The sequence below is a fragment of the Platichthys flesus genome, chromosome 8 (genome assembly GCF_949316205.1).
Source record: "Platichthys flesus chromosome 8, fPlaFle2.1, whole genome shotgun sequence".
Taxonomy (NCBI): domain Eukaryota; kingdom Metazoa; phylum Chordata; class Actinopteri; order Pleuronectiformes; family Pleuronectidae; genus Platichthys; species Platichthys flesus.
This window is the reverse complement of record NC_084952.1, coordinates 18,860,943-18,982,213: the sequence shown is the minus strand read 5'-3', so window position 1 is coordinate 18,982,213 and position 121,271 is coordinate 18,860,943. Positions and strand designations below refer to the sequence as shown.

General features: G+C 41.0%; 7 protein-coding genes across 10 annotated transcripts; 3 read left to right on the top strand and 4 right to left on the bottom strand.

Annotated features, from left to right (window-relative positions):
• The first annotated feature begins 7,660 nt into the window (after positions 1-7,660).
• Positions 7,661-12,645, top strand: pdgfrl (platelet-derived growth factor receptor-like). The gene is made up of 6 exons (XM_062393039.1): positions 7,661-7,906; positions 8,581-8,854; positions 8,939-9,090; positions 10,525-10,818; positions 11,334-11,470; positions 12,293-12,645. The coding sequence occupies exons 1-6, from the start codon at positions 7,852-7,854 to the stop codon at positions 12,479-12,481; spliced, it is 1,101 nt and encodes a 366-aa protein (XP_062249023.1). The 5' UTR covers positions 7,661-7,851; the 3' UTR covers positions 12,482-12,645.
• Positions 12,646-13,129: 484 nt separating this feature from the next.
• Positions 13,130-37,879, bottom strand: mtus1a (microtubule associated tumor suppressor 1a). Of its 3 annotated transcripts, none has more exons than XM_062393037.1 (15): positions 37,427-37,879; positions 33,328-35,442; positions 32,928-33,114; positions 31,496-31,717; positions 30,117-30,209; positions 29,465-29,584; positions 24,342-24,559; positions 19,515-19,581; positions 16,968-17,182; positions 16,105-16,210; positions 15,842-15,915; positions 15,652-15,747; positions 14,883-14,999; positions 14,685-14,782; positions 13,130-14,359 (listed from the first exon to the last, which is right to left on the bottom strand). In XM_062393037.1, the coding sequence occupies exons 2-15, from the start codon at positions 35,356-35,358 to the stop codon at positions 14,131-14,133; spliced, it is 3,873 nt and encodes a 1,290-aa protein (XP_062249021.1). In that variant the 5' UTR covers positions 35,359-35,442; positions 37,427-37,879; the 3' UTR covers positions 13,130-14,130. The 3 variants fall into 3 exon arrangements, with proteins under 3 accessions (XP_062249021.1, XP_062249020.1, XP_062249022.1); XM_062393036.1 differs by having other exon boundaries at positions 37,430-37,879; XM_062393038.1 differs by having other exon boundaries at positions 29,465-29,572; positions 37,430-37,879.
• Positions 37,880-40,876: 2,997 nt separating this feature from the next.
• sybl1 (synaptobrevin-like 1) lies at positions 40,877-46,000 on the bottom strand. The gene is made up of 8 exons (XM_062394008.1): positions 45,811-46,000; positions 45,324-45,501; positions 44,305-44,362; positions 43,060-43,197; positions 42,827-42,917; positions 42,373-42,440; positions 42,198-42,290; positions 40,877-41,631 (listed from the first exon to the last, which is right to left on the bottom strand). The coding sequence occupies exons 2-8, from the start codon at positions 45,467-45,469 to the stop codon at positions 41,566-41,568; spliced, it is 660 nt and encodes a 219-aa protein (XP_062249992.1). The 5' UTR covers positions 45,470-45,501; positions 45,811-46,000; the 3' UTR covers positions 40,877-41,565.
• A 557-nt stretch (positions 46,001-46,557) lies between these two features.
• On the top strand, positions 46,558-51,844 carry polr1d (RNA polymerase I and III subunit D). The gene is made up of 5 exons (XM_062394531.1): positions 46,558-46,696; positions 47,270-47,367; positions 47,674-47,750; positions 49,779-49,861; positions 51,567-51,844. The coding sequence occupies exons 1-5, from the start codon at positions 46,658-46,660 to the stop codon at positions 51,612-51,614; spliced, it is 345 nt and encodes a 114-aa protein (XP_062250515.1). The 5' UTR covers positions 46,558-46,657; the 3' UTR covers positions 51,615-51,844.
• Positions 51,845-60,051: 8,207 nt separating this feature from the next.
• LOC133958718 (endothelin receptor type B-like) lies at positions 60,052-72,135 on the bottom strand. 2 transcript variants are annotated; one of them, XM_062393655.1, is made up of 8 exons: positions 71,929-72,135; positions 67,564-68,130; positions 66,195-66,307; positions 65,899-66,103; positions 63,409-63,558; positions 63,161-63,294; positions 62,926-63,034; positions 60,052-62,515 (listed from the first exon to the last, which is right to left on the bottom strand). In XM_062393655.1, the coding sequence occupies exons 2-8, from the start codon at positions 67,948-67,950 to the stop codon at positions 62,375-62,377; spliced, it is 1,239 nt and encodes a 412-aa protein (XP_062249639.1). In that variant the 5' UTR covers positions 67,951-68,130; positions 71,929-72,135; the 3' UTR covers positions 60,052-62,374. The 2 variants fall into 2 exon arrangements, with proteins under 2 accessions (XP_062249639.1, XP_062249640.1); XM_062393656.1 differs by having other exon boundaries at positions 71,933-72,135.
• A 25,145-nt stretch (positions 72,136-97,280) lies between these two features.
• On the bottom strand, positions 97,281-102,043 carry LOC133958422 (cysteinyl leukotriene receptor 1-like). The gene is made up of 4 exons (XM_062393190.1): positions 101,932-102,043; positions 101,144-101,328; positions 100,511-100,643; positions 97,281-100,082 (listed from the first exon to the last, which is right to left on the bottom strand). The coding sequence occupies exon 4, from the start codon at positions 100,059-100,061 to the stop codon at positions 99,003-99,005; it is 1,059 nt and encodes a 352-aa protein (XP_062249174.1). The 5' UTR covers positions 100,062-100,082; positions 100,511-100,643; positions 101,144-101,328; positions 101,932-102,043; the 3' UTR covers positions 97,281-99,002.
• Positions 102,044-114,871: 12,828 nt separating this feature from the next.
• LOC133959051 (uncharacterized) lies at positions 114,872-117,232 on the top strand. Its single transcript, XM_062394132.1, has 2 exons — positions 114,872-115,225; positions 115,613-117,232. Exons 1-2 carry the CDS (start codon positions 115,191-115,193, stop codon positions 116,394-116,396), a joined length of 819 nt encoding a protein of 272 aa, XP_062250116.1. The 5' UTR covers positions 114,872-115,190; the 3' UTR covers positions 116,397-117,232.
• The last annotated feature ends 4,039 nt before the right edge of the window (positions 117,233-121,271 follow it).

Sequence of the window (121,271 nt, the reverse complement as noted above, 5' to 3'; positions counted from 1 at the left end):
GTCCAGAATATTGTTAGATTTTGATACATCACTTATATATTTGAATTGTACATAATGTTGGTTAAAGCACTTGTTTAAGGCAGAAACAGGGCCAATGTTATTTATAGAATATTACAACTGGTGTGTGCCTTGATGTTGCATATGCATAAATGTGAAATTGTGATATCTGTATAAAAAAGATCATAGAACACTGAGACATTTAGACCAATGTACAATCGTTTTGTAGGCCCTTAACATGTCGTGATTATACGTCTGTGACCTGAACGTTTGGCCAAAAACTGGTGGTTAATTCAGGCCAGTGTAGATTCTGTACTTTGTAACACATCATAGCAACATTAACAGTAGTTATTGAGATCTTTGTAGCTGGTGTGGTGGATTTTAATCTGCACAGGTTTTACTTTTACTCTTACTCGGATGTGGTATATTTGTGAACTGTTAAAATCCCATTATGAAGATTGTTATCCAGACAGAACTTTTCTCATTAAGTATTATTAGTTCATTTTTCTTCACTCTGTCAGATAACGACACTGTGTTTTCTTCCGTCCGATAATTTTGTGTTATTTTGACATTGACTCAGACTCTCTGTTGATATAACCTTCTTGATATTATTTGATATTATTTGAACTAACAACCAGAAATGAATTACAAGTGAAAGTATTAAGTAAGTTAATGTTTCTTCTGCAGCATATTTTAAATGAAATGGGCGTTGTTTTCCACAGATTTCTTCTCTTTGTGTTCAGTGTCTCACTTCAACGGCTGGAGTCTGTGTTTTGACTCTTTGCTCTGGAAGTTTCAGAGATGGCATCAGTTCCTTTGGGCTCTCAGGGGCCACCTGGGTTGTACTTGTACTATGAATTGAAAGGCTCAGTGAGCTCTGGTCTTAATAAATAAAAAGCAGGACAGATGAGTGTATTCTACCAGACTGAATCTCCACATTAACAGTGAAGTAAAAGCATAAAGTACCTAGAAGTAGTCATGAAGTAGTATCATCGGTACCAACTGCACAGACAAATACAATAAATATATTTTCAAAAAACACCCTTAAAAAAGGCGTCTCAACATGTTTGTCATGTAGTAGAAAGAATGCTGGTGGACAGAGGCTATGGCGAAAGCAGCAACACATGGCCAATAAGAAAACATGCTCTTAACTCCAGATTTTTTAATACATCACACGTTCTTTCACATAGGAGGGGAGATTTAAAAGTGTATGACCAATTGTGGGAAAAAAGGAATTTTAGAAAACCTGCCATTTTTATTTTCCCATCAGTCATTGCATATCGTTGAATATTGTCATTGATGTCCTGACATATTAGAATCCAGCAGCTCACTTCTTCACCAAGCTTCAGGAAGACGCACTCTTAAAATGTTGCCACCAAGTCCTGAGGACCCCCTTAGTCGAGAAGCTTTTGAGACTGGGGTAGTGGAAAGCTAGGATCTTTATTCTCAGACACTGCTGACTTTCACTTTTCAATTAATTAAGACACACTACAAAACTTCATATTTCTGCATGATCAGTAAATGCATTGAACAGCATGAGCTTGTCACAAGGAGTGTTTAACTCACCTGCTTCTACCTTAGAACCCGGAACATTATCACTCACATCTGATAGACCACCAAGTCTGACAGAATAGTAATTTTGGGTTTGTGTCATGTATCATATGGAGGCGATGTCGATCCTTGCCTGCTAATTGCTCATTATGGTCCAGGCTATCAATTGCACATCAAACTATGAACATTTTATGTAAATCGAATGTGATAGTTGTAAAGAAAAGCTTACTTCCTGTTGCCAGTAGGTGGCGGCACCACTATTATTACACACAGACATATAGATCTGTTCAAGTAGGCGCTCTGATGTAGCGTGAGCAATTTTGTTTCAATTGGACAATGTAACAACAACTTAATCTTCACACTGATCAGTAGGTGGCCCAATGACCCTGAACTTATATTAATATATGGAGCTGTTCAGGTCAGGATTGTGATCATAGGTCAGTAGTTCGTAGCTGGTTGGATAATGCAGAATGGATTTACAAAGTACTTCCTGTTTCATGGCGAATCAGTAGGTGGCGCTTTGACACTGAGGAAATATTGACACATAGAGCTGTTCAGGCTTAGTCTCTGATCATGTGACAGATGTTTTATAGTAATAGGAAAATGCACATTAGAGCTATGACAACATCGTGTCCTTTGGCGAAGGTTGATCCTTCGCCGCATATCAATGTTTACACGCTTTCAGGAAATGTCACAGTTCTGACCATGATCCAATGACTTGACTGAGCTCTTTGGAGCTATATATTGTAAAGCAGCCAGTTCATCATCAATCACGTCACTTCCTGTAGCCACCAGGGGGCGCTGTGATTTCAAGTCATAAAATCTGTGTAGATGTCATCAGGCCGGGACTCTTGTCTAACATGGCTAGTTTGGACTCGATTGAACAATGTATATCCGAGACATTGATATACTAACTTGTCCTTGTGTCTCGTGATAGCTCAAACAAAAAACAGATCTCACTGCAGGGAAAGTTTTCTCAAAAGGGTAAAGCTTTATATTTTTTAATATAATAAAAAACATTTATTTATATATTTAAAAGCAGGTCTTCCTTCTGAGGCAACTTTAAGGTTAATTTAAAAATAACTAAATATAAAAATTGTATCAGTGAGAAGACCCTCTTGTTGCTTGATCACAATGAACAATGGAACAAAGTCCTTTGACAGGTGAAGAAGGCAACTAAAGTCAGTTGCTGGGGGATGTTGACTCCGCTGACTTCTTCTGCCCCCTGCACAACCACACAAGGTGGCGGACTCTCTTATAGAATGAAGCATTCTTTGGTTTCTCTGTCTTCTCAGGCAGCCCCGTCTCCTTGGGTTTGGGATCAGGGAGAACATTGGAGTGAGACCCCTCCTCAGTGAACTCAGTTCTAGAAACATAAGGCTTATATCTTTGGAAGACCTCATCAGAAGTAACCCTGAGCTTATCCAGCTCTTCTTGGACAACATTCTTCTTCTTCTTCTCATCCTGGAGCTTGATGTTGAACTTCTCCTGGTTGGTTGTATGACTTTTGCAGACCTTGCAATAATAATATTTTAGTTTCTTCAGCTCTTCTTGGAGAGTGTTCTTCTTCATCTTCTCCTCCTGGAGATCTTTGTTGAACTTCTTCTGGTTGGTTACATGACTTTGGCAGACCTTGTGATAACAAGCTTTGAGATTCTCCAGCTCTTCTTGGCGAACTCTCTTCTTCCTTTTCTCCTCCTGGAGCTCGGTTTTCAACATCTCCTGTTTGGTTGTATGACTTTTGCAGAGCTTGTGGTGAGAAGTTTTGAGCTTCTCCAGCTCTTCTTGAAGAACGTTCTCCTTCCTCTTCTCCTCCTGGAGCTCGTTGTTTAACTTCTCCTGGTTGTTTGCATGACCTTGGCAGACCTTGTGATAAGAAGCTTTGACCTTCTCCAGCTCTTCTTGGAGAACTTTCTTCTTCCTTTTCTCCTCCTGGAGCTTTGTTTTCAACATCTCCTGTTTGGTTGTATGACTTTGGCAGACCTTGTGATGAGAAGTTTTGAGCTTCTCCAGCTCTTCTTGCAGAATGTTCTCCTTCCTCTTCTCCTCCTGGAGTTCGTTGTTTAACTTCTCCTGGTTGTTTGCATGACTTTTACAGACCTTTTGATAAGAACCTTTGACCTTCTCCAGCTCTTCTTGGAGAACTTTCGTCTTCCTTTTTTCCTCCTGGAGCTTGGTTTTCAACATCTCCTGTTTGGTTGTATGACTTTGGCAGATCTTGTGATGAGAAGTTTTGTGCTTCTCAAGCTCTTCTTGTAGAATGTTCTTCTTCCTTTTCTCCTCCTGGAGCTCGGTTTTTAACTTCTCCTGGGTCGTTGTATGACTTTTGCAGATATCATGATGAGAAGCTTTGAGCTTCTCCAGCTCTTCTTGGAAAACGTTCTTCTTCTTCTTCTCCTCCTGGAGCTCGGTTTTCAACATCTCTTGGTTGGTTGTATGACTTTGGAAGACCTCGTGATACAAAGCTTTGAGCTTCTCCAGCTTTTCTTTGTAATCGTTCTTTTGCTTCTTCTCCTCCTGGAGCTCGGTTTTCAACATCTCCTGGTTGGTTGTATGACATTGGCAGACCTGGTGATAATAAGCTTTGAGCTTCTCCAGTTCTTCTTGGTAATCGTTCTTCTTCTTCTCCTCATCCTGGAGCTTGGTTTTCAACATCTCCTGGTTTGTTTTGTGACTTTGGCAGACCTCGTGATGAGAAGTTTTTAACTTTTCCAGCTCTTCTTGGAGAATTGTCTTGTTCCTCTTCTCCTCCTGGAGCTCGGTGTTTAACTTTTCCTGGTTGTTTGCATGAGTTTGACAGAGCTTGTGATAAGAACCTTTGATCTTCTCCAGCTCTTCTTCGAGAATGTTCTTCTTCATCTTCTCCTCCTGGAGCTCGGTTTTCAAATTCTCCTGGTTGGTTGTATATCTTTGTAACTGCTCCAGCTCTTGCTTTGTTTCCTTTCCTCTTTCAATTAACATTTCCTTCAGCTTTTTCTCTCGAAACAGCTCTTCCTTATGCTCGTCCAACTCTTGGCTCAGTTGGATCCTCCAGTGGGACTCTGTACTAAGGTTGGCATCCGCGTCGGCCAGCAGCCCTATGAGGTGCCTTATTTGTTCAGACATACAAATAGAGTTCTGCAGAATCGTTGGTGGGTCTTGACTAGTCCCAGTGGTTTGGGGAAAAAAACCTTCCATCACTTGTTTAATCTATTACTTTGAAATAGAAAGTTAGAATTATTCTGGACAGATTTCTGCGTCAGTAGAAGTTTTCTCTTGATCCCAGTTGGGTGTGACTTGTTGAAATTGATATCACATTATCCTTTGTACAGATAGGTATACCCTCTTCCTCTTATAGTTGCTATAAAGGACCTATCAAACTTATAAGATCAAAGAGCACAATCCTTTAATATATAACATTGAACGTGTCTGTAATCTTGAACATTAAACGTGTTTTGGGGCTTTTTGTTACCTTTATTTATTTATGTTTATAGGACAGAGTTTTATTTGTGAAAGGAGGACAGAGAAAGTGGGGGACGACATGCATAAATGGCCACGGGTTTGGGTCTAACCGGCGTCTGCGGATTGAAGGCTTTCCTCTTTGGGGCAGCAAAGCTGCTACCACCTGGTGGTAGAATAAGTTCTCTTCTTCCGGACCATTCCATTTATTCCTTGATTTCTTTATTTTTACATGTTTACTTTCAATAGTCATATTTCATCACAAAATACAAAAATCTAGATTAATAATCTTGGATTCCACCAGTCCCCTAAATGTATTATTATTCTCATCAAGAACCATGAATTATTCTCTGTTAAATCAGTAAAAATGTAAAATAAATCTTTTATCTCACATTGTTTAAGACAATGAAATAAAACTGTGAATCCACAATAACAGCTGGTTGGAAAAGTCTTCAAAACGAAAAACTATTACACACAAACTAAGTCTTAATTATGTTTAGCTATCTCTGAATTATTTTAATGTTCATATATATATTTGATAATATATTGGTATTGGTTTTTTTTACTCCCCACTATCAACAATTGCATCTGCAACACAAGTCCACATAGGACGGGGTCTCAGGTTTTAGTTTTTGGGGACAGGACAGAGCAGGTAAATGAGTCAGTTCGGGCCTTAACCTAAACCTAAATCTAACCCTAACCTTAAAACCAATTATTAACCTTCAAACAGTCCTTTGAATTTGTGAGGAACAGCCAAAATGTCCTCATAATTATGGCATCTGACCAAAATTTGTCCTCTTTTTTTCAATCTGTATTGTTTTTTGACAATAATTTATTGACAAAAAATCCTGTCAATGATATGCGTGGCCCATCGAACACCATTTGTTGCAGTTTTTGCCATTATATATTATGTAAATATTATGTTACATTTAATATATTACTCATAGACACTATTATTTATTGTTTTTCATTTGTAAATTGTATATTTTTTATGTACACAGGGGACTTTCCACAACTATCAAATAAAGGTAGGCCTAGTTGGGTAAAAACAGCAGCATTCCCCTCAATTGTAGTTGATAATAATTATGCATAATAATGAACAATATGCGGCTCTTTTGAGCCGTATATTGTAAAGCAGCCAGCAGCAGTCCGTCAAAGTATAAAACATGTCACTTCCTGTAGCCAGCAGGTGGGGCTGTGATTTTAAGTCATGATTTCTGTGTAGATGTCATCAGGCCAGGACTCTTGTCTTACATGTCTAGTTTGGACTTGATTGGACCATGTATGTCCGAGATACAGAACCTTGTGTTTTGATGGAGTGTCATCGAACTTTGACGCCACGCCACAGTCACACGGTGTGACGAAAAATCGATCTTTGGGTCAGTTTGTATCTCCGTCTTGTTGTGATGACACTCATCTCAATTTGAAGTTGATCTGATGAAAGCCCTGGGACAAGTAAGTCTAAGTAGAAATTTGTAACATGGCTAAAATGGCCACTAAAGCCAAAATGTCTGCCAATTGTAGGGTCCGGGGCTACACTTTTGGGGGCACTAGTCAGCTATTTTGCCACGCCCATTCCTTAATACTATATGAATATCTTTTGGGGGGGGGGGGGGTGATGATACACACATGTAGTTTGTGTGAGATAGAACCGGCTTCCTGTTGCGTTTTTCATAATGCCCCTTGAGACTTCTTTTTTAATGACTAGTCACGATACACCTGTGTTCCGATTATGGTGAAGATTCGGTCAAAGGGAAACATAGGGCTGGTTCCATTGGGTGCTGGTGACACACATTTATTTATTTCTGTATTTCTGTGTCGATATGTAAATGAACAAAGATACAAATCTACTGATAATCATTAAAGAATATAGGTCAAGATGTTGAATATCCCTAGTATGTTTGTTTGCATTTAATGTGATGATTATTAATCTTGAAGATTAGTACTTTGATTATTTTGAGTAATACTGCCCAGCTCTAAGAACTCACATTTCCACTTAGGTGGCATGAGCTAGTGGCTTAATCTCATTGTCAGATAGAAAACAAATACTTCCTGAGAACGTGCAGCTGTTCGATTGACGTCCTGTTTTTGCCATCTTTGTTATTCATCCATCCATCATCCATCCATCATCTAAACCGCTTATCCTTTGAGGGTTGGAGCCAGTCCCAGTTAAGATTACTGAGAGGCGGTGTACACCCTTGACAAATCGCCTGTGTATCACAGGGCCAACATAGACATGGGGCCCTGTGAGGACCCTCAGAAATCCCCCCCAGCAGAACCAGGATTCGAACCAGGGACCTCCTCGCTGTGAAGTGCCAATAACCACTGCACCGCCCTCCCCTGAAACAGTAAATCTGCTAATTCGAAAATTATTGTTCAGCATTCCTGAACAAAAATGTAGGTATGAAACAAATCAGGGTAACCTGAGTTATGTCATAGCATGTTCCTCGTAAAGAGCATCTGAACACCTGCAGTGAAATCATTGCCCGGGAGGGTGAGCAACACATGTGAAGGCATGAAGCCCTCCAGGGCAGCCGCTTCAGTCTGCGTGGATTTACCTTTTAAAAAGGCAGCACAGTTCCCACACAGAACCAGCAGAGGGCTCCCGAGTATGTGTCCAAACCACCACTCTGGGTCTGAGGGGAGAGAGAAAACAGAAGGTTCTCTTAAAAGTTATTTTCCCTTTTCCTCTCTGCGTGCGAGGAGGAGGATGGAGCTGGAAATATGACCAGGGCAGCTGGAGCCTGCAGAGATCCAGCGACGCTCCGATTCTGACCTCCTTTCCCACTTCACCAAGCAAGCCTCCCCTCATCCCTACGGCCCCTGTAGAGCTATCACTGCCGCTGACCATCCCATCAGCACACCATGAAGTCCTGGGCACTTCTCTGTCTGGCACTGCTTTGGCTGGAGCTCCACAGCGGTGAGTAGGTCTCCATGTCTGCCCAGTAGATTTCGGAGTGAATCTGTTGATTTCATCATGAGAGTGTAACCTGGAGGTAGAGGGGCGATTAGGTAATCTGCTATGTGTAAATCCTGTGTGGGGTTGTAGAGTGGGAGGTGCATTCCCTAAAAATAGCAGAGATAAAGACTTAGTCAGTCAGTCTCTTTGTCTCCAGGCAGGTGAAATACCACACTTCTGCTCTATGGAATTTTCCACAATGCATGTACAGTTTGCTGAAGGTTTGCATGAAGTTTTTGCAGAGTGTTTCTGCAGAGCTACTCAAACTCACTGGATCTGAGGCAAACCACAGGCGTTTCTAATTAAGTGGCCTTGGCTGCTGACCTTCTCTCCGAGTGCTCAGTAGTGCTGCACTCAAGAATAAAACAACAAACCCTGAAAGTCCACAGTGCCGAGTTTCTCCCGTTGGTTTCTGTGTCCTGTGCCCACTGACAGTGTGATACAAAGGTTGTTCTGAACATTTTGTGCTAGTAACTAAATGATTTCACACTTCCTGTTGTCGCAGCTGGAGGAAACATGGGGAAGCAGAGGAGTTTACTGAGCACCGACTTCCAGCCTGCCAGGAATGAGACATGCAAATGACTACTCGTTTTTATCTGTTTTTTTACTCTTCTCCTTTGCCTCAATGTATCCAGGTGAATGCCAACAAGCCAAGCGAAGGAAAGAGGCAGGGGACAACCGCATCAGGCCGGGAGGGAAACGGGTGAAGTCGCGACCCACAAAAGTGAAGGATGGAGGGACCAAAGGTCAGTCCCTGCTGACCCAGGTCTTGGATAAAGGGCGCTTCCTTCGCTTGGGTCCAACCGCGACTCTGACTCCTGGAAGGGACATGGAGCTGCGCTGCAAAGGCAGCAACATTGGATGGTCCTACCCGGCCTACCTGGACACCTTCAACGACTCACGCCTCAGGTGCTGCACCAAGACATCAGCTCAATGTCAGGCCATAAGCTCACGTGAATGCAAGGGTCTTATGTTGTTGTTCCCTGCCTCCAGCATCAAGCAGAGCGACAAGTACAATCAGCTGATCCTGACGTCCCCCTCTGCTGCTGACACTGGGGCCTACAGCTGCTGGGTGATCATGTGTGACGGGACCGAGTGCGAGAAGGACCACGACCGCTCCTACGTCTCATACATCTACTTCACAGGTGATTAAAAACATGTACACGTCACATTTGGTCAATGAGGGATGTCATCTTAAAGCTGCAGAAGCAAACAGTGGCTCTAAAGGTGTCGCTCACAGGGACAACCCCCCCCCCCCTGACCCGCCACAGCCCCTCACCTCTTTGGAGCCTTTCAGCTTCAAAGCTCGATGTTTAGTACAGCCTGTAATGTCCAGCAATAACACACACAAGCAAGCTCAGATAAACCCTGTGTACGCAACCCGCCGCACACCAACCTGCACACAGACACACTCAGAGAGAAGCTGGTGACAACAACAGCACATGTCGCTGCCAGGAAGTCCGATATTCCTCTGTGGAGCAGCTAGAGACCAATAACAGAGCCAAAAGAGATTGAATATTGGAAAAATCAGTTGGATTCAACATGACTCCAAATAAATAATCATATGCCTCTTGGTCTGCTAGTTGTGCACAGGGGCAACTACATATGAATCTTTCTAGAAAAATCAAATTTACAGTGACAATATTATAGTAATCGGTTAGCTGGTTGCTCTGACTGGACAGTATGATCGCAAAGGCTCATGGGACATTTTAGTGTCTGAGTTAAATGGTTGTTTAAGTGGTTGTTTGAGCAATATTGTGTTTATGTCCTGACTTGGTTTAAAGAATTATTATGTTTATGTGTTGAAAAAGTTATACATTTTTATGTTTACTGGTAATGTAGTTGACACGACTGCTTGGTGTGTTTGATAGTCAATGCTCACCCATGATGGTTGAGACTTGCCATCACATGACACTCCAGTGCGAGGCTATGGGAGTAAATCCAAATTCAGACATCAACTCACCTACTCCCATGACGCCCAATCACTATATGGTACAATAAACAAAGAAAGCATTTCTTATCGGTCATTTGAGTCTTACGGTGCTGCAGTGAAAATATGTGAATGTGGATCTCCAGGAAACATGGTGGATCAGTCCTGCTGTAGAACATCTGTTTCTGTTTGAAACCCCAAATATATTCCACTGAAAAGCTGAGCTATGTGTTTCAATGAGTTAGTCGACTGAGGTTCAATGTCTCGGCTTGTATCAATACACAGCTGCTGAGGATGTTGAATATCTCACAATGCAAACACAGACAATTCACTATATCGACTACGTTAGAAACATAAACATTTCAAGGCCCTTATCAGTTCAAATCAGAGTTAAGTGTCGCCTTTCAAGCAAGATTTCCATCCCAGACAACTCTGGAGGACCAGGCCTGAAGTTGTGAAGCTAATGAATGAAAGCAACTTCTATCGTAACTTGTCTGTATTTCAGCCTTCAGCGCTCTCAGTCTGTTGGAGTGTCAGTGATCAGCAGATGTTTTCCTGCTGCTGGTTTACAACCCAGTTTTATTAAGCTGCATCTTTACACAGGCATTGATGTGCCAGTAACTGTTTGCCCACTTTTTTTTCCGACAAGACAAAGACAACCTCTTCGTCCCTTCCGCCATCCACTTTGAGATTGTGTACCTGCGCCCGGACCTCCCTGCTGTGGTGCCATGTCGTGTGACCGACCCACAAGCCAAGGTGACCCTGCACAGAGAAGTCCCACCGGAGGAGATCCCAGCCAATGAGACCCTGGTGACCTATGACCCCACCAGGGGCTTTGTCTTGCAGAAGCCCAATCTGGAGCTCCGGGGAGTCTTCTACTGCAAGGCCGTGGCCAAGGGGACACCTCAGATCTCCACCAAGTACCAGCTCCTCTACGTGGAGGGTAGGAGCACAGCAATCACACAACACCTCAATGTGCTCATAAATACAGTAACACACTGTGTAATGCTGCCCCAACAGTTTACCTGAACCTTTGACTGGCAAACACAAACATATAACTTGTCACTTTACCAAACGTACCAGGAACCACTGTGAGAGGCGTTTTCACGAAGTCATGAGTCAGGTTCTCACACTGCTTAGTCAGCTTCCAGGAAAAAGGATTATCTTCAGAGCTGTCAGAGGCCTCGTCGCCCCTCGCTGCTCCGCTCACTTTATATGGACGCATGCCAGCTGAAATGGAAACAGTCTGGGTTTGACAAAGTGGAAGGAGGAAATTGAAATTATGTTTTAGGGTAAATTGAACTGCCGTGACGACTAAGAGTTTGACTACATCAACTTTTACATGTTGCCTTCACCAGCTGATATCACGATAAACCTCCAACAGACTGCATAGATACACTTCTCTGTGTAAGCGAGCCACAATCAAAAATTCCTTTGCCGCTTCTCCTGTGCCGACAGTTCCCAGTGGTCCACCGTTTGTGAGCCTCCAGTCATCTCCAGAGTCGGTGAGAGGAGGCGACAACATGAACGTAACGTGCACCGTGCTGGGGGAGCCCGAGGTGGACGTGAGCTTTGTGTGGTCCTATCCTGGTCAGGTAAGACGAACAGTACTCCGAGTCAGATGGTAGAAACCCAAGATGACCAGCTATCAACCTCTAATAAGAGATTGTATATACACTGCTAACTGGAAAGATTTCACAAATTAAGATATAAAATAGTAAAAATAAAGACTTAATTTAACGAACCAAGTGACGCTTCTGTTTTTAAGTCTTTAACATCTTCAAATGGTTTCAGGTTTTAACGTTTTTGTTGAACATATTTAATGTATGAAAGTGTCTTGAAATGAAATGAAATTTTGCACATCCAGTATAATTAAGTTGATATAAGTTAAAGACAGAATCAATGGTTAATGGGCAGTTTTTATATAGAGCTTTTCTAGTCTTGATGACCACTCATTCATAAGGTGCGTCTTCAGCATCTTTATCATTCAACACTCACACTGTCAAGGGCCATTTAGGCTTCAGTGTTTAGCCCAAGGACATTTCGTCATGTGGAATGGGGGAAACGGGGATCAAACTGCCAACCGTCTTGTTAGTGGACGATCCGCTCTGAGCCACAGGCGAATGAAATATTTATATAACAATGCAACTAGATAATTATAACACCTGAATGTGTAACTCCTGAGAGGTCAACTGTATGTGATTGACAGATTGTCTCATATAATTTAAGTAACAAGGTGATTAGCTGTAAGTTGTGACAGTGATGATCATTCTGATGAAAAACCAGTCGGACCTTTAAAGTTAGGTTGTTGAGTTATTGATGAACTGTTATTCCAGTTATCATGATTGATGATTCATTTCTCTGCTCTGACTTTCGATAGCAGATTAAACAGCAGCCATGTTTGTTGTATTGTGTAGGACCTGCGTCCCGTTCACATCCTCACCTCCTGGCGGCTGGTTAACCGGGGAATGGGTCACACCACACGGGTCTCCCAAAGTGTCATGACCGTGGAGGACATGGAGACCATCGACTTTGGAAACTACGTCTGTAAAACCAAAAACCGGCAGGGTGAGACGATCGTGACCGTCAACATCATCTCTGAATAGTCCGACGCTGAGTATCACGTTTGATGGTGAAGTGTTTTCCTCATAAGGTTCAGATTTATTTGGAACACACCAAACAGTGAGACCACATGAAATCGCCATGTACTTAAGAATGGATGTATGTTTAGACTGCACATGGTCATAATAAAGATTTGCTTTGTACTCGACTTGAGTTAATTTTAACTTTTAAAAGCATCAAGTTGAAGCTTAATTTTAAGTGTTAAAGCAGCAGTGCAACAAGTGGAGGGACGTCCACGGAAAACAAATCACGTCAGACTCTGGTTTAAAGCGGAGCAGTGCACCAGGCTGACGTCCTAATGCGATCCATATGTGGAATGTGATGTGCAGGCCCAGAACTCACTGTGGTCCAATGCAACACTTGCTGCACTGAATCGTTGCTGGTTGTTATGATTTAGAAAGATATACTTTAGATGTGAATGTTGTAACATTTGACTCGAGCATCGACTGAAGTTAACATTAACTCCACTGAGGTAAAACCTGCTGAGTTTTGGTATTTCAGCCTCAGGAAATTCCTCTGATGTAACTCTTCAAGACAAACCTACAGAGCTTAATCTGAATAAATTAACAACATATGCGGATAAAAGTAGCTTTTCTCTTTTTTTAAATAGTGAGATAATGTCACGGCCCAACTTCAAGTTTAATACAAGACTTTATTATTTGCATATTTCAAACTGGTTCAACACACCAATAATATCAATTCCACACAAAATACTATTTTTTTCCAATATGCAGTGTATCTGACATGTACAAGGCTTTTTCTGCTGAACTATTTGCAAAGACCCTGGAATTAAAGCTGCGTTAGGAGGAAGGTTCAGTGACGGGTGATTGACACGACTCAAACACATGCACAAAGACTTGAATTGGTCCCTTAGTCAAACAATCAAACAAATAAACATACATGAAAAAAGATGTTTGAAGCCAGAGATGATATTTAAACAATAAATGTCAATATAGACAAATCCTGACCTTTCAAAATAAGATAATGAGCACTGTGGGCAGAACAGCCTGCATGTATGTGTGATCATTCCTCTGTTTAGATAGGGGCATGTGCAGCACTGGTGTACTGGGTGAGCAACAGAGGGATGTTACTAATATGACAGGTTTTCTGTTGCCCTTAAGCACTAAGCTGTGAGAAATGGTGCAGGAATCTAACAGAAGCCACTGCATATGTATTTAGGATAGAAACATTTTGTCTGAGGAGGGACACTGACCTCTATTCAGACATGGCTGTGGTCTCCACAGACACAGAAGCCCCCTCTCACACCACAGGGCTGTATCTGAACAGGCATATACATTTTTACAGTATATGAGCTTCAGGAAATGAAAGGAAAGTTAACAATGATAGTGTTTGATTACATAGAAGTCCTGAGATTTCCTTTTCCCTCATCCATACTTTCAGAAGTGAAAGGCAAAGAGCAGGGATGCCTTTGCTTATAAGTGCTTCTGTGCAACATCATTTTAAATAATAAATGTCTCAAGCGTCTCTGTACAGAAAGTGTCAGAGGTCATCCATCCTGTAGGAGCTAGGGTCAGGCTGTTGTGTTGCTAAACGGACAGGAAACAAACAGCTCCTTATTTGAGAGGGATACATCATAAGTAATGGTCTGCTTCCTGAAAGCAGGGGGCCATCATTATCTGGGTGCGACAGGGGGGCTTGAGAAGAAGACTGAGCTGCGAGGTGATTGGAGGCTGAAGGAGGGGGAGGGGGAGGGGGAGGTGGGGGACACCTTGCGGGGGCTGCTCAGGTCTCCATTGTGGAGCTTCCACATCAGTTCCTCGTTCTCCATGGACAAACGTTTGTTCACCTTGGACTCTTTCTGCAGAGACTCGTGCAGCACCGTCTGCTCCGTGGACAGTTGCCTGTGAAGCATCAACACAACACTCAACTTTAGAAATGACACACACCAGCTATTTGGTTCTATAGTGAGAATTTACAGCAGCAGGACAGAGTATGTAGGATTTGAACATTAGTCAAAAGTCAAACAAAGCTACAGTGCACCATAGTGAAGCAACATGTCACCCAGTGAAACCCAGTGTATCACTAATGAATAGCTTTGGGGAAATAATGGTGGTCTTTGGCAAAGGACTTAATTGAATGCAGTCATTCAAGAGAATATTAATCCATAAGGAGTCGGAGTAAAGTAGATTCCATCTCTTCAGATGAGCCCATGTGGAGAACGGTTACCTTGACAAGGCAGCGTGTCTTTCCATGCGAGCTCTGAAGTCCTCATTCTCCTGCTGGACCCTTTTCAGATTCTCATCCAACTTCACATTTTTCTCCGTCTGGAGGAAAAAAGAAGGAATAATTGATTGATCCAAACATTTTTGTTTTTAATATCAGTAGCAGTGTTCGTCTTGATGCCCATAAATCATCACTTCTCACCAGTTTGTCGATTTCCATCAGCTTCTTCTCTTGCTGGTGGAGCTGTTTGTTTTTGATATCCAGCACCACTTTCAGGCTCTCCAGCTCCTGCTCCAGATACAGGGTGTGGGAGTCCTTCTGTAGAGTCAAGATGTTCAATATTAGGATGTTAAAAATGAGCAAAATAATACAGCAAGCAGCATAAATGGCATGTGGTCATAAATCCAGAACCTCAATCAGAAGGCGCCATGCATCACTCACAAAATATCTAATGCTCGGGGCTCAAAGGGACATTAAAACTGTGGATAATGACTCATATTACAAACATGTAAATGATGTTTGACGCCCATTTGCTTTCACAAGGTCAGTATGTAACATTGATCTGTTGCAAGCGCTGTTCGTTTTAGGCCTGAATGCTGAGTATGCTGGACAGGCCACTCAACAGTGATGAGGAGTCGCAGCCTGGCTGTACAACAGCACTCTGGGAAAATTTAAACGCACAGTGTGGACAGTGAGATGAGGCAGCAGAGTGATGCAGCAGATCTGAACCTGCTGCAGCTCACACTGTTCTACGTGATATATTCAGGTTAATAGTTGACTGATTTAACAGAAAACTACGGAAGAATGAAGTCTTTCAAGTAAACCTGTATTGATTTTTGCTTCTGATGATATCTATCTGTTTGAGGATCACTGGCGTCATGGCTTTTCCAGCCCAGGGATAAACAACCTCAGAGTCATGGGATACTTCTAAAGTGGACCTCTGCTAAAATAAGCACACAGATAAGAGTACCAGACTCCTTTCAGCTAGGTCCCTCCTCTTCTTCTCCACTGCTGCTAGCTTCTCTATTAGGTTATTGTTCTCAATGGTCAGCTCTTGAATCTGTCCCTGTGGAAGAACACAAAGTCACTTAGTTAAGTTATTATGTACTAGTTGTGACAAATCATAATTTATCCTTGTGGCATTAAACAAATGAACTTACAGACAGAGAAGATTCTGCATCTTTCAACGTTTTGTCCAAAGACTGCAGCTCCTGAATGTGAACGTTCCTGTGTTCTGAAAAGTTGACAGGTATTGGGATATTTGAAACATTTCAGAAAGGTCTGTACAACAAAGGTCAAAGTTAAAAACAATTTAATTTAATGACGCAAAAGTGAGGCAGTAGATCCAAAGTGAATCAGAGCTGGAGCCAATTTCTAATAAATAAGAGGACATAGTTTGAAAACTTCATTCCTGTCCACTCACCTTCCAGTGATATTTCATACTGCTGTTTAACACACTGCAGCTGTTCTGCGTGGCTGCTCTGTATTTCCAACTTCATGGCTTCATGATTGGCCTTAAGCTCGCCCATCTTTAAAAAAAACAACCACGAAACATGTTAGTTTGACCCACGGCACTGCTGATCATTAGGAAGTACCTAGCATTTTGTCCTAGAGCACAGAAAGTCTGTTGAAATTGAATACATAGACAACTGCACTGCAAATTGAATGCAATGCATCACATCAATTGAAGCAACAGTCGATCTCAAATGCCCATCCATAATGGGGCCTTTCTAAGTTAACAGAAAAGAACACATTAGAATTAGACAATAAAATGAGTTTTGTTGACCCTATACAGCAGTACGACTAGCTGGAGTACAGGTATGTATACATACACACAGAAACAAACACCAAGCCAGTCACCGAAACACATATCCATATATACAGTACTTACACATGCATACATATACATACCTACCTTCCCCCAAGTCCTTTCACATGACTGCTGGACGGATTAAGAATTCCTTGGGAAGTATTTACAGTTTTGGTGTGGTTTAAGTTCATTACATTCCACCTATATAACTCCCATTATGGAGACTGGTATCTGGCAAAAAGAGGAGGGTGCAGTGGTATTTCGAGTGGTCAATCCAGAGGACTGCAACATTACAGAGCAGCTGTGGAGCCTTGGGTACGAGATGTGTACGTTCAGGTCTCACTATTGCATCTGCCTCTTATATTAATTGGATTAAATTTATATAGACTCAGAAGCAAGATAAAATAATGCAACATAAATAATTTACGCATCGAAAATCCCATTGTAAAGTGTTAACAACTAAAGTGGTTACAAACCTGTTGTTGCATGAGACTCTTGCACTTGTCAGCCTCCTTCTGGTAGTTGATGTGGACCTTGTCCCACTCAGCCTGGTAGAAGGCCTGAAGCTTCTGCTCCAGCTCATCCACATCTCTCTGGTGCTGCTCCTGCAGTTTCTGCACAGCATCTTCCAGAGAAACACGCAACGCCTCCTTCTCCCTCTCCAAACACTCAGAGGAATGGACGGAGCAAACTGAAGACAAAAAAGAAATAGCATTTGATCCTAGTCACAAAATTACCACATCTACACTGTAATATTAAATACAAACAACAAAAATCTGTGGAAAAAGAGGTATGAGTTGCTTGTGTAAGAAATCGGATATGTCAACTGGAGAGCCTCTGTATGGCAAAGTCGTCATTGATAAACGTGAACCACAAATGGTCTGCAAAAGGAATGGAAAACCTAAAGTGAGGTGCCTCTTGCTCTATAACTAAAATACAGTTATTTATAGATAAATATAGACATGGTGACAAATCTGGTATTACAGGTAACATATTTCTTAAAATCAGACTCTTTATCTTCTTTCTGCAGCTGGTAATTTGCCATTTTTAATTTTGTGCAAAAGGTAGCCTTTGTGTTTTGAGTACTGGACACTGCTCTCACCGTTTCAAGACTGTTTCCATTACCATGAGCTTATATCTGCACTGTGACCAACTCCATAACATGTCACTAATTTAAGTGGCTGCCAACAAACACTTGATGCAGCTGGTAACTCTGTGACCTGAAAAAATACTGTCACGTTTAGCAGGTGACTTTCCTTCATTTGGTCTCAAATATGAGGTTTGACAATAACAACAACTATTAAGAACTGCGTACAACTTCAATAGCAAGTGCAAAATACTGAATCCAGACGATGCTCATCTAGGCTACATGGTAGGGTAGGTAGATTTACACATTCAGTGCCCTCACAACTTATCATGGCAAAATAAAAGGTACGTCTCCCCATGTAATGAGAAATACATTTATCTACAATGCTGAGAAAATTTCACACACAAATAGTTTCACATTGTGTTTCTTGTTGTAATAAGTCTCTGCTTCTGCATAGTTAAATGTGGGGCAACAGTGTGAGCGAAAAATTGCATAAGCATTAAGATCCACTATATACCCAGACTGGAATTACTGCAGTAGATTCAGGGACAGAGGCCAAGCAAATGTGGAGAATATCTATCATGCGTTGGCATGTACAGCTCAAACAGAGCCCGGCATTCCACAACCATGTGTAACAGAGATCTGGTCATATGAGCCTCTCTAGTCTAAATCCACTCTCTAGTCTAAATCTACATCCAGTTAATATATAGTTTAACCCACAGGCAGCAGGATGATGGGATTTTGGAAATATCAAAGATAAAACAGGTCGCCCCTGTTTAGAGTTGTTGAATCAGACTTCAGGCTGTGGCCAAAGCCCCGACAATATTTGCTGTGTGAGTAGTAAGATGAATCCGGGAGCGGGCAGGGACGCAGTCTGAGAAGGTAAATAAACTAAAAGCAGACTTATGAGAAAGCGTCAAGACTTCAATACATCTTTTACTACACATTATAAAGGTCTATCTAAAGGCAGTATAGTCTTACAAACTTCCTGTGGTGAAGAATGTGTTAAAGCTCCGACATAACAGAGCTCAGCATATAAGAGCAGTCATGTGGAAGTCCCGAGGCTGTGAGGGAGGGGAGGAGTCTCAACACTGCTGCGCTCAAATAACACAGATGAAAGTTGCTGTGTGAGTGCAAGTGTGAGTTTTCATTTGTCTGCATGTGCTGTTCTGTGTGACAGCACTTAGACATAAAACATGTGTTGCTGTCTACCGGTCGTCACAAAGCCTCAGGTGGGGGGAAATTCCACCAGTGGGAGCCCCTCCTGTGTGGGGTCAGAGGTCAGTCTGCCACTCCCTGGGGAACAGGCTGAAACCGCGCAACAGCGATTAAAACACACAGACACACACACCTTGTCTAATAGACATCTGATTTTTCAGTAGAGGACAAATTAAGTAACAAGTGGAGGAAGACCCCACAGAAAATCTATACTGTGCGTAAAAGCAAACACGAGTAAGTCCTCACCTGAAACAGAAATGAGACACCAGCGAAATCGAACAAGAGAAGCACTAACAGCTCAAACCACTGTCAAGCAGTGCACTGTTTCTTAAATACTGAATACTACTGTATTGGTATGAAATAAAGATGGTATTTCTTCATCTAACTAATTGAAGCGCATGACTGCCAGTGCAGAGGAATTTTGATTAAATTTAGGGTGGAATAATGCCTTAAGCACCAATGACTCAGATCAATAACTGCATCAGCTCACAGTCACCACAAAAGTGCACCACGTAAACAACCACATACCAATGCATTTTACCAAGTGTCTCTATAGCAACTGAAACAGACATGTTTCTTTAATTAGTCATGTAAAGTGAGTAATGCAAATGGAAAAAAACTAAAGATGTAGTTAAATCAAACCCTGTGACAGGAGTTTAAACTTCTTTGATAACCACTGCAAACACAGCTTGTGTGAGATCAAGGTGACCTTACTTACCTAGATCTCCTCGAAGGTTGACTAGCTCCTGCGCCAGCTCCCTGCACTGCTTAGTGGCTTCATCACGCTGGAGAGACAAATGTAAACAGTCATTTACAGATGGGGAAGAATTGAATGAATAGAAACCAAAGGGGGTTGGTAAAGTAACATTCCACCAGGAGCCGTCAGAACACTGAGCTCTACTGGAGGAATGAACGGTTTGTTGACAGAGGTGATGAACACTGTCCAACACGTCACTGCAAAATCGTTTATGTTGTTAATCATTTGGAGATCTCTGAAAGCTACTTATTGGTACTACAACCTTATAAAACTATCAAGATCTACAGGACCCAAAGAACGTTCCCACAGACCACTTAAAACATCTAATCCTAAAATACATCCTAAACAAGAACCGCCTCAAGCACCAGCCCATAATAATAAAATATCCTTAGAACCTTTATTTTTTGAATAATTTACTTAATTTACAAAACCTAAAAGGATTCTATTTTAATTAGTCTAAATCCACTGTCGCTAGTTTAACAGCTGAATACAAGTCCAAAACAATAAAAGGTTCAAAATAATTGTCCATAGTCTCTTGAATTATGATGGGTGTGTTTTGGCCAATTTTCTCGGTGAACTTGCACCTCGTGGATTACTATCGTAAGCGCATATTTGCCAGGGAGTAAGAGAGAACACTTGGAAGTCTGTACTCAAGAGGATATTCTGTGTGCTTAACAACAGTGTGTGTACATTGTGCACCTGCCTGTAGACATTTACTATTTTCATATTGCGTCCTTAAAAAAAAGTGAGTTGAGTTTTGTTGATCAAACATGCAAATGACTTGCCACAGCCGCAAAATTTTAATGCAGAAACAGTGCGCTCGACCACACCTCAAGATGTCACCTGCACGCCCACTGCTGCCCTGATGGGTGTGAGTGCATTAAACAACGAAGGAGCAGGATGGGAAAATTACATTGAACTGAGCAAAGACACTTAGGTCGTTCATTACACAGAGTGAAAGAAGTGGCCCTGAGTGACTTTGTAAATCTCGAGCCAGATTTTTTCTTGTCTATAGATCCTCAAGACACTGACGATTTAACTGATGTTTACGGGTCTTAGTTTTAACGTAACACATCTTAAGTCCTCACATTCAGTACAGCATTATGAATTTGAAAATATAATTAACTATTAGAAGGGAAGTTTCTGTCTGGACAACACCCTAACTAATAAGTATTGCATGAATCCAGTTTTATGACTAGGATACTGTGTTTAACTGCCACATGCAAATAATCTAAGGCAGAGCAGACGCTAACAAAGAAAAATCATCAGCAAGGATAAGGGTAGAGGGATTAAAAGTAAATGTATTATTCAGCTCATGTTTTCAGTCAAACCACATGCCTTCTGTCAGCCTTACCTCTTTACTGTCTCAGTTAAGCCATAAAGCAGTGCTCCTGATAGACTTCAGACTGACGCATAGATCATCCAAAAACTGTTTACTTTTGGTCTACTACCTCTCTGTTACTCTGCTGATTCACATTAACAACCCCGTACACTACAGAGTGAATCATCCAGCCTGCATTATTTAATTATAAACGTGTGAACAAAAAAAAAAACAAACCTCACTTCGCTGATCAGTTAACAAAATAAATTCCACCCTGTCCTAATGCTAACAAGGTCTGCACCTATATACCTCACTGCAGAATAGAAGACTGTAGAAGCCAGTTACCCTCTCTGCAGCGCAGGGAGCACTAAAGCACGCTCTGCTGCCAGAACAGCCCATGATCCAGCCTCAGACTGAGGCTTGGGTGCAGGAGTCTCCCCCTCCAGCTATGGAGACCCAGTAGTCCAGGACAGACAGTGGTCCAGGTGGACACACCACCTCACCTCCACACATACACACACCTCCTTCTAGACTGCTCTGACAACATCTAAGGCAGGACTGAAAAAGGCTTCCCTGACTGTAGAGTGACTGCAGAGTGCATTACCGTAATACACCTAAAAAAAACAAAAAGGGCAGGCTGAAGTGCGCATAAGAACAGCCTCCTCTCCAGCGAGGTGATGTCACTTTAAGACAGCAGATATGAGTGGAGCAGACAGATAAATTGCACAGACCTGTCAGACATCAGGCTCGTGGAGTGGGACTTGTGTTGTGCAGTGACCTTCCCAGGGGATACATGCAGAGGTTTCATTACCAGCAACCCCCACCACTCATCCATTCCTACATTACATTACCCCCATACCCTCTGCACCATCACTATACAGTCAAACCATAAGGCTGCATGACGTAACCTTCTCCATTACAATATACAATACTGTGACAGATCCCATTCCCAGAATCTGTGTCAGTAAGACTATGACACTACAACAGGGGAATATGATTTGACCCTTTTTGACCAATATCCAACTAATATTCCAGATAAAAAAAATAGGCATTAATTGACCACAGATAAATTAATGATTATTTTTTTTATTTTTCACTGAAGATAAACTGTGTGGTATATTGTATCAAGGCTGGGATCATGTTCTGTTTCTACAAGGGATCTTGTGCTGCTCCCAATCCACAGCTAGACTGATCATTCGGAAGGTATTAAATGAGCACCCATCTGTGCGTTGTGGCTGCATCAATAATCGCTTTAATGGCGCAAAGACTAAACATGTCCCTAGTTTAAACAATGACAATATCATGTTACTTGTAGAAGAGCACTTCATGACAGACTTATTGCATCAGATCCGGTTCCAGTTTCCTGGAGATCTTGTGAATATTAGAAAGCCAGTAGAGAGTGAATCATTTTTCTGGTAATTTAGAATGTGCTTACATTCCTATACTAAGTGCAACTTGTTCCACAGCATTATCTGTGTAAGAGAACCAACCAGGCCCAGTGTCTCTGTCTATACTCAGTGTAGTCCTGGCTTTGTGTTTGACTGCTGTTCGTAACCATATCAGGTCAACAGCTGGGACGTTCTCATACTGGGATGGTCACATCTAGATTCCTATTCTTGGTCTGACAAGTGGCCACTTATCAGACACTGATACCACTGTGCACTACATACAAACCCTTAACCAAAAATACACCCGATACACAAATTTAGACATTTAGCGTTCCGAAATTATCTATTGAGATTGAATGAAGCCAATATTAAGTGTGCCCAATTATGTCCAATAGAATCATTGTTTCCAAGTGGGGGTGTAGCGAAGTTGGGTCAGTGAGGTCGTCAGAGAGGAACCAAAATGCATTGTTTTTAATTTTAGCTAATTTCAGGGACTGGAGATCACACACTGCATCTCTAACACTAGCCACCACATCACATCGCATCTGGTTAATTTAAACCATCTTTCGTGCAGCATTGTTTTGAAGGACTGTGCATAACCATTAATCAATTCCCTCCATACTCCATACCCAAATACTACCAAAAACAACAAGTTCCTACTGGTTAGAACATGCAAAATGTGCCTAAATTTGCTCCTGAAAACCTGATGAGAACAAGTCAACATAAGTAACACACTTGAGTAGATAAACAGAATAGTACTTTTTTTTACCTTTGTCGTCAATGGGCCGTGCAAATGGCAGTAGAAATTAACGGACAACACAATTCACTGACGATCACTGAGACTAAAATTGGACTGATATGAACTCTCACACAATTGGAGCTTTCCACAAGAGATGTGTCTAGTGTCAAACTCAGAGCAAGCTGCGAGCCAAGGGAGCTGCTGCAATCTAGGCCAAAGGCACTATTGCACGAGTGACTTTGTGTATCACAGCTGAGATAGTTCTAATCTGCAGAGAGCTCATGTGCACTACTTTTTTAAAAAGAACTTTGGAACACACTGATTGAGCCACCAGCCACTTGTTCCACTTACAACAGATATCGTGTAATAATATTTCAAAGGTTACTGGAAGGACTAAAATAGGTTTTCACTTTGTATTTACTCAATCCGTGCAACAGAGAATCAGATTTTTTCCCCTCTAGCATCACATGAAACTGTAGATATAATGTTTAACTAGGTACATTAAGTCAACGTAATTCAATTTTATAATTCACTTATATTTAGTCTGTAGGGCTGCTGATGCACAGATAATTAATGGTCATGCACAACCATCATAATTTTGCCTTGACAACAGTGCATCATGCTGTGAGATGTACTGTTGCTGGGGTAAGGTGGAGGGTAGCTGATGGAATAAGCCCGTTTGTAATTTAATGTGGGAAAAATATTCCCTCGGGGCATCTAGTTCCTGGAAGCCAGTCACATGGTACTGCCACAGCAAAGATTGCCCATCTGAATGTAGTTCTATGGATGGCAACGACACAGCTGTTTTGTTTAGTATGTATTTTTGTGTAGACTCTATACCTTTACTATAACTCTCAATGCTACTGCTGCGAATAGAAATTGTAATTTTGTTTCTCTTGTATCAACAGCCAGGATTTGATGTGGAAACCTAATCCATAGAGGTTTTTCAAAGATAAATTCAGACTTTGAGATCAAGATAACCTTCAGTGTATGGCTGTTTTTAATGTGTATTTGAGAGCAAAGACTCAATATTTTCTTACACTGTTTTAGTTTCCTGTAAAATGAAGAACCCGAATGTTCTGCATAATGGGGGGGGGAAATATGTGATGCATGTGATCCCATGTAATGTAAAAGTGTATAGTAAATCTTTATTTAATAAATCAAAAAAACATAAAAAAGTGCACGTTTAAACGTGACATATTCAAGTAAATGGTTTGTATTTATATTGAGCTTTTCAAGTCTTGACGACCACTCAAAGCGCTTGACATAACAGTTTTCCATTCACACACACACACAGTGCATTTATTAGAAGTACTTTTTTTTCAGGTAAATGTTCTTACCTCAGTCAAAGTTTGTTGTAGGACTATGGTGAGTGCCTCAAATCTGCAGTTACTGGCGGCGAGATGCCCTCTGAGCTGCTGGGTGCTCTGGTCTTTTTTTTCACCTTTGGCAACACTCGGTGGCACCAGATCCGGAGGCCCATGACTCCGGCTCGGTTGGGATAGCTTTTGCTGAGGGTGTTGCTGGCGGGAGGTGGCCTTGGGTTTGCTCTTGTCCACTGTGAAAGGACAAGTGTTGATTGCTGTAATTATGTTGATCATCATCATAACACCCTATATAACCAGTGCAGCTGGTCAAACCGCAGAACCACCCAAACCATACAATTATGTCAGTGTCACAGATGCAGAACCGGAATCAAAGACCACTGCAGCTCAGAGCTGCTGTGTCCAATCAGTCAGTCTGATGATTCCCAGTGCTGCTCCTCCAGCAGCCAAGACATAAAAATGGATCCTCGAGAGGTAAATAGCTTTTCATATCCTAATTTAATCTAATGTTCTGCAGATACACGGTAGATGGGACAGGTGTTTTACCAAAGCCATGCTGCTGTAGTTTTGTCTGATATAAAAGCTTGACTATGAGCTGTATTGATTGTTCTGTGACAGCAGTGAGGATAGCCAGATAAATACAGTGTTAGTACTACTACTACCAGCTTTAATGACCTGAATAGACAGTACCAGCAGCAGCCTGTGGGCATACTCAGCTCTGTTTGGTGCTTTACATGACAGCTGTTAGAGCAAGTCAAAATTATTACTAAGAAATGTACACACACTCCACACATATTTCCATGGTGTTTATAATCTGAAACAACATCTAGTTGAATTTAGATGCAATAAGCAGGGTACTACGGCAATCATAACATCCCAGAATAACACCAGTATGTCACTATGATATCTACACAACTCTCTGAGCTAAACGATGCTTCAGCTAGTCAGACGCCTTTCAAAATAAGAGTATTGCATCTAAGAAGAGGAATTTTCTCTCCTGTGTATTATACAGTTGATCCTGGAGCTGCTGACAGAACAGCTCTCTGAACACTGTCCTGAGCGAGGCAACACAATATTGCAGAGGATATGCCTAACATGGCTGGTGAAGCTGACAAAATGAACTAAAGCATTAAGGGGAAACAGATTAAAAAGCTAAATCTGGAGTCTAGTAGTAAAAACTAGCAGTTTCTACGAGACAACAGGATAATAAAGCGTCTCTTTCGAATACTGACATGCTGCCTGTCTGCTAAATTAACTTGAGTTTATACAGCTGCATGACTGGAGGTTAACTTCAACTCCACACAGGTTTCTTCTGGTGCCATCTGTTTGACAAAGTAAACTGTTCAGTAAGAAAGGCACCGCCTTAAAAGCAAACAAAATATGGATACTGCATTGTAAATACATTGATAGTACAACTGACAAAACAAGGAACACAATTTAGTGTACTTTTGAATGAAAAGTTCTCAAAAGTTCAGAATTTGAAATCTTAAATTCGTGAAACATTTAAATCATATTGTGCAGGCTCAAGCTTTCGATTGTAGCACAAAATACGACATACGACCCAAAAAAACTAAAACAGATCACTTAAAATTAAAATGGAGGCTAATAGGCCCTTTAATGTCATTTTTGTATGATTACGCTTTGATCCAACATTGTAATTACTACATTATATACATATTGATGACATGTTAGGCTAAAGCTTTTTATCTGACACAGTGCCTCATATTTGTTCCCATCATTTGAATGACACTGCAGTGAGGAGGGGAACCAGACCTTGATGGAATCTCTAAATTAGGAGGCCCCCCAGTGTATTCTCGCAGTATCACAGCTAAAATTTACCAGACACATGCCTGCACACAGACCAACGTCAAGCTCCTCAGAGTGACAGAGGGTTCACATCATGGTGTGAAAATGTCACATTTGTACATGTGATGGTGAAACTTCAAATGATGGTCAGATTAGGTAGTTGCTGGAAAACCACATATCAAACTGTGACCATAAGTAACTGCAATTCGATTTTTCATTAACCATAATATTTTCTTACATTTTCAACTTACAGAAAAATGCAGTGCGTATTTTTTCCCCTGCCTTCCTCCATTATGATTAAGTGGAGTCACAGCTATTTTAGCCGTTATCACTTTTAAAGTCCATACAGAAGGCTATATATAGAGGAACAGATGTCTGCTTGACTTAAACATGTATGCTCTCTCTAATTTTAAGAATTCAAAATGGTCAATGAAGGTTTCTGCCTTCTTGACCACCGAGAAAACCTAAGACGTTGAGGATTCTGTATTTGTTTAATTCAATCATTTCCTCTGAGGACTGCCCTGTTAATTCTAATCTAGTCAGAAAACACACAATTAAGTAAACAAACAGTATGGTTTGGAATTACTGGCTCATACTTTTAACTGTAATATGGTTGCTTTCTCCTAAACACGGAGCTCTACACCTCTGAATGAAACCGACTTCCGTTAACCAAACAGGCCATCTCTCGATTTGACTGCTGTTCCTTGGCAACTTGGCCCTGCAGCAGTATGTGAACAGATTACATGACAGATGTTTATTTTATTTTTCCTCTCAAGCCTGAAGAATAATTTTGCACTAGTTCAACTTAGGTACTTGATATTAAATACAGAGTGATTAAGTGACACCATGCACAGCACAGAGCTCTGCTGCTGTAAGGAGATGTCACATCATAGCACAAAGCATGATGGGTGATGAGACCCCACACAATCATTCATTTGTTACAGTGCTTTCTTTACACAACAAGAGAGTAGTATTAAATGGACACTTGTCTTATTTTAAGCGGTGTATGGGGAATTTTACAATTAATCAAAGCAGAAATACAAGGACATCTTACTGGGAGTCACTGATCTGAATATTTTTTTAAATTACATTAATAATATGTTACATAATGCTATCTTAAACAAGCAAGAGATCATTCTGGTTCATATGTCAAATTTAAAACTAACAAAAAATTTGTCATAACCATTCAAAAATGGAGATAAATGCTTTAAATAATTTAAGGAGCCACAATATCAATATAGTTTATCACAACATGGTTCCCATGTTTCAATCTAGATGCCAAGAACCAAAATAACCTTGGTACCGCTCAGGGTGAAACAGGAGTACTGGGTGTTCCAGTAAGCAAGAGAGCAAGACAACATCCATTTTGAGGTAGAAAAAAAAGATTGTAGACAAAAACAGGTGTCCACGATGTAAAACAAACCAACCTCAAATGTGAAAATGTGTTAATTGGGGGAAACTCAATGTTTGTTTAAATAAAGTTGTTTTTGAATTGAGATTTGTTTCCTTAAATACTTTTGGCTTGGGTCACATGTGACAGCGACCAAGGTAGGTAAATGATGGATGAACCTCCTGATTTCCTTACTAGTAAATAGCCACACTCAAAATAGATTTGAGAAACAGCTAACAGCTCAGGTCTAAATTAGAAGCATCAACTGATAGGCATGAATATCATGCTAAGCAGATATCACAAAAATGAATAATTAGAATTAACAAACCGACCTGCTTGGAAAACCACAGTGTTCTTCTTGCATCCTGACAGCAGATGAATGTTTCGGAGTAAACCCTTCACTGTCAGACGCACGTGGATGTTCGACAGGGAGAGCTTCGGAGACCATAACATCTCTCAACAAAGACAGTCACAGATTTAGCTAATAATAATCTAATGATCACAGCTACCGGTTCCCAGACGCTGGAGCTTGATGTTACTATGAACCACTTGCAATGGTGCGCCTCAGTGAATGCATTATGGCAGGAGCACGGACAAGCAAAGGCAGAAAATAGATCAATCAATAAAATGCACTAAAATGCAGTAAGAGTAATTCCATTGAGAAGTCCTTGAAAAAAGTGAAGGCATGGCAAGTCTTCCGAATCAAATTTAAATTCCAAGCTGTGATGGCTGGAATACACAGAGGTTGAAAGGCTGACCAGCGGTTTGTGGAACAGCCAGATAGATCTGATAGGTGCAATGGGAATAAAAAAAAAAAAAAGGAGAAATCCCTTAATCCTCTCGGTAAATCAAGGCTTTAGCTATTCATCAAACACATTAATCTCACAGCAGAGCAAAACAGCATCTCCAGGCTAGATGATGGCGGTGCTGTAGCAGAGCCAAGATGCTAGGAATGGAGCAGAGGGGGATGGGATGTGAGAGAAGGGCATGGGAGGAGCTAACAGATTCACTGCAGCCAGTGAGAATTTAATGTCACCCCCATTGCTTACTCCCGCTTACTCCGTTTCCCCAGCAGTGGCATGGCAAGAGAGGACGGTGTGCTCAAGGCAAGGTTTTTCTGATGCTTTAAAAAGCTTAGCTGGCACAGCTCTCTCAAAAAATGTGTCCTCATCTATGAGTGTGAGCCTCGAGACGCAAAAAAACATTCAGATTAATTATGTGTTATATAACACAGCCTATTTTTCCTCTGAGTGTAAATACACTGTAAGAGACAAAAATACATTTAAAGGGCATACAAATATGAATAAAGCCTTTTGTGTGGAGAAGGGAGTTACTAAGGTTAAGATATAATTGCACACAGATTAATGCCTGGATGACATACTTTACCTTTAGAGAGATTATGTTTACAAATAAATGAAAAAATAGGAGGGCACAATAAACACCAATGAAACCAGAACCTGATGTTCTTTTCCAAATTAGTGAAACCCCACCTGATTTACTAGATCACCATAAGTTCTGTACAATAATAACAGAATAACATTAACAGTTCATTTGTAATTTCTGTGGAAAATACATTTAAACATTCTCAACAAGTGTTATCTATATTTGTATTTATTGTATATATAAGTTTTTCTAAAAATGATGTTAGAGTAAAACAATTAAAGATGATAAGGAATAGGACAGTGCTCTTTGGATATTAACATTTTCTGTCACAATATATATGGTCTATTAAGAAAACTAGATGATTGTTAAATGGGGCTTTTGCATTAAGAATCACATTTGAATAACCCTTTTAATTTTTTGTAGTTCTAATACGATTATTTCAGACAGTTACATAAAAAATATTTGTGTAGTCCTCACCACTTAAGTCAAGGCATGCGATCCAGTAAAACTGATATGTTAGAGCTGTGTTGGGGAAAAAAAACAAAGAGAAAACTCTTACCAGCTCCACCTGAAGGTAGACGAACATGTCTTGCAGAAGCCGTCCTTTTCAGAGGACTGACTGTGTAGTTTGAAGCTGCTTTGCTGGTGGAAGCAGCAGGTTTGCATGCTGTGGTCAAAGCTGTTACAAGTAGAAGTTCCGGGTGAGAAAAGAAGCCAGTGTTAATCTGACCCATAATGTAGCAGGATCGCTGTCAAATGACCAAAAATGCTGAACTGCAGACAGATTTTAAGAGAGAACCTAAATCACAGAGGTTTGAGTAAACAAGGGCCAACTAAGATAGAAGTAATTTAATTAAATCAACATCAAACAGGCTAAATTAAATTATCTTACCACTATAATCTAGACGTAACAATAGTTTTCTTATTTGAAGAGGGTTTAATCTCTTTCAAACCAAAGGAGACTGAACAGAGCCTTTTCCTTATCCTGGTGCAAGGAATTGATAAAAGATGCAAAAATCAATGTGGTCTAACTCAGTTACTCTACAAAGGGAATTGAAAAATTATATTTACATATGATAAGGATCTATGCTCAATGAATTCCAGCAAAAACTTAAGAGGCACCATCTTGTATAGTTTATGATAAGGAGAATACCGAGTCTGAATTTATTAAAAATGTCGACGTGTATGTGCATGTAGTGCTAGGATCTCACTTAGTCCAGGGTTTTTTCCAGGTGTTGAGAAGAGTCTTGCTCTCAGCACAACAGATTTAAATGAGGTTTGTTTATATGCAGCTCCTCCAGGAACTGTATGGGTGAAGTAGAGAAGAGCTGGTTAAGTAGTGCACATTACATTGTAAAAGTATTTAAATTTGTCACCTAAACTCATTCACTCTGCATTCAAAACTTCCGCTATCACCCCTGACCTCAGTCAGTCAACATAAGTAATTTGTAAAAAGGTCATGTTTGTCTACTTTCAAAATGCTTTTGTAATCAAGTGATTCAAAATAAACATTAAGGAAAATTAAAATGAATTCATAAAAATAAAGCTGCCTTAAAATTTACCATAATAAGATTCTGCAAATATGGTATGAAATTTAAAAAAACTAACTAAATGATTATCTAGCAGGTCAAACAAATGTTAGTGTTTTCTGAACAAAATGGATGAGGACATTCAGAAGCTCATCAAATCAAAACCCTAATTATCTTCCAAGACTCACTTACTTCTCCAAAGCTTTCTATCTTTTCCATTAAATACAGCTAACAAAGGGATAATACAAAAGCGATAGGATCCAATGAGCAGACATGTCATGAGGGTAAGATCACAGCTGGATACTGTACTGCCATATGCCATCAAAGAGGAGTTGTTAAAAACACGAGTGGGAAATTCAGTCCAAGTGCAGCTTCGGAGTCCAGTGTAACCGGCCATTGCTGGTCAATGTGTAGGAGAAAATAAGAAAACTGCTCCTTTATCGCCTCAAACAATATCAGATGTAGTGTGTCCGCTCTCTCTCCTCCAGGCAATGCTGTGTGTGAACTAGAGTGGAATAGAACCCGTTGCCTGGACAACCACACAACCCCCAGTTTGGAAAACAGGTTCTTCTTAGCCAATCACAGGCCTGCAAGTTATTGAAGAGAGTGGGTAGAAATGTGTCCTCTGTCAAACAGTGCCATTTCTTTTTATAGGTCAGGAAATAAATTGATATCACAAATTTCGAACCATTCAAAGTGCAGTGTCATGTGTGTCTTGGAGTTCAGCTTATTCCTTCAGATTTTTCTTGATACATCTCAAAAGTTCAAATTTTCGGAAGAAATTGTATGTTTAAAGATGCCAGGCTGCGACTTGGCAGATGTGGAGGCATTCAATTGGAGTAAGATTTGCCTCAGGGCAGATTGACAGCTCTGAACTGGGTCACCATGTCCAATACCAGCCTCTCCCATCCATGAAAAGCTGTGTCCGTATAAAGCACAATGAAAACTGTGGCTTAACCACTGACAACATTCTGCATCAAACTCATGTTTTATCTTTATGTTGCAGCCTGCTGGGACAGAGCATTGCATTTTTTTTAAAATCACAATCTAGTTAGCCTCACCTTTTGTGCTGCCAGCACCTTCGCCCAGATCACCACGGTTATTGGCCTCAGCGAGGCTCCTGGATTGCCCTGGTGTCTTGCGTGGTAGTCTAGAAGCAGAAGTAGTTGGAGGGCCCATATGAAAGAGACGAGTGGGAGTCTGAGGAGGTTGGGGTCCATTTAGTTTGGACTTAACACTTGGTGCTGAGGCAGTTACAAGGGATGGGTCTCCTCTCTGATTACCTGGGATTCAATGGAACACACATATCATCAAGTACAAGCACACACTTCCCTCACAATCTTCAAATTACTTCAAGCCTAATTAAGTAGTAAAAGTGATTTGCATGGGTCATTTAAGAATAATAATACAAATAATAATAATTAACCTATGAAACCCACCATTGTAGAGACATTTATCCGATATCAGTAATTGTAAGTAATAGTAATTATGCTTAAAAGCTGAAGGCCTTTTGATCATATAAAACTTACCTATCCTACTCACATCAAACATGTCACAAAGTCGCGATTCAAGCAAAAATAAGTAATCCCAGTGGTTTGTCTCTGTCGCCAGAGCAGATTAAAACTTTTGACGGTGCTCAGTTTGCTTCTTTCAAATGCTGTGCTCTGACTTAATCACTATTGGAGAGCTCATAACCTCCCTTTCCTTCCCCTGCCTTTTCCACTCGTGCAGATGGCCCCCGATCAGAGGAAGAGTCCCCCTCCTTTCCCAGGACTTCTCTTACTGTGAAGAGCAGTAGGGTAGAGGGAGTTGGCTGTTTATCCCCAAATTCAGAACAAGAGACCGGAGGTGACATCTGTATCCAACAATGTTCCGGTGGAACATTGCTGAACTTGTATGCTGAGCTCATCAGGAGGGCTATGTGAAAAACTGCACAATGTCACCCCCTGATGGGGAGACAACTTCCCTACAGCCTGAATCACTCAAGTTCAGAGATTTGCTTCGGGAACACAGCTATAAAAATGAAGTAATTTTTGAATACGTTATTTTAATTATTCCCGAAATTCTGGACACAAGATAGTAAGTATATAAATATAGACTGTAAAGCCTTATCTAATGACATCACTGCATTTATGCTGTAACATGTACATGTAACATGTGTTCCCTTTAATCATAGATGACCCTCCAGTAACAATCATCTATGACCGCTCCTCTACTATGCTTTGTATGTTTCCATTATAAACAGGTTTAAATAAACTTCTTACGCAATTTGCTCCGTTTACACAACAGTGTTAGGAAATCATTAGCTTCCTGCTGAGTCAATGGCAGGTCACATAACCCATGAGACTTTGACCTACTGTCAGTTTGTCTTTACATACATTCTCAGGTCAAATTTTCCCTCTATGAGACAAATGAAGAACATCCATCATAGGAGTGAATATTATTCTGCACACTGTGAATTCAAATCTGTCCAGCAATAATGATGATTCCCACCTGCAAAGCCATTCTGCCTGGACTGGGTTGTCAGGATTGCCTGCCTCTGCCTGGTTGACAGAGTGGCTGCTCTGGGACTGATGGCTGGTGGTGCTGCTCTCGTTTGTCTAGGAGAATGTCGCGATTGCAATCTACCATTACTCTCATCCCATGAGACTCCAGCTGATGTTGATGTTCTGGACTCGGCCTGCAAAGACAGTAAACTTGGTCACTCAGCTCTGTCGCTTTGAAGGCTCATATCACAAGAAACAGATCCCTATCAGCTCAAACCAAATCTTGTTTGACGTACTGTGTCTAAAAGAAAAAAGCTGTACGGAAATAAAATCATCAGAAGTTGAAAATAAGTAATAGATTCTTAATAAATCTTAAAAAAATGTTTACATTGTACATCCACACTTACCACGAGGCTGATCTTCTTAAGCGATCTAGTGGCGTTTTCAGCAGTTCTCCTCACAGCCTCAGCTTGTACGTCCCGTTTTTTCTGGGAGGAGCAGGTCAGGTTCCCTGGTTTGGTCTGACCCAGGTGCTTATCAGCTTTAGTAATGATAAAGCTGGTAGAAACCCTTAAAATGTTTCTCTTCTCTTTGGGCGGCCTAGTAGATGACGATGAACTCTCCGATGAGCACCGAGGCCGTGTCTTTTGGAAAAGAGGCTTGCCCTGACCTAAAGCTGAGCCCGACCTGACCTGAATTTTGTTTGACATACCCTTTTTTGGAGCTGGTTTGGGATCAGTTTCGTCCTTTTGATCAGGGGATTTTTCTACAGATGAGAAGCAGAAGGTCTCGTCGCCAGTATGCTTTGCTGAGGCATATGTTCCTTGGCATGATGTCGCCTGTTCTGTTTCAGAGCTGCCATTACTGCTTTGGATTACTGTGGCATGTTTGTTGCCAGCTTTGGGGTGGTCCAGTGGGGACGTTCTACTATTGTCCTGGCCATCTACAGCATTATGTCCACAAGACTGTATCGTTTGCACACCCAAACTGGCAGCTCCTGTATTTACACGTTTCTGAGTATCACTAACCGTTTTAGTGGTGGTAGAGACGACTGCAGTGCTGCTCCTTATCTTTCCAGGACTAATCCGGACAGCTGCTGCTGTATGTGATTCAGTCCGTTTATTGGTCACATTGACCTGTGATGTTGTATGTTGTGAAGCAGGTCCTGGCACTACCATCTGATGTGAAGCTCTTGTCACAACTTTAGATTTAACGAAACCAAAATCTGACTTTGGAAACTTCTTAATTACCACTTTATTGACTTTGCTGGCTGGAGGCGACAGTCCTGCAACCAATCGTTGTTTCTGAGTCACAAAGACTGTCGGCTGTTTCAGAGGGTGGAGTCCTGAACTGATTGCATTTTCAGTGCAGGGAGACTCTGAAAAAGAGGGGAGCCTGGGTGTCTTGTCCTCAATGTTTTGTACTGGAGTAGACATTTTGATATCCTTGTTATTTTCTTGCACAGCTGACAGAGTGGAAACAAAAGTCTTCCCATGTTCTGGTGTAATTGCTCCAGGGAAATTGGCCAACAGCTCTGCTTCAACACTATTCAAATTAACCTCTTTTCCACTATCTGCAGAGGATGGTTCACAAACAAAGGTCATGAAAAGACATTCTTCATCCTCACTTGGCGGAGCTACAAGAGCATTGCATGTGGCTATATCATTTTCCTCAGAGGGTAGCTCCCAGTTGTCCGCCTGAGTGAAAGTAACGCCAAGACACGGATTTTCCCCCGTGACTATTTCTATAGTTTTTTCACACACGTCTGGCAGAGTGGTTGACAGTAGGTTAGATTCAGTGGGAAATGCTGCATGGCCAGCAGCTGGAGAGATGGATGACCCATCTGGGGATGAGACTTCTAGGAGTGATTGGTCTTCCAGACGAAAACTGTTGCTCCTCATCACCATTTCACAAGAACTCAGAGAGTGCCAATCATTCTCAGTGGAGCCTCTACGGGAGATCTCACATGAACTCAGGTGGCTTTCCCTCGCAGCAGAGTCTGGAGACGTCATTTCAGTGTTCATGTCATCTTCTGTGTTCATACTAAAAGTGTGGAACTCCAACTCAGTCTCTTGGCTACTTATCACACTCGAGTTTGTATTCCAGATATTCATGCTGTCATTAACAGGTGTAGCAATAAATGTTTGATTCAGGTTTGTGCTTACATCACAGGTATTATCCTGTTGTAATGTGTTGTTGTCGAGGTTATCCACAAAGGATCCTTCACCCAGGCAGCACTCTAGCATGTTGATGTCAGGGGAGCTGCTGGCTTCTCTGTCACTCATGTTGGAAATACTACTTTCGGAGTCAGGTGACGGGGACATGGATGAGTTACTGTAATGACTCTTAGGGGACAGGCCAAGCTGCATGCCTCTGTGGGGCACAGGAACTGTGCTCTTGACTTGGTTAGTGGACATGGTGAATGTCTTATTAGACATTTGAGCGTTACAACCTAGGTTCTAAATAACCTCACATTCAGGGAGCAATAATGTTAGCCCTTGAATTTGAAGATCCAGCATGATCTGTGAAGAGGAAAAAAGGTAAACACCATTTGAAAATACCTTATTTAGTTCATTTAAAAGTTCAAGTCTATAAAATTATCTCCAAGCTATATGCTGCAAGTTGTTTTTAAAAAATTGTATCAGGTTACCCAAGTCCCTGAATGGTTCCTTTTCTTCTATGAAGTGCTCGCAACAATGCAGCCAAGAATGAGCGGAAAATATCACCATTGCACTATCGTCACTGCTGCCTCTACTAAATGATGGTTCCATTAAATGCAAATATAATGATGGACCATTTGTCATGTTTCTACTTTGAAAAGAGACAACTTGTGCTACACATGAGGTAAATGGCACATGGTCTTAACTGCTTTGTTTTGTAATGTTGTGTTAACTTAAGCTGACTGGACTGATAAGCTTTCTAGCCACAACGACAACAAAAGCTCTATTGTGATACGAACCACCAGAGTGTAAGGTATCAAGTCGCAGAAAGTCTGAAAATGTTCCACTATGCAGACCACAGACATTCTAATCCACATGAGAAAAAAAACATTGACATTTGAGGGAAACTTATGTTGAATAATAAATAATTTAAAACATAATTCAATGGCAAAATGGCTAAATACAATTTAACAGCTCCATCTGCCCTAGTTGTAATCACCCTTATACAGAATGAAATAACATTGTACATCTTGAGTGATAGGAGAAACAGGATTAGAGGCTATTACTAATACCAAGTTCCACAACACAACACAGAACAGCAATCTAAGAGAAGGATAGAGACCAATATGCAATACCTTATGCCCATGTTTCCATGTTTGGATGATGCCTGCCTACTTTAGTCTTGACTGTATGTTGTTTTGGCAATATTCAAGTAAAATCCAAACATAATCCAGCGGTTTCTTATTTGCAGATAAACATGTCGTGTTAATCAATAACCAGCCCAACCTGGGTGTAAAAATAAAACACGTTCTTCAGCTATTTATAGAGGGGCAAACAAGGCTATACCTAAACTATGACTGAATAGTTAAAGAGGATAGTACAACAGTCACTACAGACCTGGCAATACAAGCGCTAGCTGCAGCAAACAAAACTACTATTTCATTGACTCTTTCTGGACACCTTTACAGTCTTACTTTTACTCGAAAATTGATCACAATCAGAATTTTCAACAGAACCTACAAATGACACCTTTAGCACAAGCATCAACTGAAACTTAATCTTTAATTGAGGAATTTGTTTTAGAAAAACAATATTCATTCATTCGAAACTCATAGTTATGTGTGGTCCATTTTTGGCATCACTTCCAAACATGCAGACGTAGAAATGTTGATTATAAATATGTTCAATGGTACAACAATGGTAGGGGCTGTGCCTATAAAACTTCAACCACAATACACAAGGAATCCTGAGCTAGAATATCATGTGACTTCTTGTTTATTCTATATAAGATCTGGCTCAAAATGACCATTTATTATATAAATATACAACAAGAGCTAGCAGGTGTTTATTTATCAACCCGCCTTAACATATAATTAATATATCAACCTGCCATACTCCATTCAACTACTGTGGCTAAGCTCAAAGCAGCTCTTCTTTTATCAACATGGCCAGCAGCCCAAATCTGAATGAATACGTTGTGTAAATTACAATCTCTAAAATCAGCCCTGTGTACACAGCCTTGTCAAACTGTGGTGCACACTGAACCATGCAAAGAACGGTCACTCCCAGACCACTGCAGTGTCGTACATCACCCTTTAAACACTGACGCAGAGCAGCGATGCCAGTGGTTTAATCGTGACTGGAAGTGCTGTGTTATGTAAAGATCTGCACTTAGGAAAAAACCATGTCAATGTTTCTGGAGAAATAAAACCTCAAGATTTAAGCTACAAGGCACTGAGCCGACAAATACAGAGACAAACAGGGGGAAAAATACAACACAATATAGGTCTATAACATTTAAGTTTCACACACAAAAACAAAAGACTATAAGTATGAGGTAACTTACTACCTCTGCTCTTGTCCTCTTCATTAATTGATGGCAGTGAGGAAGGTAGAAATGCCTCGGCAGTCAGCAGTGTTGTCTGCTGTATCAACTCAGCTTACTCAGTTTTTGCAGTTTCAACCGGCTCATTTTACTCTCTCTGAGACAATCTCACTACTAGGCTCCTTCCAAAGCGCTAAATCCAGCCAACTGAGTAGGTAGTGGTATGCGAGTCGGATTCAGGACACCAACAGCCCCCATCTCGCTGCTCCGTCCTCCTCGTGTTCAGAGTCAGCCGTGCATTAGTAACATCACAGCCTGAATGAGGGTGCCCTCTGGGTCGGCGTGTTTTTTCCTGCCTTCCCTGAGGTAACATGTCAAGCAAGCCTACTGCAGCAGTTGATCAGCACTATCTCAAGTACGAAGTCCACACCAACACTGACTTCCCTGCACGCTGCAAGCACGTCACGGTCCGCCTCAGTATAGAGTTCCCCTCCCACGTTTATAGAATGAGCAAGCGAGGAGGAGAGCAACATGTTACTTTATCCATGCAGAGCCCCGTGCAGGGGGAGTGGCTACAGTCGACCAGGCTGAGTTGGCATTCACTGTTGCTAAGCAGCCAAAGTCCCTCTTTTATTAAGGAATGGATCAGGTGGCTTTTAAGCAAGGGATAAGGGAAATGGGGAACAAAGTGACGAGAGGCCTACAGAGTTTCACTGACTGTTTTACATTGTAGAAAAACAACTACAGCTTGCATTGAAAATCACTTATTCCTAGATCGTATTACACACTCCAATGTCAGTGTAGCTGTTCTCAGAATTTCTCCACTGAACACGTCCCTCTCTAGTGACACCGCCTCATGTTGTACACAAACAGCTTGACACGTGATCCTGGCACAACAGTAGTGGCGTTACTACAGTCTAAGACCCCTAAGACCCGCGCTATTTCTGCGTAATCTATACAAGGCCCCTGACCCTGGCAACCACAGTCTAATCTTGACTGGAGACATGGTTTAAATCATAGCAAAGAGTGTGCACACCGTCTCCTCACACTTCCAAGAATTGAAACTAAGTACAATATTTAATTGAGAGTTATTGTAGTTATCAAATAAGCACAGATTTGTAAATAAGAACGTAGAAGTGATGTCCATTTTCAGCAAATATTAGAATGTCTGCTTCTCATTTCTCCAGTCCAAGAAGCAGAACGCTCGACTGTCTGAAATAGGGAGTCATAACAATTCTGCCTTGTCAAACAAAAACATGTTATTTTTCAAAAATGTTCTCAATGGGGTTTCACAGGGTACGTCTGTGTACCTTTGGGAAAGTCCAATTTCCTGCTACAACCTTCAAACTGAATTATACACTTAAAACTCGAGAGTGACTCGTACAGAACAATGCAACTGAGCCCTTTGTGAAGCCCCCCCCCCCCGGGGCAGTGTGCAGACAGACTTGAATGGCCTCTCTTTGCCTTTACAAGGATGACTGGACAAGTCAGTATCACACAGTGAGCAGTTATGTGTAATCTGGGCGGCCTTCAAAAGACCACGCACAGAGATGCCCCACACTGCAGCGGGTCAAACTTGGGGATTCCACTCAGCATACCACAGGCACAAGGCTGTCCTCTGTAAAGCATGGGGGGGGGGGCAAACCCACAACAACGAGCCTGGTAACAAGAATGACACAGCACTGTCTTTCCAATGTCTGAATATGCGACAGTCCGCTTTGACCAGGAAGAAATGTGGAAGGCAAGTGGAAAACAAGCTGGTCACATGTGTGAACAGGGAACAGTGGTGCGGACACTTGATAAACAACTGACACGTCCAGGAGTGTGACAGATAATCCCAGTGAGGCCTCCTCCAGTCCAGTTTGCTCTATAATTAGATCTGGAGTAAACATAGGATACAGCTACAAATAGCAATGAAAATACTCCTCCATAGATAAGCCCATAAATGGTTTTAGACACGAGAGACCACACAACAACTTTACAGCACAATAGATTTGCTAGTGTGATGTTAAAACCTCCCTGTGTGAGCTCACATTTATTCCTAAATATGGCTTCATACACAGCGGTAACACAAACATTCCCAACATACCTGTGTAACTTTCAACGGTCGAGCAACAAAGATGGAGGACAGCAAATAGCCGTTGACAAAATGTAGCAATTAGCTTACGTTGGTTATCTGGCGAACAGGAAAGAGGGTTCATTTGTGACGTCAAGTAAACAGGTAACTGGTGTGTGTGTGTGTGTGTGTGTGTGGGGGGGGGGGGGGGTAAACGTGTACACAGTCTTACCGCCTGACGCCGCTTCCAGACACACTTTAGTGACTCTGCACAGTTCTCCATTAAAACATCAAGTTTACCTGTGAGGGGAGCGAGCAGCACTGACGGGAGCGCGCCGTTGCTCGGGGGGTGATGAGCAAACACTTTCACCTGTGTCACCTTTTCTCCCACAGCACCCTCAGCGAAGCGGTCAGCTGTCAATCAAACAGCGCACTGATCAAACTGTACACACACACACACACACACTAACATCTTTCAGTCTCTACTGGGATGAGAGTAAACCCAGACCCAACTTGCTTCTTGTGACAGCACATCTTATAATCACTGGATGTGGAGTTTTAGACCAGTCCCCTAAACTGTTGTCATCCAGATCCAAGGATTCATATTTGGGAAATCAACGAAAATGTAAAAAAAATGGAATTACAAATTAAAAAAAAGTGATATTGCAACGTTAAAGGGAGAACAACTTGTTTTCCTGAATGCATCCCCTGATCTGGATTCACACAAAATGATTAGCTTCCTCCTTAAGCCCCACCTCTTATCAAAAATTTATGGAAATTGAGTTTATTTTCAGATCACAATTTGTGTCATAGGGCTTGACAATGTGTGACATGCTCTGTTCTTAACCCTCATCAAGAGTAAGGTGAAACTACCAAAATAACACTGTAACATGTGTGAGGGATCCCTCTCTCAGGACAGACAGATGTGCAATAGACGCTGCGTGTAACTGAGGACATCAGAAAGATAAGGGTATTTACAACATTGATTTTGAAGAAACAGTTTCTAACATAATGGAAAAGTGTGTCAATGATTAACAAACAAACAAATGCAGATGTTAACAACCTCCCTGGCGGATGTTTATATAACAAAAGATTTAGCTCCAGTGGAAATAAAAGCCAAACATTTAGCTTTCTATCTGTACAGATCGACAAGTTGATATCATCAGAGTTTATTATTTTAAATCTGAATTTACAATAATTAAATAATTACATGATTATATAAACCATATGATGCCAGGAAGCAAATCTATGTACAATGTAAAAAGTGCATTGTGTTAACAGAAAAAACATATGAGAATCCTAGTAAAACGAAAAAAAAAGGCAAATCAAGCCTCAAATCCATGGGTGGGAAAAAGGAACTAACTTTCTCAATAACTCGGTCTTGACTGAACCCTCAGGTCTCAGAATCAGTAATGTGAATCAAATGTAAAATGTTTATTTGTATGATCATATCTGGTTTTGTACAGACATTTAGAAGATACTACTGTGCTTGGTACTTAAAACATGTAAATCAGGATCTCTGTATACGGCATCAGGTTTGTCAAACAAACAAAAAATAGTTTTCAGTTATATGACCGGACACTGTAATGTAACTTGCTACTTTCACGTCCCACGTCTCTCATTGTCATCAAATTAAACAAAGGGAAATAACCAAGTAATCTCTGCTATCTTTGTTGTTTGTTGTGATTCTGGCATTAGTCTCAATGGATTAAAGGACATAGATCGGTGCAGGACAGTATCACAGACTGATACATGAGGCCACTAAGTGCATAAGACAGGATGAACATACCAGACAAGAATAAGACAAGATTATTGTTCCGCATGAGTTTGAGGCCACATGGCTGCTGTCCATACGTGTGAGTAAGAGGTGGGACTCCCTCTCCAGCAGGTGAGTCAATGTGCACGCTCTCAAAGGGGGGGTGGGGGGGATGCAGGAGGAGGAGCAGCAGCATGTGTCTTCCACGGATGATGAAGCTTAAGGGGGAAAGCAAGGAAAGCTGTGTTTCCTTTTGTGTCCATTAGCAGGCAGAGTTGAACAGGCGGTTTCCCCTCCTCGTCCTTTGTTTCCCCTCTATCTCCCTCTTTTTCTGTCCCTACTCTCCTCTCATTTGACACACGTCTGCCAGCGGAGGCCTCCACAGGCAGCAGAGACAATACAGTAAAGGACAACCTGAAAAGAGCACAAGGACAAAGTTCACTTCCTGCACAATTGTCTGATTGATCACATAGTGAGCGATACAGGAGAAACTCCCAACAGTCAATCTTAAAGAATGCTGACAAGCTTTTCCAAGCCTTGTTGACACTGCAAGTTGCCAGATTCGCAGTTGCTTATCGTCAAATTTTGCAAAACACGGACAAAAGCAACTGCTCGGTCCTCGATTGACAGTCGCTAATCACTGTGTGAACTCTTCAAAGTTCTCTGAAAGTCGTGTATTGTGAACATCGCCGTTATAGGAGAGAACAATTCATGCTGAGTTTTCAGTCAAACAATTATCTGAAGTAAATTCCAGGGGGTTTTACAGGAGCCTTATGTTCATCATATTTGAAAAGGAAAACGGTAGCAGCTAATCTGGTTTTACTTTTTAAGGTCATGAAAAAAATAAGCAACGTTTCCACTTTTGTGCATTTTCTCAACACGAGGGCGCTTAATTAATAATCCACCCCCCTTAGATAAACAATTACACTGCCTTGTAGCAAATAACCTTCTTACCAATTATCATTACTGTTCGTACTCACCAGGCTCACCAGCACGATGACCAGAGTCAGCTTGAGGTTCTTCATACACATGGCTCGTGCAAGGTTGCGACTCGTCGTCTTGAATGTGACCGACTGAAAAAGGACAGAGAGAAAAATAACATCAGTGCCAAATTAAATGTATCAAATAGGACTAAACCGTGGGATCGAAACTCACTGAATCAACCAGATTTTCTGTCTTGTCAATCAGCAGCTCCAGCCTCTCTCCTCTCTGGGCTACCAAGTCTGTAAAAAGACAGAGTCAGCTTCACTTGGGATGCACAAAAGGTCCAGCATAATTAGATTTGTGTCAAATTGTGGTGTAAATTGGACAGACAGCTAAGACAGTGGTCCTACAGCGTGTATTAAAATATTGTAAAATTTCCATTTTTATTTTAACCATAACATTTGCTTTGGGCATGATGGCCACGAATACCAGGGCTGCGCTGGCACAGTATGATGAAGATGTCAATGATTGCTCCACATCACGTGCATCCAGTGGAATTTCAGTCTAAATAACAACCTTTTTCTGATTCAGTTAAATAATCACATTAGACAAGTAATTCTGATATCATCTTATAACTCAAATCAAATTAGGCCTCTGTGTATGAAGACACCCATGAGCAGCTGACCTATGTTGCGGACCATAATGCCCTTCAGGTCATCCACTTGCAACTGACTCTCGGTCAGACGATCAGATCCGCGTGGGTCTGAGTGGTGTTTCTATAGAGAAATAAAAATGGAGAGAAGTTGAGGAAGATAAGAAAATGAAAAGTGGACTTAACTGTATATGTATTATATTCATTATAGACTACAGAAGAGAAGAAGTCACAGAGCTTCATATGCTGACTCTCGTCATACTTACCATCTGAGCTGCCATTGCTGAGGAGAACTCGCTGTTCATGGCGTACGGCAGCGCTGTTTGTGCTCGAGACCCGTATGTGGTCTGGAAACGCTTCTTGACTTCACTGAGGAAGCTGAATGCACGTGATCTCTCAAAGTCCTTTGACACACAATAAATAAATATACAAAAATCAGGAACACACACTAATCTAACAATCTAATGAAATAAACATTGACTTTTTTTGAGATTCTTACAATGTATCTGAGCGGACTGCTGATGTTACTTTTGTTTAAGGCCAAATTTTAAAAAAAAATGTAGATTGGGTGAACCTTACATAATAATACTAATATTACTACTACTTTTACATCTACTACAACTAATATTACTACTATTAATAATAATAATAATATTAAAGATAATTTATATTTATTTATAAAGCACTTTTCAAAACCCAGTTTCAGAGTGCTTTATGTTGAAACAGGATTAAAACAAATTCGATCAGGGATAATAAGATCAGGAAATGAATTCATAAAGTAATAAAACAATCAAATACAGCATTAAAGCAATAACAAATGTAAGTTAAACAAAATTGTGTGCTGGGATTGATAAATGGCTTGTGTAAAAAGGATTTAAAAATAAGATTGATTATGCAGCATTGGATCCCCGGGCAGGGAGTTCCAGAGCTGAGGAACAAAACTGCTTGTTCACTCTGTCTTAAGCCAGGATTTAGTAACAGCCAACAAAGCCCTGGCGAACGCTCGACTCTGGCTCTGGCTCTTAAGGGAGCAGTATTTTACTAATGTATCTGACTCAGCCCCCAGTGCTTTTTAGTGCTTTAAAAGGTGATCTTCATGAAGTGCTTTTAAGCTGATCAGCAAAAATCTTAAAACCACTTCTGAAACTGAGGAGAGGATAAGACAACGGTGATGCTATCTTGTCTTATAGTACTCGATACAAGCCGAGGGTGTTTTGAACCTGCTTTAGGCGTGAGGTATTTTTATTGCTCCACAATCAATTGCACAAATCTAATCATGATGAAATAAAAAAAACGATTTGGCCTCTTTTCATATAATCTGCAGGTCCTGACAGCAGTGACACTGCTTTTATTGAAGTAAAGTTATATACTTGTCATTTCTCAAAGTGGCTAGAGCATATATTCACGTCTGTTGTTATGGATAAACTTTCTTGATTAAATCCTGCCCATTTCTGTCATTTCAAGGGACCTTGATCATTTACAGGTGGCCTTTTTTCCAATTGTATACTTACATCATCAGTGATACACAGGTATATGATTCTGTCATGGCAGATGTAATGGAAGAGATAGCTAGGGGGGAAAAAAATAAAAAAATGTCAACATGAAATATATTCGATTAAAAGCAAACAGTAGAATTTTAATCGGTTTTATAGGCACCATAATTTATATGCACTATAACATGTCTCAAGGATCATAAACCAGGAGTAAACAGCAGTAAAGAGGCTGTAAATCTAAATGGCACTGGTATTTTACTCTGTCTGCTGCCAAGTTATTTGAATAATAACTGAATTGTGTCCTTTAGGCATGTGATGCCACTTCACTATGTTAAACTGTTTAACATAGTGAATTCCCATGGCTGAACTTCTTTGACCTTTCTGTGATTTCTTTTTTAGTGATCTGGCTCAGTCCAAGTAGTACATCTTTGCACGTTTCTGACATTACTGTTCCATGGACAGACTGGTTAGGTTCACTGTATAACCACTCATCACCTTCTCCAGTCCTCTAAATTTAGAGTGTTTTGTAAACAATCTTTTTTCTTCACCTAAGAAATTGTGTTAAAAATTAGACAGACAACAATGTTGGATTTCAGGAGGTAAAACACAATTATTTGGCCAGAAATACCTTGGTGTCTGAAGTGTTTCAAAGGGGTCAAAATATAAATGATTGTGGAGTAGAACCTGCTAGTACATTGTGTTAACACATACTGGACATAATCTAAATACATACATAATTAACTGTGTGAACCAATGACAAGTGTAGACCATGTTATGTGTATGTGCATATTGTCAACAATCGTTCCTAGGGAACCTCTGCTGGGTAGTAGATCTGCCCGAGCCCTGTGTATAGCATTCTGGTTAAATCTGTGACTGTATACGTGCTGCACTTTATGCAACTGTATACACATATGGGATCAGACCAGCATTGTTACAAATCTGCACGTGAGTAACTTAGATCAAGTTGGTCCGCAGTAGTCGTATGACTGTTGTGTAATGTGTGTGTAGGTGTGTATGGACGTGTGCGCTCGTCCTACCTGCCGTGGCTGTAAGTCAGCTTGTTATTCTCGGAGGGGATTTTGGCTAAGATCTGCTCAGTCACCTCCAGGAAGTTCCCACCACACCACGCATTCTTGGCCAGGATGGTGGTTCCACGAGCCACCACAGCAAACAGGATTGCCATGGCAACAGCTGGGATTTCCGCTCCAATACTCACTGACAGAAGTTAGATGTTAGATGTTAGCCAGCAGGAAGGAGCAAATAAACACAGACATTTATGGAAAAACTCAGTGACTAGTATCCACTTAATCAATACAGTCTACAAGGTCCAGTAGCCAGCAAACAGCCACGAGAAACGAAAACGAAAGATATATTAACGATGGCAGGAAAAATAGCTAGCTAGCTAATGATGTTGTTGAGCAATGCAGATAAAACGGTAGATGAGTGTTTAACACAGCAACACGTGACGTTTGTGTACAGGAAGCTGACGCAGTTAGTAGTGACGTGTGATAATAAATTCGATACCTTGATGGGTCAACCCTGTTCAAAGCCGCTCATTTAGCGCAAATTCCGACATCTAAAGACGGTTCAGCTGCTAGCGAGCTAGCTAATCCCCTCCGAGTGACTTCTGCTTGGCAAAATCGCCCAGACGTCCACACAGGAAGCCAATCACTCTGCTGCTGGGTAATGTAGTTCGCACCACCTCTCTTACCCGTCTCACTCTATTACGCTCGCTTCACCTCCACAAATACAAGTTATTCTACTTCCTGTTATGTCGTGTTGACGTCACATGTTTTCATACTGACGCTCGGTTATGGCGCCTTCAGGGTACTTCAGCCCTGGCTTTTGTCTGACAGGCAAACATCACCCTACATTTGATAAATAGGCGCTTATACATTACTTCACAATTCAAATCTCTGGGGGAGAAATTAATTACTAAGATAAATGTTTTATTTTGAAAGTAAATGTATGTTGGTTAGTTGTTTTTATATTTGCATAAAATAGCTGCTTTATCTGTCAATCTTTTACATCCAGATCAATAAAGTCAGCCAAGACTGTCATCCAGATTCACTTTTTTTCTTTCATTAAAAACTTATATCGAATAGACTTTCATCAGGTTTTCCACATATCTAATATCTAAAATCTATTGACTTCTATCAGCCACTACTGTGCATCTCATGCTAATATTCTTATACATATAAATATTTTGTGTTTACTGTCATAACTATTACACGTTTAGATCAATATTAACGAACAGAAACCGTACGTGAGGTACAAACTCACGTTGCGCCTCCTCTTGCCTGTCAGACAGCGATCAGGGTGAAACTCATACCCCCTTTAGTTTGGACGGGCTGAGTAGGGATGTGAAAGCATGGCTGCTGAAGGCGAAAAGAAACCGGTGCTGGAAATGGTAACAAGCGAAAATCCTTTATGTATTCATGCTAATAATGTTGACAGCTAACATTGTATTGTTGTTGTTTAACACGGTCTGTACAAAATGTCAGGTTAAAGCAGCATAATGACCACGTTCAAAATCCTCACGTGGGGAGCTCCAATATGAGAAGACTTGGGATTCCACCTGTACTAAAGTTTAAACAAAACTAATCCTCTTATCGTAAATACAAGCTGATCTATGAACACGTCTGATGAGTGGTGTTATGTAGAGTTATAATTGATCTGTTACGTGAATCAGTCTATCTACCAGACATCTGCTTCCTTCTCAGTCCATAGCTGACTCACTGTTTGTCCACTAGGGGGCAGTCTTGCTCAAGCCGTGCCTCTGTCAGCATTTAGTTCAGCATTTAGCTAAACTGACTCTTGTCACTGTGCATCAGTCAGATACATGTTTAATTTATTGCCATTGCCAAATAGTTTCCTCTCAGTGTGACTAATTCTCCTTATCCTAAGGAAGGTGTGTGTTGGTGTTTCCACCTGTTCAGGGTTGCATGTGTGATGTTTTAATCAATGTTATTTTGTGGTCTAGGTCCAAGCTGATGGAGCTGATGAGGGCTGTGTGACGTTTGTGCTGCACGAGGAAGACCACACGCTGGGCAACTCCCTAAGATACATGATCATGAAAAGGTGAGTCAGTGTTTTAACAAACCGTTGCTTGTCATGTCACGGCCATCACATTTGACCTCTTTTTCTCCTTCAAAAACATATGCACCACCTCCCTCTGTCGCATGCATCACATTTGAAGCCCAAACACTGTGACTGATTTTTCCACTTGCTCTCTCTCTCTCTCTCTCTCTCTCTCTCTCTCTTTGTACTGTCAGTTAGAGGTCAGCTGGGATTAATTGATGCTGGAAAAATGATGCCTCCACCCATTTCAAGCCAACCATCGATAATGATAACAAATCTCACTTTCACCTTCCTGTTTTTCATTAGTGTGGATGTGGACTTTTGCGGCTACACCATCACCCACCCCTCTGAGAGCAAGATCAACTTTCGGATTCAGACACGAGGTGAGAGGAGCCATTCGCACAGCCATCACGTCATCCAACAACAAACCAGGCTTATTCATGCGTGCAATTTTTGTGTGTCCGACAGCTTGAGAATTATTATTTCTGGAACCGTCTTGCAAACACTTAAACTTTTAATTAGAGTCTGGTGCTTTCACTTTGTTCATTGAGCAGCACAGGAAAAAGCCAGTTTGGGACACGCATGCACATAGACCCTGCTGCTCTCATCCGCAGAGGACTATAACCACTTGCTTTGTTAGAAAACAACAAAGTGCCAATAGAAAGCAGCAGCCGCATCACATGAAAGGAGTCTGCAGGACGGAGACAACAACTTGTTTGTTGTTGTTGAACTAAGTTCCAGCATGCCTGGAGGATCATTCCTAACTGTTTCATCACAGCAAGACACAATTACCTTTCAGTCACCAGGAAAAATCCAGGCTCCTACTGTGCGTTGACATTTTCGGCTGTAATTACTTCCACCAAGGAAGTTGTGCTATTACCTGAGTCTGTCCATCATACCAGAAACCTCACTGTCGCTGTGAACAACAGACCACCACTGCGTGCAGCAGGTCTGCGTCACGAGCCGCTCATGCAGGCAGTGGGGCCCTGGCTGGATGTAAGGGTTATTGTTTTTTGTCCTTAGCATGAGACTGTCCCATGGTGGTAGCTGTGCAGAGCATTCATTCTGTTGGAGACCTTTCCATATGTCCAGAAGCCGGTCACAAGCATTTTGCCCCCCAGCCTGCATGGCTTTGATGACATAAGCAGTTTTCAGACATGGAATCGTCTGAGTGATTGTTGGGTCCGACACAAAAACAGGAAAATATCTCGGGGTAGAGCACGCAGCAGGCAGGACATGATGTATACATTAGGGCATCTTCTAAATTAATTGCTCCTCTTTTTCATCCTGACATATTTTAATTTCTCCAGTTTGTGTCTGTTTCGTGTTAGAAATGTCATAATCTCACCAACTTGCTAACTGTGACTTTTCCAAAATTCTCATTCTGCTTTTTCACATGACTTTGCTTTGACATGCAACTAGGGGGGCTGGCAGGAAGAACTCCTGAAACTATCTGCAGCAACTCACTCAGATATTTGCATTCTCACATACAGGCCCCCACTGGAAAATTTCTGGAAAATGTCCGAACTTTGGTGCATGTCTGAAAGCAGCTTTAATTGGCCTTCGCTTGCAGAAGGATTCCAACTGTGGACTCTTGTGCCTTAAGGCTTTTTGAGCTGATCTCAGCTGCCATGACTATCTCGCCCTTCTGCAGCTGTTGATGTTCCAACACGGAAATATCACAAATTATGTTGTTGGGAAGGTGTAACATTTTCAATGGGGAGTATTGTAGAATTCACTCCTTCGACAAGGGTCTTGTTGGCTTTCTTCAATTGGTGAGCGATGGATAAGAAGAACCATGTGTGGTTAACATAAGTTTACTGCCACCTGTTCGAGAAACGCAAGTCTCCTCCTCAGATCCACATTCATCTCCTATTCAGATTGGTTCCTGATGGCTTTCATTGGGGATTCTGGTGTTTGTCGGCCTTGACGCACTGCAGGTCCGCCCATTTGGCATCATCTATGAGGACCTAGTAATTCCTCCGCCTGTGTAGACCTTCTCCCTGCAGCGCTTTGGGACATCCTCTCAAAATGTCCACACTGCTAGAAAATAATTTATGGATCTTGATGTTAAAATAATCAGACATTTACGATGTTGAGATTTGTGAGTTTGTACAATTTGGTGCAGATGATTATCTTGTTCTTCCTTTTTCCTTTTACACACCGACGTGTAGAATTGGCCTTCGGGAAGGTTTGTGCTCCACTGATTGCTCATTATGTTTCCCCACCATGACCGCAGTGAAAATGGGCACAAGCTTAGAAGTCGTTAATCTTCATTAATTTCGTTCATTTTTGCAAATAGATAAATAACTTGTTAACATAGTGAAGATAAAATATGACTTGCCTCATTTTGTACTTACTTTTAATTAATGGTGGCAGTGTTATCATGAGGTATCTGCTGTGTGTTTCAGGGGGCGTTGCAGCAACAGAGCCTCTGCGGAGAGGTCTGAATGAGCTCAATGATGTTTGTCAGCATGTTCTCAACACCTTCCAGGTAAGCTTGTGTGTCCATGTGGAACAATGACCCTGTTCAGACCTGCTATTAAGATCCATCCTGAAAGATCCAATCACAAATGTTCAGCTCTTTCTTAGTTTGTCAGGTTACACCATTGAAATTCATCCTGAATGTGTCTCCTATGACAACTTGTGATTGGATCTCAATTCCCCGCTTAATATGCCCTTAATAAGCCACCGGTGTCTAGGAGGGCCTGAATGAATCATGAGTGGCACTTAGCTCTGTTATGAAAACAAAACAAAAGAGTCTTTATGTGGTCATCACAGAAGTGGGGTAATTTCTGCATCACTGCATCGATGAAAAGACAAAACATGTATTGCGCTGATTCCGGATCAGGACAGACACACATTGACACACACAGGCTGCAGACAGGTGATACATACCTCCTGCTTTGTCCTGTTTGTCCAGGAACATACATTTTAATTCAGCAGGTTTTTATAAAGATCAGCTCTCAGTGTGAGTGATTAGAAAAGAGTAACAGTAACAGTTTTTTAAAAGCAAAAATCATGAGGCTAGTGAAGATACATACCTGTATGAGTCAATTAATTCCACAAATGAATCATCCCACGTTAACGCATTCATTTTTACAGCCCTAGTAATGATACTTTCATGAGTTATTGTAAAACTGTAGTGGGTCAGAGGAATTCAATCTTGGAACCCATCAGCTATCATCTGACGATGAATTTGCCTCTGGAGCCAAAATCCAATATTTTGGGGCGTCCAAGATTCTTTTATCATACCAGTTGGATGTTTCTCCACATAAAAAAAATGTTTGTAGGTTTTTTAGGTCCAGATGACATTTTGGCTCATCTCTATTAACAGCTATCTGCATATGAATGCAGATAAAATAAAAAGATAGCAGATGCATTTCGGTCAATGTGTTCCGTCTCCTTTGCTCTCCACGTGGACTGCTAACTGTGAGTAACCAAAGCCTGCTCAAACGTAATTGGTCAAACTAGAATCAGAAAACAGAAAAGTGACAGCTTTAAATTGTTATTCCTTGCTTACAGATTCTGGAAATTCACATGTAGAATCTGTTTGTAGAGATAAGAGGATGTCAGCTGAATAGGATTCTTGTGGATCCATGTGGCCCAGGACACATTTGTGTTCACAAAGCAAAAGAATATGGTCGCATACATTCGAGTGTGAGTGATCAGACCTCAGTATGCACCAAGGACACATTTGGGTCGGTTCACACATGTACTGCATGGACTTGATATTGATATTGATTTGTCGGCCAGTTTCAGTTCAAACAGAAAAGCTTAAGTACACATTATTATATATATATGTATCAGCTTTAGTGTAATTTTCATTTAAGTAGCTGCAGCTGCTCGGCTTTGACCCATTTACAGTGTGTTAACTGGATGACAGCTGATGTTTCACAGTATATGGAAGACTTTAGTCAGCAGCTGAAGCCTCATTTTCTGTGCCCATCACCGGGCTCCTTAAACAGAATATGACCCGGGCTCCGACCTCCTTGCAGAGGAAGACAAGCAAGATGTGAACTTTAATTTTCACATATGGAATAATATTATTTTCGTGTGGGATACATGAAGAAACCCTGGCTCATATGCTGCTCTTATAAACGGGTCCCTTTGTGAAAGGCGATTGTAAGAGTTTATGTAACATTCTCCGTGTTGTTTCAGCTCCAACTCTTACGACATGTTCTTTTATTTTGTTCCAGGGGAGAGTTAATGAGTTCAAAGAGAGGGAGGAGCCACCCATGGAATGAAGAGGATCACGTATGTGCGACTGTGGAGCTCTCCCGAATTGTAAAAAAAAATGACTTACTTTGATATTTCCCCTTTTATGTTTTGTTTACTAGCTAGAGGACGGTATGACACGTTCTTCCACCTATTGAACTAGTTCACAGGTCACATTCAAACAGTTGTACAGTTTTCTTTTTTAATCCGCTGAAATGATTTTGATTTATAATAAATGTGTGTACTTGTGTTTATCTTACACGAGTTGTTGTAATTATTCGTGACACAAACATTAAACTAAGTCAACAAAACCTTTGTGGGATTTCATGGACCGCTTTTACGACACCAATAAAATAACTCAGCCGTTCGACCCATGCTATAATATTTAGTTTTATCAATTTTTTTAAAAATAATTTAGGGTTGAATGTCAACAGTTAACACAATCATCTTTAGTAAGATATATTCCCACACTGATCCAGGGGGTGGTTTATCATATAAAGCTAGGGTTTGTAATCCTTGAAAATATATAGCCAATGCGTCTCACCCCCTCCAAAACAGGAACGCTAGCCAATCTTTTCATTCAGTCCAGATAAAATGATTGGTTGTGCAAGGGCCAAATAAAAAGTCCTTATAAATAAGGTTTCTGGCACAAGCCTTCTCCATTGCTTTTCCAGTAGCTAAACCCAATATTCCTTATATAGTTCTGTTCATATTTAGATGTCGAAATTAGAAGCTAAAATAAAATGTTAATCCTGATTTAAAGAAATCTCTGTAATGCTTATCATACCCAATTCTGTTTCAATCTTAGGACAAAATGTATTGAAGACCGAAACAATAGGCTAGTCACAGTTCTTCCAGCAGCTGGATGAGCCCCAGTGTTGAGACTTCCGATCAGGTCAGTGCCGCTGGGATGAGTCGAAAGTGGAAAACAGGGCAGTAGTCATAATAATAATTAAATATTGGGGGGGACATCTGGAAGTTGAGAGACGCCATCTTGTGCACCGGGAGTGTTAGCAGCCACTCATTCTCCCAGTGACCAACAGTAAGTACCAACAAACCCATAAGTTAAAATATGAACATTCTTGTTTTTATCAAGGATTTAAGTGAGTGTCCCCATGTCAAAGAGAAAGGGTGCTGGTGATATTCTGATGTTTTTTGGCTCTCTAAAAACAATAGAAGTGAGTTGAGACCAGTGACAATGAGTCAATGCTTCCTCATGTAATTTTCATAATAATTGCTGATTCATTCCGGGAACATAATGGCCCAAAACACCACCTCTTTACTGATAATATTTCTTTCATGTTCACTGTGGTGTGTTCAGAGTAAAGAGGGAGAGGGAGATAACTTGGTAGCTGCAGGGGGAGCAGGTGACAAGGAGGTGAGTGAGACAAGGAACCAATGGGGATGATGGTAATCAAATAAGTAAATCATACCAGTCTAATCCGAATATACAGACTTGATCAAATATTTAATCGCTTTTTTTGTAAATGTTCTAAATGTACCTTTCAAGTTTTTAATACTCTTATCCACATGGGAATGGATAAGAATGCTTGCTTTATACAAAATTTAGCTTTTTTGCAACAATCCAAAACAAATACAATCACTGTGCAGCGTATTCTTCAGAATACGCTCAAAGGAACTGCATGCTCCAAAAACATGCTGAAAGCAAAACATGGCAAACTCAAGCCCACCGAGATACTACAAATGGGAATATTGACAATGTCAATCAGCCTGCAAGCTATAGCCACCCATTGATCTATCGCTGTTGACAGTTTGTTGCTTGTGGATTTGTCCATGCATGAGGGAGAGGAGAAGAGATGAGAAGAGAAAAAAGAGTGGAGGAGAGGAGAGGAGGAGAAAAGATGACTTCAATAACAAAATACCTGAAAATTCATCTTGTGTGTCAATAATGAGATGTGAGAGTTTGCCCCCCCCCCCCCCCCCCCCCCTTCATGACTACGGTACTTCTTGACTACGGTCTCGGTGGAAAACCCTCATCACACATCTTAAAACAAACATTGATAATGATAACACATATCACTTTCACCTTCCTGTTTTCCATTAGAGTGGATTTGGACCAAAACAGGTGGTGGCCGTTGGTTTCCTGAGAGCCACATAGTGAGCATGTGTTGTAAAATATACTCAAGTTAGGTGCTCTCCATGAGCTGGAGCCTTATAAACTGCTGCAATTCACAATATTTTGTTACTACTTCCTCTGGAATGCAACTGTCTCCTTTCCCATTTTTTTTTTTATGTAGGTGTTATTTTAATCTCCGGAATTCCCCCATATAGTCCTGGAATAATATGAAATATATAAATCTGTCATACAAGCTCGAATAAAACCTTTCTATATGTTGTTTCACCTTTTGACTCTAAACATTGAACTGTTTGGAAAACTTAAAAGAATCTAACGCTTTTCAACATCTGGAAATGCGCAGTGTTCCTGGTTTAAAATACACAGTGTGGGGAGAGGCTGTGATGATCCCATCTCTTTAAGCTCACATCCAAAATTCAAGGTCATGAGAGCCACTTATTTATTCAACACAGTGAGGGCATTAAACCATGAGATTAGTGGATCCTGTTGTGACTTGTTTACATTAGATTTTATCATTTAACTTTGCCTGAGTTGAAGCTGCTCTGGACATGTTCTCTTTAATTTCCTTCTCACTTGATCAGAATTGGACATTTACAAAACATTATTCTCAAGTGGGCGAATACTTGATGTTTCCTTGTACCACATAGCAAATTATCCCATATTTTAATTTGTTTCCAGTTATTTCAACTGGAAGAGTCTGAAACTAATGGAATTCGCTAAACAAATTATAAATTGAATAACTCAATGTCAGGCTAATGTAAACTTATTACAATGCATTATCCTTAATATCTTATAAATCTGTTAAATCAATTGGGATGTTCATTCCTATACATCCTGTAACTTTCAAGTGTCATCAGTCTAGAAAGAAATGTTATGTTCTTGACCTGGAATTTTTATACCAGCAATATTATTCTGAATGATGTCCTCATTAAACGCTTGATAAACTTTGCTGCAGTAATGGATTTATCTTACAGTCCTGTTTGTTCCAAATCAGTTTGATGTGGCTCCATTTATTTCTATATTTGGGCTCAGTGATACAACCCATGCTCAGCAAAGGTTATCTCCTATCTGATAGATCTAGACTTATCATCCGTGGGAGGAGCATTTCAAATGTTTTTGCCAGCATGTGAATCGTATAATCTTAGTTCAGTAATTGATGCCAATAATCTCCACTTTTAAGTTTATTTTTATCCTAGAGCATCATTATGTGGCTCAGCAGATCTGTCAACTCAATCTTGCAGTTCTCCATGGGGGGAAAACCATGTGGTCTGGTTTTTAATTTCCTCAGTTCTAGATTCCCAAAAATCAAAGCTTGTTTTGTGTGTTGGTTAGTTTGTCAGCAGGATTAAGTAAAAACGAATGAACAGATTTCAACAAAACTTGGTCTAATATTAACATTTTGGGTCGGCTGCGGACAAAGGGGTGGATTTGGGGATTTTCTTTACCACTCTCTTCTGTATTGCGAAATAGGACCTTCATTGTGACATTTTTACCAGGTTCATGGGAACTAATTCATGGATGTTGATGAAAACAATCAGGCGTATTCAGTGGGTTGATGAGTTTGAGCTATTTGATGTGGGCCCAAATAAAATTTTTGATTGAGGGGATTTCAATGTGGTTTAATTTCCTGCAACGGAGATTATGGTTTCATCTCCTGCATTGTTTTGTTGGTTTAGATAAGGCTGGATTGGATTTAAAGGGACTGTTGGGCCCTGGCGTTGGTATACATCAGATTGTTTTTGTACAGTTACAACTGATTGTGACATATCTTGTTTGTTGTAGGATCCTTAATTTTATAAAATGTGTTCTCTGCTTTCAAGTAAGTAATTCATCCCTCTGCCACTCATTGTAAAAAACAATGAGTGGCAAATGTGTTTTACAAACATGTCAACTGAGTAAATTTCCTTTAATTTGCTCTTTCACCTGTCAATTTCCATGATTCAGTGTCGAGTAATGTTTGAATTATTTATTATTATGTCTAAATTCAGTTATTTTCTGTGGAGCTCTTTTCTCAATTAGATCAATAGCCTGAACTTTTCCTCCTGCCTTATCCTTGTACGACTCATGAAGCACTGTTTGAGGGATTTCCAGGCCTAAAGTGTGGAGTTTCTCAAACACCAAAATTGCTTTCATCTGTCCTTTGAAACCATGGGTTACGAATGACGAAAGAAGTGGAAGCTAGAATGTCCCCATTAGCAGAGGAATGTGGTGCGTGGGACTCACAGAGCCAAGAAGACAGAGAGGGGAAATGAAGGGAGAGAAGTGTACATAATGAGGTGGTTAATCGTATCCCTCTGTCAGTCTCATGTTCATGCAGCGCTGCGTCTTGTGGACGGACCAGTGTGAAGGAAAAGAGACGCCACGAATCTCCTCTGACAAACCGGTTGCACTATGAGAGGTAATATCTACTCAGGCATGTAATATTAAGTCGGCACTAATTCCTTGTTCTCCTTTCAGAACCGTTCATTAAGTAGTTATTCAGAGTTGGACAAAAAACATTGATACCGCCCTCGTGTGGAGCAGGGAGTTAGCATAACTGGTCTGGTAATGGGGAATGACATATGGGCCCCTGCCTCTGGGATATTGGCCCAGCACGTTTCCCCTGTGCCACTCTGATTTCCTGCTCTATAACCGGTGTCAGTCAAATGCACATTTTAAATTCAAACACATTACCTCTTTGTTGCTGCTTGTGGAGAAAGTGAAAAGGGAGGACCAAGTTTTTAAACTGTGATTGTAAGTACATCTAAAGAGAAGGAAAGCTTATCTACTTATGATCCTTTTAGAGAGTGCACGGTGAAAGTCAGCTTATTGTCCTGTTCACAGAACGCACATGATGTATCGATCAAGACATTGTGTTACTGTTGAATCATATTTTAAAGTGATTTAAGGTTTCTTTGTAACCAAAAGAGTTTAAGAGATTTTGAATTATGTTTAGTCTGTAAAGAAAGTAAACTGTATATTTATCATTGATTAGATACAAAAACGTAACCTTAGGAGAGCTTAAAAAAAACAAATGCAAAGCTTTTTTCCTAAAATGTCACAATGCAATTGAAATATTGAAATATTTACTGGTTTTAGTTATAAATTTCAATATGAAAATGTCTCAATTTAAGTGAAAACTCAGAGAATTCAATAAATCAAACTTGATTTGGAAGAGTACACCCAGTTTGATTTGACATTATCCACTGTCACATTTGGTGATATTAGATCATCTATATCCGAAAGAGTGTGACGAGAGCAGCAGAACCTAAGAGTTTGCTGAATGGAATAAAGATTAACATTTTTAGGAATCAACTTTTACTTGTAAGACCAAGAGTGTGTTGTTTTCATTTCAAGTCACACACATGTAAAAGGTATCCTTGGATCAGCAATGAAGACAGGACTTAAACAGCCAGGAGAAGTGTTGAAAACAGCTTTGCCAAGACACATGAAATTGGAAGATGCTGGCAGCAGGACAGAGATTCCCAAAACTCGCCAAAAGTCTAGAAACACATCACACATGGCCGGAACACTCAAATCATTATGTGTTCAGAAAATCAAGCATTTACAGCAATAGCGGGAAACTGGATCACTGCTGTGACCAAATGGTTTGCGCCTCGCTAGATGTGGTTTTGTTCAAAATGTCTCTGTGTCATTGCGCTCAGAAGCTAGTACCTCGGGGACGTGATGTCGGTGACACTTCAGAGTGTTTACCAGTCTGAATGGGAATTCCTCTGACCTGAATAACATAAAAGAACTTTCCTTTTTTGTCTCATTTTTAAAATATCAGCCTTGATAATTCATTTCATTTAATAATTTTCCATTCGAATGATCGTCAGCCATGACTGCAGTCCGCTCTGCACAGTTAGTGAGCTGTTATGAGAAAAACCACAACAAAGTTGTTCTCTGCTCTATCCCAATTTTCGTTTTTTGTATAACACGAACACTGAACCTCAGAATCCAACCTTTATAAATGACTGGGGCAAAATGAGGAAATAAAATAACCGCTAATAAATAACATTCCCAGCCTTGTTCCAAGAAACGTTTTCACTTTCCAAGAGACAGCAGAACTCAATCAAACGTCTAATTTGTTACATGAACGGATATCAGGTCAGCCAGTAGGAATCAACAGAGGGCAACGTTTTCCAAGTCAGCCTTTCATTCACACACACTTCAGTCTTATACCATCACAGACATGTAAATTATAAAAACAACTCTTTTCAAGGTGCTCCACTGCAAATATTTCACTGTCAATTACCTTGTGACAAATAACTAAGGGAACACTCTATACAGCCCTGGATCTCTGTTTTGTGTCAGACTCTGGCTCTCTCCCAGCAACATGTTGGCTGCTGTCCTCCTCCTCCTCCTCCTCGTCTTGATCTCTTCATTATCTACAGTTCTCTCTCCCTGACCCCCCCCCCCCCCCCGCTGCTTCAGCTGTCACAGCGGCTGAAGCCTGAAAATATTCTAAACTAATTAACTTTACCACGCGTGTTTGCTAGTTTAAAACCATCTTTTAAAAGTTCGTACCTTTTTGACTCTGTAATAAAAATCAAAAATTCACTATGAGGCAAAACACACTGCATCTTAGCTTCACCATCATCATGACTGATTTTTATTTACATCTATTTTTTATGCAACTGTGCTCAAGTTTAACCAGCTGGTGACATTTTGACAAGTCAGTTCATGGCACATGTTTGGTCGGCACATTTGACCGGTCAAGTGTTTCCACAGAACAACAGGGTGACAACTCAAGTTAAGACAAGTTAGATGTGCTTTCAACACATATGTGAACTTTACTGTCAGTGCTGTGATATAATTCAATACATAAGCTGTCTGACATAACCCCAGTGTTGGGTCAACCGCAGACCTTTGCACCTTTTGAAAGGGCCCCCCGGACCAACCTGGGCCTTGGGCCCCGAGTCATGTCTAGCCTTTGACCCACACCGACAGCAAGGTGACATGTTAACAACTTTCTGCGAGGTGTTTCCTGGGCTTCCTTCAGACAGCCAGACATGAGGCTCCAAAGCTCAGTTCCAAGAAGCCGATGGACAGAGATAACCAAGATAACTGCTAAATAAGATATTTATGCTGGTGGGAGGGTGACGGAGCCCATGCAAAGGTTATGATAAGGTGTATTACAGTGTACGCTGACTCGTATCACTAACAAGACATGATGACATAAAAAATGTATATAAACCAACCCAGATTTGTCTAAAGCTGCATCAGTTGAATTTGGAATTTGGGAGAAATGTTCTCATTTCATTGTAGAGCAGAGTACAGAGGATTCATTCCTCACGCCTTTCCTCTCTCTCTCTCTCTCTCTCTCTCTCTCTCTCTCTCTCTCTCTCTCTCTCTCTCTCTCTCTCTCTCTCTCTCTCTCTCTCACAAAACACTGACATCAGACCCTTCTTCCTCTTCTCCACGTTCACACTCTGAATCAATCCATGGTCATGTGCAAGAAAAAAGGGTTGTTATGCTTTTCCCAACACAGAAGAGGGATTGTTGGCAAAGTTGCTGTTCAAAACTGACTTAATCGTGAAAGTGGACAGTTTTTATCTTGATTCTTTGGCTGCCGCTGGATCATTTGCTGCTTCAAAAGAATTTGCTATGAGGCCTGAAGACCGTATGGACCGGAAGAATAAATAAAACATACTTGTGTAAACACACATGGGAAAGCTGAACAGTCCGATCAGTGATGTGCAGCGTGAGAGGGTCAGGGAGGGAGAGCTGTTGAAAACAAAGAGAGAGATGTGGGGGTGGAGGATGAGGAGTTACTTATTTGTCAGGTACTTGGCAATTAAAGCATTTGTAGTGGAGCCCCCGCTTCATGGTATTAATTAATAAGTTAAACCTGTGACCGTGTCGGTATTTGAGATAAGGATGGGTGGGAGGCAGTGCTGGAAGTGGATCAGGGGCCTCATTTACAACTTTGATCCCCATACATAATTTGTTTCTGGCCTGAGCACATCTGACATGTTTTCTCTTGATGATGTTTCTTTGAAATCTGATTTAAACCAAATGTAACTTCTCATCAAAAAGAAAAAGGAAGGAAAAAATAAAATTGTGCAGGACAGGACCTTTGGCAGGCTGTTAATAACAGAGATGACTGTTTATGTTCACTCCTGTTAAGAGTCAAGAGTGCACTGGTTTCTCACCGGGATCACTATACTTAGAGTCTTGAGTGTTTGCAAATGATGTACAGTGAGACTACTGATAAAACAACAGATTGGTATTTACAGGGCGTTAAATATTTACATGAAAAGTCAGTGAGAACTGATACATTTTGTAACATGTCATGTAATGTCCAGACAAGACATGACATCACCAGAGAACAACACAAATCCATTCACTCCTTTGTGTGTTCAATAAATAATACTCAACAACACATATGCTATAAAATGTGTTTTATTACTACATACTCTCATGAAACAATTGGGCTACAGTATAAATGTAATCCAAAACATCAGGGCCAATATTCAAATTTCATCATCACATTACGTGTTAAATGTTTCTTGGAGCTCCCTCAGTAAGGATACTAAACTGCTGAGACCAATTCCCCACAGGATAGTTACACACAATGCGTTAATGTACTGCTACTGTATCAGCTGATCTGAGCACTGCTGCAAATCCTTATTACAGTAGCAAAAGGAATATTATGTTTGAACATTCATATATTACACACAAAAATACTGTCTATATTCAAAACAACATAAAAATAAGAAGCTTCAGTGTCATTTGACACATTATCTGGTTGTTAAGCGTAACTTTGGATTTAAAGAGGATACATTCACCCACTAGTTTGGTAAAAATAAACTGAATATGCTAAATAAAAAAGAACAAGCTCAATCTCAGCACCAGATTAAATGGATTTATCATGTGCCTATCACCAGGAGGGCTGTAGGCTGTGACTTATAGGGCTGGGCAAAAAATCAATATCAATAATTATCGCAAAATAATTTTCATCAAAAGCAATATAACAAACATATTTTTATATATTGTGTTGATGAAACAATTTATCAACCTCAGATTTGTAAAATGTTTTTCATTCTCTGTTTGTCAAGCCACAACCATTACATCTTTAATCTCAAGAGAAATAATAATGTGACATTTATTGTAAAATTACCGATACTGACTGATATGATTATTTTTATCTTGATATAAATCTGCCATATCGTCCAACCCTATTCACTTCTACCAATGTGAAAAATTGTGATTCATTTAGGTTTAAAGTTCACCTTTAATAAATTGTACAACATAGGTTTTACTGAATGATAATACTGGATTGCTGATTTACAATAAGGCACAAACTGCAGTTTTTTTTCTTTTTAAAGAGCCCTAATTTATGTAAAAAGTTGTTTCTTGATGCTGGTTTGTCACGCGTAAGTTACGACTGAGCTGCTCAGCAATCTCAGGCGTCCTAAAGTTCTCCTGTGTTGGACCCCAAATACTTCACATCTCTTTATGCGAAACCCTCTCATTCACAGATTATGTTGATCGCTAACATTCATCTGTCCCTGAATTATACCTAAATTGATTGGTCCCTACACTGAAAGGAAAGAACTATATATTTCTAAATAAATGCTATGACCATAATGTAATCTCTGATAAAAACATTCACTTTTTAAAAACATCCAGCTCTACAAAAATGTTTTTTTTTCCTACCTAAAGCTTTAAATCATGTCCATTATAGGAATTGTGTTCCTGCAGCAGCTCTTAGAAATAGTTTTCCGGCCCCATGAATGCTCATGTAACCTGACCACTCACTGACAGTGGTCAGATATTTGGAAAATAGTGAATGAACACGTCATGTTGGAAAGATGAAACGAGCTCCACCTGTTTTGTGATATTTTCTTAGAAAAATAGAAGCTACATTTTGATGAGACAAGTTAAGATTTTATACACAGTGGAAACCACTTACAACAGCATTGAGTACTGCAATAACAATAGAACTAATATTGACCTCTTCTTTGTGACACGATGGGTATCATCTGGTGTTTGTCAGCGCTCAAGGACAACAGCTTTCCTCCAGATGACTCAAACTGCAATGATTTCCAGATGAAGGATTTCTGCTGTTTGACTCTCCAGGATACACTGTGGGGCCCATTTTGCTTGAGTATGATGTCACCAAGGCACATGGGCATGGCACAGTGAGAACGCACACATGATTTTCAGATAATCGGCTACTGATTCTCGGGTCACAGTTTCCCTCTATCTTTCCCCATGAGGTATTAAAGCTTCAACAGTTAGTACTCTTCGGCTATTAATCATATATGAAGCACTACGGCTATAGATATAACTGTACGTCTGCAGTCAACAGGTAAATAATGTACATACATTTACATGGGGCTTAAATTTAACATTCTTTATAACTGTATTTACTGTGACAGTCCACTTAGAGACTTTTAACCCTCTGCACAAGCCTCAGAGTTGGAGTATGAATAGATCTATGCCGCTGGTTTCATCATAGTTTCTGCATTATAGTGCAGCAGCCTGAACAGGAGCAGTCCTTGGGTCAATGCTTCTACCTCAGAGTCTTTCAGTCTGATGTGCATCCTGTAGAACCTCATTCCATTCTTCCCTCCTCGTCAATCTGTTGGCAGCGATGCTGTTTCTCTGTGATGGAAGTTGATGGGAACCCGGGTTCGAGAGAAGAGGTACAGTGATGTGTGTGTGTGTAGGTGTGTTTGCCTGTGTGTGTGCATGCGTGTGTGTTTATGAAGAGCTTGTGTATTTCTGACTGGAGCGGGAGCTGGAGCGGTCTAGACCATTCCCGTGGCCGGAGCCCTTCCAGCGTCCACCCGAACCTCGCTCGTCCAGGGGAGACATTCTGTAGCACCAGCAGCACAGGCAAGACTACAACAGGAGAAGACAGACATGCAGTTACTCGTGTGTTTTTGTCTGGCACAGAGTGGAGCTCAGGCCTCCGCCAAGACCCAATAGGCCTTTTAAATTCAATCCAGCCTTAAAGTCCAACAAAACAATACAGATCATGAAATCGTAATCTCCGTTGCTGGAGATGAAACCACATTTTATTCTGCTCGATTCAGATATTTTGGGGGATCTGCACCAAATTCCAAACACTCAATCCACAGAGTATTTTTTTTATTCATTTGATACATAATTGTTTCCTGGGAAATTGGTGAAATGTAAGAAAGTGAGAAAAAAAATCCTGGATCCATGTGACAAACCAACCGACAGACAAAAGAGACAGGGGTGAAAACATTACCTCCTTGGTGGAGGTGATTATACCAGTTGTTTCATACCTGGAAGCAGTTTTTAAACTTCTGGCTGACAAAGTAGAGGGCAATCGGGTTAATGCAGGAGTTTAGGGAGGCCATGTTGATGCCGATGTAATCCATCACTAACAGGAAGCTGGCGGGGAAAAGTGCAAAGTTTACAGTAAAGACCAGAGGAAATCACAGAGGAAAGAACAATGGGTTCTCATGAAGTCTGCAGTGTATTTGTGTCGCCTGCTGTACGCCCTAACCCTAACCTTACCTGAGCAGTTCACAGCGGTTGGGGTCGTTTTGATCGTAGATCGTTTTCTTTAAAATACGGCTGAGATGAAGGGGCAGCCAGCAGAGAGCAAAAATCAAAACCAGGCAGAAGACCGTCTTCGCCACTTCCCTCCGCTAGGCACAGAGAGAAAAAAAGATAAATATTGAAGTCGCTGAGGGTCTACAGGTCCCATAGGTCATGGCTACATGATTCACAACCTGCTCGCCAGACTATTTTTGTTTACATACCTGCTTCATGTGGTCATTGAGTGCGATGCGCATGCCTTTTTTACGACCGAGCATTTCACAGGACATAAGAGTGTAGAAGATCCCTGTGCAGGCCAGGGGGAAGATGAAGTAGAAGCCAAACAGCCACCAATCTTTCACATCCTGGTAGAACTGGAGCAAAACAAAGATCCCGTCATTAAATGTCCATTGATAAAGAAAACATGTCGATTTAATATGGCCTCAAGTCTCCAGTGTAACGAATGTGTTTTGCATTATATTATTGTTACTGAGGTTTCTTACCAAAGTATGCATATAAATCATCCTGTTAACACGTACAATACACAGAGAGGGCGGACAAAATAACTATGTATGTTTTTATCCACAAACCCTTTGATCACAGTTTTTTAAGTGTTGTACAGACTGCAGGACAGAGTCTAAAAAAGTCAAAAAAAGAGAAATTGTTTAAATGGTCAGTTTCATCCTACTAGGACTTTAGTTTATCCATAATACCAATAGCCAAAGGAAAATGTTCTTTTCATTAACAAATAAATACATAAATCTTGATCTTATTCAATAAGTGGTCAACATTATTTGTTATGTATGTAGTTCCTCCTTTCTTTAATTTGATTTTTTTCAATTCTTTCTTTTTTTCTTTTTACACTGAAAGAACATGCTTTCTTTCCTACGTGTCCTTCAGCTCTATCCAGTTACATAAATACAATATTCTTGCGCAAACTACAGGACAAAAAGTGTTTAATAATAGAGAAATATTTTCTTTACCAGTTCATAAGGAAATGTTTGCTCTATTATAAATCGATATATAAATGTGGTCTGTTGTTTACTTGAGATTTGTTCTCTTGCTTTTTTCTTATCACTGAAAGGACGCTGTATTTCCGCTGTGTGCTGCAGTTCCTCTGGACCCTTCTTGTTAAAATAAAGTAAAGGAAGTTTCTTCACATTTGACACATCTTTACCGATTCTCACTGCCCCGCCTCATGAGCACAAACAGTTCGTTCAGATAAATTGCATGCAGCGTGCATGTATTGCATTACATTCATTAGATTGACTAATTACTGTATGTGTTAGTTGAGCTCGAGAGGCAAGAAGGAAATCCTGATTAAAGAAACACACCAATTATTTGGCTGGCCCTCTGGCGCTTCGCTTTGAAGCCAACCGAGCTGGTCCCATGTGTATTTGGTTGTCACATCATCAGGTGCAGGCTGAACATAACCCTTTTTTTAGTTAGTGGAGAGATCCTAATCTGTGGGCTGTCTTGGTCACAGCTGTGACCCGGGGCCCTCCCTTGTGCTTCTTCCGCTTCCCTCGTGTCTCATGTCTCGCTGTGTGTGTGTGTGTGTGTGTGTGTGTGTGTGTGTGTGTGTGTGTGTGTGTGTGTGCGAGTGTGTGTGTGTGTGCGTGCAGTGTGTGTGCAGTGTGTGTCTGTGCTGTCCACGTGATGCTCATCATTCCCTCACGGCCACTCAACTGGCGATCGGCCATCACACCTGCAATCCATCTACTTATAAGTCAAGCAGTATATCAACCCTCTACTTCTTGTCTTTGTCCACTTGACACTGTAAGAGGCAGAGAGCGCGACGCTTCCTTCCGGCCCCGGCCTCGCACTGCCAGCTCCACTCCCTCATTCCCTGCTCAGCTCAGTCCGGCTGTCCGTCACTTTCCGCTTCGCCTTCCTCCTCCAACTACTGGAGCCCTCTATCCTCCACCCCAAGGCCCACTGCAGTAAAATCCTTGTTTCTTCATACAATAATGTTGTCTCTGTTCTGCGTTGAAACATAACATGGGTACAGACTAGCTGCGTTGTTGTCTCTCAGCTGAGGAGGAAGTAACAGACACGGCTCGCTGTGACCGGTGTGAATCCTTCAGGTCCGGTGGCTGATGAATGAGTCACAGTACAAAGAGACACAGCCCAGCTGTTTGTCAGAGCGACGGTTTCACATAAAATGTGAAAGTTCATCAAATCAATTTGGCAATTCAACCACCACTATCCTGAAAGTTTAATTGTGTGCCTGCTTTTCTTTTTTTTAATCCGCTTTTTTTAATCAAATAGCCGTTAAATTCATAAAATAAAGATATTTTCTAATCTTAAAAATTTCAATTCACATCCAGTTTCCTCACCTCCTTTTAAATCAATTACTTTCTGTGAAATTACTCATAACAGTGCAATCAAATAAGTACTCAGTTGTAATTACTACAGTATTACATGAGTACAGGATCCTACTGCATCAATACTGGGTCCTTAGTAGTTCATATTTTATGAGTACTCACTAAATGTTATTACATTAGTAAATGAGTACTCAGTAGACATACCACATTATTAAATTAGTACTCAATAGATATTACTATATTCAGTATTCATTGTCGGACCACACCCATCTTCAAGTTTCACCCCAAGTTTTTATGCTGCATCTTGTATGGTTGTGACACTACTGTGGTGTCAGGCGGATAGAAACACAGACTCACTATTTAGGTCGGTAAAAAAGTGTCTCATACCTTCATGAAGCTATTGGTTTGTTCCGGGTGCAGGAGGCAGACTCGCAGCTTACTGCCTCTGTATGGTATCTCCAACATGTCGAACGCCAGCGCCTCGGGGACGGCCAGCGCCACGGCCACCAGCCAGATCAGAGTCACCTGCACGGCTTTCCACAGAGGGATCCCCATCCCCTTCACCCTGCTCCATGATGTCACTGCATGGTAGCTGCACGCAAACACAGCATACACAGACACAAGCATTAGCTGCATTCAACACTGGTATTTATGTGTTTTGTGTATAGGGCAGGGGTCTATACCGGTCAATGCTGAGAGCGCACAGGCTGAGGACAGTGATTCCCACAGAAGCTTTCTGTATGAACGGCACAAGTTTACAGACGTACACACCGAATGGCCAGTCCTCCGCTATCAGCTGCAGAGAGAGGAAATTGAAGGAGACAGAGAGGGAAGACATTCGTGGTGAGAGAAATCTGAGAACCTATATCACCTTTGAGGATCATTGAAGGATCATCTGTTCATCATGTCCTCCATTATTGTTGTAGCAGCTAAAGCCAAAACCAACAAGAATGTGTTCTTCATTCGGTAAACGTCCTTCTCCCCAGGAGGATGGAGTCAGTTCAGGATTTGGACAATGTGTTCAACAACAAAGGCTACACATTCGATTTTTGGAAGGCGTTTTTGTCTATAGTGTCTTATTTCATTTTTTTTTTAATGGTCAGCTTGAGATATAGTAAATTTACTCTCTTAATGGTGAACTTACCAATTTGGGCTGTTGACAAAAATGTCAGAAATTCCAAATAAAAGAAACTATTATATTTCAAACATTTAATATTTTTGTTTTTTAATTCAATCCCCTGGTATTGCTCGGTTTAAACATTAAAAAAAAAAACAAATAAAAGCAAGAAGGAGATTTATGTAATCTCACTAATCAACCCAATCTGTTTAATGGCCACAACCAGAATTGTGCAATGTAAATAAACGAAACCACATGACATTGGCGGAAAGTTGAGACAAATTGCAGCAATAAAGTCATAAATAGACCACAGCTAACAACAGGATATGCCAAGAAATGCGTTGCAAATGACTCAGCCATAACTGTTATAGTGCAGGGCAGAAGGAATAGCTTTGGATTGAAATACTTAACTAGTTCCAGACTATTGGATGGGAAATTGAAATAATTTAAACTTCTTTTTTTACTTCTTTTTTTTTACATTGCGTAAAATGCCTAAATTTCGATTTTGATATCATCAGCAAAAGCTGTATATCATCACATTATACTCAACAAACTGAGACATGTATTCAATCTTATGACTTGATGTAGCTATCAAATGTAGATGCAGGAAAAAAGACTTCATACATTCATTACATAGAAACAGAGGAAACACTGCACAGACTAATGCCAATTGTGTTTATGCTACATGTATATTTTGACACGAAATTAGAACCCAGGGATGGTAAAAGTATTTAAATGACAACAAGAAGCAGCCAATCGAACTGACGGGACCCAATAACTGTAGCAACAGGGCTTTAACGTCTGCAGGCTGACTTCTGAGAATCCAGATTACAATCCAAAATGTTGGGTAAAGGAATGTGGTCATACAGCTGTATTCTGTTCATACCAGTGTTAAATCGCTTTGTGAACAGACAAAAAGGAAAACACATACCTACCTTAAACACATTGATAGGGATGGCGATGATAATATAAAGCAGGTCCCCCAGTGCCAGGCTGCCAATCAGGACGTTTGGTCCGTTCCTCATACACTTGTTCTTATATATGATCCTTAGCAGCGCTGAGTTGCCGATCATCCCCACCACAAAGATCAGGCACGACACGATGGTGTTCACGTACTTGAACGCGTGTTTGATCTCTGTGGGCTTTATGCACATGGGGGGGAAGGAGCCCCGCGGTCGGCCTGGCTGTGGTGGAGGCAGCGGGACAGATGTGTTGCTCTTGGAGGTTTCTGAAGCCTCAGGGCCGCCTTGGGAGTCGCGGGCGAACCTGGAGGCCCCGACCACCGCGACCATCAGGAGACACAGCAGAGCGAGGGCCCTCATCTTCACACGAGCCTCACACTCACACAGCAAGATGTTCACTCACTCAAAGGCACGTGGCAGCCGAAAAATTACACACTTAAAGGCACTCACGCACACACATATTCACGTGCTCAATCCCATCCGGACACTGGATCTTGCTCCAGGTTTGACAACGTGTGACCAAGTCCGAGGTTCTTTGTCCTGCAGAGGAAGCAGACAAACCATCACGTTACAAACAAACAGTTGCACTTTTATCTCGCAATGTATTGGACTGATGCAATTGATGATAAATATAAATGATAAAGAATAAAAAAAATTGGAATTTAGGTCAAAACAGTGGAACAAAGCTGCAACCAGGACTTTTAGTTTTGTTTTTATTTGTTTTAATGGGTGTTGTCAGGGTCACTAACAAACGTGGGGGGGACTGAAATATTTCAAAAATCAGTTTAATGTTAGCTTTTTAAACTTTTTTTTTAGAAGAGGACAAGATGGTGAAGGTCTTCCACACAAAGGTGTTAGCTGCCACCAGCATAACATAGCATCAAATGTGCATTTTAGAACATAGGACAAGATGGAGTATATCCCTTGTATGTTCTACCGAACTAATTAATACCTTCTACCAGTTGATTGCATCGATTGTTAGTGACCAACAGTGGATGTTAGATTCATGTCTTAGGTTGTGTACTTTAGCATCATAATGTGTTTCAGCCTTTTAATCACAAGACCCCCTCTTCTAAGGTTTAGAACCAAAGCTTGATCAGACGAGGGTGCATGTCTCTAGCACCTTGGGGCCCAGTTGGGATCTTTCCTCCTGATCCAGAGCCATTGGCTGCATTGTTCTACAGTCTGTGATATTTCTTTTATCGTCTGGTGTGGGGCTTGTGCGTAGATTCCCAGATCTCTGAGCAACCTGATGGTGGATGTTACAATGAAACCCCTGCAGCCAACCTCCACATGGCAGACAACTGCTTTCCAGCCACGTTGTTCTGTCTCATCTAAGAATAAAAGCGTATAATCCCCAGGGCAAATATGTTGATAATGAACAAATCAACAATCACAGACATTACAGTGGTTTTCTTCCAACATTTCTGATCTTATAGTACAACATCTACTTGTAATAACCCTAACCCCTAAGTTTAGGGCAAGATTGTAGTTTATCTACATTTAACCAACTTTCCTTCATCTTAACCAAAGTGCTTTTGTTTCCTAAACTTAACCACAGAACTCTGGTGTCTGGTCCCCCAACCACTAACCTAATGACACTGCTGATACATGTGATTCATTCAATCAGTCATTTACTAAAAAAAAACTAACATAAGGATGTTGCCTCTTAATCTATGCCATTCATCATGTTTCTGACAAAGCTGAGGTTGTTAAACTACCGAGCATGATTCTGCATGTGGAGAGCTAACATGTAAATGATCAAAGCAGGCGCACCGTTTCAAAGCAGGCGCACCGGTCCTGAATCAACAGGTGTTCAAAGTTTCTATAAAATAACAATTGCAATATTGAGGGCGTGTTCTGTGTAATGGAGAAGCAAAAGAGAGGGAGAGAAATTAGCAGAAAGAGAGGGAGAGCAATGGATGAGTGATAACTGCATTTAGGAACAGCTCTGCTGTGTCCATTGTGTGTGTGTGTGTGTGTGTGTGTGTTTGTGTGTCGATGTCTGTATGAGTGACTTTGCTCCCTAAGCATGTGTCTACATATATTGTTGCCATCGTCAATCAGCCCATTTATCCGAAAGACGCCTGGAGGCTTTCTGGGGGGTACCCATGATTCTTGAGAGGCTCAGAGCTAAGCTAGGGTTCACACACAGACAAACACAAACTCACACACATTGTTCTTCTGTCTTTGTGAGGACACATGTTGACATATTGCATTCCCCAACCCTAAGCTCAGCCATTACAATTAAATGACTTGCTCTTACCTTTACCAGCCTAACCCAAGCCTGAAACTAATCCTAACCTGGACCTTAAATCCAAGCTCTAGCCCTCAAACACACTTTAAACTTTAAAGTTGTGTAAACTGACCAAAATGTCCTCACATTCCCAAAATGTCATCACACCATCTTTCACATGCGCACACAACCCCACAACCCCATCTCTGAGCAGTTGTGCAAACCTCTTGACACCATGGTTTGGGGAAAGGAACAAATACTTTCTTTAACTTGTTTTATAGTCATATAAGAATGTTCTTATAAAACATACACATATATTTATGCTTTTGTTCACAGGCTATCAAACAAAGCTGCCATTCATGACTTTGTTCGGCTCACAGAGGCTCATTCTGTCCACACACAAAGACACAAAATCACATGGACGAACTCACACACATATCACAAGAAATCAGTTTTGAAAAATTTGGCCATCATCCACACATATCCCCTCAGTCCTCTGATTAATCTCTTTGTGTTGTGTAACAGGGCTGCTCATTAGGCCGCGTTAGAGCAGGATTCTCTGATGTATTTGGAAAGCTGAAGTTTAATTGGACTGATCCTCCTAATCTAATAGGTTCTACTTTAGCAACCATCTCCAACCTTTAGCTGCGCTGGCTCTTCATCTAAGAAAGGAAGGAGAAGGAAAGTTGGCAAGCAGTGGAGTAAGAGTGAAGGGGTTACTAGAGGGGGTCTTAAGATGTGCATGTAGGTGTGGGAGGAAAGCAAGGGAAAAGGGACATATGACCAGTGTGTTTTGAAAACAATTGCAAATGAATAAAAAACACAGCAATACATGGACTAACCGACAATAAAAGAGGCCACGATTGGGATGAATGACAGCTTGATCTACGGTAACATTTAGAGGAACAATGGGAGGAAAACGAAAGCACAGGAAAGGCAAAGTCAGAAGAGGGGAAAGAGTGAGAGCTGAGGCACAATGACTGAAAGGGTTGGAGTCATAGGAGCGTCCTGGAGGTCCTGCCTGCAGGTCACTCTCATGACCGGCTGGCAAACAATGATAAGACGGAGAATTGGCGCTGATAGAGAGCGCTCATCCAAAGTTACAGGGTCCGTTTTTTTTTATTTGCATATAATCACAAGACCAACGAACGGCTACTGTGACGCAAATGCGTGATGGATCTAATTTGACTGATTGTTCTTGCTTCAGCTCAGTGGTTTATCTTGATCTTGCAGTTTTTCCTCTTATTCTGTCCATGTTGTGGATTAACTGGATCACATCATACTCACAAGGGGGGACTGCTGCATGCAAGGAAAAATGCAAACACCCATGCCACAACAATGATGTTTGGTTTTTTATAAATCAAATCTAAATGAAAAATAGCAGAGTAGTCTCAGCTCCACTACATCTCTTTTTTTATTCTTAGTCACACTGTGTAATACAGCTCCTCTGCCAGTTCCCTCGAATTTAGTGGTCTCTGCTGTGAAAGGATTAAATAAATCCCTGTCTACGCGGGAATAAAGAAAGCCAGTGGAGTGAATAAAGTTTTGAGTGATTCTCTTATTGTCAGGCGCGGCGACGTATGGCCACCGTGAGCCAAGTTTTTGCGGAGCCCCTCAGATGCGCAGCGGGGGGCGTCTCGGCAACGACTGCAGGGCGTGAAATGGACGGACTGTGAACTGTGACCGGTGGACTGCAGTAGATTTATCAATACTGACAGGCTGTGATGAGCATGAAGACGACCTTCTCTCTGCGTAACCAAGTGGAAACGATAATGTCACGCGTGTGAGAGAAACTGAGCCCCTCCAGTTCAACAGCAGGGCCCCTAACTAGATTAGAAAAAACAGTCAACAAGTGGGCCACCAGATCACTTTTTTCCACGGTAAAAGCAACACAAATTCACACGCAAAGGTTCTGGATTCATGGTTAACACGTGACACGATGCACGCGTAAAGATGACTGTTTAGAAAACCATTAACACTTTTCATTTACCCTTTCAAAGACAACACACTGGTTTCTTCAAACTAAACCCAAGACAGAAAGATAGATAGAAAGGTGTGTGAAGAAGTTGAGGTCTTTGCATGCACCCGTTTTCTGAACTTACCCACCTGCGGGAACGTTCTGTGGTCACTGCCAAAGTTGTCCAATATTCCAGCTCAGTTCCACCAATTGGATGATTGCGCTTTCTGGATTTAAAACGAGGTGTATTTTGGATCTCCAGCTGTTTAAGATCACGGTGGGTCCACTGTGTGTGTGTGTAAGTGTGTGTGTCCTCCCCGCTCCCGGTTGTCTGGGCTCTGACGCACGGAAAGGACAGCGCACGGGTTTTATAGGCAGTAGCCGGGAAGCTGCTGAACCAGCCAATCACGTCCCAGACACCAGCATCATTCCCTCTCCTCTGTCGGGACGCGACTCTATTTTACATGGACTTTTGTCTTTCTCTTTTTTTTGTTACTTTCTGTGCGACGATGCTCCAGTTTCCTGTTATCAAACTCCTCTGTATTAATTACTTCTTTGGTTATTCTGCTGATGACGTTGGCCTATACACATGGGATGCTGATGCTGTCATGGGAACGGTTCAGCCTCCAGGGTTCATACCCCTGCAGGATGTGTGATCAAAAGAGCAAGAACCACACGCGCACACACGCACGCGCCCGCACACACACACACACACACAAACACACACACACACACACACACAAACCTTATTTGTATAAAACACGTTGTTTGGAAGGTTTGATTTTGTCAATGAGTTTCATTTTAGTTTTTAAGTTTTTGCTGTTGAAAAAGGTTTTATTGAAAAGCCTGTAAATGTGAGTGGCACACGTATGATGTCTGAACCATATGTGACAGCTGGATCACCTGCAGCAGTGAATCATTTTTATCAGGTTGCTGTATCTCATAATGATAGAGGGCTTCTTCTACACAGGATCGTCTGTAGTTTCAATGTAACTGAATAGCTGTATAGGCTTCAGTTTTTCCTTTGCTAGTTGGGTTCAGCATTTCACTGTATTGTTGATAATGACTGACCACAGTGGTGCTCACAATGACATCTGCCTTTAATAAACTCCTACAATATGAATGCTAATGTCACATTCCTTCGGTTCAGTCATCAGCGTACCTTACTGTCTTGGAAGTCAAGGTGCATTATCACCATCTACTATGTCTATACTATGTCAATATCTTCCTGCTCAACCTTTTCTCGTGTTAAATTTGATGTTATCGCAGGGCACTCAGAAGCTACAACTTACTTTATATGTGTCTTGGATATTTTGTATTCTTGTTTTAGAAGGGGCTATATAATTAAGGTTATCAATATAATGGCATTAATGCGCCGTGATTTTGGTTGCCACCTGCCAATAAACTGACAGAGAAGAAAAGGATTATCTATCAGCTTGCAGACAGCTTTTTTGCTTACGTCTGAGTCTATTTATTTTCCTGCACATCATCTGTCAGACAGTCCATCACAATCACCGTATAGCATGAATATGATACAAGAGACGTACTACAGAAAACAACAATCCTTAACTATGTTTCGTTGAATCATATCCACTTCACTCAGTAGTACTGCCAGAGTTCAAAACAACAACTCAAGACATTCAATTACACAGTGCTTGTGACAAACTCATGCACATGTGCAAACAAAGGCACCAAACATGCCAAAAACAGGAACAATCTCTTGAACATTCCCACTCTCACATCATCACCGTCACTACTGCCATTAACCCAGCGGGGGTAAACACACACACACACAAACACACACACACACACACACACACACACACACACACACACCATACAAAGGGCCTTTCTCTGGAGTGTTGTTTAATGACACCCATCCTCTGCTGCTCTATTTTTGGAGGCAGCTATTTACTGGTGCATCATTATCCTCATTAACACAGTCCCATATTAGCAGTTAATCAGACATTATCATCATTATACACATAGTTATACACATTATCTCGTCACAACTCAATAACGTGTTTCTTAGCACCTGTGTGTGTGCAGCTGTGTGTGTGTGCGTTTGTGTGTGTGTGTGTGTGCGTGTGTGTGTGTTTATGGGAGAGGGAGATTGGGGAGAGTCTACATGGCCTTGGCAGATTTGGAACATCATGACATGTAAGTTCTCTTCATCCTCCCACACAGGAAAGGCGCTCACATTGCGTTACAGTACGTACAGTTGTGTCAGATAAAGAAGGGACATGATGGGAAAAACTTTATTTATTTCTCACCCGAGAACACGAGCATGACAACAAGAGCCTGCAGATATGATCCCACTTCATGACTCTGTACTGAGCTAAACTCTGAAGAACAAAGCAGGGCTCCATCGTCAGGCTGATTTCCAGAGGGAGGAACCTGCAAATATTGCTAGCATAGGATGCCTTTGTCCACGACATATGGCTCCCTGGGGCGAGGAGATGTTGTCCTGCGACTTTGATGACTATCTGGGAGATTCAGAGCTGTTTTTGAAGTCATAAATTTCTTTACAATTCAAAGAAATTGGGACTACCTGGAACTCAAATCCAATAACAGTTTTGTCTTTGTCTCTGTATTATGTTTGACTGCTGTCATGTGCAGCTCACAATTTTGCCCATTGTCATGTTTTCCTTGAATAAATAATTACACAGTCAGCCATGCATTGAAACAAAATCACTGAACTTTTAAGAGGCTTAAGAAAACCCTTGAAACGTGACTGTAGAAGGCTGAGAGGCATCGATGCCCAAAACAAGACAGTTTTTCTTCGTTCGAATCTTTGAAAAAAAGAAATATATGAGTTCATGGAAACAGACCTCAGGACAGGTATCATAAAGTCTTCTAAGGCCTTCATGATCAACGGGATAAATTTAAGGAATCATTAGTTGTCAGACTCTTGCCAGTATTGTATGGATAAATATAACTTTTACCATCAATATGCTGAAGCTGAGCAGCACCAGCTGTGAATGTTTCCCAAAGACTCAAAAGAATGAGAGAAACGTTTCTTTTGGCTAAATTTCTAACATATGTGTTGTTCTACAGCCTCTCAACAACAGGATCTGCAAAATTAATGTTTAAAATAACATTCTGATATAAGAAGCTGCAATGGTATTTGCATTTTTTTAACCTGATGTGAAAAGCTTGATATGGAGGATGGTTGCAACAAATGAGAAAAGATGCATTAAGCAGGTCAAACGGGTATGACCATTGTTTTTAATGGTAAAAAACATGATTAACCTCAAACTTTTCTTCAAGAATTACTCACGTCTTTCTTTCTTTCTGATAGTCGTTTTCAGACATGAGTGGACAATGTCCCAAAAAAATTGGAGCAACTGATTCGGACATTTGCATTCTCACATATGACCTCTCCAGTGAAGTGCATGTCTAAGGAAGCAGTCAATTGACTCATTGACGTTCAAATGACGCACATAGCGAAGCAAAAGAAGAAATAAAATATTGAGAGACACATTTTTATGTGATTTGACTCCTCGAACCATCACCACCCATCCTGCTCTACTTCACGTACGCACACACACATACACACACACGCACACGCACACGCACACACACACACCCACACACACACACACATACACACACACACACACACATTTCCAGTGTTGCAACCTTGCAGCTGTCTGTTTGCTCTGTGCTGCGGATGTCCCTTTGGACCGAATCGATCATGTGTGTATTATGTTTATTTATGATTGTGTGAGTCTGATTCTCAAAGCTGTAGATATCTCTGTGTAAAGTTGGTTATACAGGAGGCTCTGTAGGTGTAAACTCAACACTTACATATTTGATCACCGAAATAAAAAGAGATCTGCCTCAGTAAATCTGGATGAACTCATGTAACCTCAAGGAAACAGATTTCTTGAATGGGAAGGATCTTCGACATTTTCTTCAACAACCGTGAAAACAGTCTGGCCAAGGACAGTTTCAGTTGGCGACTGCGCTCTTGTCCTGCGCTTCCTGTTTCAGTCTCAGTTGCTATTCTCCCTGGCAGAAGTGGATCAGGCACAGCCATCTTCCTCTTCCTCTGCCAACTCTTCTCACATCAGTGGGTCTTCTTCCCAGGATTTCCTCCAATGCTCTTTGCTGCGGAATGCAGTGTAGAATATTTTTACTCTTTCCTCCAGACAAGGATTTAGAGTGATTGCCCACGTGCCCTTGAATAAATGTTCTCTTGTTCTGTGCAGACTTTGTCAGTGTCCAGTCTACTCTCTTGCAGTCTACATTGGCAGTGATGAGGAGCAGCCTCTGCCCTTTGTCAATGAGCACGTTTGAAAAAACCTTTTTTGTCACTTTCTGTTATTATATGGAGGACCATACATGACATAAGTAAAAATAAATAAATAAATAAATGTATAAATAAATACAGAAATAAATAAATAAATGAATAAATAAAAATGGAAATAAATAAATAAATACAGAAATAAATAAATAAATATGTTAATACCAAAAGAAATGTCAAAAGAAATGTCTTAAATATATTTTAACATTTATTTTTTCCCTGATACATTTCCTTTGCATTTGCAGTGTCCTTATGCTAATGAGAAAGGCGGGCCTAACCGCAGTCTCATGCAGGATTGGTCACAGGAGTGTAATGATCCAGCCCTACTACTTCTGCCTTTCAATGCTGGTGTCCAGTAGCTGTTTGCAGCGTTGAGCCAGTTCACACTTAAAATGAACTAGTTCAAGTTCAGAGGGTTAGTTAAGGTTATTTTTTATTGGGATGATTTAGGTGTCAGTAGTCCTGACTGTGAGCGTCACGTCTCGTGTTGTACTGAGCACAAGGAGCGAGCCGAGAGGAGGAGGAGGAAACAGAAACTCCAGCTCGGTACAAACCACCTGCAGCCTCTGCTCTGATCATGAAGCCGCTGATCTCTGAGCAGATGTGACCAGAGAAACTCTGTGTTTCCACTGTTTCCACTGTTCCACAGAGTCACTAACTGGCTGCTTCACGGTGAAGAGCTCAAGTCTCAGTTACTGCCTGTGTCTCTGAGCGAGTGTGTGGCACAGCGCAGGGGCTGTGTGTGTGTGTAGCTCAGTTGACCAATCCTGCTCAAGACTGAGGTTAGGCCCGCCTTTCTCATTCGCATAAGGACACTGAAATCGAAAAATAAAAGTTGGAATAAATGTGGAAATAAATAAATAAATATGGAAATAAATGCAGAATTAAATAAATCAATGTCTTAAACTTATTTCCACATTTATTTATTTATTTCCACCTTTATTGCAACTTTTATTTATTTCCACATTTATTTATTTCCACATTTCAGTGTCCTTATGCTAATGAGAAAGGCGGGCTTAACCTCAGTCTCGAGCAGGATTGGTCAACTGAACTACACACACACACACACAGCCCCTGCGCTCCGTCACACACTCGCTCAGAGACACGGGCAGTGACTGAGACTTGATCTCTTCACCGTGAAGCAGCCAGTTAGTGACACTGTGGAACGGTGGAAACAGTGGAAACACAGAGCTTCTCTGGTCACACCTGCTCAGAGATCAGCGGCTTCATGATCAGAGCAGAGGCTGCAGGTGGTTTGTACCGAGCTGGAGTTTCTGTTTCCTCCTCCTCCTCTCGGCTCGCTCCTTGTGCTCAGTACAACACGAGACGTGACGCTCACAGTCAGGACTACTGACACCTAAATCATCCCAATAAAAAATAACCTTAACTAACCCTCTGAACTTGAACTAGTTCATTTTAAGTGTGAACTGGCTCAACGCTGCAAACAGCTACTGGACACCAGCATTGAAAGGCAGAAGTAGTAGGGCTGGATCATTACACTCCTGTGACCAATCCTGCATGAGACTGCGGTTAGGCCCGCCTTTCTCATTAGCATAAGGACACTGCAAATGCAAAGGAAATGTATCAGGGAAAAAATAAATGTTAAAATATATTTAAGACATTTCTTTTGACATTTCTTTTGGTATTAACATATTTATTTATTTATTTCTGTATTTATTTATTTATTTCCATTTTTATTTATTCATTTATTTATTTATTTCTGTATTTATTTATACATTTATTTATTTATTTATTTTTACTTATGTCATGTATGGTCCTCCATATTATTAACTTCAAGATAAGGGATTGCTCCCCCTCTGCAGCAGCCCTCCATCCCTTTGTCTGCTTATTACTAGCAAGTGCAAGCTACCACAAGTTACGGAGTCATATAAGTGCTTTCTAGATATTATCTCCAGAGAATGTCAGCAGAATGTTTGCCAATGAACAACGCAGCAGAAGATTCTCCAGTCAGTCATTGGCTTAACAGGCAGAGGTAACACATAATATTTAAATTCCTCTGGGGAGATCACAAATCGTTTTCTTTACAGCACATCCTCAGGGTCTGCTAGGTGTAGGGCTCCGCTTTTTGATCCTGAGACACGTGTATTCCTTTCAAGTTTTACTTAGGGGGAGGCAGGAGAAACTCGGTAGACTGTCCGCAGCCTCTCACTTTGGAAATTCGCATTTTCACACATTCAGAAGTACACAGTCACAGGTCAAACAGGAAAAACAAGAGGAATCAACATAACATAGGGAAACAGTTGGGCATTGAGCTGTGGACATTACAAATGCAGTATATGTGAAAGGGACATGAAAACTCTTATGATGTATTCACACAAAATGCATGATTTGTGCAGAAACTGTTTTGTCTGCCACTTTACATAAGCTTAATTTCCCAGGCATTTGAATATTTCTTTGTAACCCACATGTAGTAGCTTATAAATACAACAAACATCACATAGACGGTTTGGGGATCACCATTATCTGCTGTGTGTTGGAGTTTATTTTCTCCACTGGAGCTTTGCCCCGTCAGGCCACTGGAAGTTAAAGCAGCATGACATCAAGTCACGGATGAGAAATTAACAACTGGAGCGCAGTGACTTATAAGAAGAGGGCCAGCATTCAAGTATCACTGATGGTGAAGGCTCTAGAAAGCCTACGTCAGTCCATTCCCTCCATACGATCTAAATTCCTATGCATGTGTGCTGACATGTCAAGTCCACACATGCACTGTACATGATCCTTTCCGCTCCTGTGTCAGTTCTCCTCTCTGCTTGAGCTATTCATACAAAGTATCCTGTCATCTGCGGCTCAACAGCACTATTGTGCACATACACTCACAGGCTCCTTGCATGGTTCGGTGCAAAGAAATATTGGAAAGCCCTGTGACAGGGAGATGATATGATGGGCACGGTGCCCGGTAAGGAGTGACCTCTCCAGGATTAAAGCCTGAGAGATACAGGTTGGTACATGTGGGATTATCAGATGTTCTGGGGTTGAGTGTTGGCTCTGGTGACACTTTCTGGTTAGAAATGGTTTTCTTTTGTGAAGCCAGAGGGCTGCTAAACAAGGATCTGACTTATTCAACCAGATATCTTCCTTGTGTAATCTTTGTAAAAAATGTGTGAGACGTTTGTGTTTCCACAGGCTAATTGTGATCCGTCTCCATCTTTAGCTCCTAGATGTGTGCAAGGTCTGGATATGCCAGACTTTCACAGTGCATGGCATTGAATGGACCTGCATCTTTTTCCAAGGGGTTGGATTCCTAATCATTTGATAATGTGCATATTTCTTTGGAGTCATAACAGGTGCAGATGCAGGGGCAGACCCAGGGGGGCCATAGCCCCTTAAGCGCCAATGTTCTGCCAGTGGTATTTTTCACCTCCTGACAATTCACAAAATATATATGACAGTTCGTTAAAAGTTTTTATTTTCTAGGCTTTTATTAGAACACAATGTGCTTGAACAAGGAACCACTTTCAAAAATCTGGTTAATTATGTGTGTCGTTGCTCAAAGCTATAGAGCTAACAGTAAATAAAGAATTTAAATTTGCTCTATGAAAGTGGCAATATTAAATCAACTTTACTAGTGTACTTGTCACTAACAGGATTTCTGACAGAAGATTGAGATGCCATATTTTAGGGTTAACCCTTTTCCCTCATACTCCTGAAAACTATACAAAATTAAATATTCAAAGTGTGGTCAAGCAGATGCAATTACCATCTACTGTAGACTCAACATTAGTTACGCTCTCTCTGTCAGAGCACAGCTTACACAATGTTGTGGTTTTTATGTTTTGGTAGGGGGTAACATTATTAGGCAATATCCTGAGGCAACATTGCTGCAGCAATCAACAACCATTCTGGATTGGGTCCATCCCTAAACGTCTGGAGTAGATGGATAAATGAAGAGATGGCTGGACTGACCATTCTGTTGTTGGATTTGAAGTTGAGCTCTAGAGGATAAAGGCAGACAACCAACAGGATTAGACGATGAGTTGAATACAAACTGACCCACCTATGAAAGTACCATTGACATGCTGATACTTTCCCCTGCTTCCCGTCTACTGTTTGAGAGACTGCTGTTGTATTTGGCAGCAGGCGGAAACCTGGTGGGTATTGCAGAGGAAACTTTTGCATACAGCCTAAGAATTTCAAACCAATATGGATTGTTTTAAAGTACACTGCTGGGTAAGCATTAACTTGAATGTTGGATCTACCTCATAGATTAGGTCATTGTTACAACTCAGCCTATGAGAGTTGAGGGAAGCACTATAAAACCAGATGTTGGTTAAAATTAACCAAATTAAATTGTTTGTTAAAAACAGGTGAATAAATTTAGAGAGGGGAAAAGGATGGGACGTAAACCCAAAGAGGACTCCAAAATGCAAACAAGGCCTAGCTATTTCCAATTAAAACAAACAAATAATCAAAAACATGGAATAATGGAAAAAGCCTTGCAGTTCATTGTCTCTGGATGAGTTTGTGGAATCAGTTCATCTTACTATTATCTGTCCTAGTCCCCAGGTTGTGTCTACTGGTGCTGTTTAATAACCAACATCACACAAAATGTAACAATCTCTAAACTTGATGGTACACAAACAAAGAGGCTGACAGGCTGGCAAGATGACAGCTGCCCAGAATGAAGAGCGCATCCAACATTGGACGTGTGTCAGACCTGAATGTTCCTCTTGATTGGAGAGCCAGACAAGAAGCAAATCCCCGCAGGTCCAATGGCAGCAGGACAGAAACCATACCTCCATTCAACACCTTCCAATCCTCACACATCCTGCATTACATCTCAGAGCTAGCTGATATTCATGTTTTGAAACTGTAAATCTGATTAATTCGACAGACTACATTCAAACAGTACATTTCTTTCACATTCTTCAATCACACACAGTCCAGTCATCCGTTTTATAATTGAGGTATTTGAGTATTATACTGGATTGGAAATCAGGATCACACCACTGACCTTTCGACTTCTTTTGAGCCACAGCTCTATTTTAGACTGCACATGTACTACATTCGGTGAACAGTTGAATTACTTATATGCAATACTCTTTCAAAGCCTCCAAACCATGCACTTCATGGTTCCCTCCGAGGTCCCTGAAACCCAAAAGAGAAGCATGCCAGTGGCTGGGTTGATATGTGAATTAGGACGAGTGACGAGCCTCTCTTTGAGGATGTCATTCGTCAGCAGGGCCTACTCAACTGCTAAACCAGAAGCTGGCTCACACAAAATCTAACTAACTCTCGATAAACAACCCAGAAAAAAGGCACAAGTTCTACCCTAGATTTTGTTAGATAAATTTACCATTTTTCTCTGTATTGATTTTACGCTGTATATTGTTTGGGTAGTTGGCAATTTGAATTAATCTGAGATGAGAATGAGGGGGAATGATGAGACATGTTACGTTAAGCATCCAATGTTGTGATGGGACTAATGAGTTGTTTTGTTTGGATACAGCTACAGAACCCCAGCCACGTATTTACAGTCGGTACAACAGGATGTTTCCGAACGATAAGTTTCGCCGTCCTCATATTTGTTCAAGTTTTAGCAGGACTGTTGGCAAATGGAGTATCTTCCCCAGTTACAGTATGAAGTTTCACAACAGAGTTTCAGTCCCGAGTAATGAGTAACATCTACATTACTCCGTATTGCGCACAGCAACAGGGCACGTCAGAAGAAATAAAGCATGACCGCTGGTCTTGAACAGTAACATTCTTAGTGTTGTTTGAGAGATGAGTGCGATACAAAATTTCGTCGTACTGGGGAGGAAGTACGAAAGGAGACGTTTCGATAACATATTTCTTAGAATGGACTGAGTGAGAAAGTCCGCAAAGTGACTGTTTTCATACTCTGAGGGTCTCTACTGAATCCTTTCAAGTAATTAAGGATAGTAAAAGCCCAGAAAATGTATTTTACACAATATGGGTCCTTTTAAGCAGTTCCTTCATAATCCCCAAAACTCTTTGGACACCAGTCATACTCTCCCTTCAAAACCCCCCTACAAAATGCAACAGTTCCCTCCCTGACCCTGGGAACAGGAACAGTGACTTCCAGTTGACATCAACAACTGGAAGACGTCCTGCACGTATTCCGGTTTATTATTGGCTGAGCAACGTTTGCAAGGAGCACAATGTTAGCGTCAGGGCAAAGGTTTTTTTTCCCGATTTCCCTGTTTACTAACCATTTGGAGTAAAATACAGCTAGTGTCAGCGTCAGGATAGGTGGATACTTCCTCTCCTCTAAGGCCACATGCAGGAAACTGCTGATGCACAAAGATAGAAGTAGTGGATAAAGGAAGATAGATTCAAGGGCCTGGAAATGTGAAGTTTGAAAATATTACATTCTACAATACCCAAAAATGTTGTCCCACATGCATTTAAGATAATGTATTCTGCCATTGCTGGACATGTATCTTTATAAGGAATGTAAAAACTAATCTTTATTTCCTGTCAGTCTTAAGGACCACAGTGTCATGGTTTTGACTCTGAACGATTAATTATTGAAAAGCATTTTCAGTTTGATTATTACATCCTTGTGTTTCATGTCTATCCCTGTGTTTATGTTTGCATTTGACCTGTTCCTGTGGTTCATGATTCCCCGCTGTGTTTCTTTCTGGGTTTCGTTCTGTGTTTAGATTTGTGTTTTCTCTCTGTGTTCTGTGTTCTGTTTCCTGTTTTATTTTGTAAAATAAATATCTTGTGTGTTTTCCATATTGACTTCCTCTATTTGTCCTGTCTCACACCCTGGTGATTGTTTGCACCAGTCCTCGTGTGTTCCACCTGTGTTCAATTGCCCCTGTCTTCCTTGTGTATATAAGACTTTGTTCTTCCCCTTGTCTGGTGCCAGTTCGTCTCGTATTGCATGTAGTGTTCCAAGCAAGTCTTGTCTCGTCTCATGTTTTTCCGACCACGTTTGCCTTGATTTTTTTGCCTTGTTCTCACCCCATGTTTCGAATACCGTTGACTGATGACTTTCACTCCCTGTGTACCGAATCCTGCCTGTTAATAAAGACCACTTCTTTTTGAAAATGCAACTCAGTCTGCGAGTTGTGCTATTGGGTCCCAGTTCTAGTACGAAACCTTGCACAAATAAACCTGTATTATGAGTTCACTGGAATATGCTGCGTACTGTGGGAGGCTGCATGTGCCAGCAGGGGCATTTCTGTTCATCCATCTTAGTCTGTCAAAGTCTGATGTGGCATGTTTTGGGAGTTCTCATGTGTTTAGCAAATTGAAAAGAAGCTTTCTTTTCATAAGTAAAACACAAATCTGTCAAAGCAGAGATGGACCCCTGACAATCACCCCCACTGAGGCAGCCTATTTGGAAATAATAAAATTATAACGACCCTAACAAGTCGAGAAATAAATCCCAAACGCTGTCCAGTGGCCAGGAGGAGAGTGGAGCAAAATGACTACAACAAAAAAAACAATCATCATCCCCCCCAGTAAGATGATCATGTGGACAAATGGTTCTTCTAACTTGTATCGCATGGATTAGTTGAGCCTCTCAGCCTCGACCATGTCACAGAATGTTTGGGATGTATCCTGGCCAAATTAAATGGGGGACAAGTCCTTGGTGAGGAGTCCTTGATCGTAATCCTCAAGATGGTAAAAGATGGTATTTCACACTGAACGGTGTTGAGTGTTCATGAATAAATTAGCTTACCGATGGTCTACGGCAGGGGTCACCATCCTTTTTGAAACTGAGAGCTACTTCGAAGGTACTGAATAGTACGAAGGGCTACTTGTTTGAAACAACCTTCCTGAATAACAAAGTTGCAAATATCACTTTTTAATTATAATAATAATATACAAGAAGAGAATGTCTGATCACGTCATTCTTAATTATTCTCACAATAATTACTAACAATGATTTCCACAACAATGATGGTATGAAACAGATATTAAAACATGCAACATTTATTTATGTTAATCTGTTTCAACTTTGCTTAAATTCAACTTAATTGATGTACATTTGGTGACATTTATCACTACATTCCTCCTTCAGTCTGTACTTTTTCAAAAATACAGAAGAAATAACTTAAATTATAATCACTGTTACAACAATGATAAAGCTCAACCAAAAAGAACACATGCATGTGACTGGGGTGTAATGTTTAAAATTTAATTTTCTTTTATTCTTTTATTTAGAGCATGCTTCGCATCCGGCGGGCCGAGCTGTTGGACACCCCTGCTGTAGAGATTCTGAGTGAAACAGCACAAAAAAGCCCTGAGTCATGTATACCCAATAGGAAAGAAGAAGTTCTACCTCAGACAAGAATGTGACCAGGCCTGTTTCAACCATCAATATAAGCCGGTGCCAATGTTCCCAAGCAAGTCTGTGCTTATTCTTATTATATTGTGGTGATTTTGGGCTTAAAGTACAAGTACTTCTTTATTGGTAAATCTGATTGGAAAGTATAACTTTATTAGGTCATCAACTGCGGCACAATGCACATTAAGCTGCAGCCTCTGTGAAGCGATGGATTTGTGTGTTGTTTTCTTACACATTTAAGAGTTTATGATCTCTGATTGAGTTTGTTTTTCCACTTGATTTCATCTTGTTTTTCCATATTAACCTATATAACTATGAACCTTAATATTTGTTAACCTACACTAGAACCTTGTATGTGTCTTGGTGTTTAAAATAATTATTGCTCTGATGCTCCACAGGAAGCTATCAAATAGCGAGTCTCAAGGACATTTTTGGCAGATGTTCAAAGACAAAGATGTGTTGAAGTCGTTAGCCCTCAACTTGAATGATGGTTAGTCTAACCACACCAGAGTTTTTGTGTGTGTCTGTGTGTGTGTGTGTCCACTAGTGAGGAATGTTGAGCCCACAAGTGGCTTGTCTACTGGGGCTACCAGTGTGTTTGCAGTGCTTTCGTGTTCACATGCAAATCAGGGGTCATTTATGCAACAGAGGTACTCACAGTCATTCTCCTAACGAAGCCCCCATGTGTCCCATTACTGGCTGGCAGACAGCGTAATTGGAAACACAAAACTGCCGGTTGTTTTTTGTCAGATAAGTATACACGTGCATTTTCGGCACAGAAATTTTACAGTGATTAAGCTTATACCAACAAGGATGTTAAAGGAACGAAAAGCAGAAGAAAAGAACGATAAAGAAAAGCAATCTGGTTTAAACAATAAGGTAGACAATAGAAAAGTTGTTGTGAGTCTCTAATCTGAGCATCTATATATGCACAATTCAGGAAATCATGTGAAATGTCTCCTCCGATTGCTGGTTCTTGCATGTTAATGCATCACATGATGGTCTCAAAGCAACCTGTTGGGATTTTAGGTCGACAGAGCCAGACGAAAAGGAGCAGCGTCTGTTTTTGAAATCACTAAACTCTTTGCCTTCCAGTTGATCCTGTCAGATTTTACGCCCTTGCTTCTCATTAAAGATGCTGTAATAGGGTTTTGGTTTGGCTCAACGACCCAGCTGGATATCTCATTTACATAATCTCTCCTGCTCTCCACTGACTCTTGGTCCCTGAAATCGGACAGACAAACCCACCCTTCCCTTCAGAGCTCTGGGCCACAATTTATGAGTGTGCATCGCCAAGGTAACAACATTCAAATCTATGCTAGGTGAACCAAAGACAAATATGGCAGAATCCTTGTCCTCCTTTCCTTGATTTCTTATATGATTATGCCTTTTTAGTCGTATGGGAATCTGTTACCAAAAAAAAGTCTCTGTCTTTCCGATTGTTACTTCAGAGTAAATGCTGCCCATTGTATTTGTGCAGTAGTGTTACTCCCATCATGCTTCTGGCCATGAGAATGTTGTGGATTACCATGAGAATGAGAAAATAGTGGATGTTACAGAATGCTATGCTAGTTGATTACATGGATGTATAATAAGACTTGCTTGGGGCTTGAAACCATGGATGTATTTATATAAATGGCAGCCATGAATGTTCCTTAATGTAAGATAGTGTTAACCATAACATTCTTATTTGTTTATTCTTGTTGAGCCTGAATTTAGTTACTGGGGAAATGAGTCAGTGCAGTGATATAGTGAAGTATTATTTGTATTAGAGTTATTAATTACTCCATTCTTCAGTGTTCTCTGCAGCCAAATTTTACATTCAGAATTAGAGCTGAGCCTTAGGTTAAGTTCATTAATGTATCATAAGGTCTTGAGCTATTAAAAGAGGTTCAATGAAACAATACCTTCTCTTTCAATCATTTGGCTTAAAAAAGTACACATTTAAAACAGCAGGAGTTGACAGTACTGATAGTTTTACAGGTTTATCTTTCAGGGGGATTTTTACACTGCGATGTTGCAAGTGGCCACAAGCCTAGATTCTCCGCAGGGTTGGCCATTGGCAACATATGATGGTTTTAAAATTCATGCATATGCGTATATGGTGTGGGATTGGATATGGGGGGTTATGGAGAGCTGCAGCATCAGTGGACAATAGAGAATATGTCTTTAGCAGCCTGCTTTGTGCCATTTCATTCATGATGTGCATGAGAGTGTGCTGCAAATAGGCATAAAAAGAAAGTGGAAACGCCTGAATGAGAGTGACCATGTTCTGTGTTTCAGTGTTGACTGCACCAATAATGGCCGCAGAGTAAGAGCTGCTGTTGTCATCTAATCAAGGAACTGAGTGCTGCATCAATGGCCTGTATTGATGAAGATTCTGACTCAGTGTGGGCCACATGCAGGACCATGCCAGCATCAAGTTTTTGGTCCCCTTCGGTCAACTCAAATGCGGAGGAAAGGCTTCCTGTACACTCGGGATAACAAGCGTCCCTTTGTGTGCATCTGAGTGAGTGCTTCTGTGTGTGTGTGTGTGTGTGTGTGTGTGTGTGTGTGTGTGTGATAGTGGAAATGGAGGGTCGAGGACGGCCCTGATGAGGAGACTGTGACCAGGTGTCATGTGATGGGTGGAAGCAACACAATCGCCACTTGAAGAATAAGTCAACAACATTAACCCTGTTGGTATTCTCAGTATTTTGCCGTCCGCCGCAGTGACCCCTCACCAACCAGGACAGAGTCACACAGCACTACATGAGCTTTCTATTGCCTCAGGTAATGACCCACTGCATCAGGCCTGCAGTGTTTACATTATATCAAAATCCTATGGAGCATGTCGGACTCCACCCTGTCCCTAGAGAAAGCAGGATTACCATGGAGCTTGGGGGGTGTTGTTTCCTTTTACATCATCTGTGGACGTACATCTCTGAAAAAACTTTTCAAATTATGTCATGGATGAAATGGAGGTTCAAAACAGATGATTAAAGGACTCTTCCAGGATTCTGGGTCAAATTATCCAGATATTATACAAATAGAAAACATCTGGGCAATACTCCAGATGTCATGAATCCTGACAGCTGTAAACATAGTGGGGATGATTATATTATTGGCTACTGTCTATTGAAGGCAACAGTGTCTGGAAGTATGATGAGGACACATTATGGATGTTAGCTTTGCTGTACAATTTATTGTTTTTTCTTAATGTGAATGAATGGTACTTTATAATTCAAAGTTTCCTCTGTGGAATTAGTGATAAACCTTTTGGAGACAATAACCATTGTCAGTTTTCAATTCATACTGTTATCACCATTAGCATCTCAAAGAACAAGAAATGGGTTCTGGGGGTAAATGTTTATAAGTACTGTTGCTATGTAACACAGATGTGAGGAGACACAAGACACTCACTGACAGTCCTACACAGTTGTTACAGTTGTGGCCAAAACATCTGTTATTTTAGAGCCATCTTTGAATTTATGAGCAATGTGGAAACTCGGAGCCAGAAGAAAAACAATACTTAAACCTAGACAATGTGAATGTGAGCTTTGCTTCCTTTACTGGGGGAGCAGCCCTTTGAACTCAGACGCTGCTGTCTTTAAACTCTTTCATGCAAGGGCCATTTCAAGAGCTCCTACTTGCACCTTTGACGATGAAAGCTGACAGATTCTCATATAAGTGTCAAATATAAACTGAATGTGTGAATGCATATGTACGCGGAGGGTAACTAAATAAAATACATCCAGTTGGAATAAAAATGTTGTGTTCTATGGGAAGTTGAAATCATGTGTATAAGGAACTGAAGTCAAAATAGTTTTCGTTAAAAAGTCAATATGGATAGCTGACCCATTATTTCATCTGTTTCTAAACTCTTTAACCTCTAACTATAGGGTATATTGTACATTATGGATTTAAGACTTCACTGATCACCTATAAAGCACTTTAGGCTTCAGCCCCCAGATTGATTTCTGAATTACTACTCCCCTATGAGTCAGTTTTTACAGGCTCGTAAAGAGCCGTTTCATTCATCCTGATACACCACTTTACAGCCAAAATGTATAATTCTGGCCCCCAAATGTTTAAACCTTTTTCAGCCATCCAAAAAAATGGTATAAATTAATTGTAGTATGGTTGTTATAATTCATTATTATTGATAATTTATAAGTTGATAATGATGCTTGTTGATAATAACATTAATCTTCAAACCACTATTCATATTTACCATATATTTATTCAATTTCAAGTTCTGAACTTTGGCTTCATTGTTTCTTCGTACACAATAAACAGATAGTTACAATAACCTGCTCTTGTGTAATTACGGAGCAGTATATCACTCTTAACCATCAGTTGATGAGGCTCAGGAGTTGGAGTGGGTGCACTCGCTCCTCCAGTCTGCTCAAGTGACCTTGGCCAAGAACCCCAAATTGTCCCTGACGGCTGTGCATTGTATCTGTAAATGGTGTCTGATAGAAAAAGCGCTATAGATACACTCTATGAATGTGTGTGTAAATAGGTTCATGGCAAAACTGTAGTGCACTGGGGCAACTGTGGCTGAGGGGTAGAGTGATCGTCCTCCAACCCGAAGGTCGGTGGTCCGATCCTCATTCTTCCCCATCTGCATTCTGATGTGTCCTTGGGCTTAAGTGGCATCTCATAGATTTTGATAAAGCGTCTGCCAAATGATATGTAATAATAGTAATAATGTGCCTTGAGTGGTCGCTAAGACTACAAAAAGTTATATACATACAATCCGTCTACTATATTGTTGTAATTACTTTCCAATTTAATCAGCCACACTAAATCTAAATACTTCCCTTTCTTTATCAGAGATTGGTAGTGAAAGAACAAAGCTTTTGGTATTTAGCTGTTATTAATCTTCTCACTTTATATTTTCGAGTCTTGATGGCTGCTCATTTTGTAAGTTGTTATAGTGAACATGACATATTTCTTTTGGTGGAGAAAGTTAGATGTTCATATAAACAGGAGGACTAAATGTAACAATAAGGGTAAAAACAATATCTCATGCCATCAACTATAAACCTCATAAAAAGCCAATAAACTGTAAAAATCAGTGCATAGACATGAGACTTAAAAAAAATGATGTTTTTCCCACTTTTGTTTGCCGTTGATACCACATTTCCATTAAATGATAAATCTGATGTTAACTCAAAATTACTATTTCCATAAGATACAAGACAATTCATCACAACCTTTTTTTGGAAGAGGAAGGTGGTTTGTGTCTTACGGTGTTTAAAGCCAAACCTCTTCGCTCAGGGGTCTATTCTCTTACAGGAGTCTACTTGGTCCTGATAAACTGTAACTGCAGCTCGAACACAATAAACAGCTCCCTGCAGTCAACTCATCGTGGGACATAAAGAGATTCCAAACAGCCCAATTCAACTCACTGCAGGCAATAAAGAATTTATGAGAGACACAGAAACAGAATAATCTAACGCGACTATCAACAGATAACCCCGTTTTCACTCCACCTCACCAGTATGAGTGCTTCCCTTGCTTCAATTTCCCCGCTCACTGCTTCAATAAACCTCCAAATCCTCTTTTTTTCAACTCATTGATTTACAAGTTTTTCTTGCTTTGCTGTCTGAGAAAGACTCAAACTTTTTTGAACCGTTATTCCCAAGCTAAAGTTTCTGCCATATGTCCATTTGCCCTTTTGGGGTTTATATCCTCTCCTACTGTGCATCTAGTATAATGGCAAGATAGTAACCCCAGCTGTGGACCCATTTAGATTACACTACTTTGCATGGGTGGATAAATCGTGAAGGAACAACATGTGCACCTCAGCGACTGTCTCGGTCTTTGAGCAGTTTTCAGGTCTTTGTGTTCGAACACGCTGCACGAGATTCAGACTCGTTGTAGTATATGGGTTGGTGCTGCCGACATTCTTTACAGCTTTCTTTGCTAACTTCTATTTTTACACAAACTTTGTAAAGAAGTCTTGTTCGTTTCGTTTAGAAAAGAAAAAAATCTCTTTTACGTAATGCCCCTTTACAAGATGTTGAAGGAGAAGAATGACAATTTTATGGCTGCCGTTATGAACAGCTGCATTGTTACCACAGGAGGCAGCACATTAAATGCTTAAATTAATTTGAAATACCACATTGTTTTATGAAAGATATTTGAGTAAACGCAGCGAGGGATGGGACAGATATAACTGTTTCTGTGCAGAGAAAAAAAAAGAGCTATAACATATGTATGTTGATGGTAGTTTCTTTCTTCATCCACCAGAACATAAACATACACAAAAACACATTTCTATCTGTAAGGATTGGAAAATGCAGCATTGTTTTTTATTCATAAAAACAAAACCTAATCCTCGTTTTTAAGAGGTCAATGATTTAGAATCAAAGCACTCTTGTTTATATGTTTACAAATGCCAGAAGGCTTTATATAATTTGGTGAAGTGATGTGGCGATAACATTTCAAAAGTTAGTCAAACTGAAGAGCCTTTCTCTGTGTGTGCGTCACAGAGCAGACAAAAATACACAGATGGACAAAATACTTTCAGGAGAATAGGCAATCACCATAGTGGACCCTGTTGCACAGTTCACAAGCTCTGTGTTAGGGCTCTATAGGAGTGGCCCCTCATCTGCAGGGTGAGCAAGTTCAGGGTTAAAGCAGCAGGGAGTTGGTATGTTGGGTAGCAAATAATTTGAAACAGTAGGCAGTTCGGGGAGAGTTATTGGGTGTTTTAAATGTGGAACGGAAGCATGATCGAAAAATGGCCAACAAACAGCTTGACATCGCTTGACTTCAGTGGCTCTCCAGATTCCAGACTGGTATTTATTCATCTGTGCGCTGTTGGCCTGCCTCACTTTCCTCCAACCTGACCTCAACAACAACCATAACCCCCCAGCTTCACCTTTCTCCTCGGAACTCTGCATGAAAAGAAAATGCAATCTGCATGGGGCCTTTGATGTGGGTCGAATGGCCATATTAAAAAAATTGTGTCACATGATGTGCACAGGCATGCAGGCTGTTATGTTACTGACACAATTAACCTCTCATAGTGTTTTACCTAGGGATACTAAATAAAACAGAGACAAGATCTAATGTTGAACTTCACGGTTTCATATACCAGAATCAGGCTGCACCAAATATCCGATTTGTTTGGGAGCTTGACTGCAGGCTGGTCATTAACTGAGATGAGCAGGAAGAAATGGAAAATTATCAGCTATTTCCTCCTGTAGCTCTTGTTTCCATTTGGGACAGAAGTGGCATCTCAATTAAATGATGAGAATATCGTATATTTGATGCAGCCGAGAGGTCAATGATGTTCTAGAAGTTGTTGATGATGAAGGAAGGATTCCGAGGACCCAGTAGTTTCAGTGTAACAAAGTTTATTACAAGAAATTACAGGTCGGGACGGGCATCTAGATACCCGGAGACACACAGCCAATAGTGAAATCTGACGTGCTGGGGTCTTACACACAGTTATATAGGGAGTTTGGTTCCACCCATGACTTCAGGTAAAACACATCCCACATGGGATTTCTGACTAAATAAGGGCACGTTTTTGTGTCTGAAGATGAAGACACATTGGTCAAGGACATTCCCTCTGCACCCATCCATTAGCTGGTCAGAGATGATTCCCTACGTCAAAGGTCTACCCCAAAAGGTGAAGAGTAAATAAAACAAACATCTGGAGGACTCTCGAGAATGTCTGAGTGTCCAGAGGGCAAGCACCATAAGTGTAAGCCTATCATTATGTTTTAAGCATATGTCAACATGTTTTACTCTAACGAATACACGACAAGAGCAACTGGAAAATTGAATAGTTTCCATGTTTAAAGCTGATATAATCAATATGATTATAGTAATATATAGTGTGTTGTAGTACTGTAGAAGTAGTAGTAATAGTTGTGGTATAGTAAGTATATAGTGAAGTAACGTTTAATCACAGGTTATAACCTCCACGAAGGTTATGTTTGTTTTTAGTTTGTTGGTCTATTTGTCAGCAGGATTATGCAAAAACTTCTAACCTGAATTCAACAAAATTCAGTGGAGGGAGGGGGTCTGGGCATTTATAATTTTGGATAAAGGGGTAGATCCTTTCTACCCCTTTTCACATTCTTAAAATTTTAAAAATAATTTAGTCAGGTCATTGCTTTGGTCATGTGCATTCAACTTGTTGCCATTTATGTTGTTTGGGTTTTGAGGTCTGTAAGTTTATTATTGTTGTTTAACCTCTCTTACAAGTGTCGTCTCCTGCAGTTGTACACAGCTGTTTTCAGCATGAAAAAAAATTAAACCAACAGTATACCTGCACAGCATTATAGAGCAATGATAAGGGACACCACATGGCCAAAATGGCTGGAATCAGTGAAACCTATGAACTGTAATTAGTAACATAACAGGAATTTTTCATGCTGCATGTTGAAGTCAATTTATTAATATTAATAGAACATAGCATGCTCTTGTATGAAGTCCTCTTCAGCTTTCAAAATACTTTCAAGACTAAGTCAATTTCAGCTAGCTAGCAGAAGAACAAAGCATAAATAAATCAAATGAAATGAAAGAGACTGTAATGTTGCACTGTTGGTAATGCACGATCAAAGGTCCTACAGGCTTGACTGATACTACATTACATTACAATACATTACATTTCATTTAGCTGACTTTTATCCAAAGCGACTTATACAATAAGTGCATTCTACCATGAGGGTACAAACCCAGAGCAACAAGAATCAAGAAAGTACTATTTCTTCAAGAAAACCAAACTACAAAGTGCTATAAGTAAGTGTCATCTAAGTGCTACTTAATTGTTAGTTTGAACATTTATTCAAGGAATAGTCGGACAAGGTGTGTTTTTAGTTTGCGGTGGAAGATGTGTAAGCTTTCTGCTGTCCGGATGTCCATGGGGAGCTCATTCCACCATTTAGGAGCCAGGACAGCAAACAGTAGTGATTTTTTTGAGTGTTTATCTCGCCGATTGGCAGATACAGAGTGGAGTGAACGGGCTGGGGTGTAAGGTTTGATCATGTCCTGGGTTTACTGTACTGGACCCGATCCGTTCGCAGCACGGTACGCAAGTACTAATGTTTTGAAACAGATGCGGGCAGCCACTGGTAACCAGTGAAGGGAGCGGAGGAGTGGAGTAGTGTGAGAGAACTTAGGAAGGTTGAAGACCAGTCAAGCTGCTGCATTCTGGATGAGCTGCAGAGGTCGGATGGCGCTAGCAGGTCGAACTGTCAGGAGGGATCTGCAGTAGTCTCAGTGTGAGATGACCAGAGCCTGGACCAGAACCTGCGCCGCCTTCTGAGTGAGAAGGGGAAGTATTCTCCTGATGTTGTGCAGCATGAATCTTCAGGAACGTGTTGTTGCAGAAATGTTGGCAGTAAGGGAGAGTTGACTGTTGAGTGTCTAGCAGTCTGGGTGGGGGCTAACCACAAGACAAAAAATGTAAGAAGACAAAGAAGTCAGCTGTCAACTTATATAGGCGACAGTGTAGATATAAAAGATGATAGAAAGGCTGAATGGCTTCAATAAAAGTGACTCTTTCTGGGATGTTTGTTGCTGTTGCTGTTTAAAGTTTAGTTTATTGTCACATGCACCAATGACAGCGTGAAATTCTTGTGACATGGCAGGCAACATCTAGACAGTAGACGACTTTACAAAAAAGAAAAATAACATACTATATAACATATAACATTTAACATCGTAACATATTACATAGTCAAATGAAGCAGCAGTTTACACGGTGAAGGAGTGGAGAATATTAAATTAAATAATATGAATATATGTATAACATATAACATAGTCAAATGAAGCAGCAGTTTACAGGGTGAAGGAGTGGGGAATATTAAATTAAATAATATGAATACATATGGAGTAAGTGTATTTGTATGAGTGGGGGAGCAGAATGTACATGGTGACTGTTCAGAGGGTCAGTGTTGATTGATCAGACCTGGTGAAGAAGCTGTTTTTGAGTCTGGTAGTCCGTGCTCAGATGCTCCGGAAACGTCTGCCAGACGATAGCAGTGTGAGAAGTCCACAGCCTGGTAGGCTGTGGTCCTTGATGATCTTCCGTGCTTTTTTAAGGCATCTTGTGTTGTAAATGCCTTGGCAGCCGATGATGCGCTCCGCTGCCTACACCACCCTGTGCAGGGCTTTGCGATCAGCAGCGGAGCAGCTACCATACCAGGCAGTAGTGCAGCCTGAGAAGATGCTCTCAATGGTGCACCTGTAAAAGTTTGTATGTGTTTTTGCAGCCATGCCAAACTTCTTTAGTCTCCTCAGGAAGTATAGGCGCTTTTGTGCAGTTTTGACCACAGAGTCTGCTTGTTTGGACCAGGTCAGGTCATCTGTGATGAACAAACCGAGGAACTTGAACTGGGAGACTCTCTCCACTACAGCTCCATCGATGTGTATCGGACCGGTACCCCTCCTCTGCAGCTTCCTGAAGTCCACGATCATCTCCTTGGTCTTGCAGACGTTAAGAGACAGGTTGTTCTCTTGGCACCATGTTGCCAATCCCCTGACCTCATATCTATAGACGGTCTCATCGTTGTTAGAGATGAGACCCAGGATGGTAGTGTCGTCTGCAAATTTCAGGATGATGTTAGAACTGTGTGTTGCCACACATTCCTGCGTGTACAGGGAGTACAGGAGGTGGCTGAGTACGCAGCCCTGAGTGACCCGCTACTCAGAGTCAGTGAGGAGGAGGTGTGTTTGCCCATTCTCACCACCTGGGGTCTGCTCGTCAGGAAGTCCAACATCCAGTTGCACAGGGGGGTTTTAAGACGCAGGCTCCTGAGCTTGGGGACGAGCTTGGCAGGCACAATTGTGTTGAACGCGGAGCTGTAGTCCACGAACAGCATCCTCACATATGTGTTGGCCTTTTCCAGGTGGGAGAGGGTGGTGTGTGTTGTCAGGGCGATGGCATCGTCCGTGGATCGGTTAGGGCGGTATGCAAACTGGAAGGGGTCAAGGGACCAGCCGCTCTAAGCACTTCATGATGGTGGAGGTCAGTGCTACAGGGCGGTAGCAGGTGATGGAAGATTAGGTATGGGGATGATGGTGGCCTGCTTGAAGCAGGTGGGGACTGTTGAGAGATGTAGGGAGAGGTTGAATATCGAGGTGAAGACCTCCACTAGCTGGTCGACGCACCCCCTGAGGACGCGGCCTGGAACTCCATCGGGCCAGATGGCTTTCGAGGCTTCACTCTTTGAAGCTCTCACCTCACGTCAGCCACTGTCAGGGTCAGAAGGATTTTGGTTGCCTCAAACCGTGCGTAGAAGGTGTTGAGGTCATCAGGTAAGGAGGCGGCATGCTGATCATCACTGCTATTTCTCCCTTTATAGCCAGTGATGTGTCGCAGGCCACCTCACAAGCGTTGGGGGTCAGAGCTGAGGTAGTTGGATTCCAGCTTGTCCCTGAAGTCTCTTTTTCCATATCTGATGGCCCTCTGCAGGTCACATCTGGACTTCCTCAAAGCCTCTGGGTCACCAGAGTTATAGGCAGAGGACCGTGCTCTGAGCTTAGCACAGACATTACCATTAACCCAGGGTGGTAATGGTAGAGAGAGGCGGTGGTCTAGTGGCAGAAACTTGGACTATGGGCAGAGAAGGTCTCTGGTTCGTCTCTGGTTCGACTCCACGGAGAGACAACAAAAGACGAACCTGGATTGATCAGTCCAAAAATCCAAGAGTCTCCCTACCCTGTCTAGTGCCCCTGAGCAAGGCACCTTACTCCCCCAACATCTGCTCCCCGAGCGCCGTACATGGTCGCTCACTGCTCTGTGTGTCCTGCACCAGATGGGTCAAAAGCAGAGATTAACTTTCCCTACCTGCATGAGTGTGCCTTTGCACACTCATGCAAAGGCACACTCATGCATGTGTTTGGGATGAATAAATGGATTTTAATCTTAATCTTAATCTTTTGGTTAGGGAAAGTTCGACATGGGACGACATCATCAATGCTTTTGAGGATATATGAAGAGACAGTGTCTGTGTATTCGTTAATGTCCCCATCAGCTGCAACACAGAACATCTGCCAATCTGCCAAGGCAAAAAAGATCTATCCCTGACGTTTCCTAAAAACTGACCAATGCTAAGGCCAAATCTCAGAAGGAAGTGAGATTGTGGCGCACAGAGGAATGATAGTATTTTAATATCAGTGGTTTTCCTTGGATGCAATGGGAAGCACTGTTGTCTCTAACCTTTCTAGAAAAACAAAGGAGTGGGAATTCAGCAGGGACTTTCCTTACTTCCTTTATGGAAAGTATGTCCGCCGTGAGGTACACTAACACTGCGACCACAAATTCCCATCTCTAAGATAGCCCTGCTCTGCAGCTCCAAACAAAGATGTTCTTGTGCAAACGGAGGAGGGAGACGATCATGTGCTTGATATTATCTGTTTATGAAGTGGTAATACAGTGGCCTTCTATGTTCCGACTGGCAGGGTTGACCTCAACAATCTTCTCCTCTCACTGTTATTTTGTATTTCTAATTAACCTGGAAGCTCACTGTGGGTCTGAATGTTGTGACATACACAAAGGCGAGGCCAAGCTATCATACTTTTTCTTTATTAGCTTCAGTTCATATCTTTGAAAACTATTATATATCTTATACATTCAGCATGAACTCAGTTGATGAATGTTCACTGAAACTTCGAGGTATAAGATAAGCAACTCGTTGAGAAATGGAGAAGCAAGCAGCAATGGAGAAAATGATCAGTGTTGAATCATTCAAGGAAGCTGCTATTATTAATATATGCTGGTGTGATACTCAGTGGACAAAGTGTAAAACTCATCATACAGTCAGACTTCCGTGACTGGACTGGAATTAGTAAATTAATTAATACATTTTGTAATATGATTCAAAACACATACAACACAGCACTACAGTTAATACATAGGCTACATAGGAAGCGCAAATAATAAACACGATGATGCCCAAAAGTTTATTTCCATTTTTGTCCTCATCACTTCATACACCACAAGATGAAAAGTTAACAACATGATAATCAACATACAGTAGATAAGGCAAATAAATAGAGGGTGGCAATTGAATACAAGACAAGGAATGTTATTTCCATGAACTTGCTTTTTGAGATATGTTTGGGGATGGACCTTTGTCAATGTATTTGAATGGTGTTGTGACTATCCAATGTACCAGGAGATGGCAGCATTATCAAAATCAAGACAAGAAGCCTTTCTGCCTACGGACTTTATTGATCTTGATGAGGGATTTTAAGCCATATATTCGTCTGATAAGAAAACATGCAGCAAAGACAATTTACATGAAGCCCCTTCAACTTTAACTATTCTACTTTTCAGATTTTGCTAGTTTTATTTTGATCCCATCTCTCAAAGGAATACTGTCTGGTACTTTTATCCTTGCTCAAAAAGAAATGACTCCCAAGACCATTTTCATTTGTGTTTCCCAGATTCTGGAAAAAGGAGCGAAGATATTTAAATGTTGTTGTTGTTTTGCTCTATAAAACATTATTGTCAGCATACATAAAGAAATGTTGAATGAAGTTGCAGCTTTTAATATACAGACATAATATAAGGAACTAAAATATATTTCATTACATATTAAGGCAGTTATTATAAATAACAGTTCAGGGGACCACAGCAGTTAAATAACTTTTTTACATATAGTCAGATGAGAAGATCGTTACCACTCACATGAGTATGAAGCTTCTGTCAGCAGTCCATTAGCTTAACATGGAACAATACATGGAAACAGTTTGCCTGACTTCATAATAGGTCGAGATAAACAACATGCTAATTAATGAGCTTTAGCTTCTTTAAAATCATTGTGCTAAGCTTAACAGCCAGTGGCTGCCGCTTCGTATTCATATTACTGAGTGATATGTATCAATAATACATCTAAATCTGGCGAAGAAAGCCTATTAACCATTTTATTCTGAACTACTCCTCTAGAGTACATGCACCCAACACTTTTCCCCAGCTTATTACTTTACATAAAAGGTTTGTTATATAATATTAATAATACAGAGTGAAGAAAAATCAGCAGCACAAAACAAAACGATACCGTTTAGTTAAAAGTAAACATAACAACCATGAGGAATTATATTAAGCCTGATGCAATGAAGCAAGCAGGGCCATGGGTCAAAAACCACTTCTGAGTGGAGTTTGCATGTTCACTCCATGTTTATGTGGGATTTTACCAGGTCCTCCAGCTTCCTCCCACAGTCAAAAGTAATACAGGTGGCGTAAAGATAAGTGGAGTCTCTAAATTGACCTGTCCAGTGTGCACACCCCTCCCTGCAACCCTCAAAGGATAAGTGGTATGGATGGATGGTTAAATAAATGGTTAAGGCAGCGAAAAACAGTGACAATAACACAATAACAAACACTGATGATAAAAAATACAGCTGTGGTAGATACAATTTCAATTGTCATTATACGATAGTGACATAAGAATACTGGCAAGTGTCCTTATAATAATAATAATTATAATTATCTAACAATCTCTCCTCTTTAGAATATCATTCTCAGTCTCTTGAGACTTGTAACTAAAATATATAAATACTCTGTTCATGAGCCGACAAAGTAAAATCTGTTAAATCTCTTTCTGTCATACTTTATCTTACATCTGTTCTTCTTGACTCTTTCCCTGATGACTGATGAGGCAACAGGTCATCCTGAACTCTTTCCTTTAACATATCCTGACATTGATGCCTGACGACTTCCTGGCTGTTGGGAGTTAACTGACCTTTGGGTGGTTTCTCTCAGATTCTGGGTCTGCGACTGAGTAGCACAGGAGAAAAAGTGGCTGCGACAACCCTCTCCAGAGAAATAATACAGCAGTGGGTCGAAGCATGTGTTGGCAGCCGCCAGGCAGAGTGTCACCACGACAGACTTCTGCATTTTGATCCTCTCCTGGCAGCTGTCGTGAACCCGGGACAGGAAGATGGTTCGCAGCACGTGGTAAGGCATATAGCTGATCGTGAATGTCAACAAGACGATGACAATCATTCGAATGGCTTTTGTGCCCATGGCCCGCTGCTGTTGTTGAGCAGAAAGGGTGCGAGACAGTCGGGAGCGAGACACTAGGGTGTGGATAATGCCGGCATAGCAAAGCAGTATCACCAGTGATGGCAGGACAAAGCCTATCACCAGAGACAAATAGCTCAGCACTTTGAGTTTATCACCGACTTCACCGTTCGGAGCATCGAAGCACTTGGTTGTATTTGTGGTAGTGTCTATATATTGACCCCTCATGAGGAAGGGAGACGATAAAAGACAGATAAACACCCAGATGCCAGCACACACCAGGCGAGCACGGCTCACTGTCATCAGCTGCAGGTTCTTCACAGGATAGACAATGGCCAGGAAACGCGTGATCGACATGGCGACCATGAAGTAGATGCTGCAGTAGAGGTTTACATAGAGAGCATAGGAGCTGAAGGTACAGAGGAAATTCCCCATGCTCCAGATGCCCCCTCTGACATAGTAGACAATTCGCAGTGGCAGCGTCATCACACACAGCAGATCAGCCACAACCAGGTTAATCATGTAGACGTGGAAGGGGGAATTCTGGCGGTTCGTCTTGATCAGCACCACCAGGGCTAAGCCGTTCCCAGTGAGGCTCAGCAAAGTGATGATGCTGTAGGATATGGAGTAAACCTGGTTGCGGAAGTCATCTATGGACGAGCAGTTGCTCTCCGTGCTGTTGATCAGATTTTGCTGCTCCATTTGTGGTTACACCTCCTCCTGCTGTGACAGAAATAAAAGAAATGATTTTGAAAAACACAGAAACTTGTGTTGATATGTGGCAGGAAACTGATTTGGAGGAACTTATAAGAGATCTTATCTGGTTCCATGATAAAGATTCAGATTTTCTAATGTTTCTCTCCATGCGTTTAACAAGATGAATTCAGCTGGAGTTGCAACTGACAGTGACTGATCCAATTCTTTATTCAATCATCCAAATAAGAAAATCACATGTCTGTAGCCTCAATTGAAAATACAAAAGTAATTTCTGGAACATTTTTATTGCTGTCATGATAACAAAATAGATCAAGCGAAATTGGAATCTCGTGCACCTTATTGTGAACCTTTCTGTGTAACTGTGATGAACTTTGTAATGAAGTATTGTGAAATGCAATTCATTCTTTCAATCGTGTGACAAAATAAACACGCACCATCAAATAAGAGCCGTCGTCGCCAACAGGTCGATCCTGATCTACCGATCGATCTCGCAGTCTTCACTGTCGATCCCCGAACTCTGAGCTCACTGGCTGGGGTTGCGTCGCAGATGAGCTGTGTGTCCGTTGTCTGTTGTTCACATAGGCAGAGTTGTATTCAAAACAAGTCGGTTTATGTTCTAAACTAAACACCAGGACACTTCGGTATGAGAAGGCGCATCTTCTGATCTATCGATAACAATCAAAGCCCTGTTAGACCAAATTAGTGGATTCATAAATTGAAACATTGGAATGCATTCACTTTGAAAGTATTTTAAAAACGTTTGTGTCATAGACAGTGTTGTGTTTCCTTGAACAATAAACAGAAAATATTATTAGTTTTAACATTTACCTGTTGAAATTATGTCACAAACATGCACTTTAAAATGTTATAACCCCCACAAATTGCAAAAACTATTACATTTGGAATTTAAAAGTGATCTTGGGCTTGAAAAGGTTGCTGACCACTTATATAGCAATGTAAGCTTTACACTGCTCAAACAGTGAATGGCACTCAAAACATAACAGTTACATGCTTTACTTTAACTTCTCTGTCCTCCCCTGAACAAAAGAAACAAAAGTGTTTCTTACCGCTGAGGTCCTGTCGGCTGTCAGGTCAGTGGATCGTCTCTGCTGCCTCAGATCGAGTCTTCTCCGCCTCTTTGACTTCTCTGCCAGATGCTGTAGCAGTGGTGGGAGGACGCTGCATCAGGTGGCTGCCTCTTCACAACCCGCAGCTGTTGTTTGGATGCTTATTCGGCGTAGGAACACACTTTCTGTTTAGCACAACAATATCATCAGACATCACTGACAACAAATACACAACTATGGGAACAACTTTTAAGTTCTGCTCTTGTTACTTTCCTGCTGATTCTTTTTCCATAAATACATTTTCCTAATGCATCCTAGTCCTCAATTTTTTAGGCACGAGCAGACCTACTGGCTTGATTTTCTCAAACTGTGATATTCTGTTAGTTTCATCCCTGGTTTTCATATTTTCTTAAACTTAAAATCGGATTATGTTTGATGAACTTGTGATACAAAACGTGCAACACAGCTTGTAAAATACACCTAACTAAAACCAAAAGAAAGATGATGGCAACATCCCCAAATAGATCTCTATAAAGGTAAATTTAACATTAAAAAATCAAGCAGTTATCATAAACAAGCGAGAGTGCCTTTGTCTATATATTCACATTAAGAATAGAAAAAAAAATGTCAGATGAAGGACAACAGGCTCTTTCTCGCTCTCACACGCACACTCATGCACACAAACACAGACACACACACACGACACACACACATCCGACACACCCGACATAATCAACGAATCTGAAACACAGACAGCCAGTGTGATGTAGTTAACTTGCTTGACTCACCTTTCTGTGGAAAGACATCTGTCAGCAGTGTCTGTCCTCTATTTGCTTTCTTTCTCTTTCCTTTATTACTTTTCTTTTTTCACTCCCTCACTTTACGTTGCTGTCCTGAATGAACACCACTTCTTGTTTAGTCAGCAAGGCACTTTGATTATGATAACAGAAGAAACAAGCAGCAAGGACTGAACCATTTGTTTGCAGGGGTGAGACAGGTGACTTCAGGAAGCCTCCACTATATTTGGATACAAATTTCAGTCAATCAATAGATTTATTCAGCAATATTAATCAAGTACTGAATTAAATCAATACTATTAATTATTTATTTTACTCATTTGGGTTATTTAAGCCTCCCCCTTCGGTCAAATTTTACCCATGAGGTGGACTCCACCCACTAATTTTCTATGCTGTTATTCTGATTAGGTAATCTACAGTAGAGATTCATGGTAACACGTGTATAATTTAGTGTTAGTCCATTGTATTTAGCAACCAATGTATATTACATTAGGGATCTTTCTTTGCACTGATGCAAGTGTAAAAGGGATCTGCTGATCATTGTGATTTTAGAGGCAGTTCCAGGTGTTTGCCCAGTGCAGGTTTCCCAGGTCTACGGATCTATTTGCCCCGTTCATAAACAGTTGATGAGAAAAATGGGAGTTGCCCAGTAAGTAGAGAACAGTAAATATTGGACTGATTAGAATTCATAAGAGAGTTATTTTAGTCTCTTTTTCCACAGCAATAATACTATTTATACCACTGGCCCATGACTATGTTTGTATTGTTTAAAATGCTGTTGCTGCGAGTGAAGAGAAACAAAACAAAAATATGGGGATTTCGGGACAGATATAGGCCTAGATGCTCTTAGGTTTATGTCTCCCGTCTCACATAATTTTGAATTTGCAGGAATCTGTATATCCGTCTTCATCAGTAAGTGTGTAGGGACTTTGGCAGGCTGTTGGTGTTCCACTTGGCCACATCGGGAGGATAGATTGTAAAGTAAAATAATATACACACCCCAGAGCTGAAATTAGAGTGAATAGGAGATCTATCACATCCCATAATCCAGAAGTCATACCCCTGGTACTTGACAATAACTAGGTTCACAAAAACATTCTAATAATGTCCCTGAAATATAAAACAAACTTTTACAGCCACCCATCATTTTCTTATTGGCCTTGTTGAGTTATCTGTTGAGTTTTAGTACTGTCACACACAGTCACACAGTCTCCTGATTGGCTGTTTGCATGGCTGTTAGGATAGGGGGATCGGTCACCTAGTCATACATGCCAGGGAAGTTTTGGAAAAGGGAGGGGTGTTATTATCAACAAGTGATTGAGACAGGCCGAGATCTAGACTGCTCAGACTGTTCATTTCGTGACTTAAGAAGTCAGCAGGGTATATCTTAGTTGGATTTGTGATGAAAACAGGAGGTTGCATTCGATCGGTGGGTTAATTCCTATGGAGGACCATACATGACATAAGTAAAAATAAATAAATAAATAAATGTATAAATAAATACAGAAATAAATAAATAAATGAATAAATAAAAATGGAAATAAATAAATAAATACAGAAATAAATAAATAAATATGTTAATACCAAAAGAAATGTCAAAAGAAATGTCTTAAATATATTTTAACATTTATTTTTTCCCTGATACATTTCCTTTGCATTTGCAGTGTCCTTATGCTAATGAGAAAGGCGGGCCTAACCGCAGTCTCATGCAGGATTGGTCACAGGAGTGTAATGATCCAGCCCTACTACTTCTGCCTTTCAATGCTGGTGTCCAGTAGCTGTTTGCAGCGTTGAGCCAGTTCACACTTAAAATGAACTAGTTCAAGTTCAGAGGGTTAGTTAAGGTTATTTTTTATTGGGATGATTTAGCTGTCAGAAGTCCTGACTGTGAGCGTCACGTCTCGTGTTGTACTGAGCACAATGAGCGAGCCGAGAGGAGGAGGAGGAAACAGAAACTCCAGCTCGGTACAAACCACCTGCAGCTTCTGCTCTGATCATGAAGACGCGGATCTCTGTGCAGATGTGACCAGAGAAACTCTTTGTTTCCACTGTTTCCACTGTTCCACAGAGTCACTAACTGGCTTTTTCACGGTGAAGTGCTCAGGTCTCAGTCACTGCCCGTGTCTCTGAGCGATTGTGTGGCGGAGCGCAGGGGCTGTGTGTGTGTGTGTAGCTCAGTTGACCAATCCTGCTCGAGACTGAGGTTAGGCCCGCCTTTCTCATTAGCATAAGGACACTGAAATGTGGAAATAAATAAATGTGGAAATAAATAAAAGTTGCAATAAAAGTGGAAATAAATAAATAAATGTGGAAATAAGTTTAAGACATTGATTTATTTAATTCTGCATTTATTTCCATATTTATTTATTTATTTCCACATTTATTCCAACTTTTATTTTTCGATTTCAGTGTCCTTATGCTAATGAGAAAGGCGGGCCTAACCTCAGTCTCGAGCAGGATTGGTCAACTGAGCTACACACACACACACAGCCCCTGCGCTCCGCCACACAATCGCTCAGAGACACGGGCAGTGACTGAGACCTGAGCACTTCACCGTGAAAAAGCCAGTTAGTGACTCTGTGGAACAGTGGAAACAGTGGAAACAAAGAGTTTCTCTGGTCACATCTGCTCAGAGATCCGCGTCTTCATGATCAGAGCAGAAGCTGCAGGTGGTTTGTACCGAGCTGGAGTTTCTGTTTCCTCCTCCTCCTCTCGGCTCGCTCATTGTGCTCAGTACAACACGAGACGTGACGCTCACAGTCAGGACTTCTGACAGCTAAATCATCCCAATAAAAAATAACCTTAACTAACCCTCTGAACTTGAACTAGTTCATTTTAAGTGTGAACTGGCTCAACGCTGCAAACAGCTACTGGACACCAGCATTGAAAGGCAGAAGTAGTAGGGCTGGATCATTACACTCCTGTGACCAATCCTGCATGAGACTGCGGTTAGGCCCGCCTTTCTCATTAGCATAAGGACACTGCAAATGCAAAGGAAATGTATCAGGGAAAAAATAAATGTTAAAATATATTTAAGACATTTCTTTTGACATTTCTTTTGGTATTAACATATTTATTTATTTATTTCTGTATTTATTTATTTATTTCCATTTTTATTTATTCATTTATTTATTTATTTCTGTATTTATTTATACATTTATTTATTTATTTATTTTTACTTATGTCATGTATGGTCCTCCATAAATTCCTATAATGCTTTTGGAAAAGTTAAACTGAAATACTTCCCTCTACTGGAACTGTTTAAAGTCAGTGTCCCAAGGGAGATGTAGGACTATCTAAATGAACTTGATGCGACCAGCAGAATAGGCTGATTGCTACAAGGTGGCCCACGGCCTATCTGGGGGACTGATTGGAGGGAGAAGGCCCCTTGAAGAGAAGCAGGGGGAAGACCACCAACAAAGAAGGCCAGGTGATCATAGTACATGTCGCCCTCTAGTTGCAGAGATGAACCCTCGTTTCCAATCATGCCCATCTCGGGAGGGGGTTTATTTTCCGCTCTCAGGTCACAGTACCATGCATAAGATGGAGATCCAGGGCCATTGTTGTGACAATTTGGGCCATATGAGAGTCAGTGCCCAAATTTTAGTGACAGGTTGGTCCAGCCAAGCCATTTGGGTTGGTGTCGATAGGAGACAAAGTTGTAGATGACCTTGATGGCGACGAAGGCTTCATCTTCACTCGCTCAGGTCAAGCCATGTTGTCTAGTCCTCCAGTGATTGGACCTCCAGATTTTTGTCTGCCATTTCAGCTTGCAGTGGATGCCCGCGATGTGGGAGCCGATTTGTTTCAAGCAGGGAAGGATGGTTGTGAGAGACCAGTGGCTTACTTCTTGAAACTCAGTGAGACAACTTGTGAATAAGAGTTAATCAGACCTCCCCCCATTTTTTTATGGGGGGAGGGAACACACGATCTCCCTGGGGGTTTGTTGCCGGGACAGTAGCTACTCCATTCAGTAAAAGTGAAGGACGAGCGGTGTAAGATCAGATGTCATGAGACGTTAAAACAAAGGGACAGATGCAGTCGCTTCTAACAGAGGATCTCACATCATTTCCTCCATGTGCTGCTAATCAATGTGGGTTACAATTTGTAAATGACGTGGTTACTTCAGTGGAAATGGCAAAGTCATTTTAGCCGATGAAAGGCCTGTGTGGTGGGAGGGCAGGATAATTCATCTGTGAATGATTTAGTGGTTATAAGCTCTGGTAAACGCAACTTACAAGTTGCTCTTAGTGTATGTCAACAACACAGACTCTGCGTGAGCACTTATTACACCATCAGCTCGGTAGAGCACCAAATGCAAAGAAAAATTATTGCAGGGACAGTGGGGCAGAAAGCTGCAATAATAGTCCATTGAGAGATGCTGAAAGTAATTTTGTTTGTATTTGAGTAAGCCCACCTCAAAATCCCCAAAGCAGGGTTTAAGCATCTTAGTTTCTCTGTTTGACATAATGATTTACTGATTGTATAGTGACGGAGGTCTTAATAACTATTTAATCACTAAACAAATAGTTCATCAAGTTAATCAGTAACTTAAACAAATACTTCTCTGGAAATTCAAATATCGGTAATTACCATAGTCTGTATATAAAGATGGACGACAGCTCCTCAAAATTGAAGCCAATATAGGTGATCAACCCAGCCTAATCTATGTAAGTGAATTGAACATGCACCGAACTAAAAAGTCAAAGTGCACGTCAAATGTTTACGCAAGTTATATTTTAAACAGCTATTTGATGCGACAAAAAGAAGGCGAGAAGTCATGATTGACACCTGAGAGGATTGCCTGTTACTGCTCAGACTCTTGCGGCAAAATTCGCAAAATGGCAGTGTTCACATCAGGGATATTTCATTTCTGGAGGAAGTGGAGTACCCGTCCTTCTCCCCGCATGAAAACCTCCATACACATCCTACAAAACAAATGGAGGTTGTGTTGAGAGCCTGAAGTCAAAAATGTGGTGTAAAACAAGGGTCAAATGCGTGGCCAACCTGAGTTGTAACCATAGACTGTTGATAAAAAGGTTGTAACTGATCATCTGCCTTTCATCCAGCTATTGGAGTAGAACATAGCCTTGTCTGCCAAATATCTATGTGCACATTCCAAGATTTGCCTACATATCACAGATCACATCACCTATGTTGTCGTTTGGGTATGAAAACATCTTCACTTTTGTTTATTAATTCTACATTTTTGACCTGGCCCCAGTTCAAAAAAAGTCCTTCCTTGGAAGTGAGAAGTGTCGTGTGTCTTCAACCAGAGCCAACACACACATACCACTGTGTTTATTCATAACTCGTACTAGTTAGAACTTTTGTAAACCCCATCCCTGTTTGCCTCCCTGGACTGCAAAACAGACTTTAGATTTTATTGATTTGCTTTAAATTTATCACAATATATGGACTGAAATCGACTGTAATTCAGAAGTTCGTTTCTAGTTGCTCTGACACAGCTGGTGACACACTGCAGATTCGGAGGTGTATGTAGGTCAGGTTGGCTCTGAAATGTAAAAGTCAGCGTTGTTTCTTAAAATTGAGGTGAAGCATAGGCCATAGCATACGTGGTTTAGTTTGTACTTTCAGGTTTCAGTTCATCGGTAAAATTTCATTCCACCAAAGCAAATGGCATGAGAGCTTGTTCAGATAAACTCCCTCATCTATCCAACGTGTATGAAACCTAAACACGAGAGTGCATGCAAACAAACATGCACACACAGATAAACCCATGTGACACTTTGCAAAAAGGAAATGTGAGAGGTTTCCTCCCGTGAGATTAGATCTCGAGAATGTTTCCCGTTACTGTTGATCTGATGATGTGCATTAAAGTGTATGCCATTTGTTGAGAGCAATTAGGTTGGGAAAAATATTTAGTTCATTTAGTAGAAGTTCAGCAGTCATTGTTTGGTTGCGACTCACAATACAATATTCAAATATGCTAACTAATTTGTGAGATTTGCAGTATATTATAAGGCATTATGGACATATTTCATTAAAAGACATTGATAGAATCCCAAGCCACACACGGAAATGTATCTCTTCATCTGTAAATTCTTATAATTTGTTTTTGCACGGATGCACACACACACACACAACCACAAAGGGCAGAATGGAAAATGCATTTGAAGTTGCTTGTTCGAGTTGTTTGTCTGACCTAAATGTGGTCCCATCAGTGTCATCAACATTATGTTACATACCTTGTAGTGTCTCATTTGAATGATTATAAGTGTTTGCATTGTACAACAAAACATTCTTTGGGAAAACACAAAATTTCCATTTAAAAGAGAATTCATTCAACTCATTTGTATTCTGGAGTAATTGGAAATGGGACATGGCAAAATGGCTCAACAGTGCCCCCTAAAATGACGTAATTCCGTCTGGTTTAAGTGATCTTCATGAAATTCCATACAAACGTGATGTATATTGTTTGGGTAGTTAAAATTTGAATTAATCTTACACTATGATTTACTCCTCCTCGTCTTTTTGCTTTAACTTCAGTCAACTTTGTTCAATCTCACTAAAACTACATTTGTGTAACAACAGCACCCCCCTGAAGCCATTCATATATTTTTAAGGAATGGGCGTGGCGACCAGAGACCCCTCATGTGAAGCCCCGGCACCAAGATTGACCAACATGTACAAAAATCAGTAGTGACATGTCATATCATTACAAACAAAAAACTCTCTTGGATCAATATGCTAGACCAAACAGGAAGTCGGCCATTTTTGACCATTTACACATGTATTGATGATTCGCCAAAAAAAAGAGGGATTTATTTTAACTCCTCTGTACTTTGTCCAATCAGCCTCAAATCTCTTTCACATGTTCACAGTCCTGACATGCCCAGAACCATGTCAATATTGACTCATCGTCACAGCACCACCTGCTGACAACAGGAAGTGACATATTTTATACTTTGATGCAGTCCTCCTGGCTGGTTTACAATAAATATAATACAATATACAACTTAAATGTGCTCAGAAGACCTTCATGGTCGGAACCGTGACTTTTCATCAAACCGTGTAAACATTGAGGTGCAGCGAAGGTTGATCCTTCGTAATAGTGATAGCGCCACCTACTGAACAGCGGGAAAATTAAGTTGTTGTAATTGCATTGCACATTGTCCAATGGCACCAAATTGCTCACTCGTCATCAGAGGTCCGACGTGAACTATTAGTCTTTCTGTAGTGATGGCATCACCTACTGACAACAGCAAGTAATCCTCGTTTGGGTGTGACACTCGATGGTCAACTCTCCCTTACTGCCAGCATTACTGCAACAACCTGTTCCTTTGATACATGATGATTACCAGTAGTTGCCCGCATCCGCAGGATCGGGTGCAGTCTACATCCAGGACGTTGTCAAACCTTACACCCCAGCCCGTTAACGCCACTCTGCATCTGCCAATCGGCTCGTTGCTCCCTCACTGCGGGCTAAACACTCAACAACAAAATCACGACTGTTTGCTGTCCTGGCTCCTAAATGGTGGAATAAGCTCCCAAATGACATCAGACCAGCAGAAAGTCTACAAATCTTCCACTGCAGACTAAAAAATACATCTCCTCCAAATATACCTTGAATAAAAAAATAATTATAAAATTAAAACTTTAGTTTAAACATAAAATTTGCTAGCACTTCAATGGCAATTACATATAGCACTTTGTAGTTTGGCTTTCTTGAACAACGTCTTACTTTCTTGATTCTTGTTGTTATGAGTTTGTATCCTCATGGTTGAATGCACTTAATGTAAGTCAATTTGGATAAAAGCGTCAGCTAAATGAAATGTAATGTAAAACTTTAATTTGATTTACATAACATTTTTATCCCGTGGTCTACAGTTGATGGCATGGACCCTAATGTGTGATGAGTGTGCATGGTTTGCACAGGAAGTGAAGTGATTATCCATTAGGGCCGTGCAGAGACCTTTAGATGGGCAGGTGCTCAAATTCCAAAAGGGGCACATTGAAAAAGGCTCATATGCCGACATAACTTAAAGCTACTATTTGCTGTTGAGGGGGTTTGCTGCTGTCAAAGGGCTGTATTGATCTGACACTCTAGACATTAAAAGAAACAGAGGAGAGATATTAGCTGAAATAAAAAACAAGTATTGATAATTGTGAGGATGAGACAATCCCAGTTCAAATCTATTCACTATAAGACTTTTATGGCACACACACACACACACACAGAAACAGTGCAGCACTTAAGCAAACCAGGGAAAATCCCTGTGACTTTCTTAAAACCGGTGGACAGAAGTACAAAAGAAAGACATACAGAAACAAAACAGCCATCGTAAGTGTTTTCCTCAGGCAGCAGCAGCGGTTGGCAGATGTCGCCCAACGTTACTTGTACAGGCTGCGCAGTGAACACAGTGATTTCAACCACAACCATTTATGTTCATTGATAGAGCGTTAATGTAGAAATACACCAAATAATGTGCAAGTTTTTCATTTTTACCTTGGAAACAAGTTAAAAAATATATCTATTCTATAGTTATACAGTTATCCTCAGTTGTGGAATAAACTGCTCCTCAGAATTATAATAACAATGTCAACAACAACACTAACAAATCGTTTGTCTTACTTTGCAGAAGCTTCCTCAGACCATATACTGTACAGCTTTGTTCAACCGTCATGGGAGGGGGAAGAAGCCATGTTAGATGGGTTTACCTTCTCTCAGGATAGATTCATTGTTAGTCCAGCTAAATAAAGTCTCATCTGTGATCGACTTGAGGCTGTCCTCAATCAGCACCGAGCTGACAGAGTTAGCTGAGGATGTCAGCTGCATGAAGAACGAATGGTAACAGGGAAAGCTTCAAATGATGCCGGAACACAGAAGTCTACTGAGAGGATAGGGTGTTATTAGTTTAGCTCTTTCCATCGGTTTGTGTGAAAGTAAGAATTTAGTGTCACTTTATGTACACGATTTAACTCAACTTTTTCACTCACTGATATGCATTTTTTAAATCCATGATAAAAGGTAAGGAAAGTTTGACATCAGCAATTCAAGGCTTTGCACAACCAAGCTCTGTCTAAGTAAAGGGTTTAAAAACTCTGTAGACAATAGAGGGTGAATACCTCAATGCTACAAATGAGATCAGGCAGTTGCAGACGGACTGTATGCATCCAGAAGATTTACACTGCAGTGCATTCAATCACAAAGTGAAAGATGCAGATTCTGAAAAAAGATGGTTTAGATAAAGTTGTGTGAACCAGATAATAAGTCACCCTTTCAGTTCCTTCAACATTTCAAGGGCTCAGGGCAATCATGATATGGGTTTAATTCATAACATGGAACCTGTGGTTATCACACAGTATCCACTTAAACAGAAAGCCATCGATGGTATTACACCAGCTTTCAACTCTCTATTGAGAGCAGATGTAATTGTTCTTTGCAAGGATTCACTAGTGTAAACTGCAGTTTGTAAAAGACCAAGTTTCATTTTTAGGGCATGCGATCACAGCAGATGGCTACTATCAATGCTGCTTCAAGTACATGGGGGCAAACAGAGACCTGTGGCATTTTTCTCAGCAAAACTTGATCCTGTTGCTGCAGGCATCCTTACTTGTCTCAGAGCTGTAGGCGCCGCAGAGAAGGCTGTAATGGCATCCAGGGATTTAGTAGGATACTCTCCACTAACCCTGCTGATCCCAAACGCTGTGTCTTTGATTTTGCAAAGGGACAAAAGATATCTCATTTGTCTGCTGTACGCTGGGTTAGTTATTATGCTATTCTGTTAAAAGTGTCTAAAATCACTGTGAGAAAATGTAATGTTCTAAACCCAGCTGCTCTTCTTCCAACAGAAGGAGATGGTGAACGAAACAAATGTGTAGTAACAATAACTGAAATTTGTTTCTCCAGACCAGACTTAAGCCTGAAACATGCTTCTGCGACTGCGTCTGTGTCTTTTCACGCCGCTGTGGCGCAAGACTCGTTTTCATTCATGCTTCCCCAACCGTTGCGCTTCTTACAAAGCAATTCCGCGCCAGAACACTAGGCAGAGTAATGCTTTTTGTCGAAGACGACCTTAGAGACGCCTTCTTTCTTCTTCGTCGATTGTTTATTTACATAGCCACCGCGGCTCCTCGTAGCCTTTTTCTGGCAGTCAAATCCGCCAGTCAGTGACAGGTTATACAAGTGATCATACTATCGGATATCTTCTGCCAAGTGCTCTTCTATTTGGTCCATATTCGTTCTTCAAAATCTTCCGTGATTTCTGCCGGTATTATGGGGCATGAAACCGGAAATGCAGCTCCAGAAGGGATGTAGAGCAGACCAATCACAGCCTTGCGGGCTGAGTGAGCTTGCGGAGCTTTGCCGTAAATTTTAGAAAAGGGGGTCGACACCTGTCAGCACGTAAGGAGGGATTCATAAGCACGTAAGGGACCCGGAAGGGCTCTTGCGCTTACGGGCCCGTGAAAACGCAGAAGCATGTTTCAGGCTTTACAGAGAAAACCCACTGCAGAATCTAGACTTTAAACTGTTGGTGGATGGATCAGCGTCTCCCAATTCAGAAATCAAGTTGGTTTCTTTGTGGTAACAGCACATAATACATTGATTGCACAACCATTCCCTGCTTCTCTGTCTGCACAAGCAGCAAATTGGCTAAAAGAAAAATGGTGAACATCTACATTGTATACAGTAGATATGCATTTGGTGTAGCACATGATTTTTCAAGATTTGGAAATGGAGGCAAACCAATAGCACATCGTGCTCTAGTGTCGCTGATGCCTGAGGCTATCCTCCTCCCCAAACAGGTTGCTGTATGTAAATGTGATGCTCACACTTTTAATAATGACCCAGTATCACAAGGTAATACCAGAGAGAGGAACTGCTTGCCAGCCACAACCTGCTTCACACATTCTCTTACAGGTTGACTCAACCAACCCCATGGCTCACTTAAAGGAACTCCAACTTACAGGACCATACCAGATCCTGACTGACTGTCCAAGAACCAAATGGAAATGTATGCAAATCAGTTTGCTGTATCTTGATTCCTGTCTCAAACTGTGCCTGCAGAACGAGTCTTAACAGGCTCTGACAAACAGCAATTCAATCAAGAGTTATTATCAAATGCACAACAATAACATTAAGCAGCAATTCTCACAAGAACTCTCTGGCGGTTTCTAATAAAGTGAGTGTTGGCTAAACCGGTTGTCATTTTTATGTTCAGGCAGCGGGGGTGTTGTCGGCAGCTGCTGAATGTAACTAGTAAAGTAACTTGTAATCTAACTTAGTTACTTTTAAAATCAAGTAACTTTTAATCTTACTTAGTTACTGGCAACACTGCTCTCTGAGCACCGTACATGGTCGCTCACTGCTCTGTGTGTCCTGCACCAGATTGGTCGAAAGCAGAGATTCAATTTCCCTACCTGCATCAGAGTGTCTTTGCATGTTTGGGACTAATAAAATGGATCTTAATCTTAAAATCTTAATGAAGACAAAATTGGGCTCCAGCAGAAGGACAGCTTTTCTTTGTTTAACCTGAGCTGTGCTATGTGAAGCTACAGTGGGATGACTGAGCTGTTAAAGCAGCATACAAAGCCTGGAACGGAAGTCTGCTGTGTTGGAGGCCCACTGGTCCTTGAGGGCTCGAGCAACTATATGCCAGAGCATTTCAGGCAATGTTTGGTTTGCTCCATACTCTAAGTGAATATCTATCACTGGAACACTGGAAGTACAGTTTGTACAGAAAATCTTTGTTGGACTGGGAGGAAGCTGCTTAAAGGAGACGCTTGTCTAGTTGATTATTGGGCTGAACACTGTGTTGCGGTCAGAGCAACTATTGCAAGGAATTGAGAAAAGTGTTGATTTTGCAATCGATCCTTGTGTTTGTGTTTGTGTCCAGTCTGGATATTTTTTTATTTTTTTTATTAGAAAACCACCTGCTTGCTGCACCATCCTTCCCACTGCTTGTCTGGTGCCTGACTCACAAACTTTATCTAGCATGCTCACTCTCATAGTCACATGTTGAGTGACACTGACACAGACACCTGGCTTAAACAGAGCTAATAGGGAAACCATCTGTTTTCCCAGTCAAGCATCAGAGAAGTGACAAACACTTTACAATACATCCTGTGATTTGTATTTCCATGTATGAATCAGGTTACGGTTAACCATTTACTGATTCTGGAATTTAAATGTAGATTTAGCGGAAGAAATTGTGACCATAAGGAAAAAGTAGTAGCCTAGAATTTGGATATTGTACAGGACATACTAAATTATTACAGTTTTATAAATAAATTTGAAATACAGTACAGTGTAAAATAAAGTTTGGGAATGATACATTTTCTTCCACCTTACCATGGTTTAAGTACAAGTAGATACCTGTAAACATTAATGGTACAGATTCATACACAGTATAATACAATGACACACTGTATTAATACATAATATGAAATATTATTGCATATTTATACATACACTGAATACATATATATATATACACATAATATATTTTACAGAGACATGCTGGAACTAATAAATAAACCAACACACAAATCCTTATGCTAGGGCGAGACGAGATTAGTCAGTTAAGGGGAGAGTCACATCACATGCCAGCCATTACAAAGACCGATTATGATTATGATCACACCCTAGTTTCTATGGATACGGTTGTGTCTCAGCCCGCCTGCCCTAAAACAACATCCAAGACATTGTCAGCATGTGTGCGTGGTTATCGGCGCTGATTCAGGGACAAACACCATGGAATAACTGACAACAAGTTGTGACAATATAACTTGCATTCTTTCAGGGAGTACATGCAGCAATGTTGTAACAGGGATTTGCTGTGATTCAATATTAGTCACTGGGAATAGGTCTTGGAGAGTAGTTCATTGGTACTTAAGGGTCAAGAATTTGTGCGTACATTCAGATGAAGGCATGCACGGCATCTGGGCAGCTTGGTCCCTGGCACCAGCTCTCCCTAACACACTTCCTTTTTTGTCTCTGTGCTCAATGGAAAAACTCACAGGTTTACAGGGATTGTTGGTCATGCAGGGAAAATCTGCCTCGGGGATAGATTACCCTCCACTGTGAGTCAGATGCAGTTTGGCTCATCGCCAGGCGAGACGTGATGACATTTGTAGACTGAGCCCGTCGAATAGAAGCAACTGGTGTTGTTAAAGAGGAGGTGGAAGAGACTCGAACCACACTGATTCACTTACAGCAAGGTCAGGACGAGACGCCAGTATGGGGGGAGAAAAGTCATCGGGATGTATTTAGGTGGAACGGGACAATGACTTTCAATCTCAACTTCCTGCCAATTTACAGGTGAGTCCCATACAAACGATAAATTATCTGTTTAAATACACATTTATATTAATAACGATTAATAAACTTTTAATCTTTGGATATGGAGATGGCCCTAAATACTAATCCCCTTAGTGGCTGAGGTGTCATAGTTAGAGTTTCAGTTGATTTTCAGCCTCAGTCATTTTAAATGGTAGATGTAAAACTAAATAATTTAGGAGCTGCTTGTTTGCTTGCCTGGGCCTCTGCCTACTTAGTTATCAACTAAGTAATAATAAAGAGAAAGCTGTGAGAAAGAACATTTATGTGTTTGAACTGGTGGAGCACAGTGATGTAGCGACTGTTCAAACAGCCATGATAAGTTGTGAGTGTGACCGCTTAATAACGTCCAACTGTACCTCTCGGTAGAACACACCAACTTTCAAAGTCACTCTGGGAAATCAGCTCCCGGTGCTGGCCGGGGTCGGTGACACAAGGAGGGCCGTCGGCCTCCAGAGGATGGCTGCGACGGTTCTTGCTGCTGAAGCTGATGACGGTGCTGCTGTTCCCACATGGAGTAGGCGTTTATCTGCTGTTGGGATGCATGTTGAGCCTGCGTGCTCTGCTGCTGCTCCGCTCGCCTCACATCTCCACCAAGCCCTCTAACGTGTTCCTGTGCCAGCTGGCACTCTGCGACGGGCTGGTCCTGCTGCAGTGGGCCCTATGGCTCGGTGCAACGCTGACCTGTTGGATTTGGCAGGGTGACATGGGCCTCATGAAGACGAAGGAATCGGTTTGGTGGAGGGAGGCTGTGAGTGTGCTCTGTCAGCAGCTGCTCGATGCGCATCACCTGGCCTCTCTGCTCCTGCTGGGCCTGCTGGGGCTGGAGGCCACACTAGTGTCACACTGGCCACAGCAGACTCGGAACCTCAGGACTTCTCACTGGGCTCAGCTCAGCTGCGGCCTGGTCTGGATACTTGTGCTGCTAGAACTGATGATGACACTACCCTGTGAGTTTTTAGAGATCTTCAACCTTCAAATCTACTTCTCAACACGACAGGACTCTCAAAATGCACATGCGGATTTCGTGCCTCCGACCTCCCTGCCTGCTTTCTCCCTCATGCTGAGGAGGACATTATGGCTGATCAATCTATGGTTACATTATGCGTTCTTCTGTAGTAAACCACAGAGGAGAAAGAGCTCCTTTCATTAAAACAACACACAACTGTTTGGTATTTGCTACTTTAATACATTTAATTTATAAAAAGAAATGAATGTTTAGTGGATATCATGGGAAAGATATTGATATATGGGCCTTACGCCGGTTTCACACCGGGCGCGGAAGCGACGCGGAAGGGCCGCTGTTATCAGCCTGCAGTAAAAACAGCTTTTAATAATTTTTTTGCTTTTGAACTTGTTGCTCCAAAATGAACTGCAACAGCGTCCCAACATTTGTCCTTTTTAGTCTTGTCTTTATACAAAATGTTCCGAGGATCATACAACTCACTGTACTTCTCCACTTCAATTATTAATTTAATGTCATCCATGTTGACGAACTTCTCCGCTGTTGGCTCCGTTAAATGTCGGGTTTCGAGGGTAAATTACGTATTTTCCACTCAAGCCTATGTGGAGAATACGTAGCCCCCCCTTTCTCTTTTTATCTTTATGACTGCTTGTGTGGCTGTAGTGGATGGGCAGAGGGGGACATTTAATAATGTGGTTGGTAAAAGTGGAAAAATTAAAACTCCTGGACAACAGAAGGTGAATACAAAGTATGGGATGCATATTTGATCATTTATATCATATAAAATATGTCGTCAATATCTTTTAAAATCATTTCTCAGTGTGTTTCCTGTTGCGATACGCTCGCGTCAAGCGGAAAAAATAGACTCGACGCCGAAACGATCGCGGCACAACGCTACGCTTCAGCGTCCGGTGTGAACCCGGCGTTAAGGTTTAGGTTTAGGTTAAGTTAGGTAAGGGTTAGGGTTATGGTTAGGTCATATTAAGTTAAATTGGGTTAGATTAGGGTAAATTAGGTTAAATTAAATTAGGGTTATGATTGGGGAACTGAGCTCGTGAACAGGGAGGGGGGGGTTGTTTAAGTATTTTTCACGCTTTTTAATGATACAGTAAAAGATTAATGTTTTCAATTTATTTCAAATAGACTTTAATGAAATTGAAATGAAATGTTTTTAATGAAAATATTTAATAAAAATATTGTGAAAATAAAGTGATAGTGTCGCTATATTGTGTGCCTGTGGGCAATGTTGTGGGTCCTCTTCAGGCCCGTAGGCACGTTTAAGTAAAGCAAAAAATGTCTTGGCTGCAGGTTTGATCAGAGATGGCCATTCCTGTACGATTGTCCGAGCAAGAATGAGCTGAGGGAGCTGTTTGTTCTCCTATTTATTAAGATTAGATTAAGATTAAGATGCATTTACTAGTCCCAAACACATGCACAGACATGCACAGGCACCCTGCAGGTAGGGAAAGTTAACCTCTGCTTTTGACCCATCTGGTGCAGGACACACAGAGCAGTGAGCGACCATGTATGGAGCTCGGGGAGCAGATGTTGGGGGAGTAAGGTGCCTTGCTCAGGGGCACTAGACAGGGTAGGGAGACTCTTGGATTTTTGGACAGATCAATCCAGGTTCTCTGCGTGGAGTCGAACCAGAGACGAACAAGAGACCTTCTCTGCCCATAGTCCATGTTTCTGCCACTAGACCACCGCCCATACCATAAATATCCGGGTAGCGGTTAGAGGTCAAGGAAAATGGGTTAGGGCAGGCATGGGAGTGGTTAAGGTGAGGGTTAAAGGTCAAGCTAGAGTTATAGGGGTAGGATCATCTGGGCTGGATCATCCCTGTTGATATAGAATTTTACATAATAATACATAATAATAACAGATAGAATATTAGTTTTTGAGTTATATATGTGTATATTTTTGGCATTAACTTAGAAATCTTTCAAATTCTTATTCATTTGTTTGCAAAGATGATTTGATTCTTTTGATTCATGATATACCCTGATTCTCTATTATGGTCTGAAAACTATTGTTCAAGTTTGTGATTGAGTATCATGGTCACAGTTGAAATAGCCTTTTTTCCGTAGGGCCCCTAATAATATTCTAACTGCCTTTCTGAAATCGTCATCCCTCGCTTGAGATTTCATCACCAGGTCTTTGTAAGTGTCTGGAATAACAATGCATGTGTATCCGTATCCTTAACGTAAACTTTTATATCCAATTTCTGAGTTTGTTTGTGTGTCAGTCCGCGGGCTAGGGTTAGGGTTGGGTAAGGTTAGATTAGGTTAGCGGCCTGCTCTACGAAGAGACTTCATTATACCCAGGATATGCTCATAGCTTCTTTTAACCTAACTTCGGCTGTCAGGACAACCTGTATTCCGAAGCTGATTGTCAATTGTCTTCATTTTTTTATACAGCTAAGAAATGTTAAATATGAGGGACAAATAAAGTTTATATATAAATAAAATATATTTATATGATATGAGAAGAACCACTGATATCTGCTGATCTGGTTTTAAAAGCAACATCGAAAAGTGACATTCAACAGTGACCTCAAAATGATCATATGACTAGAAATTGTAAATTTGCACGGTGTATATGAAGCCATTTCAATCGAATTTGAATGTCGGGGCTTCCGGAAACTTCAATGACACCCAACAAGCAGTATGGAGGTATGCTATGTTTTTTTTCTGTTGTTTTATTATGTTTGAAGAAGTGGTCCCCAGTTACTTTATTGTATTTGATTCTGCTGCAACATTGTTTAGCCCTCAAACTCCAAAAGGGTTTTTGGACTGTGACACTTTACCCACCCCTCCATCGACATAGCGGTTAGTAAACAATAACTGTATTGTGATTTTTTGGTAAACTATCCCTTAAATGAAGAGGCCATTCCATGAAATGTAGCCCCCCTATGATAATATATAACCTCATACATGCGCACAATAAAAAGCTACAGCAAACATGTATAATAAATACAGGAGGCCTAGATGTGCTGTGAATTGTAGCTCTGAGTTGAATTTTCAAGCCAAAGTTTCCTCTGTTTACATTTGAGATGCTTTAGAAGCTGATCTCACATTTCGGACCATAAACACTTTTCTCTCCAGTGCTTGATGTGGAAACAACCCCGGCTGTTTAAGTAAAACACTTATTAACAATTGTTCGCATTAACATCTCAAGTAGAATTTAATTTTATGTTAATACTTACACTCTCTAATTGTATTGTGTTTGTATGTCATGCTGCCCACCAACTGCTAGAAAATGTCCCTGTTTTTATTTTTTTAGCAGTGATTCATTTTTACAGCAAAACTGATGTGGCGTGTAATACAACAAGAGGGATGATTCATTTTGCTTTGTTAAATGGAAACTGCTCTGGCTTAATTTGTTTTTAATGTCTGGCATCCACCCTGTCAGCCACCACACACACACACACACACAAACACGCACACACACACACATGCACACACACACACACACACAAACACACACACACACACACACACACACATACAAACACCCGCAAGCACGTACACAGACACACGCAGGTAGCAACATTTTCTGCACGACACAAGTGTTAAACATGGGTCTCATAAGACATCTGCTTTAAACAGAAAATTGGAAAGATGAAGATATGCTTCTGTATGCTTTGTATAACCACATCCCGCACCACAGCCACTGCTGCTGTCAATGCCTGGAAACAGATAGAAGAGATAAACACCCCTGATGTTACATTAATGTGAACTCTGTGTTTGGTTTTAGGTCAGAGTAAAATAAAAAATTAAGTACTTTTTTGACATAGGTTGAGCTGTGTCCAGCAGAGAGAAGCACGAAGCTATACAGATTGAGGAACAATTTGGAACTCAGCTTTTACACCAGGCTAATGAGCGTGTGTGTGTGTGTGTGTGTGTGTGTGTGTGTGTGTGTGTGTGTGTGTGTGTGTGTGCGTGTGTTTGTGTGTGCGTGCAACTGCAAGTGTTCCTGGGAACTAATCAATGAAGGCCAGTAACCAAGAAACAACAGGGTGCAGAAGAACACTGAGGAAAAACTGCTGGCCACTTCTTTCCCATGATGCTCTCTGTTTGGCATTGGTAGGTAGCACTGAGTGGGAAGTCAGACTATATAACAACAACAAAAATAACAACTCTCCCTGCTTGTCCTCTTTAAGAAGTCAAGGTTCAAGTGTGCCCTTAACGTGAAAGGTGAATTGTGATAATTAGTTACAAAAAGTCAGTAATGAGAGGGAATCTATCAAGTCAAGCAAAGTATGACTAATCTTTAATGCAAGAACACAAATATAATCACATATATTTTGAATCCCAATAGTAAAATGATACAGCCCAATATTTTAATCCCCCTTAACGTACAGGATGTCCTCCTGCCTTTATCCATGGTTCAACAGCGCCCCCATTAGACTGGGTGAGGTTTAGAATATTAGTATTCACTGGTGAGATACACACTACTGAATGGGACATGTAGTACTTCTTGTTTCCAGATGATGGCAACAGAAAAACAACATCCTTATGTTCTACGTTTACAAACTTGGTGTTCTAATGTAGGTCTTTTTTTTCCTCAGCGCATATTTTGACTTTCAATGCAGCAAAAACTCAGAGGTGGCTTAAAGTGTCCATTTAAGCCTTGAGTGTGTAGCAATGAGCCATCATGCATGCGGAATGTATACATTGCACATTTGAACTAACAGGAATATACTTTCCAGTGTCCTCAACAAAGATGCCTCTTGGAAAATAAATCAGTAACTTGTCATTTCATGAAGCTGTAATTTCCCATAAAGATTCCCCTAGGAAAGATCAATGCAAAGTCTGAAAATAGTTCAACTAAATAATATTGAGAATTTGTGTGATGTTGATGTTTGGGTGACTCTTGGCCACAGCTCTGGCAACACAAAGCCTCTTTCTGCTTTTTCAATTTGAATAAAAGTAAATCCAATTATATAATTAGGTTATGCCAATCTTCCCCCAAGAAGACCATGTTAGGACTTGAACTGATCAAAACTGTGTCTGACTTTGAGTTGACTTTTTACTGTGCCCTGAGGCACTAAGTCCCATCGTT

What these genes read in the sequence shown, in the direction of transcription:
- LOC133958422 (XM_062393190.1), bottom strand. Translation starts at nt 100,061, where the DNA reads ATGGAGCAGCAAAATCTGATCAACAGCACGGAGAGCAACTGCTCGTCC.
- LOC133959051 (XM_062394132.1), top strand. Translation starts at nt 115,191, where the DNA reads ATGACTTTCAATCTCAACTTCCTGCCAATTTACAG. An exon ending in AACTTCCTGCCAATTTACAG is followed by an intron (nt 115,226 to 115,612) that starts GTGAGTCCCATA and finishes ACCTCTCGGTAG; the next exon opens with AACACACCAACTTTCAAAGT.
- pdgfrl (XM_062393039.1), top strand. Translation starts at nt 7,852, where the DNA reads ATGAAGTCCTGGGCACTTCTCTGTCTGGCACTGCTTTGGCTGGAGCTC. An exon ending in TTCAACGACTCACGCCTCAG is followed by an intron (nt 8,855 to 8,938) that starts GTGCTGCACCAA and finishes CCCTGCCTCCAG; the next exon opens with CATCAAGCAGAGCGACAAGT. An exon ending in CCAGCTCCTCTACGTGGAGG is followed by an intron (nt 10,819 to 11,333) that starts GTAGGAGCACAG and finishes CTGTGCCGACAG; the next exon opens with TTCCCAGTGGTCCACCGTTT.
- sybl1 (XM_062394008.1), bottom strand. Translation starts at nt 45,469, where the DNA reads ATGGCAATCCTGTTTGCTGTGGTGGCTCGTGGAACCACCATCCTGGCC. An exon ending in ACCTGTGTATCACTGATGAT is followed by an intron (nt 43,198 to 44,304) that starts GTAAGTATACAA and finishes TGTGTGTCAAAG; the next exon opens with GACTTTGAGAGATCACGTGC. An exon ending in CAGCAATGGCAGCTCAGATG is followed by an intron (nt 42,918 to 43,059) that starts GTAAGTATGACG and finishes ATTTCTCTATAG; the next exon opens with AAACACCACTCAGACCCACG.
- mtus1a (XM_062393037.1), bottom strand. Translation starts at nt 35,358, where the DNA reads ATGTCTAATAAGACATTCACCATGTCCACTAACCAAGTCAAGAGCACA. An exon ending in AGGTGCTGGCAGCACAAAAG is followed by an intron (nt 30,210 to 31,495) that starts GTGAGGCTAACT and finishes TCACCCATACAG; the next exon opens with TTCCTGGAGGAGCTGCATAT. An exon ending in TACAACAAACTTTGACTGAG is followed by an intron (nt 19,582 to 24,341) that starts GTAAGAACATTT and finishes TTGTCTCTCCAG; the next exon opens with CGTGATGAAGCCACTAAGCA.
- polr1d (XM_062394531.1), top strand. Translation starts at nt 46,658, where the DNA reads ATGGCTGCTGAAGGCGAAAAGAAACCGGTGCTGGAAATG. An exon ending in AGATACATGATCATGAAAAG is followed by an intron (nt 47,368 to 47,673) that starts GTGAGTCAGTGT and finishes GTTTTTCATTAG; the next exon opens with TGTGGATGTGGACTTTTGCG. An exon ending in ATGTTCTCAACACCTTCCAG is followed by an intron (nt 49,862 to 51,566) that starts GTAAGCTTGTGT and finishes ATTTTGTTCCAG; the next exon opens with GGGAGAGTTAATGAGTTCAA.
- LOC133958718 (XM_062393655.1), bottom strand. Translation starts at nt 67,950, where the DNA reads ATGAGGGCCCTCGCTCTGCTGTGTCTCCTGATGGTCGCGGTGGTCGGG. An exon ending in TCCCTATCAATGTGTTTAAG is followed by an intron (nt 66,308 to 67,563) that starts GTAGGTATGTGT and finishes CTCTCTCTGCAG; the next exon opens with CTGATAGCGGAGGACTGGCC. An exon ending in TGCGCTCTCAGCATTGACCG is followed by an intron (nt 66,104 to 66,194) that starts GTATAGACCCCT and finishes GTTTGCGTGCAG; the next exon opens with CTACCATGCAGTGACATCAT.